Source organism: Monodelphis domestica, chromosome 6 (assembly GCF_027887165.1).
Source record: "Monodelphis domestica isolate mMonDom1 chromosome 6, mMonDom1.pri, whole genome shotgun sequence".
In the NCBI taxonomy this organism is placed as follows: Eukaryota; Metazoa; Chordata; class Mammalia; order Didelphimorphia; family Didelphidae; genus Monodelphis; species Monodelphis domestica.
In genome coordinates, this window is record NC_077232.1 from 110,170,150 (window position 1) to 110,314,328 (window position 144,179).

General features: G+C 36.9%; 2 protein-coding genes and 1 pseudogene across 6 annotated transcripts; 1 reads left to right on the forward strand and 2 right to left on the reverse strand.

Moving 5' to 3' along the window:
• Positions 1-2,116: 2,116 nt before the first annotated feature.
• On the reverse strand, positions 2,117-18,487 carry LOC107649354 (protein PFC0760c-like). Of its 5 annotated transcripts, XM_056802507.1 has the most exons (4): positions 18,253-18,487; positions 9,244-9,392; positions 9,037-9,116; positions 2,117-5,355 (listed from the first exon to the last, which is right to left on the reverse strand). In XM_056802507.1, the coding sequence occupies exon 4, from the start codon at positions 4,253-4,255 to the stop codon at positions 2,543-2,545; it is 1,713 nt and encodes a 570-aa protein (XP_056658485.1). In that variant the 5' UTR covers positions 4,256-5,355; positions 9,037-9,116; positions 9,244-9,392; positions 18,253-18,487; the 3' UTR covers positions 2,117-2,542. The 5 variants fall into 5 exon arrangements, with proteins under 5 accessions (XP_056658485.1, XP_056658484.1, XP_056658486.1 ...); XM_056802506.1 differs by lacking the exon at positions 9,037-9,116; XM_056802508.1 differs by lacking the exon at positions 9,037-9,116 and having other exon boundaries at positions 2,117-6,102.
• On the forward strand, positions 18,310-70,406 carry LOC100012427 (sodium-dependent phosphate transport protein 2B-like). Its single transcript, XM_007496608.3, has 11 exons — positions 18,310-18,629; positions 36,794-36,925; positions 38,868-39,011; positions 39,876-39,987; positions 57,519-57,714; positions 58,435-58,527; positions 59,303-59,423; positions 61,212-61,379; positions 64,982-65,098; positions 65,221-65,345; positions 68,773-70,406. Exons 1-11 carry the CDS (start codon positions 18,623-18,625, stop codon positions 69,376-69,378), a joined length of 1,821 nt encoding a protein of 606 aa, XP_007496670.1. The 5' UTR covers positions 18,310-18,622; the 3' UTR covers positions 69,379-70,406.
• LOC103102636 (heterogeneous nuclear ribonucleoprotein A1-like) lies at positions 44,584-50,134 on the reverse strand (annotated as a pseudogene).
• Positions 70,407-144,179: the final 73,773 nt, after the last annotated feature.

The window sequence follows — 144,179 nt, forward strand, 5'->3', positions numbered from 1 at the left end:
AGTACACTGCCACCACTCCGATCAACTCCTCAACCACCTCGAGTCTTCAGACCCCCCTGATCTTTAAGGAAACCATCCAAGTTGCCTCCCCTCAGTTCTCACATCTACCAATCACTGTCCATCAATTTCCCTGTGCCAATGGAGGCTCTAGCTTAACCCAGGACCGCCCAGAGGCTTTGCACATGTCTGTTGAAGGTCATATTTTCAAATGATTAAATCTTTGCTCTTTTGCTACAGCCCTTTCTAAATCCTGTTAACCTGAGTAGGGTAGAGATTGGAATAATTAAATTTTGATCTAGGCTGCAGCCCTTACTCAATCCTGTTAGGACTGAATAGGGTAGAGATTGATTCCAAGTATCTCCATTGTATCAATTCTAAAATCAATCATGACTCAAATAAATTCCTGTTCTATGCTTAAGCATAGGTCAAAGTCCTTTCCATTGTTCAGCAAAAGGTTTCTGTCCTAAAGTAATCTTAAGAAGGGAAGAGAAGGAACCTCCCATGCCAATGGGGTTCCCATTCCAATAGACTATCAGTAAGAAATTTTCCAAGTATGAAATATCCCAATGGTGAAATTTCCAACATTTATAAGTCTAAGGAATTTTGAGGTTTACAATCCCCCCTGATGATCATTGGGAGACTAGTCTCCCCATTGATCATTTAACATAATCATTTTGTAGTTCTAAATTCACTTCTAACTAAAGATATACACAATATTCAATTTTCTAAGAGAAATTAGAATAGTGAGAGAGGAAATAGAAAAGAAAAGAAAGCAAAACCAATGTTTGCTAGGCGCATTGACAGAAAGCCAAATTAGAAGCAGTCCCTTTTGGCATAAATGTGTACAGTTACAATAAATGTTCAATCAAAAGTTCAGTCCAATCAATCACATCCAAAGTTCATTCTTGATCTTCTTGATGAAGTGTAGGTTTTCAGTATCTTTCTGCAACAGTTCATTCTCTGGATATAAAAGTTTCAAGCTTCTTTCTTGAAGATCTTTTCTCGAACAAAATCAAAATCTTTGAATTTTTTATAAAAGTAAAATCTTAAACAAAATTCTTGGATTTTTTCAAAAATTCAATTCAAAAAATTCTTAGATTTTAAATTAAAATACAATCCCCCCTGAAGTAAGTATTTTTAAAAAAATATCAAGTTTAGCTCAGAATGCAATGTTCAGTTATGGGGGTGTATGTGTCAATTATCAAAAGAATAGAAAAATAATCAAAAACATAAGAAAAATTCAAAATAGACTTTGTATAGGTCCAGTTTAAAGTAATTTCTATCCCACAAGTATGTAGGACAGAATGCAGTAATATTTCACTTAGCCATTTGTAGCCAAGACTACAGGAAGTTGCCATAATATAAGAAGGAAAGAATTAGAATTCTATTTTGATGGGGAAATGTCATTCCCTTGTCTGATTTTTTCCTCAGGGATATAGGGAGCCAGCATGATAGTCAAGCTTTGTACTTGTTTGAGTACTTCGAAAAGAGTGTAGATACAAGGAAGTCCTACGACTTAAACATAAGTTAAGCGTCACAACCTCGAGTCTCACTTTAATATTTCTTGTGTGCTCTATTGGCACTATTCAGGTTTAGTCTGTGCTCCTTGTTTTTATCCCTTTTCCTGGAATCAGACACAAACATTAATCACAGTCCTATAATATTTTATCAATAAATGGCAGGTTCCCATAGTTTAAAGCTTTTAGGCATATATTGATATTATAGCAAGAGTATATATATTAACTTGTATTACTGCAGGGAAAAATAATATTAATATTAATCATGTGTACCTTCAGTACAAAAATGAGAAAAAAATCAAATATTCTGATAAAAAAATAAAAGAAAAGAAATAAGAAAAAAATAAGAAAAAAAATCAGTAATTCAATATATTCTTGAAAAAAACAGCATCCATTCGTCTATGGATTATTATCTCCAATTCATATGATAAGATAGAGTCACAATTCATATGATAGGATAGAGTCAATCAGTCTCAGCAGAAGATGCTTTCTTCACATGTGAGCAGTGAATCCAAGAGTCTCTTTCTCCAATCTTTATAGATGTTGGAGTAGTTAATAATATTTGGAATGGTCCTTCCCATGAAGGTTCAGTTGCTCCAGTTCGCTTGAAATTCTTGATATAAACTTTATCTCCTGGGTTCAGGTCATGCAGAGAAAAGTCTAATGGTCCAGCTTGTACTGCAGCTCCGGATTCATGAAGTTCACGTAGTTTGTGCTGTAACTCCTGTATATAGGAAGCAATAGTAATATCTCCCCCTAATAGCGATGTATAAGCCGGGGAGAAAGGCTTAGCCTGTATAGGCGGATGTCCAAAAAGCATCTCAAATGGTGAAATATGTAAGTCTCCTCTAGGCCTGCTTCTAAGATAAAATAGGGCCAGAGGGAGAATTTCAGGCCATTTTAAATGGGTCTCAGTGCATAATTTGCCAATCATAGTCTTAAGTTCTTTATTCATCTTTCCTACTATTTGGAGAGGAGAAAAAAAACTGAAAAAGGTTAATTAATATCAACAAAATCAACACAATCTAAGAAGAATCATCTTTATTATACTGGGAAGTTCCCTGGGCACCCTCCTGAAGGGCACCTCTCTGAGGGTCATTAGTACCTCGAGTATTTTTTGGACGAGCTCCATTTCTCATATATTGTTGTTGTTCATTATCATTATAATTTTCTTTAATTGGAACATTGTCATTAATTTCCCAATTCCTATTTCTATAATTCTGGTTTCTAAAGTTCTTATTTCTATATTCATTATAATTATTTCCATAGTCATTATTATAATTTCTAGAATTCTGGTTTCTATAACCATTATCATCATTTCTATAGTTATTATTTCTAAAACTATTATTAAACTGTGTATTCCTTCCAAACATCTTAAGAAAGGTTCTACAATCCATCATATTGTGACCCTTCTTCCCACAGAAGTGGCAAGTAATGAATTGATAATTGGATTTCTGGAGAGGGGCAATTGTCGTTGGTTCATTATCATGCCCACTTTCTAATTTAGTTATCCTATCTATTAAATATCTTATTTTTTTCTTCATTTCCTCCATGTCATTATTTTCTTCCTCCTTTTCTTCGTTTCCCTTTAAAACATATATAGCTGTTTTTCGCAATTCTTCAAGGTCCATATCTGACCATCTTGGGCATTGTGTTTTAAAATAATTCTTAATTGCCTTGCAAGAATTGTTTACAAAGATTCTTCTAACTTGTCTTAAACTACTCTCTTTAGTTAAGTCCCAATCTAAGTATCTGTCCCCAAATTCGATAATTCTGTCCATAAATCTGGAGGGTGTTTCGTCTTCCTTTTGCTTAATTTTTTCCAGTTCCATCCACTTATCTGTACTGTCTGCACATTCCTTCATAGCCGTGAGGATGGCCTCTCTACAACGGTATAGTTGTAGATAATCCTCAGGATTGTTATAGTCCCATTCGGGATCCTGAGATGGCCAATGTGCTGCATTACGCCCCCGGGTTTTGTTGACATGGGCAATTATTTTATTTTTTTCACGTTCACTTAAAAAAGCCTGTGGTAAGCTCTCAACGTCCTTGTAAGACAGATTATACTGAAAAAATATGTCTCCCATCTTTTTTGTTACTAGAAAAGGATCTTGTTCATATGTGGGGATATTTCGTGTAAATTCATTTATTTCTTGGGGAGTAAACGGTATCCTATGTCTTAAAGTCACCACATCCCCATTCCATCCTATTTCAGGTACTTCTCTTAGAGGAAACAGGCCTCTAGTTGAATTTTGCACCTGTGGGTCAGTTTGACAAGGACAGGTTTCTCTAGGAGGACAAGATCTCCCTTGCATTGGAATTTGGTTTTCTGTAGGAGAAGGAACATGAGAAGCTGGGATTGCAGGGGAAGGGTTTTGGGGATTAAATTCAGACAAGATTTGCACTACATGAGAGAAGCAGTCTGTTAACTGGGCTATAGGGAAGGTGTTTTCCATCTCTATTTCAGGGAAGGAAATTTCCTCATTCAAAGGTTCAGAAACAGGTCTGTTTCTGGTAGAGTGGTTGTTTGCCAATTGATCCTGTAAGAAACTTTTTAGATCTTCTAATTGGGCTTGCATTTTATCCTCAATTTTTCTTATTTTATCATCTCTAAATATAGTATTGAGGATTACAAAAATGACAGTACCTATTAATATAAAAATTTGGAGGTATCCTGCATTCCCCAATGCCCCTACTTCTTCAGCTGCCATATAATTGTCAAAGAATGTAATACTCATTTATATATATATATATATTTTGTAATTTTACAAAACACGTGGGGAGCAGGGCAAAGCAACAAACTTTCCACAGGGTTTTTTTTTCCTAATCCAGGAAGTTGTTCCTTAAGGGAAAGGATATTTAGAAACAGCTCTTCCAGCCAGGACTTTAGAGTCCTGTTGCTGAGATTTAAAACAGCTGTTTTCTGTCTATCAGAGTCACACAGCTGGGAAGTATCCGAGATCCGATTTGAACCCAGGACCTTCTGTCTCTAGGCCTGGCTCTCAATCCGCTGAGCTACCCAGCTGTCCCTTAAGATTAAAGGGAAGAAAAAGAAAAAAAACTGCTGATTCCAATTTAACTTAAGGAGAAAAGAGAAAAGAGAAAAAGTTTTTTATACTCACGTGTTCTAGCAGCTGTGTCTTTAAGCCAAGTTTTTTGTTAAAAAAAAAAAAGAGGGACTAAGTGGTGAGATGGTATAGTAAAAAAGCAAGGAATTTCAAAAGTTTATTGAGAGGATTCTTTAGACTCCCGTGTGGTCAGCCACAATGTTACAAGGGAATCACTTTAAAAGACTTATATATATTAATTTAAGGTCGCCAAGGAATTCAGCTATGTAATTCCTAAATGAAAACTCAAGTCAGCAGTAAATCTTTTATGGAGTTTAATTACAATAGGAGCAAGAAAGGAATTAGAGATAGAGAGAGAGAAAAAGGGAGAGAAGGGAATAGGGCTTAAATACCCCTTCTGTTTAGGCTGGGCCAAAAGGTAGATATCAGTCGAAAGTATCCATATCATGGTCTTAAGTCCCCCGTTTACCTTGTTATTCTCTCAAATTATAAACAGAAGAAGAATTTAAAGTATATGTGTGTGTGTGTATGTGTAACGAAACAGAAAGAAAAGGTAACAAAACTCATTATTAACATTAACTAATATTAGGAATCTGAATTTTTAGTGGTCCATACCCAATGCCAACAAATTTCATCTCAGATCATAGATGTCCCCATGTAGTTATTTCAGCTCCAAAACCATCTTCTCCCAAACATTCAAGGATAGGTCTCCTCTTCAATAAATTTGCTTCTTTGCTTCTAAGTTGCTTATAAAGATTTATTAGACATTCCTGTTAAAATATTTTACAAAGCAGATCTCAACACAAATCTTTACAGCTTTTCAAATATTTCTCCAATAACAAATTGATTTGTTAAAAATCATCCAAAAGTTTATGGTCTTAATATCATTAACAATAGATCAAGAATTCTCAATGCACTTGAATTTTAGAAAAGTTAAGTTTTTTTACATGCTCCATTAGAATCATTTACATTTGATATACAAGATAGTCAAATCTGTTGGTTTTTCAAAATTTTCTTCTCCAATTAATTCTATTTTCTTTAGGAAGATCAAATGCTATTAGGGATCTACTCCTATATAAAACATATGAAAAATACTTTAAAGGAGAGTTTCTCCACTCCTAAATTCAGAGATTGTAGTAATGAATTTAGTTACAAGAAGTTGAGTTAATTCCAACTGAAACCAGAACTTGAGTGGAACACAGATGCACTTAAAAAGGTAACTTCCAAACATAAATAGAGTACATACACTTTGAAATGTGTTGCCTGTAAAAACACATTCAGTTGTTAATCACATTCAAATGGAGAAGTTTTGACACAAATGTTAATTAAATTCTGAAAGAATGAGATATTTCAGAGACTCGATCATATATATGACTATGTAACAATTGACTTGGTGATTTGGATTATGCAATGACTGCATTTTAGCTTGAAAACAGTAACGTCTCATGTTTTTGCATTGTACTCATATCCTCTGCTTTGTTTTTGTTTTTGCATTGTACTCATATCCTTTGCTTGCTCTGTATATAGAAATTTGTCATAAAAGGAAAAAGGAAGGACAGTATTATAACAGTATCAAAATTGATTTTTTAAGACATAAGGCTCAAAGGCATAGAGTGATTTAATACATATATAACTCTGTTTCACTTTTGGTAAGAGTTAACAGTTGGCAATCAATCAGGCAGTAACAGTTTCACTTCCCAGCTACACCAAGGAATAATCAAATGGAGAAATATCCCTCTTCCAAATGAAATAAAATGGGGATATTGACTACCCAAAGGGTCCTACCCTTAGGTGTGCTGAAGATCATCCCCTTGACCTTTTCCAGATATAAATCTCCACCCATAAGAGTTTATTTTCTGAGTAACAAGTGGCTTTTTTCTTGAATGATGTATTACTGTCATAATGATCAATGTCAGAGAACTATAACTGAATTCAAAACTTAAAATAACATCAGATACCATCACAAGAGCTTTTAACTCAATTGGCTCAGGGGTAATGATTTTCCAAGAATCATATACTCTATGTAAGATTTTATTCCACATCTTTCTTTTGGTTTTCTTCTCTTCTTAAATCATAACTCATTCTGGCATAAATATCAGTTATTAGAAATCATTCTTGTAATATAGACAAATTTGTAAATTCTCCAATTTCATTATTCAGAAATTCTTTAACCCAAACAGGCTCTTCTCACAAGGCTGATCAATCCATCCTCCCAAGCAGCTTTAAGAAGACTTATAAGCTTACAGATAAAAGTTTCTTTTCCTTTTAATTTTTCAACCCAGATGAAACTTTATTTACTTTTTTTCTTTCCATAATTTTTAAGTCCTCATTGAGTTCCATCACTCTATAACGGACCTGACAGGAGTTCTTAGTGACCCATGGGCTTGTACTTCATTGTCCCTTAAAAAGTTTTTTTTTTCCTTTTGATAGTGAGGAAACAAGAAAATTCTTAAGATTCATTTGAATCAATTACAAAATAGATAAGAGATATCATACATTTCACAGCCAGTAAGGTTTCTTGATATCTAACTGTTCTCATAAAAACTATAGTACTTTTTGTTGCTGTTGCTTCCCAAGTCGTATACCTTTTCCTTTTCTGTGAACCAAGAAAAACTTAATACATTTGTAGATGATTTAATTTTCTTCTTTTTTCTTTAATTTTCTTTAATACTGTTGCTAAATCCCTTCCTAGAATTAATGATAACTTCATCTTCTAGTTGTTTAACCACAAAATTGCTATTCTGTATGTTGGGAGATGGGAAAATGCTCTTACTTGCTTTAAAACAGATTAACAAAAAAATTTCACTATAAAAAATGTGTCTAATGGAGACTAATTTTCTGAAGGTGTCATTTTTCTCACTTTCATTTGAAGCCAATAAAAGATTAAATATATACTTTTGGATTCCTTACATGAACTTATTATTATTATTACTTCAATTTTAGGTGCTTGCTAATTTCAAATCCAATCTTTCCCTCTCTGCACCAATAACAGGACTTGCTTGATTTCCTTTAGAAAGGATATGAACTTAGATTTATGGCATTAATCATATCTCTGGTCAATAAGCTCATTATTTTAGTAAGCAGAGATTCAATTTAGAAAGTTACTTTCAAAGTTTAAAAAATTGGTCAACATTTTATTTTACCTAAATGGAATCAATAAATAAAGGGCAGCTAAATAGCTCATTGGATAGAGAGCTGGGCCTAAAGATAGGAGGTCCTGGTTTCAAATTTGGTCTTATACATTCCCTAGTAAAAGGACCCTGGGCAAGTCAGTTTACCCCCATTGCCTAACCCTTATCACTCTTCTACCTTGGAACCAATACTATTTGATTTGATTCTAATCTGTATTGATTCTAAGATAGAAGGCATGGGTTAATTCTTTAAAGGATGTAGTTGACATCAGGTTGATATAGACTTTATTTCAATTAATTTTTTGCTATTCATCAACTTATTATAACTCATATAAACCTTTAAATATGACTTGAGTTTTTAACCTCCAGATTTTCCCATTTGAATTACATGAAACACCTATGTCACCATTATAACATTTAAATCAATATCATCATGTAATAGGATCAGCACACACTTCCCTTACAATTTAATTTGTTGATAGGGATAGAGTATAGTTAAATTAAAAAGAAGAGTACTTTCAACAGTCTGTAGGCTCATAGCAATACCTTTAACTCTGTGGAGTCTAATGGAAGGAGAATTCATCTCTTTAGGCAATTTGCCAACCCTGAATCATAATTTCCATATCCAGCATGTGAAAGTTTTCCAAGTTTCAAATTCTAAACATTCAGAGCCCAATTCAGGTAAGATCTGTCCCTTTCAAAAATAATCTAAATCTACAAAATTTAGGATTGTTAACCTTTAATATACACACTCATTATATTGAAACAAGCATAATTTTTAAATTTCCAGTGGATAAATCAAACTATTTCTCATTGTCATAGTCTTAGTTTCCAATTATTCTAATATATGTATTTTGTCTCTTTCCGCTTTCATTGTGGCTAATGTTAATAGGAGAAAGATAAAAAAAAACCCATAAATAAAAGAGAAATAGACATAAAGACAGAGAAATTTTTTAACAATTATAACTCTAAACCCATAGCTATAGACTGGCCAGGAAGGAAGCTATGAATTTATCTATGTGTACATCATTAGCCCTTTAAAGTATAGATACAGACACACAAAGACACTCTCACACACAAAATAAATAAATCTAGTAACATTTGTCACAAGGCAAACAAGACAAAAAAGAAATAATCTTGTTCTCACTGACTCCTGAACTTAAAATGGTCATAAGTTAACCCTTCAAATCCTAAATATTTAAGAAAAATGGAACTTGCAACAAGATTTCAGATTCAAGTGGCCTCTTAAAAACCATTAATAAAAAGCATACAATAGAAGGGTCAAAAGGGGGGGGGATTTTAACTAAAAACAGCTTTTACTTGTAGCTCAGAAGTGGTGAGATATTTGATGCGAGGGATGGTTGAAGCTTTCGGGCCTCCTAAGGTGGGCAGTAGAACTCCTGGCAGGGAGGGAGAGAATAACATTGCAGGGCATTGTGTTCAGCTGTCAACATCAATGGTGATTTCCTATACATATTCCCCCATCCCTGTCCACCTCCTCACCTCATATTCCAACTGAATACTCACAATAGTCTTTCATTTGATCCTTTATAGCTCAGGTCAGTGAGCTAGGTAAAAGAGAGGAAGATGAATAATTCTTTATTCTCTTCTTCCTTAGAATCCTTCCACCATGTTCTTCTTCAAGCTAGGTAGAGCTCAGTAGACAAATCTAATTCCTGGAGGTCATCAGAACATAGAATACTAGATAGCTGGAAGGGATCTTGGAAGTCATTCTAATTCTCTCATTTTACATATAAAGAAGAAACTGAGGCAGAGAAAAGTTAAGTGATTTGCCCAGGGTCCCACAACTATAAGTGTCTGAAGTGGGATTTGAATCTCTCTATCCACTATGCAATTCTGCCTCAAGATTTTATTCAGCTCTTTCTGAATGAGCCTCTTCCAGACATTCTCAACTCAAGATAAAAATGAAATGCTTCACATCAGTGTAGGAAGGATTACTTTATTGCTTCTTGGGTCCCCTTAATCTTATCTGTCTACCCACAATCATGAGGCTCAAGGAAACATGAGTGTTAACCCTTATCTTCTGCCTTAGAATTGATTCTAAGTATGGGTTCTAAGGCAGAAGAGTGGTAAGGGCTCAGCAACTGGGGTTAAGTGACTTACCTAAAGTTACACAGGTAGGAAGTATCTGAGGCCAGTTTTGTATCTAGGTCCTCATCACTCCAGCCCTGGTCCTCTATATTCTGTGCTATCTAGCTATCCAAACTCACTGTTCTTACTTGAAGTGTTTCTATTCTCTGTGTGTTTATTCTGTATGTGTTGATTCCTCATAAGAATAAAAATTCCTTGGGGGGGGGGGAAGAAATTCCTGGGCAATTCTTCCAAAGGGGGCCACTGGGAGCCCAGAGTACCAACATATCAGTCCAATCTGAGTGCCAAATTATAAAAAATAATTAAAAACTTTTGGAGAGCAATTTTCTAGGCTCAAACTGAAATTTAATTATAGGAGCTCTAAATTATAAAATGTCAGGCCTTCTCCAGCTCAGACAAAACCCAATATTTGAACTGCCAAAGACTTTTATAATGATCTTCTGATTATTCACATGGACTTCAAATTCTTTAGAAGCCAAAACTCAAAGATGATTATCCAAACTAATTTCATGATATTATTGACAATTTCCATGGAGAGTTTACCTTTGGTACTTTGCTCAGACCACAGTGATCATAAATATGTTAGCATGATCTCGAGTCCACAATCTCCTCCTTGATGCAAGAAATGGGCTGTCCTAACCTTATAGCTGAATGAAAAAGCATTTATTTTTTACTTCAGTACTGTTTTTTCTCAACTATGTGTGAATACCATTTTTAATATTCATTTTCTAACATTTTGAGTTCCTCTTCTTCACTTTCCTAGCATTTCTCTAACACAGTAGGCAATTTGATAGAGGTTATACATGGGATATCATAGAAAACATTTCCATGTTTGTCATATTGTGGGAGAAGACACATATCACCAAAAAAAACCACCAAACTATAAAGAAAACAAAGTAAAGGATGGTTATGTTTCAATCTTCATTCAAACTCCATCAGTTCTTTCTCTGGAAGTAGAAAGCACTTTTCATGATGAGTTCTTTGGAGTTCTCTTGGATCATTATATTGCTGAGAATAGCTAAGTTATTCATAGTTGATCATTATACAATATTGTAGTAATTGTGTACAGTGTTCTCTTAGTTCTGTTTACTTCTCTTTGCTTTAGTTTGTGTTCCAGGTTTTTCTGAAATCATTCTATTTGTCGTTTCTTATAGCATAATTGTATTCCATCATAATCATCAACACAGCTTGTTCTGACATTCTCCAGTTAATAGAATTCCCTTAATTTCAAATTATTTGTTACTACAAAAAGAACTGCTATATAAATATATTTGTTTAAATAGGTGATTTTTTTCCCTTTCCCCCCCTCTTTAGGATATAGAACTAAAAGAGGTATTGTTGAAACAAAGGGAGTACAGTTTTAAACTTTTTAAGCAAGGTTCTAACTTGTTCTCTAGAATGGTTGGATCAGTTCTCAACACCACCACAAGTATTCCAATTTTCCTACATTTAACATTTTTCCTTTCTTTCATATGAGTCAATTTGAAAGATAAGAGGTAGTATCTCAGAGTTATTTAAATTTTCAATTCTCTAATCAACAGTGATTGGTACTGTTTTTCATGTGACTATAGGTGGATTTGATTTTTTATTCTGAGAATTTATTGTTCATATCCTATATCCATTTGTCAATTGGGAGAAAAACATTCATTGAAGAAATCAACTTCCTAAAAATTAGAATAGGCCAAAAGAAAAAGGAGGCATAAAAATACATTGAAGAAAAACAACTTCCTAAGGAAGAGAATGGACCAAATGGAAATAGAGGCAAAAAAAAAACCTTGGAGAAAAATGCCTCTTTAAAGAATAGAACTGGCCAAATGAAAAAGGCAACACACAAACTCAAGGAAGAAAATAACTTCCTAAAAATTTGAATTGCATAAACAGAAACTAATGAATCCAAAAGACCTCATAAAACAGTAAAACAAAACTGGAAAAATGAAAAAGAAGAGAAAATCTAAAATACTTCATTGGAAAAATGACCGACCTGCAAAATAGATCCAGAAGAGATCATCTAAGAATCATTGGAATGCTTCAAAGCCACGAAAAAAAAAAGGAAAGAAAATGAGCCTGATAGCCTTAAACAAGAAAGAAAAATAAAAATTGAGAGATTCCAATAATCATCTACTGAAAAAAAAGATCCCAAAATAAAATACTCAAAGATTATTTTGGCTAAATTCCAGAATTTCCAGATGAAGGAAAAAGTACTACAAGCATTCAGAAGGAAATAATTTAACTATTATGGAACCACAGACAGGAATGCACAAGACCTAGCAGCTTCTACATTTAAGAACCAGAAGACATAGTATATGGTTTTTTCCAAAAGATGAAGAATCTAGGATATATACTTAACTCCAAGGGAAAAAATGAATATTTAGGAAATTTCAAACTTTCCTGACCAAAAAATCAAAACTCAAAATAAAATTAAATGAGAAAATTCAGCACTCAAGAGAAACATAAAGTGAAAACTTAAGAATTTTTATAAGGTTTAATTGAATATATTTATATCTAGGAAAGTGATAATTTATTAATTTAGACATCTGTTACATTTGAGAAAGGTAAGACACTTAAAATATGCAAGATACCTAAAGCAACTAAGAAGTTTAAGAACTTTATCGCTAATAAAGCAATTAAAAGGAGTATAAATAGAAGGAATGTGGTACATAGCTAGGTGCCTCAGTGGATTGAGGCCTACAGGCCTAGAGATATGAAGTCCTAGGTTCAAATCTGGCCTCACATAATTACTAGCTGTGTGATCTTGGACAAGTCACTTAACCTCCATTGCCAAGCCTTGACCACTCTTCTATCATGGAACCAATACCCCAAATTGATTCTAAGATGGAAGGCAAGAGTTTTGAAAAAGGAAAGAAAGAAGAAAGGTCACTAAATAAGATGACCTAACATGCAGAACATGCAGGGAAAAAAAAACAAAATGTGAAGGAATAGAAAAGAAGAACATCTGGGGAGAAAAGAAAAGGAGAGATAGATGGAGGTAACATGTCTCATTAGGAGGTTCATAAGAGGCAAATAAAATAGAGGAGAAGCTAGGGTGGCAAGGAGGTGGCTATACTTGAACTGTACTCTTATTGAAACTAGTCGCTCTATACTCTCTATACCACACTCAGTCATCTATAGAAAACCTACCAACCTACCTTTCCCTGCAGGAAGTAGAATTGGGGAAGGTGTTCAACAAAAATCTATGAACAGGGAAAGGCTAAAATGAGGAAGGGAGGTAGGAAGGAAGGGGAGGGTGAGATATCAACAATTTTATTTTTAAAATAACAATGAGGAAACAACATAACAAAATTAATGGGATGCAGCCAAAATGGTACTTAAAGGGAAATTCCTATCTCTAAATTCTTATATCAGTAAAATAGTGAAAGAGCAGTTCAGTAAATTGGGAATATAACTAAAAAAACTAGGGGGAAAAAAACAAATTAAAAATCATGGCTAAGCATCAAATTGGAAATCCTAAAAATCAAGGGAGAGATTTATAAAATTGAAAGTATGAAAACCATTGAACTAATAAATAAGACAAGGAGTTGGTTTTTTGAAAAGTAAAATAGAGAGACCATTGTTTAACTTGATTTAAAAACAGAATAAAGTCAAATTATCACTATAAAAATAAAAAAGAAGAAATCACAAGCAAAGGAGAAAAAATTAAAGCAATTATTAGAAGTTATTTTGCTGAACTATAATAAGCCAATAAGTCTGACAAACTAAGTGAAATAGGAATATTTACAAAAATATGAACTACCCATATTGGTAAAAGAGGAAATAAAATACTTAAATAATCACAGAAAAAGAGATTGAACAAACCATCAAAGAACTCTCTAAGAAAAAGGTCCCATAGTCAGATGGATTCACAAGCAAATTCTACCAAATGTTCAAAGAAGAACTAACTGCAATACTACAAAAACTATTTTGAAAAATAGAGGAAGAGGGAATCCTTCCAAACCTTTTTTATGACACAAATATGTTATTAATACCTAAACCAGGAGAGCTAAAGCAGAAAAAGAACCAAAACCAGGACAGCTAAAACATTAAGAAAACTATAGATCAATCTTCCTAACTGATGCAAAAAATTTAAATAAAATCCTAGTAAGGAGATTATATAATTACATCACAAGAATCATATAGCACAAGCATTTATCAAAATACAAATTTTCTTTTAAAAATATTAGAATACATCAGAATAAATGGAATCTTCTTTAAACTGATAAATGGCATCTATCTAAAACTAGCAGCAAGCATCATTTGTAATAAGAATAAACTTAAACCCTTCCAAATAAAAATATTTCCTAAGCAAACAAAGTATCCTATAAATATTTAGCAAAATAAACTAATATATTCAATGTATATGTTTATATATACATATATATGCATATATCTACATATATATGTATGTATGTATCTCTTCCTCAGTAAAATTGGTTATAATCCTTCCAGGGAAGAATAGATATTTAATGAAATAGGACTGTCAAGCATTCCTGATAACAAGACCAGATTTGGACCCAGGCCTATAGACTTGAGTTTTTTAATTCAAATCTGACTTCAGATACTAACTAGGTATGTGACCCTGGGCAAGTTACTTAGTCTGAATTGCCTTGCCATTACCCCCTTTCTGTTTTGGAACCAATACCTAATGTTGATTCTGTGTAAAGGAATTCTTTATTCTCTTTATTTTGAGTTAATCAACCAAAGTCTTAAAAAACACCCCTACTTAACACTAAGTAAGGGTGTTCACAGTCACTTACTTGGAGAGCTCCACCCTTTTAACTCAGTCAGAAACTTGTGAATCCTTTGATAAGAGTTTACATCCTCAGAGGATGAGAGGTGGATCCACCAGACACTGCCATATTGGGCAGTGCTAGGCAATTTGGAAGCTGTGATTGGCCCCTGTGAAGAGGGGAAGGAACAGGAAGTGACATGAAAAAAGGACTATAAAAAGTCCTGAACTTCCTGTCTAGGGAGCTTTGGACTTGGACTTAAGCTTCAAATTGGGCCCTTGGCTATTGGACTGCTTCTTGGGAGGAATGCTCTCAGATCTTCTCTTTGGACTTCTTCTTGGGTGAATGAGTAGTTGACCTTCCCTTCCTGGTTTCTGGAGAGCTTAGTTCTAGAGCGTCCTCTTTTTCCTGGAGAAGGCTCTGTTGGTGAAACCTTTGTATAAGCCCTCTCGCTGAGGGTTAAAGAACCCTTCCAGGGCTGAGCTGGAAACTGGAGCAACATTTAGTTAGGCAAGACATTTTCTCCACCCTCTTCTTACATTTCTCTACTTTCTCTCTTTCCACCTCTTCCAATCCCTATCTCAATTATAAGACACTATATTTTTAGGAAAGTTATTCCAGAGTTACTTACAAATGGTCCTTTTTTAAACCTGTCATTTGATATTTAATGAGCACATAATAATAAAATCTCAAGAAAACAAGCCAATAAATATAATTAAGGCAGGCATGGGACTCTGAATGCCTGAAAGGGGCATATCATGGAATACAGAAGCTGTCACAGAGTCATATAATTGATGGAGAGCTGTTAGTGATATTAGAGATTCTCTAGTTCAAATTTATCCTTTCATAGCTTAGGAAACTGCAGCTCAGAGGTGAAGTGACTTCTCCTGGCTCGGCAGCAAGGTAGTGCATAGAACATTATACCTGGAGTCAGGGAAGACCTGGGTTCAAATTCCCTCAGACACATATCAGCTGTGTGAACCTGGACAAGTCTCTTAGTCTCAGTTTCTTCAACTGTTAAATGGGGAGAATAATAGTACTCACCTCCCAGGGGTGTTGTTAGGTTCAAATGAGATGATGATTGTAAAGTGCTTAGTAAATGCCCCGTAATATTAGCTATTATTATGGCTGTTGTTCTGGAAAGTCACAAAGAAATTTACCCTTCATAATGAGATTTGAACCCAGATTTTCTGAGTTTAATTCCAGTGTTGTTCATGCCTCGTCATCTGCAGAGTTGGTCTGCTAATAATAGCATTTGTATATTGGTGGATACTAAATACTCAGGATTCCAAGCTGAAATAAAGGGCCAATCTTTGGAGAAGATGCAGAAGGGGAGGGAGAAAGAGAAGAAAACCTGGGTATATCCTCTCTTCTCCATTTCCCTTGACCTAGATTATTCCATTACTTTGATCACTTCAAAGGAAACAATGATAGGAATACTATACAAAGTGTGGAGGGCAGGGAGCTGGGGAGAGTTTTAAAAAAGCTTCTTATAGAAGCTATTTTTTCAGCAGAGCTTTGGAGGACATTTTTTGTTGTTGTTGTTCATGTGTGTTTGATTCTTTGTGACCTCATTTGGAGTTTCCTTGTCAAAGACACGAAAGTGGCCTGCCATTCTCTTCTCCCAATTATTTTACAGAGAAGGAAACTGAGGCAGGCAGGGCTAAGTAACTTGCCCAGGGTCACATGGCTAGTAAGTGTTTGAGGTTGGATTTGAACTCAGGCCTTTTGATTCCAGACCAGGTATACTATCCATTCAGACATTTAGTGTTTGGGTTTTTTTTTCTTCATTCCTAATCTGCAAAAGGCTCAGCAAAAATAGTCATAGCTACTCTAGAAATATAGGGAATTTTCTGGCTTTGAAAAATAAGCATAATTGTGATTGTAATACTGAATGTGAGGCTTCCTTGTAGGTGAGCACCTTAGCATTCATGAAGGTCTTCAAAATTCTTTGTTTTGGTTTGAAAACATTTGATGAATATTTCCTAATCCACATGCCATTTAAAAAAAAAGGTCTTTTCCTTTAAAATTTGCCTTTAAATGCTCAGAGATTAAATCCGGAGAAGAGCCTGTAGCCACAGTGTATTCCCCATCCCTTCTTTACAGTGAATTTTTCTGACCTGGAAATAATTACTTGAACTGATGCAAAGTGAAGTGAGCAGAACCAGAAGAACACTGTGCACAGTGACAGCAAAACTTTTTGAGAAACAAAAGTGAATGATCTAGAATGAAGTGATTCAAGACAACCCAGAGACTGAAGATGAAAAAATGCTATTTGCAGAGGTGAAAGTAGTATTGGAGTCTGAACACAGACTGAAAAATACTTTGTTTCACTTTCTTTTTCTCTTTTGTTTAAGTTCTCTTCCACAGAATGTCTAATATAGGAAAATGCTTTACATGATTACATATATAAAAGAGATATCAGATTGCTTACCCCCTTGGGGAGCTGGGAAGGTTGGAAGAGAGGAAAGTTGTATTGTGGGAAATAATTTGGAAACCAAAACTAAAAAAATTTTTTAAATATTATTTTACATGCATTTTTTAAAAGGAAGGAACTTTTTTCTGGGACCTAGGGAGAAACTCAAGGTCCCCCCAAAGACCTCAGAGGGGCTGAGCATGCTTATAGATGAAATGAGAAGGGCCATAGGAGAATTAAGGGCATGAGAGCCACCAGGAAGTTTTCACCCAGCTGCCTACCATTCTGCTTTGCCCTGCCCTGCCCTGCTCTGCCTAGGAAGTGTGACTGAGAATTGATGCTCAGGAAGCAGATAGGTTGTGTCCTGACAGGTTGGTTGAGTTTGGGTCTGGAGTGTGATCTATGTGCGATAGTCCAAGGAGTTGCTGGGACAGTCGTATCTTTGTCCAATTTCTTCCTCTATACCCAGGGCTCTAAAATACCTGATGAACTAATTCCTTTAGTGTTTTAACCAGGAAGTAAGGACTGAGGAGTACAGAGGACTCTGAATATAGAACAAATATTCTTCTTTCTTTTATTTAAAATTACTCAAAAGTTTGTTAGCTTCTCTTTTTCTCCAGACAGCTCTGACTCATGGAAAGATACTGATGGGCATAGGGATGGGGAAGGATGTACTGGGCATTCTTATAGCATTTCTGGGGAGCTTTGAAGTCTTAAAAACATTGTAATCACATGCTCAAGACTATGAATGTCACAGCCTCCCCTTTTTCAGGATTGTAATGAGGAATGGAGGGGAATCTTGCATCAGTATTTTCATAAAAGCCTGGGCTTATACATAGAGAGAAGACATTTTTGCCCCATGAAAATAGCTTGTGTGGGCAGAATTCTTTTTCCTTCCTTCCCTCTCCCTTCCCCTCCTTCCCAACTGTCTGATGTTCCCCCCCCCAAAAAAAACTGCTTTTTTCTCTGCCAGAGAAGTCTATCTATCTATCTCTCTATTTAAGTCTCCTGTCTGATCATTAGAGTGATTTATGGGGGTGCAATCTCCCCCAACATTCCACTCCCCACAGTAGGAATGATTACTGAGGAAAAAGCTGACTATTCATTCTCTACTAAAAAGATAAAGAGTTTACAAGCAAAGGCCTTAGTTTGCCTTAGTTAAACAAAAGGGCCAGCACAGCTCCATCTTTCCTAGAATATTCAGCCACCTAAGTGACTTGACTGTAGTAACTTGTACCACTAACATCAAAACACTTCCTCCTCTCCCCTCCCCATCACACTTACTGACTCCATCACTGAACTCTTAATTCTTCTTGAAAGGAAGACAATTCTGCTTTGAAGCACTGTTGTAGGGTTTGATAGCCCCTCATCGGTGTATCCCTTGCGTTCATTTTATTGCTGTTACACAGAAACCCAAAGCATCCTAGTTTACTCTGAGACTGGCTCAAGCAACTCCTAGATAATTGGAGCTCATTTTAGTTCAACTGTTGAGGCCAGGCAGAAGTAGGGTATATTTAGTAACTGAAGATTCTAAAACAGTTGGATTCTGCAGAAGTCTGTTGGATTTGGTGAATGAGTCTCTGTGGGTCTGCCTGGAAAAGAGTGTCGACTGGTTTGGTGCCAACATCCTTCACCAACATCTTTTGTTCTGAAGATGCCAGGTGCATGTATCAGATGTTTACTTGTTTATCAATTGCATATTATAAGCCATTGATAATTTTGAGTAGAGTTTAATCTGGAAAAGGGATGTAGGCTGTGTGGATTATTATTTAGTGTGTAATTCTCAGACTACTATTTGATTTATAGCCCCAATTTTCAAGATTCCTGCATTTACTGTTTCTTAGACTAAAACTCCTCCCCTATGCCACCCCATCAAATTTTTAGTTTTCCTGACCTATTTTCAAAAATTCTGCAAAGAGTTTATCTGTCCCCTGGGAAGAATACCAACTATGAAATAGATCGAAGAAAGAAGGAATAGTGAATTTAATTGTGTCTTTACTGTCATGGGCTGAAAAATCCCATGATAATCACAGGTTGTTTTTTGTTTTTTGTTTTTTATCATAGGAGTCATTAGGGGTAAGTAACATTGAAAATCACATGCTCAAGACTGAAAGTCACAGTCAGCACCCCCACCAACCCTGTACAAGATTGGACAGAGGGAAAGAGGAGAATCTTATGTCTGTGATTACATAGTAGGAGAGAGAACATTTTTGCCCAAAGCAAGTGACTTATGTGGGCAGAATACTTTTTCCTTCCCTTCCCCTGCAGCTTCCCTGCTGTCTGCTGTTTTTCTACAAACAAAACTGCTTTTTATATGTCTGTGTCTTATCAAATCTACTATTTGTTCATTAGAGTTATTTCTGGGGATTCTTGCTCCCCAAAATTTCAATTCACATAGGTGGGGACTTACCTGGGATTCTACAGTGATAGGAGTGCCTCAGTTCATCCATGTGGACAAATTTTAAGCCTTCTGTATGCTTCTAAAAATCCTGCAAGGAAAGGAGAAGATAGGGACTGGTAGATGCAAGAGAAAAATAGAAGAGATCTGAGCCAGCATTTCTAATGGGGAGATCATTCATTTTGCATTAGTATAAGGAAGAAACCTTGGAAGGGGGGGATATGTTTTTATGTTCTTTCAGCTTGTGTGAATGAAAGTCAGAGAAAAACTTCTGAGAAGAAATATTTGCATTGCTTGTATATTATGTGACTTTAAGAGAAAGAAATAAGTGAAAAAGAGACAGAGAGAGAGAGACAAGGCAGGAGAAGGGGATTTCTAATTAGGAAGTTTGAGATGACAGTAGTAATAATAAGGCTAAGTAGAGGAAGAGAGTAAAGTTGAGGTTCCAGACTGAAAAGGGCAAATCCCTCAGATTCCAGTGCCAGGTAGAAAGATTCAGCAAATATAATTGGGTGATTTGAGCTGAGATCTTGTCAGAGGTCTGTGTATGATCATTCTGAAGGGCAATTTTCAAAGTGGAAAGTGGAAATAGTTCCCCCAGTTTTTTAACTCTTTATCAAATATTTTATTTTACTTGGCTATCAAAGTTGAGAAATGTGTGAAAAGGAAAGTCTAAGTCTAAGCAGTAAGTAGCCACATTTAGGTAAAAGATAGCTTAAAGCTGCACCTGAGTTGGTTATTGAGGTTGTGATTCAGAAAGGAATATTAATCTGAGCAGAGACAGCAGTGGATAGAGATCAATAATTGCTGGATCTGAGCTAATTGGCAAGGTAGAGGTGCCACAAAATTAAGACCTTTGGATAAACACAGGACCTTTTCATTCTAAGGAGCTTAGGAAGATTAGCAGGAGTAGGAGACATCCTGGACTAGTCTTGAGACCCTTAAATGGCCTTCCAAGTTGGGATAGGAATAATAAAAAGCCTTGTTATTTTTGACAAATGGCAAGAGAAGAGCAAGAGATAAAGCTTCTGGGCAATAGGCCAAGTTGAGTTATGGCTAGACCAAAATTTTAAGAAGAAAACTAAGGAGAATGGAAAGGGTAACACCACTTAGGTGGAGAATTGAATTAGTAACTGAATTCATTAGTAAATCCCTGAGTGGCTCTCAGAGAGAAATGGAAAGTCTCTCAGAAGCAGAGAGAGAGGATGAATAAGAATGCTCCCCTCAAGACCATAACACTCCAATTTCTCAAAAGAATATGGTTCAGGGAATAAGAACAGATGTGTCCCAGAATCAGAACCTGAATAAGGTTTATGAAGTCAAAAAGAAGAATAATTAAAGCACTGATTTTTTAAAATTCTGGCCTAGATGTAACTGCTAATCCCCTGCCAGATAGTAGTAGAAGGCTCCAGAAAATGGAAGGTTGGATGAATCATCCATTAAAGGAGCTCTTTTGGAAACCTCAGACTAAGAAGGGACAGATTCCTATGAAGGAGAGTTGGAACAATAAGTTTGGAAAGGCTCCAGAGTCTATATGAGACAGCTATGGAAAAATAGACCACTTGAAAGAGAATTGTTCCAAACAACAGAGAGTAGGACATTCTCTAACTGAGTCTGAAGACTCAAAGATGTTGAAGGATGAGGCATCATGTTAGAGAAACATGACCTAGTTCTGTTATCAGATTATAATTTCAACCCTGCAAAGGTTCTATGAGGAACTGGGAAAGAAAATTATAAAGAGCAAAAGGAAACAGAGATGGAAGTAATACATCAGATTAAAGTGAGGAAGAATTTGCAAGAGTCTCCCCTGCTTGGGGAAGTGAACTTATGTATAGATGAGTCCTCACAAGTCTTACATGAAAAAAGAAGAAATTAATATTCTAAAATTCAGGAAAGTAAAGAGACTCTAATGGATAAAGGCTGCCCTCCAGAGGCCTGATCAGCTCCAAACGGTAAATTAGATGCATTCAAGCAAGCTTTAAAGATGCTAGAAGAGAGAGGTCTGATTTCTAGCCAATGGAAAGAATTAATTCATGTGGTAAAAGTGCTAAAGAACTTGTTGAGGTCAGAACGGCTGGCAGGAATAAGCCAAGCCATTACTCATACAGTGACCAGAATTTTTCTTGAGTTCCTTGTGCTGAGATAGGGACTCATCAAGAATATAGATTCTGAGAATGAGATTCATTTTACATCCAAGATGTTGCAAGGATTAACAATAGCTTTAGATATTGACTGGGATTTGCATATTCCATGGTACTCTCCTTCCTTGGGGAATGTGGAGAAAATGACGTGCTTAGAAAACTGTTTACAAAGTTGATGATGTAAATTCAGTTACCATGGACCAAATATCTTCCTTTGGCCTTACAGAAGATAAGAACAAAGCCTTGAGAGACAATAGGCTGTCCTCCTATGCTGCTGAAGCCTGAAGACACAACTGTGAGAGAACTGCTGAACAAGGCTGTAAAGCCTCCTATTCCCAGGATTCGTGATGGAGCATGCTTTCAAAGTCTATGTTAATTGTTTTATCTGTTTTGTTTTGTTTTTTGTTTGTGTTGTCATGTGTACACACAAAAGTAGGATTGGGAAAAGAAACCTCTAAGTAATTTTGAGTTAAAACTGTTTTTTCTCTGTCTCCCATCATTCCAGAATGTGGGGAAGCAGACAGACCAGAGAATGTTTTTGAAAGATTCAAAAAGAAATGCGAAGTTTTGGACCTCTTAAACTTAAAGACCATCTAAGCGAAAAAAGGAACTTTGTCCTTTAATTTTAATAAGGAGCAAAAGCAAAAAGAATTGTTCAATATTTTTCCTTTTCTCTTATTGGGCTGTCCACCTAGGTGGGGAAAGAGAAGGGAGATTAGAATAAGAGAAAGAAGATTTGATTCCATGATTCTACTGGATTTCTACTTAGGATTAATTTTTAAGGTTGACATATATGATTTTGGAAAATCACAAATTAGACTGAAATGTATGTGTGGAATTGTGTGAAGTGATTGTAAAGTGATTCAGTGTGAAAAATTATCAGTTGTTTAAGATTCTATATAGGTTGGATTCTGTACAAAACTTAATGATGAGAGAACTGAGTTCTCACTGACATTTGAAAAGAACAATGGCTAGAGATTTGAATGTTTGGATATACCTAAAATTTTTGTTATTTGAGTAAACTGAATTTGAGAATTGACTGAATGTAATTTAGTATCAGTTTAGAAGATGATGATGTGTTATAATATGGAGAAAATTCTGTATGGTCTAAATTTTTTGTTTATAAAAGAGAATGTAAAATGTTATTCTAATAAATGTACTACCGAATGAAGCAACAAGTGAAAATGTGATGTACATTGCAGAAGAAGAAATTTAGAAATTTTAAATGGAACTTGTATAAAGAGTTTGGAGTATTGCAAAAGGGATTTCTCAATTTGTAAACGTTTGTTGTAACCAATTGGGATATATGAATTGTCACCAAACTATGTTCCTTGGGCAAGAATGATTTCATTGTTTCAGTGTAAACATTGTTACAATGTAATTTTGTTTAAACACAAATAGTTTATGAATTTGTATATGTTTTGTATATTTGTATATATGAATATGTATATGTTGCATATGTTTTGTTAAAACTGAATTAATATTTAAGTTGAATTGGATTGTATCAATTATGTATGTCAATGATGCAACTGAAAAGAGGAATGATAATCAGGGCTCTTTCGAGCCACTAATAGCAGGTGACAGAATACCTGGTGGAAATTAATTTGAGTAATGGCAAAAGCAAGTTATAGAAGGTGAGAGAGGTATAGAAAAAGCATATGAAAGACATACAGTATAGGAGATTTTAATAGAATATAGAGCCTCTTTATGAGAGCCAGAATACAGACATGTTGTATGAACAATGTATATAGATATACAAAGGCCTCAGAAGAGGAATAAGGAATGTGATTCTGCATGAAACAGAGGCTTGAAAGGGAAAAGAGTGGATATTGAGAGATAGAGGAAGTTTATGGTAGAGTAAGAGACAGTCTTGAGAAGATCATGGTAAGGCAAAATATAAATAAAGTATAGAATAAAGAGAATTGGCATTTACTGTATGAAGAAGTTAAAGGAGAAGAACATTTATTTTATTTTTCTTTAAACACTTTCCATCTTAGAATCAATACTGTGTGTTGGTTCTAAGGCAGAAGAGTGGTAAGGGCTAGGCAATGAGGTTAAGTGACTTGCCCAGGGTAACACAGCTAGGAAGTGTCTGAGGTCATATTTGAACCCAGGACCTCCCATCTCTGGGCCTGGCTCTCTATCCACTGAGCAACCCTGCTGCCACCAAGAACATTTATTTTAGATAAACTTGAAGAAAGATTTTTAGAAACAATTAGGATAAAGAAGAAAGAAGAAAGAAGCTTGTCTGAAATTTTGGATTTTAAAGAATGAAATTGGAACACTAGGAGAACAGGTTTTCTTTCCATTGTAATGGGTAGGATTTGGACCATTTAAGACAAAAGATTTATTGTAATCATACCTAATATTACTGTGAGCTTGGAATTCAAGTATGGCTCTCTGATAATTGAACCACCATTGGAAGAAAGTAAGAAGATACTCAGAGGACAAGTGAAAGTCCTTATAGGAAGTTAAGAGGACAATGTCAGTCTGAAACCTAGGTAGGATCCTCTGACTTGATAAGGTGCATTGGATTCCTTAGTGAAACAGTTACGGCATGAGCCAGTGTTAGCTCTATCCTGTATGTGAAATCAGAAAGTGTTGACCTACTCGTTCTTTGTCCTTGAAAGAACCATAAGGACAATAAAACATCTTTTTCCCCACATTTCTTTTGTGACAAATTCCTACAGTCAGGACAGGCTACAAATTGTAAAATGTAAGTTTTCATTTTCCAAACAAGCAAGTTGACTAGTAGAGGAAAGTTAGAATTGATTAAGTGATAGCTTTAGACAAGTGAGATTTTTTTGATGACCTGTAATTGAGATTGCATGGAAATAGGTAGAAGTAGTTATGAGAAGCGAAACTTTAGACTGAGGATTAGGACCCATGAATTTTTATATTTCCTATATAACCTGAGATAGAAGGATTTATTTCATAAAATGTTTGCTTTGCAAAGGAATTTTTGTCAGTAGGAGAACTCCCACACACACACACATACACCTGAAGAGATTCTGCAACCAAACTAGAACAGAAGGAACAGAGTCCAGATGAAGAGGATTCCTGAAGATGAAGATGAACAGTGTCCAATTATGCTTAATAAATGTTATTTGTTGTTGTTGTTGTTGTTGTTGTTGCAGATAGGGGAAACTGAGGTAGGTGAGAATTCCACAACCCTGAAAGGATTTGATTCAGTGTATAATTCCTCAGAGTAGCATTTGTCTTGTAACCCGAATTTTCAAGACCCCTGAGTAGTAATATTTCTTACACTAAAATTGCCCCACCATCCCACCCTATCAAATTTATGGCTTTCCTAACCTATTTTCAAAACAATTGCAGACTTTATCTGTAGCCTAGGAAGAATGTCAAGTATTAGATTGGCTGAAGGAAGAAGGAATGGCGAGTTTCAATTGTATTTTTATTGTCTTAGGCTGAAAATCCTATACTAGTCACAGGTTTGGACAGAGGGAAGGAGAAAAATCTTATGACAGGATTATTATAAAAGTCTGTGATTGTACATAGATATTTTTGCCCCAAGCAAGCCACATGTATGGGCAGAATGCCTTTTCCTTCCCTTCCTCTCCACCTCCTCCTTCCCTGCTGTCTTCTGTTTTCTCCAAACATAGCTGTTTTTTCTCTGCCAGCATCTTATTAACTCCCTTGTCTGCCCATTAGAGGGATTTCTGGGGGTGTGAGCTCCCCCCAAATTCCAATCCACACAGAGTCCATTTAGAGGAGGAGCTATAACTAAAGAGAAAGTTGACAGTTGGTGAACTGGTCACTAAGATAGATGGTCTGGATAATTAAATTAGTTATCTATAATTTAGAAGCCATGAAGAAGCAATTAAAGAAATTCAGGATGGCAATGACTAAAACTAGGATTAATGATTTAATTATGAAGTTGAGTCTGAGAGAGTAGAGGGAAGATATGTGATTGGGAAAGTAAGTAGAAGATTAAAAAATTATTCCATAATGTCATATGCTATCGATAACAATACATATACATATATGCATATAAATATATGTATATATGTTTCAAATGAGCTTCAGAAATTATATTTTTTCTTTGCTTATGTTATTAATGTTGTATCTTCACTTCCTAGGTTACATATTGGTATAAAATCCAACCAATGTGGATTTTTAAAATAATTATTCATGCATTTAACTTGGATTTTCAGTTTTACTATATAATTGGGCTAAATAACTACCAATAATTGCCTCGATTTCATCTTCATTTGTAGTGCATTTACTCTGCTCATTTTTGATAGTAGTAAACTTTTCTTTAAAAAATTAACAAATGCTTTATTCATTTTATCATTATTATCTGCACAAAACCAACTCCTAGTTTTTATGCTAGTTCAATTTTTTAAATTTAAATTTTATTTATCTCTTATTTTATTTTCAGAATTTCCATTTTGGTATTTAATTTGGGAATTAAAAATTGTTCTTTTGTCTAGATTTTTTATTTGTATGCCCAATCCACTGACACTTTCTCTCTTTTAGTGATGTACACATTCAGAGATATAAATTTTCCCTTAAGTATTGCTTTGTCTGTATCTCAGAAATTTTGGAGGGTGGTCTCATATCCTTTTCTTTATTGTAATGATTGTTTCTCTGATTTACTCATTGTTTTACCTACTCTTTAGAATTATGTGTCTTAAACTTTAATCTATCCCTGATGGCCCTTTATTAAATGAAATTCTTATTGTATTATGATCTAAAAAAGGTGCATTTAATAGTCCTGTTTTTTGCATTTGGTTGTGAGGTTTCTGTGCCTGAAAATAATGTCATCTTTTTGTGAAAGTGCCATGTATACCTGTGGAAAAGAATACTCCTTTCTACTTCCTTTCAGTGTTCTTGAGAGTTCTCTCCTACATGACTTTTATAGGATTCAGTTCATCTCCTTGACTTGTCATTTATTTTACAATTTGATTTATCTAGCTCTGAGAAGTGAAGGTTAAGGTTCTCTTCTAGTATAATTTTATTATATACTTTCTCCTGTAATTCATTTAACTTTTCCTTTCAGAATCTGAATGCCATGTCCTTTGGCACATATTTGTTTTGTCTTGATATTGCTTAATTGTTTGTAGTTGTTGTTTTTTTTTAGCAAAATATCATTTTCCTCATTATCCCTTTTAATTAAGTCTATTTTTGCATTGTCTATCTGAGATCATGGTTGCTACCCCTTCCTTTTTTTTAACTTTAGCTGAATAATGATTCTGCTTTAAACCTTTATTTTAACTATGTGTGTCTCTCTGTTTCAAGTGTGTTTCTTGTAAACACATAATGTTGGGCTCTGATTTCTAATCCATTCTTTTATGTACTTTTGTTTTATGAGTGAGTTCATTTCTTTCACAATCACAGTTCTAATTGCTAACTATGCATTTCCTTCTATCCTATTTTCTTCTGATTATCCTTCTCTTTTTTATCCTGCCTCTTTTCTAAAGTCTGTTTTGCTTCTGAGCACTGCCTTCTTTAATCTTCCCTCCCTTTTATAGCCCCATCCTGCACCTTCTATTGTCTCCTCCAACTTCTCTATTGGGTAAGATATATTTGTGAGGTTCAACTGTTGCTTGACCACTTCCTCAACCATTTTTACCTCCTCTGTCAAAGTTCTTTTTTGTGGTCCTCTTTTATGTAAGATAATTTCCCTTCTCCCAGTAAATCCCTCTTTCTTTTCTATACATTTTTTTAATAACATTCCAACAAAATGGACTCACTCCCACAGTTTTTTCTAAGTATAATCCTTCTAGTGATAAAATTCTTAAAATTTATATGTATTATCTTCCCACATAGAAAATGATATAGTTTAAGCTTATTGAGCCCTTTATTATTTCTCTTTCATGTTTATGTTTTTATGTTTCTCTTAAGTCTTGTACTTTAAATTCAAATTTTTTTATTCAGCTTAGTCTTTTATTCAGAAAAAATTAAAAGTCTTCAATTTCATGAAATATTCATTTTCCCCTAAAGAATTATAGTGAGTATCTCTGAGTAGGTTATTCTTGGTTGTAGACCCAGCCCTTTTCTTTTCCAGAATATCAGATTCTGACATTTTTGCTTCTTTAATGAAGTAGGTTCTAAACCTTATATGATTCTAACTGTGGTTCAATGTCATTTGAATGGTTTCTTTCTGACAGTTTTCACTATTTTCTCCTTGATCTGGGAACTTTGGAATTTAGCTACAATATTCTTAGGAGCTTCCATTTTGGTAAAAATTTTAGGTGATGAACAGGGGATTGTTTTTGTTTTTAATTGTGTTTAATTTAATTTTTCTCAAATACCTTTAAAAACAATTTTTAATATTTTAATATGAATTAAATTTTTTTTAATTTCAGTTCCATATTCTCTTCCTCTATCTTGTCTCCTCCCTTCTTGAGAAGGCAAACTCTTACCTTCCATCTTAGAACCAATCCTTTGTATTGGTTCCAAGGCAGATGAGTTAAGTGATTTGTTTTACATCATATAACAAGAAAGAATTTAAGGCCATATTAAAAGCAAAAACCCCATGTCTCCAGGTCTGGCTCCCTATCCACTGACCCACCTAGCTGACTCTAAAAGGTAGTCTTTCTACATATGCCATATCTATCTTGACTTTTTTTTTTTAACTGAAGTTATCACTTTTTTTTTTGGTTCAAATCTAATTTCATATGTATCCCAAATATTTGGAATACAAATTTTCTCCAATGATACAAATTGGCAATTCATTTATAACTTATAGTTTCAGAGAGTTGCCTAGTTTCCCCACCAAATCAGTACACATAACCAACTTCTATCTCTAAAGATCTTTAACTAGAGGTACATACAATATTGAACTTTATAAGGGGAAATTACAATAATTTGGGAAAATTTGATGGAAATAAAAGAGAAAGAGAACAAAACTAACGATTGCTAGGCACACTGACAAAAAGCCAATTGGGGACAGTTCCCTTTGGCATAAGAGTTTACATTCGAAATTAATGAATTCAATGCCCCACAGTTCAATTTTACTACTTCCCAAAGTTCATTCTGGATCTTTTGGTGCAGTGTGTGGTTTTTGCAGCCATATTTATGGCACCTTCTCCAAACAATTCACTTTCTTGATTCATGGAGATAGCAATTTTCTTATCCTAAAATTACTCTCAAACAAGAAAAATTTAATAAATCTAGAATTTTATGACAATTATATAATCCCCCTTTATGAGGGTGTTGACCAATACATGGATTGCTCAGGAAAACATGGCTGAGTTATAAGTTATGTGAATTAGTTGTTAAAAGTAAGTCAAAAATATTTTAAAAAATAAATAGAAGAAAAAAGTAAGAAAAAAATCAAAATCAAAAAGTATATAAAAATTTCGAGTAACCAAATAATAAGCCCATAATAGGTCCTAAAATTAGGGCCTAATAAAGGGATTTATGTCCCACAGGCCTGTAGGACCATTAGAGCAATATGTACTTACCCAATCAGCAGACAAAACTACAGAAAATTGCTACACTATTAAAGACAGAAAAGGGATTAGATTTTGTAGTAGATGGGAAAGAGCATTCCCTGGCCTGATTTTCCCTTTGCTTTCAGGGATAGTGGAGTCAAAATGGCAGCTCAACTAATGTACTTTGTCTGAATCTGGCACGGGGAAATCCTCCATCTGACATTGTCAAACAGACTCTTCCTTAAACCCCAAAATAAGTCCTCTGCATTGCTGCAGATTTTCATCAATCCCACTGGGATTGGTTGGTCTTCTTGACCTTGTGCTTCTTGGCACTGTATAATGGCTCTTTTGTGATCCCTTCTCCTGGAATCAGACACAATCATTAATCAAAGTCCCATGATATTTAACAATCAATGGCAGTTTTCCATAGTCTAAAGCTTTTGGGTATGCATTAATATTAAGGCTAATGGATATTGTAAACTTATATTAGTATAAAATAAAAAACCATTAATACTGGTAGCATGGGCTTCAAGTAGAAAAAATGAGAGAAAAAAGGAACTCAAATACTCTATTGCACATACAAGAAAAAACAGTGATAAATTTTTTTAAATATCAGAAATATATAGTTCACAATCAGTGACACAGTATTAGCAAAGCAGAGGGAGAATACAAAGGTTTCTCATTCAAAAATGAGATTCATTTCCTTTTTAACTTGGTTATAATCCACAGTGTTAGTGTACATAATTTTCACTAATAAAATTGCTTTATAAAAAACAGTAGTACAACAGCCAATGCACATTCAAAGAAGTGCCAAAATCCCCTAACCCACAAAAACCCATTTAATGACAAGAGCAAACAAACCCACTATCATTAATATTCACATGAGTCTCTGTAGGCACTGAAGCTCATGGATACTTGTCAGAGGTTCTCCGCATCTAGCCAATCTTTCAACCTTGGCTGAGATACTTTTAACAATCTATTACTGCCATTATTCTAAAATTTAGCAGGAGAAACCAGAAAAATCTCTGTACTGCTGGTGAAAATCTTTTGTGTCTAAAATGTCACCGGGAATCTAGGTCATTCTGGTTGAAGGGTAGAGTAAGCTGAAGAGTTACAAATATAAAAATCATCCATAAGCCACTAGGCTCCATGGGAAATGCTCCCTCTTGGGAGTCATCCAGGAGTTCCACGCCCCCTAGGATAACCTTCCCACCTCTCATATGTGACTATAACAATCTCAAAAGGCATATATTTATATGTCTCATCCATTCCATTCTTATAAATGTAGAGGTGGGAAATAAAATAGTGCTAGAGCACTACTTCAACTACTAAATAGATCTTTACCTCTTGTTACAAACAACTCAAAGACAGGCAAATGATCAATCAGAAGTAGTAGGACTACTATATATCTGAAAAAGCACTTATGAAGACCCTTTAAAATCTATTTAAATTTTTAGATCATTAAATTCTCCAAAAGTTGTATACAGGTTGTAACCAGTTTGATGGAGTCCATCCATCATCATCTATGTGACAGTTAACAAAGGCAAAAAGGAACAAAAAGCCATTAAGACAACACATGACCACAAATTGATTTGGTGACAAACCTAGCATCCATAAGGACCTTAAGGGTTTGTCATGGAAAAGGATTTCCCCAACTAGACTATGAGCTTTTACAATGGTATTTTCTCCAGCCCAGTCAGATGAAGAGGGTGCAAATAAAGACAATGTAACAGAATATATAGCAAAATGGCCAAAACACAGTAGCTGAAAATGACACAGTGTAATGGAAGATAATAGATTAGATCAACATGTGAACTTAAAAAACAAAATTAAATCTTAAAACAATCAGCAAATACAATATATGTGACAGGATGTGAGCAATGAATTCAAGAGTCTTTTTCTCCAATTCTGATAGCTGTGTTATAGAGATTTCTTCACTATTTGGAAGGGAATAAACTAAAACAGTTCACATCAATAAAACAGTAGGGTCTGAAAGGGCTTAAAAATGTACCTCCAGACTCTTAAAGATTCCTTCCCCTCCCAAGTATCATTGCCCACTTAGATTCCTTTGGTCACACCTTTGGGGTTCCCCATACCTTCACTGAGTATAGTGTGGACAAATCTGATATTGGATGTGTTGCAGAGTCTGGGCAGGCCAAAATGGCAAGGGGGTGTAGGGAGATGAATCTCCCCTATGAATCTTGAGAATACTCAAACTAACAATGCATTCAGGAACTGTAGGAAGAACAGAACATCCTAAAATGTTGGTAAGGCACTGCTCTTTCATAGAGTGAGCCATGCTTGCAATTCTACTTATTAAATTGGTTGCAAATCTACTTCCTGTCTGTAGGTGGCACTACCCTAGTATGTACTGGCTAGGAGTAAAGGAAAGAGGTTTGGAAGTGTAACTTTTGTAAAGGATAATTTTAGCGTTGTGACTTAAAATCTAAATTTAATTGGTCACCAGGGGAAATCCCAAATAATAAAATACCCAAATCAGCTAGAAATTTTATGGTGATTTAATTGATAAAGTGGAAAGAGATTAAGAAGAAGGAAGAAGGAAAAGGAGTAGGATTTCTCCCACCTGGATAGTACCAGGTGGGAAGATTAGGAGATCTAGAAAGTAAGGTTTTGGAGTGTGAAGGAAGAAGGAATCAGCCTGAGCTCCAAAAGGGCTCAGCCAAGATGCCCGAACCTGAATCAGCTCAAGGGCAAACTCACCACCAAACCCAGACAAATAACTGCCACCACTTCAAGGTGTCAGAACACCTAGCATGCTGCCAGCCAGAGTCACCTCTCCAGGGAAAGAGTGAAGAGAGACAGTGGCATGCCTTATATAGACAGTTTTATATCACTTTCCTGCATTTCATCTGTACCAATGATAGCTTAGCTTGACTTAGGACAGCCCAGGGGTCTGTCTGCTTTTTCTGCACATGTGAAGGCCATTTCCTCAGATAATTAAATATTTGAGTATGGGTGCAGGCATCCTGACCTTGTTAAACTGAGTAGGGTGGAGAAATGTATAGTTCCCAAGACTTGATTCTGTTAAACCAAGTATCTCCATTGTTCCTGATCAGGAAATAGCTAAATCAGATCTTCTAAAGTACAGTCTGATCAGGGTGGAGTAGTTATAAAATTTACACCTCCCCTCCACTCTCACCACGGGTAAAAATACCAGGTAGCCACTTGCTTCCGCTGCCACACTGGCAAGGAGTTAAGAGGGTGCAAGTGTGATACCCAGTGGAATCATGAGCCGGCTATGGGAGAGGTGGGGGGGGGGGTAGAGGGGGGAAGGAAAAGAAAATGATTTTTGTTTCCAATGAATAATGTTTGGAAATGACCAAATAAAATAATGTTTAAAAAAAAAAGAGAGAGTGCAAGCATCAACTCAGGTAAGAGCCTTTAGGAGGCTAATTGTTGCCTAAAATAAACACCCAGGCTTTAAAAGCAGCAGAAAGCACTCAGCTGTTGGCAATGTAAGGGAAAGAGAGGGAGATATAATTTACCATCCCCAGGGAAAGTGGCTCGCAAGGATCCCCAGCCAGTGTCTAGTCAAGCATGGGAGGCATCAGCAATGGCAAGAGCAGCAGCAGGAGCAGCAGCAGCAGCAGCAGCAGAGTGGCAGAGGCTTTTAAAACTAATCTGTCTTTAAAAACTGCTCTACAACTTAGAGCAGAGCTAGAGTTCTAAACTCCAGTCTTCTGGTCACCACAACATAAGATTTAAATTAATATCCAATAACTCCAAGTATTAATTTTATAAAGTTTATTAATAATCACTTGAAGTAGAAGGAATAAAAGGGAAATAGAAGTATAAAAACCTAATTATCTAACAAAAATAAGACCACATGAGTAAGTTCTCCTGCCTGGCCCAAAGCCAGCATCCACAGATGTGATCACAGGAAGAGAGAGAGTAAGGTGGGGCTACACAAAACTTATATCCTCCCTATGTTAGCATACAATGTGAGAAGGAATATGGAATGCTCAGAGAGAGGTTCTGGGGAGTAGAACCTGATTATACACATATTGATCATTTTTTCCAAGAAAGCAATAAAAATAAAGTGATAAAATGATACTTTAATTTGCATGCAAAGTTCATCAGTTCTCTCTCTGAAGGTGAAATGTTCTTTCCTTATTAGTCCTTTGAAGTTATCTTGATAGTTGTAATCAGGGTAGCCAAGTCTTTCACAGATGATCATTATTAGCATATTGCTATTTATGTACAGAATGCCCTCCTAGTTCTTACTTCACTTTGCATCTGTTTGTATAGGTCTTACCACATTTTTTCTTGTTTGTTTGTCCTGAAACCATCACTCCTTGTCTTTTCTTTTAGCACAGTAATACTTCATTCCAATATGTGCCATAACTTCTTTTGCCAACTTGTTCCTTTCCTAATCAATGTGCATCCCCTTAATTTCCACTTCTTTGCCACCACAAGAACTGCCATATCTATATCTATATCTATACAGTGTGTGTGTGTGTGTGTGTGTGTGTGTGTGTGTGTGTACACATGTAAATATAGGTCCTTTTTCCCCCTTTAATCTTTTTGGGATACAAACTTAGTAGTGGTATTGTTGGTAATGCAGAACAAAAGTTGACAATCCCAGTTTGCTTCCTTTGGCTAGAAAAAGTTGAGCCATTCTTCCACAAAATTCTAGAACAAATATGTGTGTATGCACACATGTGAGCACACTATACCCACATGCATGCAATAAATGAAACAATATTTTTTAAGTGTCTAGCAAAAAGTATGGTACATAGTAGGTATTTAATAAATGCTTCTCTTCCCCATGGTTTCTTTTTGGAGTTACCATTAAATTTTTTTAATCATATAATGTGTAATATAACAATAATATATGTGATTTATTATAAATATGTAACGGATTATAATTAATAAGTTTATCTAAGAGAAACAAATTCTCACATTAGACTTGTTCAAAATCTATATCTCAGGGGCAGCTAGGTGGCTTACTGGATAGAAAGCCAGGCCTTGAGATAGGACATCCTGGGTTCAACTCTGGCCTCAGACACTTCCTAGCTGTATGACTGTGGGAAAGTCATTCAACTCCCATTACCAAGCCCTTTCTATTCTTCTGCCTTAGAACCATAAATAGAATTGATTCTAAGATGGAAGATAAGGGTTTAAAAAATCAAGCATTCTTTTTTATTTGTCCTCCCTCTCAACCTTTCCCAAGAAAGCAGGTAATGGGATATAGGTTTACCTATATTTTCATATAGTATGTATTTCCCTGTTCATCATGTTGTGAAACAGGACTCATATTGTTTACACTAAAGAAACATTCATTAAAGAAATAAAGTGAAGAATGGTATGGTTCAGTCTTTATCAGGACACTGTTCCTTCTAGGGCTGTGGATATCCTTTTACTCATGGGTCAATTAGAGTTTTCCTGGATCCTTGCCTAGTCGATGATAGTTAATTCTTTCACAGTTGATCATTACATATATCATTACTGTACAATTATCCTTTGATTCTGTTCACTTCACTTTAAATCACTTCATATAAGTCTTCCCATGTTTTTTGTGATCATCTTGTTTATCATTTCTTATGGCGAAATATTATTCCATTATAATTACATACCACAACTTATGTAGCCATTCCCCAGTTGATGAATATCTCTTCAGTTTCTAGTTCTTTGCCACCCCAAAAAGAGTTTCTATAAATATTTGAGAACTTATAGGCTCATTTTTTTTCCTTCATTGCCTTAGGAAATAAACTAATAGTGGTATTATTGAATCAAAAGATATACACATTTTTATAACTTTTTGAGTATAACTCCAGATTGTTTTCCAAAATGATTAGATCATTTCATAGATACACCCAAAATGTATGTGTCCTTCTTTTTTCAACATCCCCTCCAACATTTGTCATGTTGTCCTCTCATGATTTTGTCCAGTCTCATAGGTTTGAGATATTTTACAGCTGTTTTCATTTGCGTTTCTCTAATCAAGAATTATTTAGAGTATTTTTATAGTTATAAATATTATATGTATCTTTGATTTCTTTATCAAAAAACAGTCTGTTCATGTTTTCACCATTTACTAATGGTGGATTTACTCATATTCTGACATATTTCACTAAATTATATATTTCAGATATGAGAAAATCTATTTAAAATTTTTTCAACTTATTTCTTTCCTTTTAATCTTGACTATCTTCATTTTATTTTTACAAAACGTTCCAATTTAATGTATTCAAAATTAGTCATTTAAACCCTTTATAATGCTATCTCATAAATTCTTCTATCCATAAATGTGATAGGTAATATATTCTCGGTTCTCATTTGTTTATAATATCTCCCTTCTTCTCTTCTTTGGATCTCTGTGGCTCTTATACCACTAGGCCCATTCTGGTTTTTTTAAATATTCATTTCTTCAGTATTTTTTGTACCTCCTTTATCAGGCAATTAACTCTTTTTTTTCATGGTTTATACATATCATTCTCATTTATTTTGTAAAATTTTCTTCTACCTCTCTTATTTGATTTTTGAAATTCTTTTTGAGCTCCTCCATTAATTCCTTTTGGACTTGAGAGCAAGTCATATTTTTTTTTGGAGGCTTTGGAGGTAGCAAGATTGACTTCATTGTGTTCTTCTGAGTTTGAGTGTACCATCTCCAAAATAACTATCTATGTGGTTTCTTTTGCTGTTGTTTGCTCAATTTCCTGCCTTTTCCTTTTCTTTTAGTTTAAAAAGCTATTAAAATTGGGGTTTGTCACTGTGCTAAAGGGAGCACTGTTCTAACCTTTAGGTTCTTTGTGCTGCTGCCTTCAGAGCTGGCACTGGGAATCTGTCTGCTTTATGTTATTCCAAGGTGGAATGATATTAAGGATAGGTGTGTTTAATAGGTGTGCCCCTCCTGTTCTCTGGTCTATGAGTAATCACAAGCACTCCTTTCCCTCTTTGAACGATAATCAGGTCCCCTGCTCCTTTGTGGCTACAAGTACAGTTATATGCTGGTACTCCTCCTCACCCTGAGACTGTGCCCCACAACTGAGACCTGGTTTTCCATGTGGGCAATGCAATAAGAGCCTTGCACTCAGAGATAGCTAAGGGACTCCTGTAATCTCCTTCCAAGTAGGTGTCTGCCTCCCCTGTACCATCTGTGTTTGAGTGTTCTAGAAGCCTCCTTTGAAATTCTTAACCTTTTGTTTTTTGCAAATAAATGTTGATTTTTTTCCTAGTTCAACAAAATAAATTTTTTTTTATTTAATTGGGTTGTCATTGAATAAATAGATTAGTTTAAGTAGAACTGTCATTTTAATTATATTGGCTCTGCCCATCCATGACAAATAATATTTCTCCAATTATTTAAATCTGACTATTTATATAGAAAATGTTCTATAATTATATTCTTCTAGCCTCTGGATTTGCTTTGGAACATATTTTATTCAATCTATGGCTAATTTAATTGGGTTATCTCTTAGTATGCCATTGTAAGATATTGTTAGTCATATATTTTATATCCTGACAGTTTGCTAAAGTCAATTAATTTTTTCATTGAACCACTGATTCTCTCTCTCAATTATATAATCATCATTTTCATATCATCTCTGAAAAGAAAAAGTTTTGTTATCTCTTTGCACATTCTGATACTTCGATTTCTTTTTATTCTCATTACTCTACCTGGCATTTCTAGCATAAAACTAAATAAAAATGGTGATAATTGACATCCTTTTTTATTCTTTGTCTTATGGAAAAGTCTTCCAATTTATCCAATTACAAAATTTGTTTGCTACTGGTTTAAAATGTATACTTATTAATCTAAGGGAAAAATAAATTTATACCTCTGCTTTTAAGAGTTTTTAATATGAATAAGTGTTATATTTTATAACATTTCTTTTTGCATCTATGTTTTCTTTTTGCAGAGACTACTTCCACAGAGAAAAGGATTCTTTTTTTTTTTCGAATCATCCTAAAAGTGATTTTCCTCTTGATATCACTCTTCATTTTTGCCTGTTCCTTGGACATGCTCAGCAATGCCTTCCAGCTGATTTCAGGTATGAAAAACAATTTCAGGAAGGGCCAAAAGTTTGTTGGTAACTTTTTTTTTTTTGCTTCCAAATTGATTTTTGTTCAGCTCATAGTCAATCAACAAGCAATCTTAACCCAATTAATCTTCCTTCTTTTAAACTATATTCTCAGGAATCTCACTTTTTCATCCACTCAAGAAATATTTTGACATGGATGCTTCTTGATTACTATTTTTCACCATTTTCTACTCTCCACCCCACAACCTAGCACACAACACACCTTACTTCAACTCTAGTCTCTGGAAGTAAGACAGTTTAGGATTTATATTTCATATATTTTTCACTCTCTTTTCTTTCTCTTTTTGTTTCTCTCTGCCTCTCCATATCTACCTATCCACTTCTTTTTCTCTCCCTCTCCCTCTCCCTCCCTCCCTCCCTCCCTCCCTCCCTCTCTCTCTCTCTCTCTCTCTCTCTCTCTCTCTCTCTCTCTCTCTCTCTCTCTCTCTCTCTCATTGATCTATCTGAATATAGATATATTGCCATCAGATTAAAGTATGTGTTGGGTTGGCAATAGAAGTAATTTTCTATGAGAAAACTATAATGCTAGATTTATGCCAAAAAAAAGTGAAGATAAGCACTGGAGTCATTTTGTCCAAATAGGTCTACCTTTTGGACCTTCCCCATCCCATTCTTCTTTATATTCTTTCCACAAATTCTTCCAGTAGTATCTTAAAACAATCTGTTTTTGTAGGTAGAGAACTTGGGGTAGGTCAGTCTGTGTGTGTGTGTGTGTTGGGGGGGGGGGCATATTCTCTAACCTGGTCTAGTACATTTTCTTCCTTGTTGACTTTAATTAGTATAATGGCATTCATTTTTTATTCGAACTATTAGGACAATTGACTTCATCCTTCACTCCATTCCCTTTGTATGAAGCCTGCCTTTCATGTTTCCTATGATAAACTATATATAATGTATATATTCCTATAATAAATTAATAATGTATTTCCATTATTTTGACTAAATTTTGGAGCAGGGATGGAGTCATAGAAAGGAAATGGAAGACCCATCTTTATCTTCAGGAGGGAACTTTGCAATTTTGTTGAGATAAAACAACAAGCAGATGGAAAGCATTTAAGGTCTTTATTATACTCCACAAATGTATATACTTTAAATAAACAAGTAGGGGAAGGAAATAAGTATTTATATGTCATTTACTATGTACAAGGCACTATGCTTAGCATTCAAATATTCTCATTTCATACAAAAGCCCTATGATGTAGGTTCATTTTACAATAAAGGAAACTGAGACTGAAAATGGTTAAGTGACTTGTCAAGGGTCACATAGGGAATAAGTGTCTCTGAGGCTAGAGTTGAACTAATGACTTCTTGATTCAAGGTCCAACTTTCTATACACTTGCACCATCCACCTTCCTTAGGGCCACTCAGACAATAGAGTTGCTTTGTAAGAGACAGAGAGTGCCCCTGCCCTCCAACTGAAAGAATCTTTGGGGAGGAGGGTGAAAGAGCGAGAAGAGGCCCTTAGAGACCAGAGTAATTCTATCAAAGAACAGGAACAAGTAAGCCTTCTATGAGGGGAACAGCAAGTTAATTAGTTATAAAACAAGAGAGATGCTAAACTGGAATGAGAGAAAAAGTGACATTCAGGGCCAAAGATAATAATAGCTGGCCTTTTGTGGCCCTTTGAAATTCAAAAAATTTATGCAGAAAATCAAATTGCCTAACCTATGCTAATAGAGGGAAACAGAGGCAGGATCTGAACTCATGGCTTCCTAAAACTAAATTCGACACTCACTGCCTTCTGCCATGGTGATAGCTTTGGCAGGCAGCTGACTGTCCTCACTCAATCCTCATTCCACACAATGGCCCCCAGCCTTTGATGTATAGCATAAGAGTTTCAGCCAACCACCATATATATATATTTTTTTTTTAATGTTTTTACCTTTTTTAGGAAAATTGGCTGGAGAAATTTTCTTGGACCATTCAATACTTCACAACCCCATATCCGGCTCAACAATAGGTTTGCTAGTGACTGCTGTGTTGCAGAGTTCCACCATAGCCACATCCATCATCATCACCATGGTGTCATCTTCAAGTGAGTCAGTCCTGACAAATAAACAGGAGCATATATACACAGAGCTCAGTTAATTAATTAAGCAAGCCTGTATCCATTCAAAGAGTTTCATTCAAATTTTACAATCATGTCATTATTTCAATGTGCCCTGGCCTTTAAGCTTTATCTTCTTGCTTTTTCAAACTTCTCTCAGGTTGAATCTCTTCTTCTGATGTCATCTACCCTTCCTATTCCTGTGGTAGAGCCATAAAATTAAGCTCTAGCTGGTAGAATTGGGTTGCATATTCTTGGGTGAAATCTTCAAAGCTTATTGCTTTGGAAGAATGGAGCTCAATGTGAACTACTTCTTTCCACTTTTCCTGTCTGATATTTAACACAGCTGAGTCTTTGATATAGTTACAGTATGAGCAAATTTCTTTTTCTATTAGAGATAATTCAGGCCAGATCTTTTTGAAACAATTCTTTGTTTTTCAAATGACTGTGAATTGAACCAGATCTCTCCAGATCCCAGGACTGGCTTCCACACACCCTTATATGTCAGTTTGGCATTTAGTGCAAGGGATAGATGTGGGGTCAGGAGCTAAGCTTCCATAGAGGTTGGCAGTGAAGGAGAAAAGAGGAAGAAAAAAGGAGAAAAGACAGAAGTTTCTAAGTCACTGAAGGGTGTAAGAGGTAATCGTGGGACCAGAATGTTACCACAGTCAACATTGTCCACACTCTTCAATATTGCTTCCAGTGATCTCTGGTTTTCTTGTTTTAGCAAAAGCCCCAGTCCCCTTGCTCTAGTTATAGTTCTGGGCACTTGGTCTTAGGATGAGAGTTTAAGTCTTCTTCCTATGAATTTCTACCATTTTTCTTCTTCATTGACCTTTTTTCCTTTGACAGTGTTGAAAGTAAGTGCAGCAATTCCCATGCTCATGGGAGCCAATGTTGGGACTTCAATCACTAATACATTGGTGGCCCTCATGTATGCTGGAAACAGGGAAGAATTTGGAAGGTAGGAAGTTTTGCCTCACTCATTTACTAGTCATTGTTTTCTCTTTAACTGCAGTAACTACCATTGATAACAAAATTGAGGATTTTTACTCATCTCCCTGGATTTACCAATACACTTATTATATTACAGTGCAGATTGTGGGATAAGCCCATACATTGATCAGTTTAAGTTACTCAGCTTGGTCAGATATAATTATAAGTTGGCAGTGATTTCATTTCTGGTACAATATATTCCCTTTTACATGTTGTTCTTCTATACTCATAAAAAAAACAAAACATATTTTAGGGAAATGGTCTGGAAATGGCTATCAAGTCATATTGGAGAGGAATGGCTATGCTGAATAACAGACTAAGGTAAATGTCTTCCTTGTGAAGGAATATTGTTAACATTTTTTCTGAACTGATGGTCTTCAGGTTTTACTAACTCCAATAAAGTTCATAGCAAACCTGACTATTAAAATTTGTAGTTTTGCTTGCTCTACTTATTGTGCTACATAGCCGCCCAGGAGGCATATTTTTAAGGATACAAGAAATAGAGTCAATTTCAAAAGTTAAAATATAAAACTTTGATTATTTCAACCTGAAAAACTCCTTCACAGACAACATTAATGCATATAAGAAAATAATTGGCAAGTGGTTGAATGAAGGGAAAAAAATCTTTACACTAAACTCCTCTCATGTGGATTTGGTACTCAAGATATAGAACCAATTTTGAAAATTGGCAAATACAACCAACCTCTCACATGTCCTACAAAGATAAGGTTAGAATGGGTATATGACTTAGCATAGTTATAGCAAATTAGGGAAGCTTAGAAAAATGACCTGTCAGATCTATGGTTATGAGAAACATTTATGACTGAAAAAGTAAAAAGGATCATGGGACACACACATATATATATATATATATGTATATATATATATATACATATATATATATATGTCTAATGGGATAATTGTTGTTACATGAAGTTAAAACATTTTTGCATCAGCAAAACCAATGTAGACAAAATTAAAAGGAAAGCAGGAGATTGGGGAAAAGAATTAACAGCTAGTTTCTCTGATAAAGAGTACATTTCTTAAATACATAGTGAATTGGGCCAATTTTATTAAAATAAGATCAAATCCTCAGATTTCAGAAGAAAAAATCAAAGCTATCAATAGTAATATGAAAAAAATGCTCTTTAAGTACTATTGATTAAAGAAATTCAAATTAAAACAACTCTGAAGCACCTCACACCCATGAGAGTGGCTCACATGGCAGAAAAGGAAAATGCTAAATGCTAAAAGGAATATAGAAACTTAATGGTAAACAAAATAACAATAAAAAAGCTTGTCAAATGATTGACTAAAAATTAAATAAAAGAAAAGAAATGTGGAAAAACAGGGATAATAGTGCACTGTTGGTAGTTATTAGTAGGTTCATCCATTCTGAATAACAATTTGGAACTATGTTTAAAGGGTCATAAAAACTATTTATGCTCTTTAACCTAGCAATACTACTACAAAGTCTATATCCCAAACAGATTAAAATAAAGGAAAAGAATATATAAGTACAAAACTACTTAAAGTGGCTACTCTTGCTTTGGCAAAGAATTGGAAATTAAGGGAATACCCATCAGTGGTATATGATACTGATGGAATACTATTGTGCTATAAGAAATGCTAAATAGGATAGTTTCAGAAAAACCTGAGAGGATCTATATGAGTTGATACACAGTGAGCAGAACTTGGAGATTATTGTATTACTCTTGTAATTATAGTGAGCTGTGAAAGATTCAGGCACTGATCCATACAATAATCCAAGATCATTCTAAAAGATCCTTGATGGAAAATGCTATCCACCTCCAGAGAGAGAACTACTGGACTCTGAGCACAGATTTAAGCATATTTTCCCACTTTCCTTATGTTTCTTTTAGAAAATTTGTTCAACATGGGTAATGTGGAAATATGTTGTGTATGACTTCAAATGTATATTTGATATTATATTACTTGCTTACTCCATAAGTAGGGGAAGACTAGAGAGGGAAGGGAATTTAGAACTCTAAATTTAAAAAAAGGAATGTTAAAATTAAATTTTAGTTTCAAATTTTTTAAATGGACAAATTGAAAAAAATTACAACAGTCCATGTTGGAGGGATTGTGGGAAGATAGGCACACTAATACATTGTTGATAGAGCAATGAAATTGTTTAAATATTTTAGAGGACTATTTAGAATTATGCAAATAAACTGACTTAAATGTCTATACCTTTGAACCAGAGACTCTATTACTAGGAATCTATCTCAAGGAAGCCATGGTTAGGAAAAAAAATCTCCATATGCTCCAAAATTATATCCATATATATCCAAAATTATCAAGAAGGACTTAAATGAAGAGATATGAGAACACACCCCTTCCTATACTTTGGTAAAGGTGGAAGGGCCCACAGGTTTTACACATTGCACGTGTTTTGGGACTTTCTCAACAAATTAATTGGTTATGTTTATTTTTTTACTATCTAAAAAACACCCAATTAGGACTCTTGAGGAGCTGTGGAGAAGGGATACATGGAATACTGTGGTGATATAAGACAAAGAAGAAATCAATAAAAAATCAATTTTAAAAAATTAAAACAATTATTAGGAGCCATTTTGCTCAATTATATGTTAATAAAACTGACAATCTAAATGGAATAAAATATTATTTATAAAAATATAAATTGCTCATATTAATGGAAAAGGAAATAGAATAATTAAATAATCTTTTATCCTAGTAAAGGAAATTAGATAAGCTAAACATAAGGTTCTTCAGGAAAAACAAACAAATCTGATGACCAGATGGGGTTAGAGGTAAATGCTACCAAACATTTAAAGAAGAATTAATTCTAATACTATATAAATAATTTTTTAAAATAATTAAAGGAGTCCTAGCAAATTCCTTCTATGACACAAAAATGGGATTTTTTAAATTAAGAGAATTTATTTCCAAGTTCTCAGCTCCTCCCTTCCTCCCCACACCATGAAGGTGTCATCTGGAAATATATATAGATTATGTCTTTTGTATTTCCACTTCTCCATTCTCTAGAGGTGAACATTCACAATTATCTTTCAAATATTAAATCTGTCACTATATATAACATTTTCTTGATTCTATTCATTTCATTTTTCATTCTCTCATGTAGGTGTTTCCAAATTTAAAAAATATATATATATGCTCATTGTTTCTTAGGGAACAATAGTTTCTATCACAATAATATGCCATAATTTGTCTAACTCTTTTCCAGTTGTTGGACATCCCTTTGAATTCCAGTTCTTTGCCACCACAAAGAGAGTTGCTAAGCATATTTTGGAACATATAAGTTCTTTTTCCTTTTCCCCTGATGTCCTTGGGAAATAGACCCAACAAGAGTATTGATTGTAAGAATATACAGAATTATATAGCTTTGTGTAAATAATTCCAAATTCTTTCCAAAATGTTTGGATCAGTTTACAGTTCCACCAACTATGTATTAGTGCCCTCAATTTTCCATATACGCTCTAACATTTATTATTTTGTCCTTTTCTCATTTTAGCCAAACTGATGGGTGTGATATGACAGCTCAGAATTATTTTGGCTTGCATTTTGTAGTGTCTTAGAGCATTTTTCAATGTACCTATAAAAGCTTTGATTTCTTCATCTGAAAACTGTCCATTCATATCTTTTATACATTTATAAATTGGGTGGTAGCTAAAAATATTGTTTTGATACCTAAACCAGAGAAAGAAAAAAACAGAAAAAGAATAAAGAATAAATTCTCTAATGAATATTAATACAAAAATTTTAAATAAAATACTGCCAATACACTATGGCAATATATCAGAAAGAACATATAGTATATTAAAGTTGAACTTATACTAAGAATTCAGTATTGATTCCATATTAGAAAAACTAATGAAAATAATGAGGAAAAAAAGCAAAATGCACTTTTTCAATAATAAAACAACAAAAATCATAGGATTAGATATATAGATGTAGAAAAGCTCTTGACAGACTATATCTATTCCTCTTGAAAATGGAATAAATGGAGCTTTCTTTTTTTCTTTCCCCACCCCTTCCCTATTCAGCATCATTATCAGACTATTATGTTTAACAATCAATAGTGTATGTGCAAAAAAAAAAATCTACATGTAAACCCTTTGTTAGAATGCTATACACTTTCCACAGAACAGAAACTAAAATCATCTGTTATACAATTAGTCACAAATACAACCCTGGTGTTTTTGTTTGTCTTTGCTTGTCTCACCAAAACACAAAAAGCATTATCTAAAACAGTTTTGTCTTTTTGTAGTAGCTCTAGGTCCTACCACCACTGTACTTCTCTGAGTTCACAAATCTCTTGTAATCTGTAACTTCCCTGACACTTCACTGAACCTCTTCTCCTACTAAATTTTGTTTCCTAATAGTAATTAAAATCTTCCAACGCTGCTATAACTACTGGTACTAAACAAAATATGTATAGTAGCTCTCTTTGTCTGGCTAAAAAGCCAGAAACACTATAACCACCTCAATTATGTGGCATAAGTGACCCCCAGCATAAGGGCCTAAACTCCTGCCTCGAAAGATTTCACCCTTCATGAGATCAGTTTGGAAACTTATTTTTGTAGTTGCCAAAATCATTATAGCTTCTACCATCTCCAAAGTCAGTTCCACTACCACCCCAAAGCTGCCTCCACCTTCTGTATTTTTCTAGCTATCATAGCTGACACTTCAACCATAGCCATTGCCTTAGTTTCCAAAACTTTGTCCACCACTTCCAAAACTGTTTTCTCCAAAGTAACAAGGGCCTCTTCCTCCATAACCACCATCATTTCCAAAACCATTGTCAACATCTCCATGTCTACTATTTCCTCCATCACCATGATTGCCACTAAAACCAAACCACCATTGAAGTTCCCACCAGACCCAAAGTTTTTTATCTACCAAAGCCATTTCCATAGCTACCACCACCAAATCCAAAACCACTTCACCCTCTTGAGTAGACATAGGACTGACTGGCCATTTCTTTCTTTTAAAAGGCTTTCTTTAGTTCACATTTCTGACCATTCAGAGTATAATGTTTTTGAATGACAATCTTATTCACAGAATTATGGTCATCAAATTAACAAAAGCAAATTTTATCTTTTTGCCACTGTCTCAGTCAGTCATGATTGAAATCACTTTATTTTTTCTACATTATTTAAAGTAGTCTTTTAAGTGATGTTCTTTTGAGTCTTCCTTAATGTCACCAAGGAAGATCTTTTTTATAGTTAAATGGGTGCCTGGCCTTTCAGAGTTCTTCCTGGAAATAGCTCTCTTTGGTTCCATCAACTGCCTTTTTGGTTCCAACCATCTGCCATCAACTTCTTGAGGTCATACATTCATGACTGCATTGAACTCTTCCATTGCAGCAGAGGTAACAAAATTAAAGGCCTATAATATTTGGTATTTATATCCCTCATTACCATGTAGTCTATAAGTTGGTCCATTGCTCGAAAATGGGTTCTTAGACTTAGGTCTCTTGTCTTGAAAGTCAAGCCTCTGATGAAATGCTTTCACAGCTGCTCAGGCTCTTGGAGGATTGTGACTTCAATATACTAAGATCAGAAGCAGAAAATTTAGCTATCCTTCTCCAAAAGAATCAAGAGCAGAAAGCAAATGGAGCTTTTCTTAAAATGACAAGTATTGACTATGAAACCAAAAACAAGCATTATCTTATCATGGAGATATGCTAGAATCCTTTCCAGTAAAATCAGGAGTAAAGCTAGAATGCTCACTATTACCATCATTAGTTAATAATATACTAGAAATGCTAGTTATAGCAACAAGACAAGAAAAAGAAATGGTCAAAATAACCATAGATAAAGAGGAAATAAAATTATGGCTTTTTTCAGATTATTTGGTGGTATACTTAGAGAATCCTAGAGAATTAACTAAGAAATTAGTCAAAACAATAAATAACTTTAGCAAAGTTGTAAGATACAAAACAAACCCACATATTCAGCATTTCTATATTTTTCCACCAAAACCCAGCAGAAAGCGATAGATAAATTACACTTAAAATACCTGTAAACAGTTTTAAATATTGGGGGTCTACCTGACAAGACATATTGTGAATTTTAAAATTTCTAAGGCTTGTGAATCTTAAAAATTCTCAGACTCTACTTCAGAAGATTTGATTAAACTAAACCCATTTAAAACAATGAAGGTACTTGATCAGAAATGTGAGAACTCTAACATTACTCCACCCATACTTAAGCATACTTTAGGGGAAGATAAAGCTGTAAAACTCCTTACTGAACAATGGAAAGGTACCCAGCCCATACTTAAAGTAAAGCTAAAACCCTTAAGCTAGGCCTATTTTTAGATCTAATACAAAAAGGTGCTAAGTACCTATGAAGGTCAAATTAATCACTAAAAAGTCAAGCAAGCTTAGGAAGAGGTGTGAGGTTTTAGTCTACCAGAGAAGGTGATAACAAGGTGTGAATTAAGAATGGTCAGTCCTTTGGAAAACATCTACTGTGATTGGTAGATGTGAAAACTTAGGGGAGGTGACATAGGAGAAAATTCTCTTTAAAAGGAGGTCAGAAAGCCTCCGAAAGTTAATTCAGCTTTGGTAGCTGAGTTGGAGCTTGGACTAGTTGGAGTAGCTGGGTCTCTCTGAACACTAGAATCTTGCTTGGAACAAATCTTGTGGTGAGTGGATTAAAGACTGACTGGTCTCTCTCTTAAGGCACAGGCCTAGGCCATGTGGGCCTAGGCCCTTCATACTATATTTCTCTTATTCTCTCTCCTTTTTCTTTAATTCCTTCATTTGTATAAATTAAAATCTCCATAAAACCCAGCTGACTTGGGTATTTCATATTGGGGAATTTTCCCCATGGCGACCACTTTATTTTTAATATAAAATCAAGACACAAAAAATTATCTCTACAGTTTTGGCAATTCAAAGTCTTTAAACCATATTTTCACAGTCACAGTTTAAGGCAAACACTCTTTTGTCTGTAACAATATCCAGAAAGTATATGAATACAATGACAAAGTACACTTTACACAAACATAGACAGATATAAAAAACTGGAGAAATACTAATTGCTGGAGACAGCTGGGTAGCTCAGTGGATTGAGAGCCAGGCCTAGAGACAGGAGGTCCTAGGTTCAAATCTGACCTCAGATACTTCCTAGCTATGTCCTGGGTGTGTGACCTGGGCAAGTCACTTAACCCCCATTGCCTAGCCGTTACCACTCTTCTGCCTTGGGAACAATACACAGTATTGATTCCAAGACAGAAGGTAAAGGTTTAAAAAAAAAAGAAATACTAATTGCTCATGCTGTAAATTTTAGTTTTACTCCACCTTGATTAGTTTTTAGAATTCTAGCATCCAGGAATGTATGCACCTCCTCTTAAGGATTGAGTGTGGGGGAGGAAGGTTTGTGACCCACCTGTGCTAGCAAGTGACAAATCAGAAACAACTGACTGACCCCTGGGCTGTACAAAGGCAAGTCCAAGCCTCCATTGGTACATGTGAGACACAGGAAGTGATGTAAAGAACTGCTATTATATTTCATGTCACTTCCTTAGAGAAGGACTTGGTCATGGAACTTGACCCTTGAGGAGCTCAGCATGAGACCTCAGACTGCTTTCCTTTAGATGGTCATGTGGTGAGTGATGCGGTTGACTTCCCTTTTTCTTGGCTTTCTGAAGAGGCCCCTTGGCCAAGGCCTCGGAACTCCTGCCTGGCTAAGATCAGGCTGGAGCAGATCAATTCCCTTTTCCTTCTCTCTCTCATTCTTAATTTCTTCCTTCTATTGTAAATAAACCACCATAAAAATTCCATTCTAACTTTAGTGTTTCATTGGAATTTAGAATTTAAATCCCTGGCATCCAACTAAAAATCTTAACCCTAAATTTACCCCTTACAGTCTGGCTAATACATGAAGGTTGTGACAAGTACCCTCAAATTTCCCTGTATTTTCTTTCCTCTTTCTATATTACCTCCTCAAGTCAGTATTTTAAACAGCTACTTGGCTTCAAAATGCAGTTGCTAGATCAAGTGAGTATAAAATATTTTTTTTCTTTTCTCCTTAAATTGAATTGAACATAGCCATTTTTTTTAACCTTAAGTGGCAGAGCCCTGAGGTCTTAGCTGGGGAAGCTATTTCTAAATCTCCCTTGCCTTAGGGAACAAATGACCCAATTAGCTGACCCTTTCTTACAATACTAACTGGCTAGATTGCTCTTAAAGAGCAGTGAGGAAAACCTGGAGAAAGGAGCCTTGCTTTGATCTCTCACAACAAAAATGGCTAGACCACCAGAGTAAAGGTAGTGAGTCAGCTTAAAGTCTACTTTCCTGCTTTTCAGCCTTCGTTTTTAAAATTTAAATGGGATTTGCTCAAAGAGGAAAGCACATGGTCGTAGCAGTTTTAACATGAGGGGTAAGGAGAGCATGCTTATGAGCCCTCCCAAACTTTGTTTTAAAAGGAGCCTCAGCCTCAAGCCAAAGACTGTTTTCATCTGCCTTTTCACCCAGAAGAATTGATTGGACTAAGGCTGTACATAGAACCACACCCAAACACCTAACCAAAAGAAAGAAAATTTACAACAAAATAATATCCTAGGAAGTAGAGCCATCTACTGACAAAAGGCAAAAATACAGGCAACTTAATGATTGACTTTAGGAATATGTGGTTAGAGCCAGTACACAACTTAACAACTGGCTTTTCAGCACCATGAACAAATTTGGAAATGTATTATTCCTTGTCTCTTTGAAATGGCTCATCCCAGAGAACTTATGGAAATGGTTAAGTGCTGCACTGCCCCTGGTTGGGATTTTAATTGTTGTGGCTGTAATATTGTATCTAGTTTTCTCTGAGAGACCTGGAAAATGCCATACATAAGCTAGAGAATCAAATAGGAGTATATCAGTCTCCCCTTGAAAAACATTTCCCAGCCAAACCGACCAACAATATCTGGGACAAAATATTCAGCTTGAGCTTATAGAGGAAAGTTTGGGGGAGATCATAGCTTTTATGAAAAGCTTTAAAAGGGACCCAATAACATCCCAGAATAGGAGTGATTTGTCTCTCCACATTTCATCATTATAGGGATCTCTGTCCCACCCTACTCTACACAATTTGGATCCTAGTTCTCAAATTACCCCCTCCCATATCCTACTTCCTCCTCCCCTTACTACCCAACCCACACCTCCCCTTGCCCATGCCTCCTGCCCCACCCTCTCTGCCCTAACCCCCACCCACCCATGCTGCCTACCCTGCCCACACTACCTTAATCCCCCACACACACTCCTAACTATCCCCTTCCCACTACCATGCTGCCTCCCACCCTGGCAAATTCATTTCTCATACTGCTCCTACCTCTCACCCTTCTGGCACTCCAGGACCACAGCCCCTGCCCCTCAGCTTGCCCACACCTTCTCCTTCTCTTACCTACCCCATTGAAAATGGAGCAAGAAGCCTAGAGACAGGAACACCAGATAATTCATATAGAAGTTTATTTCCATTAAGGGAAGTACCCACTTTTAATAAAAATGAGGACTTGATATCTATAAGACACCATACACCTTTCAGCCCTGAAGATTTAAAAAAAATGAAGACCTTCCCTCATTTGAGGAATAACTAATATTAATTATTAAAAAACTGGAGAACATATTCAAAACTTTTGACCCCACTTGATGGATGTTGAAAATTTCTTAGAAAATTTTCTGACAAAAAATAGAAAAAATAAAGTCATCTCTCTGGCTAATCAGAAGCGAGGTAGGGGAGCAAATTATTGGCCAACTGAAGATCCACACTGGAACCCCACTGTTAAACTAGATTACACAAAAGTGAACTAGGCCAGAGAAGCATTATTGACAGCCATGAGAGCTTGCTCTGATAGACCTGATTCATGGTCAAAATTTGAAAGAACCCAACAAGAAATTGATGCGACTCCCTCCCAGTTTATGGACAGACTTATTGATGTAGGAAATACATATATGGACTTTGATTTGTCCAGAGAAAGGGATATTAGACAAATACATATTTGAGAACTGTTGTTCAGTGGAAAAAGAATACTTTAAAACTAACTGTATAAATTGGGACTCTATGGACCTCAAAGAATTGAGGAGAAGAGCTGTCTGTGTTTACGAGGGCCATGCGAACAGATGTGAGGAAAACAATAAGCCAGTGTAAGACTTAAAGAAATAAATTGAAAGGTTACAAGGACAACTGAAAAGTCCGGGAGAGACCATAGCCTGTTTACAGGAATCCACAGATAAATCATTAACATGCCTTTATTATGGAAAAGTGAGTCCATGTAATGATGGTCTGTAGGAGCTGGCTATGGGAAAAAAATAATAGCAACTTTAGAAATAATACCTATAGGAACATAATGCCAATCAAAATAATGACTGCTCAAAATGAGGCAAATGACAATACACAACAAAATTCCCAACAACAATATATAAAAAATAGACCTAGTCCGTGCTATACTCAGAGTTAAAATCCCCATCAGTGTGGGGGACCTCAGAAAACTGCCCAAGCATCTTTATGAAGGTGTGATGGGGAGAGGGATTAAAGGCCTTGGAATCAAATAGTAAAACCTTTGATTTTCCAGACCCTGATATTTTAATGCAAATTATGCCTATATATTCCCCCCACATAGTAAGGAACCTCATGTCACTTTAAAAGTGGGAAATTCATACTATGATTATCTTTTGGACTCTGGGGCATCTAGGTCAGTTTTGGTAAGCAAACCAGATGCAAAATGTGACTACTGAATCTCTAAATGTAGTAGCTATATCAGGAACACCTTTAAAGATCCTAAAACTTTCTCCTCTCGTGGTATGCGTGGGACCCCTAACTGTTGAACATTCTTTTATTTTAATGCCTGGATCCCCCATAAACTTGCTGGGAAGGGATTTACTATGCAAACTACAGGCCACAATAATTTGTGCCCCAGATGGCTCTATGTCCTTGGAAGTGCCTGAGGAATCTTTAAATTTACTTCCTATACTTCTCTCTGAGAGCCAGGAGGCAAAAGAGCCTCCCACCTTTGAAATATCTATAGATATACCGGAGTCTCTTTGGGCCACATCTTCTGATGTAGGCTTACTTAAATCAACTGTTCCTATGCAGATTAAAACTAAATCTAGTCCATCTCCTTCCATTCCTCAGTACCCTCTCTCAAAGGAGGCAGTAGAGGGTATAACCACAGTAATTAATTCATTAATTGATCAGGGAATAATAATCCCTTGTAAATCTGAATACAACACCCCAATCCTGCCCATTAAAAAACCAAAAAGAGGGCCCGATGGCAAGCACCTCTATAGATTCGTACAGGATTTGAGGGCTCTGAACAATCACATTATAAAGAGACACTCTGTAATTTCCAACATCAATACTATTATTTCCTCTATTCCTAGCACAGCTACAAATTTACAGTAGTGGACATGTACTCAACCTTCTTTTCCATACCCATACAGAGAGCTCCAGGCATATCTTTGCTTTCACCTGGAAGAGCTGACACTCCTCCTAGAGTCGGCTGCTACAGGGTTTTGTAGAAACTCCAAGTATATTTGCACAAATTTTGAGCCAAGATACAGATAATATAAAATTTAAAAACAGTAAATTAAGCAAATATGTAGATGATCTACTCTTGGCTTCAACAGATGCAGAAGCATGTCAGGAAGATAGTAAGCATCTTCTTTTGGAACTGCACAAAAGAGGGCATAAGATCTCAAAGAATAAGGTTCAGTGGTGTCTCCCAAAAGTAGAATATTTGGGGTTTATTCTGACTGCTGGTGCCTGTTCTATTTCTCCCAAGCAAATTGAAAATATTCAAAAGTTGAGTGCTCCTACCACTAAGAAACAGATAAGAGCAATTTTAGGAGCAATGGGGTTTTGTAGACAATGGATTCCTTGCTATGGAGAAATTACTAAGCCCCTTATAGCACTAGCAAGGGATTCAGTCCATGAACCACTTGAATTAGAGCCAGAACTCCTGTCAGCTGTATCAGATCTAAAACAGGCTATCCTGTCTGCTCCTGCAATAGGCATCCCAGATTACAAGTCATTTACTTTGTATATACATGAGCAGAAAAGGGTAGCTTCAGGTGTTTTAACTCAAACTTTGGGCCCTTCTCAGTGCCCAGTTGCTTATTATTTAGCTCAGCTGGATCCAATAGCTTCTGGAGCACCACCATGTCTTAGACGCATAGCTGCCACAGCCTTACTAGTGACAAAAACTGTTGATCTAGTATTGGGATGCCCATTAACAATTATGTGCCCACATGAATTAGAAGCATTGTTGCTAAGGCATAGAACATAGGCATTTTCTGATCAGCGAATTACAAGGTATGAAATAACCCTGTTAAACAATGAAAACATCACTTTAAAACACTGTACAACTCTTAACCCTGCCACCTTGCTTCCAGATTTACCAATTTCAGGAGAACCATTACAGTTATAAAACACTAGTGTCCATGCAAGAAAAGAGCAGAAAAGCTCTTGGACACTCCCTTAGACAACCCAGTTCTGGTCTTATTTACTGATGGTTCTTCTTTTATGAGTGATGGCATACGCTACACTGGAGGTGCTTTAGTCGCAGAATTTGCCACTGAGTGGTCAGCTTCACTGCCTTCTAATATCAGTGCTCAAGGTGCAGAACTCATAACCCTGAAACATGCCTGTATAATTGCCAAGGATAAAAAGGCAACAATTTATACAGATTCTAGGTATGCTTTTGACATTTGTCTCAGTCGAGATAATTTTTAACCTCAGCTGGCAAATACATAGCTAATGAAAAATTAATTAAGTTCTTTCTGCTCTCCAGTTGCCCAAAGCCCTAGCTGTAGTTCATTGCTCTGCCCATACAGGTGGCACTGACCCTGTCTCTTGTAACAGTTAAAATTTAGGGATATGGGGAGACTGAGGCAGGTAGAAATTAGTTTCTCTCTGCAAGGAGTGTTATATTTTTTAGAGGTTTATTAAAGGTTAAAGATTAAAGAAAATACAGAATAAGAAAAAACACGTGCCTAGGCCAGAGGCCTAGACAAAATAACCTCACATCATGGAAGAGACGTATCTGCTCCAAAACGGAAGTCCAAATGAGCCAAAAACCTTTGCCACCAGCTTAAATCCTTCCTCGATCTCGGCCCACCTCAGAATTCTCATGAGATTACAAAGCATTTTGGGGAAGTGGAGCAAAGGCTTGTGGGGATTGTAGTCCTGTATTTGAGTCCATTTTTTACACTCTAGGGGAAACGACTGGGCAGATACTGCTGCAAAGCTAGTGACCATAGAAGTGTCTGAGTTAATTTTAACATTAACAACCACTGATCACTTAAATTCATCACTTTCCTATAATGAAAAGGAAGTGGAAAATGGAAGCAAAAATTCAAAGCAAAACAGATTAATGGAGTATGGGTGTCATCTGAAGGAAAACCCCTGCTCCCTTGAAGTTTCTATCACCAAATTTACCACTCTGTTCATAAGAATGGTCATTTTGGTGCCCAGGGAATTATGGACTCTGTTAAGAGAGTATGGATAGCCCCTTGTATAACTACTATAGCCTCTAAAGGTTATACAGCCTACTTTGCCTGCCAAGCATATAACCAACACGCCTTTTGTGGCAAAGCTTTTGGTGAGCATCCTCTGGCTTACACACCTTTTGAGCACTTGCAGATAGATTTCATAACAATGCCAAAGGCTGGATGATATAAATTTTGTCTAGTCATAGTAGATCAACCGAGCAGATGGCCAGAAGCATTTCCTACAACCCGAGCTACAGCAGCTTTCGTTGCTAAGATGCTTTTAAAAGAGATTATTCCTTGCTTTGGCCTGCCAGCATGTGTTGATTCATATAGGGGAAATCATTTTACTGATTTTGTTCTAAATCAGATATATTCTTGCTTGAGGATAACCCCAAAATTTCATGTACCATATCATCCACAGAGCTCAGGCCAAGTTGAAAGAATGAACAGAGAACTTAAAACTATGATTGGCAAATTATTCACTGAAACACATTTAAAATGGCCTGAAATTCTCCCTCTGGAGAGGGAGAAGCAGGCCCAGGAGAGACCTACACACATCACCATTTGAGATTCTTTTTGTAAATACCCCTATACATCACTATTAGGGGGAGATACTTCTATTGCTTCCTATATACAGGAATTACAGCACAAACTGCATGAACTCCATGAATCTGGAGCTGCTATATAAGCAGGACCACTAGACTTTTCACTTCATGATCTGAACCCAGTAGACAAGGTGTATATAAAGAACTTTCATTATACTGGAGCAACTCAGCCTTCCTGGAAAGGGCAATTCCAAATATTGTTAACTACTCCAACATCTATAAAAATTGTAGAGGACTCTTGGATTCATTGCTCACATGCAAATAGAGCATCTTCTATTGAAACTGCTTGACTAAATCCTATCACATGCATTGGAGATAATAATCTATAGACAAGTACATACTGTTTTGGGGAACACATTGAATTCCTGAATAATTTTTACTTTTATTATTGCTTTTCTTTTATTTTTATTAGAATATTTGATTTTTTTCTTTTCTCATTTCTTGTATTTAAGGGACATATAATCAATGTTAACTTTTTATTCTGCAGTAATATAAGATAAAACATATACACATGCTATAATATTAATGCATACCCAAAACAGCTTTAGACTATGGAAACCTGCCAGTAATTGGTAAATGTTATGGGACTGTGATTAATGATTGTGTCTGATTCCAGGAGAAGGAGCACAAGGTCAACAAGGACCAAACTAGTCCAGATAGGATTGATGAACCTCTAAGCCAATACAAAAGGATTTGAACCTAGTGTGAGATTTGAGGTTGTGACATTTGACGTATGTTAAGATGTAGGACTCCCTTGTATCTACACTCTTTGTGAAATACTGTAAAGATTAAAATTTAGGGGAGATGGGGAGACTGAGGCAGGTAGAAATTAGTTTCTCTCTGCAAGGAGTATTATATTTTTAGAGGTTTATTAAAGGTTAAAGATTAAAGAATATACAAGTAAGAAACATGTGCCTAGGCCAGAGGCCTAGACAAAATAACCTCACATCACGCAAGAGACCGCCTGCTCCAAAAAGGAAGTCCAAAAAGAGCCAAGAGAGAGAGCCTCAAAAGCCTTTGAATCAGCTTAAATACCTTCTCAATCTCGGCCCAGGTGAGATTACAAGGCATTCTGGGGAAGTGGAGCAAAGGCTCGTGGGGATTGTAGTCCTGTATTCGAGTCTATTTTTCACAATACTCACAGACAAGTACCAAAGTTTGGCTATCATTGTGGCTCCCCCATCCCTGAGAATGAAGGTAAAATCAGACCATGGAATGACACTTCCCTATCACACGCAAAAAGTCTGGTCCTTTTTTCTCTCTTATACTATGGCAACTTCCTATAGTCTTGGCTGTAAATGGGTAAGTGAAATATTACTGAATTCTGTCTTACAGACTTGTGGGATAGAAATTACTTTAATTAGACCCTAATACAAGGGCCTGTTAGAAATTTATTAAACCATGATACAAGGGCCTATTATGAATTCTTGCTTACTCAAAATTTTGTATACATAGATTTTTTTTAATATTTTGATTCTTATTTTGAATTTTTCTTTCTCCAAAAGTTTAATTTTTCTTCCATGCTTTTTTCTTTTATGTTTTTTGTTTTTCTTTTGAAAATTGACTCACACACCCCATAACTCAACCTTGCATCCTGAGCTGTTCAGGGGGGATTGTATTTTAATAAAATCCAAGATTTAAAAATTTTGTTGAAGGAAAGAAGTTTGCTAACTCCTAAAATCCAGAGAATGAACTGTTTGCAGAAAGATGCCTGAAACCCTTCACTACATCAGAAAGATCCAGAATGAACTTTGGGGTGTAGTTGATTGAACATTTATTTTGAATGTACACTCTTATGCCAAAAGGGGACTGCCCCCTAATTGGTTTTGTCAATGTGTCCAGCAAAACATTGGTTTTGCTCTCTCTCTCTCTCTCTCTCTCTCTCTCTCTCTCTCTCTCTCTCTCTCTCTCTCTCTCTCTCTCTCTCTCTCTTTCTCTCTCACACACACACACACACACACACTCTCTCTCTCTCTCTCTTTCTCTCTCTCTCTCTCTCTCTCTCTCTCTCTCTCTCTCTCTCTCTCTCTCTCTTCTATTTCCCTCTTATCTCTAACTATAGTAGTTTCATCTTAGAAGGTGACATTTTGTATGTACCTGTAGTTAGAAGATTTTTAGAGGTACAAGATGATTATGCTTAGTGATCAATTGGGGAGACTAGCCCCCCAATCATCATCGGGGGGATTGTGAATTTTAGTTTTACTCCACCCAGTTTAGTCTTTAGAATTCTAGCAACCAGAAATGTATACACCACCACTTAAGGATTGAGTGTGGGGGAGGAACATCTGTGACTCACCTGTGCTGGCAAGTGACAAATCAAAAACAACTGACCTCTGGGCTATCCAAAGACAAGTCCAAGCCACCATTGGTACATGTAAGACAAAGGAAGTGATATAATTATATTTACTGTCACTTCTTATGAGAAGGATTTGGCCATGGAACTCAACCCTGGAGGAACTCAGTGTGAGACCTCAGACTGCTTTCCTTTAGATGGTCATGTGGTGAGTGATGTGGCTGACTTCCCTTTTCCTTGGCTTTCTTAAGAGGTCCCTTGGCTGAGACCTCTGAACTTCTGCCTGGCTCAGATCAGGCTGGAGCAGATCAATTCCCTCTTCCTTCTCTCTCTCATTCTTAATTTCTTCCTTCTATTATAAGCAAACCACCATAAAATCCCATTCTGGTTTGAGTATTTCATTGGGATTTAAAATTCACATCCCTGCTGACCAACTAAAATTTTATTCAGTCTCAACCCTAAATTTACCCCCTTACAATGGGCAGGTTGAGACAACATAATAAAAATGACAATACTACCTAAATTAATTTGCTTATTTAAAGCCATACAAACAAACCACCAAAGAATTATTTTATATAGTTAGAAAAAATAACAAGGTTTATCTGGAAGAACAAAAAGTTAAGAATATCATGGGAATCATAAAAGAAATTCCAAAAAGTATTCCTTGTCTGTCAAATGAAAACATCAACTATATAGTCTACCTGCTTCACAGAGGTGTTCCCCCAGATACAAAAGATCTTTGAAACAGGAAGCACTACAACAATGCAAGAAGGGGGTGGTATTATGGTGATATGTATAAACTATGGGGTATTTATTCTCCATATGCTTTGTCCATTTTGGGGAGGGAAAGAAGGGGACCTAGATCTTTGGTGTCACTAGTGTATAGAAACTTCCAATGTGGAAATCCTACAGTGCTGATGCTGATTGGCAACTGCAGGGCTGGTTTGGGTCACTGGAAGTGTTAAGTGACTTTCTCTTGGTCTAAACTAGAGGTGGGCCCTGAATCCTGGTCTTTTCTGACCTTAAGTCATGCTTTCTCATTCTGCACACATGTTATGCATTGAATTAACAAACCTGTCACTCCCTTTATTTGGATGTTCTTCCTCTAGGGCTTTTGCAGGAGCTACTGTACATGATTTTTTCAATTGGTTTTCGGTGTTGGTGCTGCTGCCTCTGGAATTGATCACGGAATTCCTCTCCTACCTATCTGATAAAATTGGGCATTTCATTAAGATTAGTGGTGAAGATGAAAGCCCAGGAATCTTGAAAGTTCTCACAGGGCCAATAACAGAACGCATCATCCAGGTAGGCATCAGGACTTTCATTGATTTTTGAGTCTGAGTCATTAAGAAGGTGAAATTACACCTATGGTGAACTCCATTCACTTGGAAAAGGAGTTAAAAATGTCCTGTCCCAATCTGGTGGGGCTAGTTGGATATTCTTACACTAGGACTCCCTCATTTCATTCTCAAATAGAATGGAGCTAAGGAGCAAGCACTGAATTGCTTCTGGTACCACATTAGTAGTTTTACTCCCCTCTACCAATCTAGCCAAAGAGACATTCAACTGTGCTACCATTTTGTGCTCGAGGACTTCTTTATCATGATGTGAACAAAATAGTATTACCTTCAAATCAGGTCAAAGGGGAAGATCTTCCCCAAAAGGTGCTTCATTGTTCATTCCATAGAAATCAACCAATAAGCATCATTAAACCCAAACACAGCCCAGGCATTGGGGGATACAAAGACAAAAATGAGACATTTGTTGGTTTCAAGGAGCTGGCAGTGTACTGGTCACCTTAAACAGTATAAAAAGGTTGAACTGGCCTTATCCTAATCAATAAGGCAATGTTATATGTATTCAGCATTGTCCTAAGGAAATAAGGCCATTCTGTCTCCCCTTTACACACATTCTGGCTTTCTCTTCTGTACACGGGAGCCCTTAGTAGAGTAACTAACTTTTCATTCACAAATCATAGCTGAGGAACAGGGCAACTCTTTTCCTCATATCTGTTGTTTCCCACAGCTGGATGGAAAAATCTTCATTGACATTGTCATAGGACGTGAAACACAAAACAAGAGCCTGATAAAGATTTGGTGTAAAACTTTTGAAAATGTGGTAAGTTTCAGAAAATTATCCCAAGAATATAGACAGTGGTTCCTTCTGTTATATTAAAGGACAGCAAGTGCTGTGGGTGTCCTATAAACTCAGTGCCCTAGATCAAAGCTCTAGTATATAATTGAAAATCTGTTGCCCTAAAAAAAAGAACTAAGTTTCCCAAGAGCCCACTGACATCCTGTCTTTATGTACTTCCTGTAGACAGAGGATATTAGGCAGGGATGTGGAGGGTCCTGCCCTCTTCAGCTTGAAGACAAGAATGGTGGGGGGGGGGGGGGTTGAAATGGCTGATTAGTCATGGGCCTATGGACTTTTTATTTTCTATCTCTTTTATTCCTTTATTTCTAATGATCATTAATAAATCTCCTAAAATATAATATTTTTATTATTAATATATAATTTTCATTTTTATACTAGTCACTCTGCTCTAATTAAAGCTTAAAGGGGCAGAATAAGATGTCTCCAAGATAGGGATAAAGCAATTATCTGCATGAGTCTCCCTTCTGAAGTAACAGGGCTCAGCCTGGGTGCAGCTCAGCTGGCTTTCAGAAATGATCCAGATGTTGTATAGGTTATTTTCTCTTCTTTAAGCAAGTGCCCCATAGCAAGAAGGCCAAAAGTCTTCTCTGGAGACTATGGAGAGGATGAGGTAGAGAAGAAGGGGAAGGTGGGAATTCAGTGACCAATGGTGGTCATGTCTTCAGGGCTGTAAATTGTATCTTCACATAATACTATCCTTACTAACAGTTTTTTTTTTCTTTATGGTGTCTTTTAGACTTTTAGCAATGTTAGTGTTCCCTCACCAGAAAATTGCACCTCTCCCACTTTCTGCTGGACTGAAGGGAAGGTGACATGGACCCTCATGAATATAACGTATAGACAGAACATTACAAAATGTGAGTAGGAAATCTGCTGGAAATTGGACTGCTGAATTTCTAACCCCATTCTCAATTGTTGCTAGAGCCAAGGACAGGACCAAAGAAGTCATGGGTAAACAAGACCTATGAGGTACAGGTGTATGAAACCTGGGAAGATGTAGAGTCCAGATTGATCAGTCACCTTCTGTACTTATTCCTTCTCTGGCAGCAATTGATAGCAAGATAGTCCTTGATTTGGGAACAGATTGCCAGACCAATAAGACAGCCTTGGAAAAGGAACATTGAAGGTCATATCCTTGGGGAAAGAGAAAGTGGGCTAGGTCTCCCTAAGGAACAACCCAGCTCCTTTTTGTAAAAATTAAATTTATATCTCTAATAATAAAATTATTACTTTTTTGAAGTTTATTAAAGATCATTAAAAATCAAGGAATAAAGAGGATACAAAATAAAAAACACAAGCCCATGACTGATTAGCCCAATTTAAAATCCCCATACCTTACCACCATACTTGCTGCATCATGCAAGAAGAGAGAACGTGGGAGGTGTTATTGCCAGATAAATACCAAAAATGTGATCTCACCAATGTGGAGATGCAAGAGAGATTATAGGGAATTCTGGGAAATACCAAGGACTCCTGGGGAATGAAGTCCAAGGTACAACATCCCCATTTACACATTTTTGCCTGGTACAAATGGATGCCTTCTTTACCTGTGATAGAGAAGACAGGGCAAAGTACTATGTAAATCCTCAGCAAACTTGTCTGGTCTTCTCCATGACACCAGTCCAGTCCTGCCCCTGAGGCATTTGGAGGAATTGGCCCAAAGTCTAAAACAAGACACACAGCTCCTAGAAATATAGGATGCTAGAGAGGAAAACATCTGCTCTCTCATGCAATTCTTACAAACAGTGGGGTCATTAAGCAGCTGCCTCTGAGGACTAGACCATCTTGGTTCCTCTGACTCTCCAACATTTGCAGGGCATTGTCAATAGTCCTGACATTCCAAGTGCCGCACCTGCCTGACACAGTAGCTTGTTAAAAGGGAGGAATAACTTGCCTTCCTGGAGTGAAATATTACTATCTGCATTTTCTAAAAGATAAGTGACATCCATAAGGTCCCATAACCAGTTACGGAAGAGCTGAGGCTAGGACATTCCTTGCATGACGCCCCACTAGGACTCGGGTACCATTCCTAGCTCCAATGATGTGAACAGAGCTGAGAGCTGTTGCTGCTATTATTAGTATTTGCTTTTCTTCTCCCCAGGCCTGATCCCTCCCCTGCTGGATTTATTTTAGACGTGGGATAGGGGCTACTCTAGGGAGCTTCATTAACTTTTTGATGTTTCCAGAGTAAAATGTGTAAAACTTCCTACAATTCTATTCTAATAATTTGGTTAATCACAATGTACTGAGAGGAGGGAGATTTAATCCTCAGGATACAAAAGTTTCCTTCCTGGGAGGCAGGATAGGGAAGTATATAAATCTGTGTGTATGTGTATGTGTGTGTGTGTATGTGTATGTGACAGTACCTGTGACAGAGAAATATACAAAGATACCTAGATTTGAACTACAGATTAACACTACAATGGAATCATCTTACATAAGGCAACGTGCTTTGTACAGCACTGTGTACCTAGATCTGGAGATGAGGAGGAAGAGAAAGATGTTTGGGTCACAATGAAATTCTTAGAAAGGGAAACAAAGCTGAGCTCTAGGAAAGACATTGTTAGCTCCAAGAAAACCTTCTGGATGACTCACCCTTACTAGCCATGAGTCCTCTTGATAAATGGTTCCTCTTGTCCCTGCAGGCAAACACTTATTTGTGAACACCAATTACAATGATGCAACCGTGGGATTTATTCTTCTAACCTTCTCTTTGTTCATCTTGGCCATTAGTTTGGCCTTGATTATCAAGATCTTGAACTCTGAGCTCCGTGGACCAGTCGCTGAAATGATTAAGAAGTACATCAACAAAGGTAGTCATTTCACCATCCCTGGGCCTTTCTGTGGGCTGAGCCCTTAGAAAAAAAGGCACCCACTAGGTCTCCTCACATTGTGCTCACTGAGGTACATGTCTGACCCTACTGTCTGAAAACAAGAACTCTAGATGCCCTTGGCTCCCATTTGGGTTTTCTCCTACTGGTTAACAGTCCAGGGAATTCATATTGTCTGTTTATTTTGAATTTCCCTTATTGCATTGGGAATGTCCCTGAGGCCAAAAGATCCTGTGCTCTAATGTGTGTTCACTGAAAAAGAAAGAAATGGCCTTGGAGGCCCTGCTTTACCTGTATGGAGAGATCTAGGAAAATATGAGTAGCCACAGAAAACTGGTAGAAAAAAATTTTTACATCATATTTACTATATAGAGAGAGCCTTGTGAAATTTATATGAGTAAGAACCATGCCCTGATAAATGGACAAAAAGCATGAACAATTTTCAGGTGGAGAAATCAAAGGTATCTGAAAAAATGCTCTAAATCACTACTCAGAAGAAATGCAAACCAAAACAACTCTGAGACATGACCTCATATCCAGCAGACTGGCTAAAATGACAAAGTTGGATGGGGATGTGGAAAAACTAATACATTGATGTCTGAGATGTGAACTGATTTATTCATATTGGAGAAATATTTGGAATTGCATTTATAAAACTTAGACCCGTTATATTGCACGTATGTCTCCCAAGGAGATTAGGAAAAAAGGAAAAGAACCTATAAGCTCCAAAATATTTATAGTGCCAACATTGTGTCAACATGGAAATCTAGAAGTCCCCAGTTTATTTAGTTTGAGTGTAGAAACCCCAGGTTTTGGCCTTGTCACAGGAGAGGTTTCCCCCTGAGGGAAGGTCCCACATCACCAGACAATAGACATCCATTTCAGCTTTGATGCAGTAGGTAATGCATCAGTCTTGCAAGTTGAAGGTCCCGAGTTTGACCCTCAGAAGGAGGGTGTAATATACTGGGAAAGGCATCTGGAGACAAAAGAGCTACTTGACTTTGGATGGGATCTGTCTCCCACCTGAAGTGATTGTTTATTGTCTGGTGAAGAGGGACCTTCCCTCAAGGGGAAACCTCTCCTGTGACAAGGTCAAAACCTGGGGTTTCTACCCTCAAACTAAATAAACTGGGGACTTCTAGATTTCCACGTTGACAATAGCAGCTCTCTCTTTCTGGTGGCAAAGAATTGAAAACTCTCCATCAATTGGGAAATGGCTAAAAAAATTGTGGCATATGATTGTAATGGAATAGTATAGTACCATAGGAAGCAATGAGCAGGCTGATTTAAAACAACAACAAAAACAACTTGGAGAGAACTACACCAGAATAGTGAAATTGGTAGAACCAGGAGAACAATATGCAAAGCCATAGAATTGATTCAGGAAGAATGAACTGTGAATGTTATTTACAGAAAGTGAACTAAAAGGTGAAACGTGAAAGACTTAATTTATGGGTCCATGTTGGTCTCCAGTACAATGATTGGGGAAAGGGTGGGGAAAGGCTGGAACACTTATGGATGGGATTTATTATAGAGATATTAAGAAAAGTAAGCTAAACATATAAAAGAGAAATGTGTATTTCATTTGGTTTTATAAAATTTGGAATAAAAAAGGCTTAAAAAAGAAAAAGCAATGAGAATAAAATAAACCCTAAGGTGAGATAGTAAGAGAGTGCGAAAAAAGAAAGAAAAAAGTTACATTCTACCATGTTTCCCCACAAGGAAAACATCCCCAAGCCTTTAGTGGGATTATTTGGGGACTAAGGAAAACATTGATAATGATGAGAGAGAGAGAGAGAGAGAGAGAGAGAGAGAGAGAGTAGTAGTAGTAGTAGTAGTAGTAGTAGTAGTAGTAGTAGTAGTAGTAGTAGTAGTAGTAGTAGTAGTAGTAGTAGTAGTAGTAGTAGTAGTATGAAGGACAGAAAGCTGACCTAGAAGCCAGGAAAATCTAAGTTCTAATCCCAATTCTGACAAATACTAGTTGTGTGAATGATACTTTAAAAGCTCTTTAAGATACTTAAGGCAAGTAAGTCTTCAAAACTCTGTAATACAAAGAATCTTCCAGCTGGCAGAGATCCCTCGCCAGAGAGATCCCTATACCATAGAAATACCTGTCTCCTAATAAACTCTCTAGAGCTATGCACTTAGCACAGAACCCTTACAGACATCTATGCATTGAACCTTCACATCAGTCCTGTGAGGCAGCCACACCTGGAAGATGTTAAACAACTTGTCCAGGGCTCTAACATCTCAGGTGGGATTTGACTTGGTCTTTTGTATGCCCAAATCTATCTTTTTGGTCAGGCAGGTATTAGCTGTGTAATCCTGGATGAGCCACTAAACCCAGATGAGCCTTGTGGCACAGTACAAAAGAGTGTTCAATTTGCAGTTCAAATGCTGGCTCTGCCTATGTGACTTTGGGCAAGTAAGTTGAGGTCTATGATTCCTCAGTTCTCCCTCTGTAAAATGAAGAGGGATAGAGTAGATGACCTAAAGTCTATCCCACCTCATACGTTGAAGGCCCTATGATCTTCTGTAGAAAAAGAGAATCTGAAAAAAAAGTGTTCTACATGTATTATTCCTACTAGGACATTGTAAGTGATTAAGAGCTCTGGACATTTCACTGTCACCATTAGTTGACTAATGAAGAAAGTCCCAAACTGGGACATCTCCCTGCTGCTTTATACACAACTATGGAAGCAGAAATGTTGGAGAAGAACAAGGACGGCGAGGCAAAGCATTGGCTTTGATGGCCATCTCTGGCTGACAGAAACTTAGCTAACTAAGAAAGAAAGTCCCAAACTGGGACATTTCCCTGCTGCTTCATACCTTTTGGAGGAAGAGATATAGGCTGAGCATAGAAGATGCCAAAGTAGATAAAGTGCTAGACTTTCAGTTTGCTCAAATTTCCTACCTCTAAGGGTTGTTGTGAGGATCAAATGAGATAATGTCTGCAAAGTGGGTAGCACAGTGACCTGGCACATAGTAGGCACTTAATAAATGCTTAAATCCCTCCCCACTTCTCTACTATGCAGAGAATTAATGATTTCCAGTAATTCCTATTGCTTTATTATTTTTTGCTCCCTGCTATGTGCCATTTCCCACAATTAACATCTAGGAAAACATTGAGAAATTTGCCAAGGGAACCCTTTTTCTCCTTAGCTTCCCTTCATGGTCCTCAATCTCACCACTTTCCTAGCAGGTTTGTTATGAATTAGGATTCCAATGGGACTTGGGAGGAGGGGGTTCTTCCAATCCACCCTTACTCACACCTGGACTGTTACAGGCAAGGAAAATGAGGTACAGAAGGGGGGGCCAGTTTGCATTGATCTTTGAGCTACCTAGCTGTGGGAACAATGGGGCATGAGGAATGGGATAAGTATCTATATTAAGCCAATCATGTGCTGTGAGCTCCTGAGACACCCAAGGAACCTCCTTAATGAGCCTTTTAGGAAATGTTTTGGCTAAAAGATTTAGAATGAGCTTTTAGTCAAGCGACTCTTTCTGTATGAGAATGCAACATTGATCAGAACACTTGTAGAAATGGTGCCTTTTTCTTCTCTTTCTTTACTTCTGTTTCCCAGATTTCCCCTACCCATTTGCCTGGCTTACAGGCTACTTTACCATTCTGGTTGGAGCTGTGTTGACCTTTACTTTTCAGAGTAGCTCTGTGTTCACCAGTATAATCACTCCTATGATTGGTAAGTCTTCCCTTTAAAACCATTTTCCTTTTTAAATGCCCATGTCTCCATTTTTACATTTGTTCCTTCCGTGCCCTATCAGTGTCACCCAAGAAGGAATTCAATGTCTTTTTCCCCCCTAGGCATTGACATGATCAGCCTTGAGAGAGCTTACCCTTTAATCTTGGGCTCCAACATCGGCACCTCCACCATTACCATCTTGGCTGCATTATCTGGTCCTCGAAATGCTTTAAGAAAGTCATTCCAGGTCAGGATGCACAGTTGTTACTCATTATCTCTTTCAATTAATCTCTGTTCTTAACCCCCTACTAAATCCTCCCTTAAATCACATCCTGGTTTCTTTCTATCAGATGCTTCATATCACAAGGGGACATTTATGACTACTGAGGTCACACCTGCATCAGAATAGTGACCAGTAGACTAGAGCAGTGTTCCTACCTATTGTTCTCAGAAGCTGAACTTCCTTAAGAGTGACCAGATATCTCCAGCTTGTGTCTATAATAAATTCAGATGGTGAAAATCTAAACTCCCCATCCCCTGCCTTGTGCCCTCCTATCAGTCAGAAAAAGGTGATTTAGGGTAAGAAGAGCTTCTGACTTTGATGTCAGAAGACCTGATGTTCGGTCCCAGCTCTCTTCCTGGAATAGATAGATGTTCCATGTTGAGAGGAGAGATGAAGGTTGGTTTCATGGAGAGAAGAGAAGTCTCTTCCTGGAAGGATGCTTAGGATCTGTTTGGACAGAGAGCAGGAGGAAAACCATTCTGAGAGGGAGAAGACTGTGAACAAAAGACCCAGGGATATGTAACATCAATGACCACCTTTGTAGAGCAGTTTCACTTGAGGAGTTGGCACTGGTAGAATGTCTATTAAGTTTCAAATGTGGAATAACAGATTGGGACATCTATGTGGACTGGATGTCTAAATCCATCTCCTAGGGTGCCGTTAAGTGTCTCAATGGACTGAGAGCCAGGCCTAGAGACAGGAGTTCCCGAGTTCATATTTGAACTCAGACACTTCCTAGTTGGCTGACCTTGACAAGCCACTTAACTCCCATTGCTTAGTCCTTACCACTCAACAGCCTTTGAATCATAGTATTGGTTCTAAGATGGAAGGTAGGGCTTTTATTTAAAAATAAATAAATAAATCTACCCCCATATCCATAAATGAAATTAGATTAGACAAACAGAATAGAAAGTGCAGAATAATAAAATAATAATATTGATAAAGATATTAGTATTTTAATAGACACCATCTACTTTAAACCATGGGAGATAACCTTTGAAAAGGCAAATGAGGATCAAGTTCTAGAGGGCCCTGAACACGCAAACAAGGATTTTAATTCTCACCCTTCAAGCACTGAGAAGACAACAAGTATTTGAATTAAGGGTAGGATGTTATCAGAGTTTTCATTAAGGAAATGTGTGTGTATGTATGTGTGTGTGTGTGTGTAGGATGCATTACAGCCAAGGGACCAGCAAGAAGGAGACTTTTGAAATAGTTATAGGATCATAGATCTAAAGCTAAAAGAGACTTTACATATCATCCAGTCCAATTCGTCCTCATTTTTATAGATGAGGACACTGAGATTAAGTGATTTACCCAAACTCACACAAATAATATCAATCAGAGGGAAAGTAGAATCATTTTCTACAATACTAAGTGCAGGTGACAAAAAATGAAGATTGAATGGTGTCACTAGGAAAGGAAAAGATGGAAAGAATAGAAAAGATCCTGCAGAAGGACTCAAGAGGATAACCACATGGAAGGCAAGGAAGAAGCAGGGGTCAAGGTTGAGATTTGCAGCCTTGATGAGTGCATGGTGTTGGTGCCCTTAACCTTCTCCTGAGTGACTTTTACCTTAGTAGTCTCTTGTCTTCTCTTCCCCACTTTCTCTTCCTGGCAAAGGAGGCCAATTGTAGTTGCTGGTCTATGGACATGCCAGGTAATGCCTGGGTAGGAGACAGGTGACAAAGGAGTGTGGAAGGCAGGGTGAGAAGTAGAATTTCATTCAAAGCATGATGGGACAATGAAGTTAATTTTGTAAAATAATGAATTCCAAAACTGATTTTGAAAGCAGTTATAATAACAGTCTCATTGGTTCTGAAATGCAATAATTACTTTTGTTAATTTCAATGTTTTTTACTCACTGGCACAATTCAATTTGGGATAATGTTTTTTTATTAACTAAATTGTTTCTGGAATCACTGTTTTGGAACTGGGCAAAAATGGCTTTAAATATCAACTTCATTCTGTTTGTAAACTAGGAATCAAGCTATTTGTTGCATTTGGTTCATTCCTGCATTCCCATTTGCAAATAGGTCAATTTTCATAGGACTTAGAGTTGGATGAGATCTTTGAGATCCTATAGTCATAATTTTGTAGAGAAGAAAAGGGTTTTGCCAAAGAACATGAACATGCAGGTAATAAGTGGCATAACCAGAATTCAAAGGAGCAGAGTATGATTTTATTTGGGACAGGTACTTTTCCTTTCTGTATCTCTAACACAATGCCTTGCATATTTGTTGTTTTTCAGTCATTTCTGTTTCTGATCTCATCTGGGCATTTTCTTGGCGAAGGTCCTGGAGTGATCTGCCATTTAATTCTCCAGGTCATTTTACAAATGAGGGAATGGAAGCCAAGAGGGTCAAGTGACTTGCCCAGGGTCTCACAACCAGTGTCTGAGGACAGTTTGGAACTCAAATCCTCCTGCCTCCAGACCTAAAATTCTATGAATTGTACCACCTAGCTGCCCAATATTCTCTTCATACAGGAGGCACTTAATAAATGCTTGTGGAATTACAGTGAGGCTGTGGTCTTCAGACTCACATATGTATTGTTCTATTCATTACATCTAATATATAAGCACTCTGATTTATAGAGTGCTTTAAGGTTCCCAAAACACTTTCCATAATGATCTTATTTGATATCCAGAATAACCCAGTGAATTAAGGGATCTGTTGTTGTCTTCACAAACAAGCTAACTGAGACAAAGGCAGGTTCTAACCTAAGTCTTCCTGACACTGGGTCCAGTGAGTGCCCTTGAGGTCACTAATAACATCTCTCCATCTGCTTTTGCTTGGTATTCTAGCAAAACTGAAGGGAATGGACAAGATGACTGTTTGAGTCCCTCTTGGTTCTTAATTCACTTATTTAAAAATAAATTCATTTTTATTATTCTGAATTTGGTAAATGCACAGAAATATAAACATTTCCATATACTTAGAACAGAAAAAGAAGAAATACAAAATTACAAATCTCTAACAAATCCATCTTAGTTTCTTTTAAAACATAAAATAAATATAACATGCCAGTTTTAAAGTTGTTGTTTTGTCTACTCGTCCTTCATAACTTTCTTCTGTTCCTTCCTATACATTGAGAAAATGCTTCAAAAGAACCTCTTTTCCTATTTTTTTTTCTTCTTTGGACATAACTTTCAATAGCTTCCCTCCCTCTTGTTAAAAAAAAAAATCCCTTATGGCAGATATCAAGTTTACTGGCTCTTAATTTTATGAACTCAACATGAAAATATTTGTGCTGCTAGTTTCAGTGACACCATTCAACTTTACTTTCCCTTCTCATTCCATATTACTTCCTGATTTCCATTTTCCTTCCCTAATTGATTCCCAGCATGTACTAGATGTGCCTTCATCTTGTCTAATCCTTTTGCTTTCAGGTTACCCTGTGCCATTTCCTCTTCAACCTGTTTGGCATCATTCTGTGGTACCCAATCCCAGGCATGAGACTGCCTGTCCATTCTGCCAGGCGCTTAGGAAATTTGACAGCCACCTACCGTTGGTTTGCTATTGTCTACGTGATCTTCTGCTTTTTCGTGCTCCCGACCCTGGCGTTTTGCTTTTCCATTGCTGATACGACTGTGTTGATATCTGTAGGGATACCCATGTTTTTTCTGCCCTTCATAGTAGTATACCTGCATGCCTTCAATCTCCTTCACTTGTTACCGTTGTGGATGACATCCCTGAAGCCGTGGGATGATCTGATAATAAGCATCATGAATCTATGTACGCAGTGTGGTGAAAATATCTCACACAAATGCAAAAACTCCAAGCTCAACAGGTTTATTGCAAGGAGATCACTCCCCACAATAAAGACAGACCTTGGTCCAGATCAGAACCAGAGACACAGTTCCATAAGAGATAGACTTTTTTATGTCAAGAAATCTGATGACACAGTGAAAGAAATACAATCAACAAATGACACAGTGACAGAAATACAATCAGCAAATCAGCAGTTCTCAATTAATGACGCAAGTACTGATTAAGCAAGAAAATGTAAAAAAGTCACTATGGGTGGTAACATATCTATTGTTATTGACAGACCTTTCCAAGGCCTCCACAATAAGGGGTTGGGGGCTAGTGTTTGATAATTATTATGAAATACTAGAAGTCATCAGCTGAATGCCTATCTGACTGTCTTGTTATACAAAAAGAAGTAGTCCTGCACTCCTTGTCCAACTATCTTGTTATGCAAAAAACAACAACAATAACAAAAAAAATGGTGTGGGCTACATGGAAACTCTTGGGTTATAGGCTTAAAGTCAAGCGGGACTTTACAAGATGAAACCTGACAAGATCTTGTTTTAGAGCTCTAAATATTTTTTCAGAAGGAAGAAGTCCAAGGAAAGCTCCATTGCTCAAATAGACTTAGCTCTACTTTTATTTTTAAATGAATGTTTAGTTGCTGAGATACATGGCTTTTTCCAAGAAAAGTCCTGACTGTAAATAGAACTTCCCTGGCCCCATTAAGCTGGAAGAGAGGGCTGCTTCCAAAGATTAATGACCACGATGACCAATACCAAAGATAAACTCTCATAGATGACCATGCCCTCTATGTCCCAATCTTCCTTCTTGCAGTTCTGGGCAGTCTATAACTAATTTCTAGAACACTAAGAAGGTATTTCTGAAAGGTAATATGCCTTAAGATCTGTGCCTTGTATGATCCAGAGAGATTAGCTACTGTATTAACCAACTAGCCCTTTATTGGAGTGGGGTAGTACTTGAAGGATTCTGAGATAAATAGCCTTGCTGTAAACCCTTCTTTCTAGGTCCTTGCCTCTCTGCCTCTTTCAAAGAGGGGGAAACCTGTCAGGCCTTTGGAGAGGAGGTAGACTGGCAGGTGGTCATGCTGTAGAGAAAATGTGAAATGTGGATTAAAAAAGCATGACTCTCTTCAGACAAACTGTAGTCATTTTTTCTGTATCCCCAAAGGATAACAGTCTGGTTGGACAAGAAGCAACTTTGTCAACCTTGAGCTTTAAGGTGACCCATTAAAGACTAATCTAGAACCACCTTCCAAATTTTCATTTACTTGTCAGGAATAAGTGTTGTTCATTTCCATTTCCTGTCCTCTTTGGCCCTTAAAATCCTGTTTTTTAAGTGACTGATTGATGAGCATGTGACTGGAAAGGTTTCAGTCAACACTCCCAGAGGGTAAGCCTGAAGGTTAAATTGCCTGTCAACCCTAACCCTTTTCATAATGATGTACAGGGATATGTATGTGTATGCACATGGGTAGAGTGAGGGAGCCCCTGCATTCTAGCAGCTCAGATACACTCTGTTTACCTTTCATGGGGCTTCCTTCAAAGAAAGAATGATCTTCTCTTGCCTTTCAACCAGCCAAATCCATCACTTCCCTCTAAAACAGCCTGTCCAATATTTTCACTTGATCCTACCTATCTAGGCTCTAACAACAATTCCTCAGCTACAAGGAATATATAGGAAAGGGAACTATAGATTGAGGAAGGCCAGACCATTCCCCCAAATCCTGTGTTCCTCCCTTTTGGGTCATATGGAATCTTACCCTAAGCTTCCAATATACATAATTCTTCATAGGCTGATACCAATAAATTTTGTGTGTGTGTGTATATATATATATGCATATATATACATATATATATAATCACTGGATTGTACAGCTTTCTTATGTTTTATTGAAAGTAATTTACATGATTCTGATTTTATATTGCTTATCTTAGGAAACAAGAAAGTTAATAATATTTATATTGGTATACATAACCAATGCTATTTGTATATTTTGTAGTATCTTTTAAACTTGTCCACATCATACTATAAATACAGAAGTTAAATACCTCATTGGTCCCCATTGCATGTTATGACCTTTTCCAGTTGAATCATGCTTGTGATTTATTTGCAAGTTGTAATTTTCAGTATTTTTAGAAAGAAAACATAGATATTCAAACCAAAAATGATGCATTCTTTAAGGCTAGGGCGTGGGTTCCTTTGATTCATTCTAACATCTTCTTTCCAAGATGTTGTTTGTTCATATGAGTCCTTCCTCCCTGGTTCCCTCCCCAGTTAGCAGAAATAAGAGTCAGATCAGATTTCCTGCCTATGGTCTGACCAGGAATCTGAGAGCTAGAGTTGGGGTCCATTACCCTGCAAGATCCTTTCTTAAGCTAGGAGAGAATAAACAGATCATTGTTTTTCCTTATTCCAGTTCCTGGATCTGGAAGCCTGAATTAATCTACAAAATCATTGCAGAAGGTACTATTTCCTGTACCTTTCTTTCTAATTGACCATTTCCTGATTGAAGAGTCAGGCCAGAGATTCGCTATAAGCCCAAGCCAGACAGCATGGAGATGCCACCTAAGTAGTACCCTGAGAAGAATTATGGACCTCATTTCATAAAGGAGGTGGGGAGTCTGTCAGATGATGGGCCAGGGGTAGGCAAGGACTGAGATGCAAATGAAACTCTCCTAATTGACTTGTATGAGCCCAGCAGCTCTTTTGTAGTCCACATTAATATAGTGGAGTATGTTATTGAAGTATCAACTTTGCTATGAGAAGATAATAGTTTGTGAATAAGTCACACTTGGCACTAGTCTGGGTGGCTGGCTCTTGTACAGCATGAGGAGCATATCTTAAGCTATCGGGACAGAAATTATGCCCTCTCATTTAGCTGAGGTTAATCAAAGAGACTCAAAAGGTTCTCTGGTGCCAGCTCTGTTTGTGCTGAGATTAGAGGTTTCCTCTTCCTCCCTTGGCAGAGGGCATTTCCCCTTTTGGGAGCATCATTCCTCCATGGTTACTCAGCTGTGGAGTGGCAGGAAGAGTGCTGAATTTGGAGCCAGGAAATAAAATGCCTGGTTCTTATCCCCTAACCCCAGGCTTAAATTAAGACCAGAATGAGAAAGAGCTTCACAAGGTTTGCAAATGCAATATAAATATCAACTCCAGCCCATTCTGTGTATCTAAAATTCTCTCCTCCCAAAAGTTAGTGATATGGTGCACATTGAGTAATCCATTGGAGTTAGCAATGCTCCTCCATATGAGAGATGCAGGGAGGCTTGAGCTTTCCTGGGCTTGAGCTTTCCTGGGAGAAACTTTGAGAGTGGAGCCCAAAGAGCCTAGGTAGAGGGCTGTAAGTTGTGAAAGCCAAGGTGATCTGGGTTGGCAAATATGGCTGCTCCTACCAGAGTCCACCATTTTCTCAATTTTCCTCATCTATAAGTCCTTATATTCCAGTCTATCTAAGCCATGCCACCTTGGCCAGTCTTGTAAACATATTTTCCTTTACACATCTTGTTTCTTTGTGTTGCTTTGGGACCTCAGAACCAAATTTCCAGTGAACCAGTGCTTTAAAAAACCCTTACCTTGTCTTAGAATCAAAACTGAGTACAGTTCTGTAAATGTTAAATTTAAGATTTGGACTTAAATTATATGAAATAACATAGTTGCTTTAATTATTATATCTCAAGTCAGGAGTTTATTTACCAAAATAGAGGGGAAATAATAAAGTGGAGAAATGTGAAATAGGTTAGAGAAAAATACCTATACTAGTCCTCAGTCAAGAGGACTGGTAGTGTGTAACCATGCAGCCTCCTCCAAGATGGAAGCTAGTCTCTTAGGAAACTAAGAAGGGAGTCATCCTTTTCACTCACCCAATGCAGTAGTCCAGGAGTCAAAGTCTAAGGTGCTGTTACAATCCAAGCCACAGTCTCCAATGAAGTTCCCTCAAAGACTATCTCCAGGGGACACTCTCCACAAGACTCAACCTCACAAACCTGCTCCAGTGGAAGGATTTCATGGCTTTTATGGTGGTTTCCTATCCCTGCCCCTTTTCACAGGGACCAATCACAGTTTCCAAATTGTCCAGCACTGCCCAGGGACACTGTAGGATTGACTTCTCACATCTAAAGATGTTAACTCTCCTCTGTGGGTTTTAAAATTAATATTCAATAACATATTATATTTTAAAAGTTTTATTAATAATAACTAAAGTAAAGGGAAGTACCTCAACTCAACTTGTTCACAAGTGAAAGAGAAAGAGGTGGAGCCTCAGAACTTACACAAACGTGACCATGCTATGTGGTGGAGAGATTAAAAGGAATTTTGGGAAATACTAAGGGACTTCTGGGGGATGAAGTCCAAAGGTTCAAAATCTCTATTTATACATAACCCCTTATGATACTATTGGGAGACCAGTCTCCCCAAAAAGATAATGAAAATATAATCAACTTAAAAATTGCAATAATTTGTGGATAAAAGGAAAAGAGAACAAAACCAATGATTACCAGGTTGACAAGAAGCCAATTTGGGGGCAGTCCCCTTTGGCATAAGAGTATACATTCAAAGCAAAGGCATTTTAACCCCCCCCCCCCATAGTTCAATTCACATCCCAAAGTTCACTCTGGATCTTCTGGTGCAGCATGTGGTCTCTGCAGGCATCTTCATGGCACCTTCTGGATTCTGGGAGAGAGAAAGTTTCTTATCCTAAAATTTCTGAAATTTAAATCAAAGTTCAAACAATAATATAGCCCCCCCTGAGGTAAATAATAATACATCCCCCCTTGAGGAGGATATAGGGGTATACATAGGAATCACATAGGGGTACATGTCTGAGTTATATGGTATTGTTATGCAGTAAAAATCAACTGACCCTCACTCTGTATGGGACAACAGAATATCCCACAATAGAATGTTCTGTGCAAAGCCCCAGGAGCTACAGGGACCCTGAGCATGCCAACAATAACCCACCTTTCATATCTGTACAATCACCCACCTGATATGCCCATCTTACATCACCCACCTATTATGCTAAACTAGCCAACATTAACAGAATGTTCCAGGTGTCCCCCATCAAGTAACTCAACAATGACTGCTTTAACCAATATAAACTCCACTCTGACTCTGCCTCTTCAGAACCCCCTGATTGGGCTCCCCTAGCATTGCTAGTAATAAACTTCCCCATGCCTGAATTGCATTGTCTCCATGTGCTCCTTAGGGTGGTCTTCCACTTGGACCCTAATATATGGGGGTTGTCCAATTGATATGACACCCTGAGGACCTCCGGGACAAGGGAAATTCTCTCCCAGATTTCATGGTAACTCTCTAGAGGGAAGCAGAGTGTCTGTGCAGTGTAATTGGTTGTGTGACTGTGACTGATGGGGAACAGATAATGGAATTAGGGCATATGGCTAAGTGGTCCGGCTAGCCTCTCCACCTCGGGGTTTATACAAGGGGACCTACACTAAGCCCAATTCCGCTAAGTGGTCTGGTTCCACCTGTGTGTGAGTGAGTACTGGCGGCTTCCGCAGTTTCTATTTCCCGCGAAGGACCAGATTGGGAAAGTCAGGAAGTGAGTCCATTTAGACGGGTGGAAAGGGAGTCCTACGAAAGCTTGGAGACAGGTATATGGGAACTTTAGAAGGTTGGAGGCCTTCTACAGAACTTCAGGAGGTTAGAGGCCTTCTGCCCCCCGGGGAAATACGGGGGAGTCGGAACTTCAGAAGATTGGAGGCCTTCTGTCCCCTGGGAGATAAGGGGGAGCCCAGGGTTAGAGTCCCTGGCAGAATTAAATTCCAGGAAGCCCCGTAGAGGACACACTACGGGCACAGGTTAAGCAAAAGGGCACTGTGCACTACAGGCAAAAGGGCACTGTGCACTACGGGAACAGTACAAGTAAAAGGGACACTGGGTCTTTTTAGAAGGAAACCAGGGAAGGTGGGCTGGAGCCCCAAGCAAGCTCCAACCCCTGAAAGAGAATTCTTTGTCTTTTTGTCTGTCTGTCTTTTTGTCTTGTTCTCTTTGTTATCTGTGTCCCTGATCAAATGCCTTATATCCTGACCTGGCAGGACCTGGTCTTGGATCCTCATCCCTGGGTCTGTCCCCTGGTGTTGGCCACCAACCCCTCTACCATCCTGGTGGCCAAGCCACCAACCCCAACCCCTCTCGTGTTGCCCTCTTCGGGGTCACCAACCCTGGACCCCCATACATCCCTAGGTTTCCTCTCTTCCCAGTCTCCAGCTACTGGTATAGAACTCTTGATCAGCAGAAAAGGAGTTAAGCCAAAAACCTAGTGGAACAATGGGCTGGCCCCCTGCCATGTCCTTTCTACTCCACTGGTACTCAGAGGAGCCCTTCTCGAACCAGGTGTAACCCACTCAGAGCTGGATGGACTAGGTGGTGGGAGCTGGGGTTGGGTGGGCTGGAATGGGAGGATAAGTCCATGGCCTGTGTGGATTTTTAAGACAATCGATGGGAGCTTGAGGTTTCTGCCTAGGAAAATCTTTGCTCTCCCTAAGGTTTCGTGAGCCAGGAGAAGAAGGGTAACAAGTTTGTCCTGTGTGTGGCTATAGATCCTTGGGTTTTCCCTTCCCCTTCCTCCCGATGCCCCTTTGCCGCATACCCCCCCTCCAAGAACAACCCCCCTTCTTCCACAATGGTCCTCCCCGTCCAAAAGATTAATTCTAAGGGTTGATACATGCAACTTGGGAGGATTGCTAATGATTTTGATATGTTACAAATGTAATTTCATGTATTACTGTTTGTCAGTTAAATGTGAAATGTTAGCCAGATTTTTATTGAGCACAAAAACTCATGGTTAGAAGTTTGTTTTGTTAGATCTTGCAATGCATAATGGTTTCAGTGAATTTGAGAATTTGAGAATTGTCCAAATGTGATTGAAAGCCAGCCTGACACAGAGAGGAAATGTTTCATTCTACAAGGACAGAAATTGTACTGGCTACTTATAGATGTAAAAGTCATCTAGAAAAAGTTATTATGTTGTTGAGGAGAACCTATTCTAGAATTTAAACTGAGGACATGCCCCTAAAGACCCTGTGTTTGCAGTCTTTCCCTCCCTGTTAACCTTGGCAATTACTCCAGTCTGAAGCCCTAGACATTGTCTATAGTCAATATTTCTCTCTCCTAACAATAGGCAGGAACAACTCTACAACCATTCTCACCTCTGAAGAAGCTATAGAATACTGAGACCATCACCCCCCTTTTCCCTAGATATTTGGAGAGGGGGGAGATGACATGGGCATTGTACTCCCAGAAACTCGGGCAGACTATTATCAGGGAAATTCTTCTGCTCCCTTACATCCTTGTGACTCCTAGCAACAGTAAATACCTTCTCCCACCCGAAGGCACCCAATGGTTGTGTGCATCCTCAGGTTTGACCCCCTGTGTAGCTAAAGGCTCCTTAGACTCAAAGGTTCAGTATGTGAAGGATTGCATCAATACTTTCCAGCTCATGGTACCAAGGCAACAGTGCCAACCCCCTAAGTTATGTAATAATATAGCCATGAGTAAGATTCCTCATTATGAACAACCAGAAGTGGGGGATTTTATGAAGTAAAAATCAACTGACCCTCACTCTGTATGGGACAACAAAATGTCCCACAACAGAATATTCTGTGCAAAGCCCCAGGAACTACAGGGACCCTGGGCATGCCAACAATAACCCACCTTTCATGTCTGTACAATCACCCACCTGATATGTCCATCTTACATCACCCACCTATTATGCTAAACTAGCCAACATTAACAGAATGTTCCAGGTGTCCCCCATCAAGTAACTCAACAATGACTGCTTTAACCAATATAAACTCCACTCTGACTCTGCCTCTTCAGAACCCCCTGATTGGGCTCCCCTAGCATTGCTAGTAATAAACTTCCCCATGCCTGAATTGCATTGTCTCCGTGTGCTCCTTAGGGTGGTCTTCCACTTGGACCCTAACAGTATATGAATCCATTTGCAAAAGAAAACCAAAATCTCAAAAAAAATCCAAACAATAAAGAAAAAATAATTTGTGAATAAAATATAAAATATCAAAGTCATGTCTAGAAAATCTGAGTAAAGGAAAATCAAATTTATAACCAGGCCCTTGAATCAAGGCCTAATTAAAATGATTTGAGAAAGTATGCACTTACACAATCAGTAGCCAAATCTACAGAAAGTTTTCCATACTATAAAAGACAGAAAAGGGACTAGATTTCAGCAGCAAATGGGAGCCAGGATGGCTCCCAGCAAAAGCAAGATTTTTTATAAGGCTCAGATGAAGTCCTACCTCTAACAGATGTCAAAATAGCTACAACCTCAAACCCCAAACAAGTTCAAGTCCTCCTGCCTTGGCTCAAAATTACATCAATCCCACTGGGATTTGGTCTCTTTGACCTTGAGCTCAATAGGCACTATGCAGGTAGTTTTGTGCTTCTTATCATTACACAGTGGTTCTTTTTGTATTCCCTTCTTCTGGAATCAGACAGAATCATTAAGCAAAGTCGCATAATTTTTTTTTACAATCAGTGGCATCATTTTTATAGTCTAAAACTTTGTGGGTATGCATTGACATTAGGATAAATGTATTTTAAAATTATATTACTGAAAAATCAAAAAAATTAGAGACAAAATCTCAGTACTATGACATGTGCTTCAAATACAAAAAGGAGAAAAAAAACTGAAATACTATATTGCACATAAAAGGAAAAACAATAATAAAAAAATCAAAAATATATAGTTTACAATCAATGACACACTGTGTCAGCCAAGGAGAGGTAGACTACTAAGGTTTCTGTTAATTTTATGGTTGGACCGAATATATTTAATTGATCATCAGGGATTTAATTACTAAATACCAAAATGAATTACTAAAGTCAAACAATTTATGGTAGTTTATTTTTCAATAGAGGAAAGATATTAAGGAAGAGAGAAAGAGAAGAAAAGGGAAGAGAAAGAGAGAGAACTCCAGCTTCCTCTGAGCCAGGTAGTGATTCTAAGGCCCCTGCCAAGGGAAAGGAGTCTCAAGACAATGGGACTTTCCCGGAGGCTCACACCTCCAGAAAGGCCAAGGAAAGGAACAGTGTCAGTTCAATCAGCAGATTCTGTATCAGCCTCAACTCAGTATAACTGCTTCTTACAGGAGGTTCCATTCCAAGTGTGTCTCTTTCACATCCCCAGAAGACAAACCAATAACCAACAACAAACTCGTTGAGGTCTTGTCTCTTTCTTTTAAAGACATTTTTTCTTGTGTCATTTCCCCTAATTCCACATCTACCAATCACAGTTGATGCTCTGCTGTAGGACTGCCCAGAAGGCAGTTGATTCTAATTCATCACCCAATATTGCACATGGGTCACAGACCTCCCACTTCATGATTAAATGGGATAGTTACACCGTTGGTAATTAGATCTAAAATGAGCAGATCTTCCCACTCAACTTTAAGTACTGTGCTTACATTTGGGGGGATTAAATCAACAGATAGGGGATTACAATTTAATCTTCACAATAAAGGAAGAGCTAAATGCCTTCATTGTTACAATCAAGGGAGAGCCAAATCCAATCTTCACATTTCTTACCAAAATGAGATCCATTTCCTTTTTAATGTGGCCATGTGCTTTGAGTGCAAATGATTTTCAGAATAAAACAGTAATATAGTAGATAATTCACATTCAAAGAAAGTAACAAAAAAAAATACCCAAAATTCACAGCCCAGTTAATTGCAATAGCAAACAAACCCAATATCATATTTCACATGAGTTGCTGTTTGACATTTAAAAAACCTATGAGTTGATGGCTATTTGTCACAATTTTTACAGATGTAGCAAATCTTTCAACCATGGCCAATATTTTTAAACAAAGTAAAACATATTTGTGTCTAGAACATCACCAAGAAATCTAGATTGTTCTGGTGGAAATAAACTAAACTGAAGAGTTAAATTATTATGCATGCACAGAAGCTCTTTTTGACTTCCTGCTTTATATAAACTTTTGGTAGGAATATCTATTTGGTTCTCTACCTTTAATACAACATTCTTTACAATAGATGTAAATATTTTAAAAATCATTCAGAAACCACTCATTATCTAAAATTATTTCTGAAGATCCCTTAGAATTACTATTTAAATTCTTAGCTCATTAGGTTGCATATAATTGTAACCAGTTTTATTGAAGTCCATCCATCATCATCTATGTGACAAGTAACAATGGCAAAAAGGTAACATGTGATCTTCAATGGATCTAGTAACAAGGGTTTGGTCAAGATATTCAAGGGCTTATACAATTATATTTTGTTCTTTAGCAAAGGTAAAGGTACAAATTAAAGATCAGTATAGGCAAAACATAGTAGCTCAAAATGATTCAGCATAACAAATAATTAGATTAACACAAATAAACTTAAAACTTAAACCTTAAACCAATCAGTAAATAAAATAATATAAGCAAATGACAAGGTGCAGACAGTGCAGTCAGAATCCTTTTTACCAATCCCAACTATACTCGTTTGCTATTTGAGGGGAACAGACTGAAGATGGTAACCAAATAATAATGGAAAAGGTTTAAAATTCACCTCCAAATCTCAGTAAGGTTCTTTCCCTCCCCCATATTAATTATCCATTTATATTTCTTTTGTCAGAGCTCTGGTTTCTCATAGAAGCACTGGGCAGAATGTGCAGAAACTGGGCAGGCCAAAATAATAATGGGATCTAGGGAGATACATCTGTCAGATAATTTTAGTGTTGTGACTTTAAATTTAGATTTAAATGGTCACCAAATAAAATTCCCAAGTCAGTCTGGAAATTTATGGTAATTTAATTAATATAGAGAGAAGGAATTTAAGGAGAAGGAGGAAAAAGGATATAGGATTTCTCCTACCTGGCCTATGCCAGGGGGAGTTTTAAACTATCCACCTCTATGTCTCTGAAGAAGATTAGAGGCTTCTGAGAAGAAAAAGTTGGAAATTAAAGGAGGAAAATTCAGCCAGAAACTCACCACCAAACCAGACAATAGCTTGTAGCCACACTAAGATGCCGAAAGGTTCAGCACCCAGCTCTCAGCTAACTCTTCACCCAGCTAATCAGGGAAATAAAGAGAGAGAGAGTTCTTGAGGTATGAAAAATCTCAAATATATAGACCTTTCATACTTGCATCTCCTCCTCTAAATTTTCACATCTACCAATCACATTAAAGGCTTTTTCTCCAGGACTGCCTATACTTTTAGTTCTCACCTTCTTTGATTTGATTATATCTTTAGAGTTACTTAACACTTCTTTGTTAAGTTCACCTTTTCTGAGTTACTTGACCTTTTTGTGATTGATTTAACCTTTATAGTTACTTAACACCTTTTTGTATTAGATCTAAAAATATACTTAGCTTAAAGTTCTAGCTTCATTATAAGGTGAGAACTAAGTACCTTCATTGTTCAATCAGGAGATTACAACTTTATCTTCCCCTAAAGTATGGTCTAAGTAGGGTGGAGTAGTTTTTAAAGTTCACAATTCTCCCTGATGATCATTGGGAGACTAGTCTCTCCATTGATCATTTAACATAATCATCTTGTAGTCCTAAATTACTTCTAATTACAGATGTATACAATATTCAATTTATAACAGGAAATTACAATATTTAGGGAGGAATAGAAAAGAAAGCAAAACCAATGTTTTGCTAGGCGCATTGACAAAAAGCCAAATGAGGGACAGTCCCCTATGGCATAAAAGTGTACATTTACAATAAATGTTCAATCAAACTTCAGTTCAATCAATCACACCCAAAGTTCATTTTTGATCTTCTTGATGTAATGTAGGTTTTATGACATCTTTCTGCAACAGTTCATTCTCTGGGTTTAGGAGTTAGCAAACTTCTTCCTCTTAAAGATCTTTCTCGAACAAAATTTCAAAATCTTGGATTTTTATTAAAATACAATCCCCCCCCCCGAAATGGGTGTTAAAAAACATCCAGTTAAGCTCAGGATGCAATGTTGAGTTACGAGGGTTTATGATTCAATAATCAAAAGAAGAGAAAAACAACCAAAAACATAAGGAAAGGGGAAAAGATGGAAAGAAAAAAGAAAAAAAAATCAAAATAGGCCCTTATTTGGGTTTAATAAATTTCTAACAGGCCCTTGTATAGGTCTAATTTAAAGTAATTTCTATCCCACAAGTCTGTAGGACAGAATGAAGTAATATTTCACTTACCCATTTGCAGCCCCAGAGAAGCATTATTGACAGCCATGAGAGCTTGCTCTGATAGACCTGAAAAATGGTCAAAATTTGAAAAAACCTGACAACATATTGATGAAACACCCTCCCAGTTTATGGACAGACTTATTGACATAGGGAATACATACATGGACCTTGATTTATCCAGAGAAAGAGACATTAGACAAATACATAGGCAATTTGTTAAGAATTGTTGTTCAGTGGTAAAAGACTACTTTAGAATTAGCTGTCCTAATTGGGACTCTATGGACCTCGATGAACTAAGGAGAGTAGCAACCTATGTTTATAAAGGTCATGTAAAAAGACCTGAGGAAGACGATACATCAGTGGAAGATTTAAAGAAAGAAATTGAAATGTTAAAGAGACAATTGAAAAATAAGGGAAAGACTATAGCCCCTTTGCGGGAATTCACAAATAAATCAATAACTTGCCACTTCTGTGAGAAGAAGGGCCACAAAATGATGGAATGTAGAACCTTTCTTAAGATGATTGGAAGGAATACACAGTTTAATAATAGCTTTAGAAATAACTATAGAAATGATGATAATGGTCATAGAAACCAGAATTTTAGAAATCCTAGAAATTATAATGATGATTATGGAAATAACTATAATGAACATAGAAATAAGAACTTTAGAAACCAGAATTATAGAAATAGGAACTGGGAAAATAATGACAATGCTCCAAATGAAGAAAATGATAATACCCAACAACAAAATATAAGAAATGGAGCTTGTCCAAAAAATAGTCGAGGTGTCCTTCAGGGGGGTGCCCAAGGAATATCCCAAACACAATGATGGCGTGGGGGGGGGATGGGGCACAGGAATCAGAGGATACAACCTTTGATTTTCCAGACCCTGATGTCCTACTACCCATTGTCCCTATCCACTGCCCTCCCCATACTAATGAACCCCATGTTACCTTAAAGGTTGGTAACACTTATTATGATTGTCATTGTCTATTAGACACTGGAGCTACCAGGTCTGTGTTGAAGAATGTACCAGATTTAAATTGTTATTCCCTTGATTCGCAAAGTGTAGTGGGGTTATCAGGAATACCCCAAAGAGTTGAAAAACTTGCCCCTAGAATGGTGTCTGTAGGACCCCTAGAGGTACAACATTCCTTTCTTTTAATGCCTGACTCTCCTTTAAATTTGCTGGGGAGAGACCTTCTATGCAAACTCAGAGCCACAATAACTTGTTCACCAGATGGTTCTTTATCATTGGAAGTACCAGAGGAATCTTTAAATTTACTCCCTGTACTTCTCTTGGAAAACCAGGAGGCAAAAGAGCCTTTCACTTTTGAAATAACTAAGGATATACCAGAGTCTCTTTGGGCCACATCTTCTTCCAATGTAGGCTTACTTAAATCTGCTATTCCTGTGCAGATAAAAACTAAATCTAGCCCACCTCCTTCCATTGCTCAGTATCCCCTCTCAAAGGAGGCAATTGAGGGTATTACACCAGTTATTAACTCCTTAATAGAACAGGGAATAATAATCCCTTGCAAATCTGAATACAACACGCCCATTCTGCCAGATAAAAAACCAAAAAGAGGGCCCGATGGCAAGCACCTCTATAGATTCGTACAGGATCTGAGGGCAGTGAATAATCATGTTATAAAGAGACACTCCATAGTTTCTAACATAAATACTATTATTTCCTCTATTCCTAGCACAGCTACATACTTTACAGTAGTAGACTTGTGTTCAGCTTTCTTTTCCATACCTATACATGAGAACTCCAGGCATATTTTTGCTTTTACCTGGAAGGGCTCACAATATTCATGGAGTTGGCTGCCACAGGGTTATGTGGAAAGTCCGAGTTTATTTGAGCAAATTTTGAGCCAAGACACAGACAATATAACATTTAAAAATAGTACATTAATCAAATATGTAGATGATTTACTCTTGGCTTCAACAGACACAAAAACATGTCAAGAAGATAGCAAACACCTTCTTTTGGAATTGTACAAAAGAGGACATAAAATCTCGAAGGATAAAGTTCAGTGGTGTCTCCCTAAAGTAGAATATTTGGGATTCATCCTGTCTGCAGGTGCTCGTTATATTTCTCCAAAATGAATTGAGAATATTCAAAATTTAAGAGCTCCTACTACTAAGAAACAGTTGAGAGCAATTTTAGGAGCAACAGGGTTTTGCAGACAATGGATTCCTTGCTATGGGGAAATTACTAAACCCCTTATAGCATTAACAAAAGATTCGGTTCCTGAACCCCTCAAATTAGAGCCTGAACACTTGTCAGCTCTATCAGATCTAAAAAAGGCTATCATGTCTGCCCCTGCTCTAGGAATCCCAGATTACAACAAGCCATTTACTTTGTATGTGCATGAGCGAAGAGGAGTAGCTTCTGGCGTGTTAACTCAGACTTTGGGACCTTCTCAGCACCCAATTGCTTGTTATTCTGCTAAATTGGACCCAGTAGCAGCAGGAGCACCACCATGTCTTAGAGGAGTAGCTGCTACAGCCTTACTAGTAACAAAAACTGTTTAGTTAACAAAAACATTTAGTATTGGGATGTCCATTAACAATAATGTGCCCACATGAGGTAGAAGCATTATTGATAAAACATAGAACACAAGCATTCTCAAATCAGAGAATTACAAGGTATGAAATAACCTTATTAAATAGTGAAAATATTACCTTGAAACGCTGTTCAACTCTTAACCCTGCCACCTTGCTTCCAGATTTACCCACTTCAGGAGAACCATTACATAACTGTGAAACATTAGTGTCCATGGCAGAAAAGCCTCGAGATAATCTCTTGGACACTCCCTTAGACAATGCAGATCTGATTTTATTTACCGATGGTTCCTCTTTTATGAGGGATGGCATACGTTACACTGGAGCTGCCATAGTCTCAGAATTTGCCACTGAATGGTCAGCTTCACTACCTTCTAACATTAGCGCTCAAGGAGCAGAACTCATAGCTCTAAAACAAGCTTGTATAATTGCCAAGGATAAAAAGGCAACAATTTATACGGATTCTAGATATGCTTTTGGCATTTGTCACTCAGTCGGAATGTTATGGCTCCAGAGAGGATTCTTAACCTCAGCTGGAAAATCTATAGTTAATGCAGAAATTATTAATGAAGTTATTTCTGCTCTCCAGCTTCCTGAAGCCCTAGCTGTAGTTCATTGCTCTGCCCATACAGGTGGCTCTGACCCTGTCTCTAGAGGAAATGATCGAGCAGATGCCGCTGCAAAGCTAGCAGCCATAGAAGGGCCTGAATTAATTTTAACATTAACAACTACTAATGATTTAAATTTACCACTTTCCTATAATGAAAAGGAAGTGGAAAAATAGAAACAAAAATTCAAAGCAAAACAGATTAATGGAGTGTGGGTGTCATCTGAAGGAAAACCCCTGCTCCCTAGAAGTTTCTATAACCAAATTTGCCAATCTATTCATAAAAATGGTCATTTTGGCACCCAGGGCATCGTGGACTCTGTTAAGAGAGTATGGATAGCCCCTGGTATAACTACCATAGCCTCTAAAGTGTGTTCAGCCTGCTCTACCTGCCAAGCATATAACCAATATGCATTTCATAGAAAAGCCTTTGGTGGACGTCCTCTGGCTTACACACCTTTTGAACATCTACAGATAGATTTCATAATGATGCCAAAGGCTGGACGTTATAAATTTTGTCTAGTAATTGTAGATCAACTAACCAGATGACCGGAAGCATTTCCTGAGACCCGAGCCACGGCGGATTTTGTTGCAAAGATACTTTTAAAGGAAATTATTCCTCATTTTGGCCTGCCAGCACATATTGATTCCAAAAGGGGGAGTCATTTTACTGATTCTGTTCTAAATCAGATATATTCTTACTTGGGAATAACTCCCAAATTTCATGTTCCATATCATCCCCAGAGCTCAGGCCAAGTAGAGAGGATGAACAAAGAACTTAAAACTATGATTGGCAAGTTATGCACGGAGACCCATTTAAAATGGCCTGAAATTCTCCCTCTGGCCCTATTTTATCTTAGAAGCAGGCCTAGAGGAGACTTATACATTTCACCATTTGAGATGCTTTTTGGACATCCGCCTATACAGGCTAAGCCTTTCTCTCCGGCATATACCTCACTATTAGGGGGAGATATTACTATTGCTTCCTATATACAGGAGTTACAGCACAAACTATGTGAACTTCATGAATCCCGAGATGCAGTACAAGCTGGACCACTAGACTTTTCTCTGCATGACCTGAATCCAGGAGATAAAGTTTATATTAAGAATTTCAAGCATACTGGAGCAATTCAGCCTTCGTGGGAAGGACCATTCCAAATATTGTTAACTACTCCAACATCCATAAAGTTTGGAGAAAGGGACTCTTGAATTCACTGCTCACATGTGAAGAAAGCATCTTCTGCTGAGACTGATTGACTGAAACCTATTGCATGCATTGGAAATAATAATCCTTAGACAAGTGGATGCTGTGTTTTTTTTTTTTTGAGAACACATTGATTTACTGATTTTTTCCTTATTTTTATTATTTCTTTTCTTTATTTTGATTAGAATATTTGATTTTTTCTCATTTTTGTTCTAAAGGTGCACATAATTAATATTAATATTTTTCCTGCAGTAATAGAAGTTAATATATATTCTTGCTATAATATCAATATATACCTAAAAGCTTTAAACTATGGGAACCTGCCATTTATTGATAAAATATTATAGGACTGTGATTAATGTTTGTGTCTGATTCCAGAAAATGGGATAAAAAACAAGGAGCTCAGACTTAACCTGAATAGTGCCAAAAAGAGCACACATGAAATACTAATGTGAGACACAAGGTTGCAACGCTTGACATATGTTAAGTCATAGGACTTCCTTGTATCTACACTCTTTACGAAGTACTCATACAAGTACAAAGTTTGACTATCATGCTGGCTCCCTATATCCCTGAGAATGACAAAAAAATCAGACGAGGGAATGATGCTTCCCTATCAAAATAGAATTCTAATTCTTTTCTTCTTATATTATGGCAACTTCCTGTAGTCTTGGCTACAAATGGTTAAGTGAAATATTACTGCATTCTGTCCTACAGACTTGTGGGATAGAAATTATTTTAAATTGGACCTATACAAAGGCCTATTTTGAATTCTTTTCTTATGTTTTTTATTGTTTTTTCTTCTTTTGATAATTCACTCATACACCCCCATAACTCAACGTTGCATTCTGAGTTGAACTGAATGTTTTTTAATACTTACTTCAGGGGGATTGTATTTTAATTTAAAATCTAAGAATTTTTGAATTTTTTGTTTGAGATTGTATTTTTATAAAAATCCAAGAATTTTGATTTTTTGTTTAAGATTATACTTTTATAAAAATTCAAGATTTTGATTTTGTTCAAGAAAAGATCTTCAAGAAAGAAGCTTGAAACTTTTATATCCAGAGAATGAACTGTTGCAGAAAGATGCCGGAAAACCTACACTTCATCAAGAAGATCAAGAATGAACTTTGAATATGATTGATTGAACTGAACTTTGATTTAACATTTTTTGTAAATGTACACATTTATGCCAAAAGGGACTGCCCCTAATTTGGCTTTCTGTCAATGCGCCTAGCAAAAAAATGGTTTTGCTTTCTTTTCTTTACTATTCCTCTCTCACTATTATAATTTCTCTTAGAAAATTGAATATCGTGTATATCTATAGTTAGAAGTGCATTTAGGATTACAAATTGATTATGTTAAATGATCAATGGGGAGACTAGTCTCCCAATGATCATCAGGGGGGATTGTAAATCTTGAAATCTCTCAGACTTGTGAATGTTAAAAATTTCCCCATCAGGGAATTCTTAACTGGAACAAATTCCCTGCTGAGAAACATTTCCCATTTTGATGTGAGAACTCGCCAGGATCAGAAATGGGAGGACCTCTACTCCACCCGTACTTAAGACTGCTTTAGGGGAGAAAATTCATTGCTAAACAAAGAAAGTACTTGGATCCATGCTTATGGTGGGGCAAGGAGTTCTTTGAGCCAGGCCTGTTTTTAGAATTGATACAATGGGATGCTAGGTACCTAAAAGGGTCGGGCAAGTTTTCTCTTGATGAGATTAGTTGACTCAGCTGTGTTTTCTCTCATTCAGACTTACTGAGGATCTTGGTCAACTTAGCAGGAATTTAGATGGGCAGTCCTTTGGAAAGCAGCTACAGTGATTGCTAGATGTAGGGACTTAGGGGAGATGACATGGGAGAAAAAACCCCTATATAAGAAAAAGCAGAATCTCTTGATGGATAGATCCTTTTGGAGAAAGCCTTTTGGAGGATCTCTGATGAGGACCGCTTGGGAAGAATCTCTTGAGAGAGGCCTTTTGGAATAGTCTCTGGCTGGAAGGCGCTCTGGTGAAGTCAGCTGAGATGGAGCTGGCCTGGTGTCACTAAAATCCTTGTTTAGTCAGACCTTGTGGTGAGTGTTAAAAAACTGACTGATTTCTCTTAAGATTCAGGTCTAGGCCATATTGGCTTGAGGCCCTTCATAGTTATTCCTTTCTTACTCTCTCTCTCTTTCTTTGATTACTCATTGTATTGTTAATTAAAATCTCTATAAAACCCAATTGACTTGGGTATTTGAATAATTGGGAATATTTCCCTGGTGACCACCTTATATTTGATTTAAAAACCAAGACACTGTAGTGAAACATATTTTCTGTGGTCAAATTTACTCACCCTCTCTTATATCTATCACAATTTATATCTTCCACCATTTTAACTCACTACAGTTTAAGACCTCAACCATTTTAAATCTCACATAGCCAAGACTACAGGAGGTTTCCATAATATAAGAAAGAAAAAAAAACTAGAATTTTATTTTTGATAGGGAAGTGTCTTTCCCTGGTCTGATTTTTTGTCATTCTCAGGGATATGGGGAGCCAGGATAATAGGCAAACTTTGGTACTTGTCTGAGTACTTCACAAAGAGTGTAGATACATGGAAGTCCTACGACTTAACATATGTCAAGCATCGCAACCTCGAGTCTCACACTAGTTTTTTCTGTGTGCTCTTTTTGGCACTATTCAGGTTAAGTCTGTGCTCCTTGTTTTATTCCATTTCCTGGAATCAGACACAAACATTAATCACAGTCCCATAACATTTTATTAATAAATGGCAGGTTCCCACAGTTTAAAGCTTTATGGGTATGCATTGATATTATAGCAAGTATATATACATATGTGTGTGTGTGTTATAGCAAATATATATTAAACTTATATTACTGCATAAAAATAATATTAATTGTATGTACCTTTAGTACAAGAAATTTAAAAAAATCAAATATTCTAATCAAAATAAAAGGAAAGCAATAATAAAAATAAGGGGGGGAAATCAGGAATTCAATGTGTTCCTGAAAATAGTATCCACTTGTCTATGGAGTATTATTGCCAATGCATGTGATAGGATGCAGTCAATCAGTCTCAACAGAAGATGCTTTCTTCACATATGAGCAATGAATCCAAGAGTCCTTTTCTCCAGTCATTATAGATGTTGGAATAGTTAACAATGTTTGGAATGGCCCTTCCCAGGAAGGCTGAGTTGCTCCAGTATGCTGGAAATTCTAGTGGTCTGGCTTTTTGCAGCTCCGGATTCATGGAGTTCATGCAGTTTGTGCTGTAATTCCCTTGAATTGTAGTATTAATCAAGCTAAACTCAAGGACCAGTGTACTGAGGAACAGTAGTAAGAAAAGATATTCCAAAACTTTGAGCTGCTTGAGATAGGTAATGCACTGCTCTTTCACAGAGTGAACCATGCTTTGTAACAAGTTTATCCCTTAAATAAAAGTTAAACAAAAGGAGACCCTGACTGAAGGTAAAGAGGTTTTTTAAGAGTTTTTTTTTTTTGCTAAAGGGTTTTAAAGAGCTATTCTTCTGGGTTCTGTTCACTAAGGGCAAAACTTCAAGAGACAACAATAGCTAGCATATTTGCATATGAAGGAATGGCATTTTGGTTTGGTGTTTTGAGTCAAGAGAGAGAAGGAAAAAAAAAACAGGCTCATTTCTCAAAATTGACTTTAAATCCACTGATTTGGACTCCCTGTGAAAAACTTTTAGTAATAGTCTTCTAAACTAGGAGTCCAGGGTCAGCTTAAAAAAAATCTGCTTGAAAATTAGAAGGGATGAGGCTTCTTTTCTCCATGCTGAAAAATGGCTATGGCAGGCTAGAAAAAACCCATGTGGAGTGTGGGAGGCATGAAAAGATTGGGGGGGGGGGGCGTCTCACCTTTCCAGGGGGAAAAAAATGGCAGAAGGATCTGGTTGTGGGCTATCAGAAGGCTGGAGTCTGGGCGAATACAGCTCAGGCTGAATCAATAGCAGTGGCCGTGAAGGAGCAAAGGCAAGAGGGCTGCCAGGAGCACAGGGAGACCCAGCCACCAGGCCATCACAATGAGTGATGACCCGGCAAATTTACTAACTTTTTACTGCAAGGCTAAATACACTAAAATTTTTAGAATTCATATCCCAAAGTGGTAAGCCATAAATGTGGATTTTAAAATTAATATTCAATAATTAAGTATTATATTTTAAAAGTTTTATTAATAATAACTAAAGTAAAAGGAAGTACCTGAATTCAAACCCTGTGGTAAGTGAAAGAGAGAGAGGCAGAGCCTCAGAACTTATACAAATGTGACCATGTAGAGAGATTAAAAGGAATTTTGTGAAATACTAAGGGACTGCTGGGGGATGAAATCCAAAGGTTCAAAATCTCCATTTATACACCTCCTAGGATTCAGTTTTCTGAGTTGTCACCCAGTTTAGCATGTGGGTTGCAGACCTCACTCTGCTTAAGGTTAAGCTGTAACTTAAGGTTATACCTCTTTTTGGAGGTATAAACTCCTATAGTAAGAGTTTGTGAACTTCCCTTATTTTAGATTTAAGTATGGGTGTATTCGATTTTGTTGATTAACTCAAAAGTAGACAACAGGAGAGTTTATCCTATCCTAACAGTCTAGTGAGGTACGAAGTAGGGGCACATTAGTTATTGTTAACCAACTAGGCAAAGAGAATAAAGGATTCCCTTTTCAAAAATGTAAACTCAGAATAGACAAAGAAAATAAAGAATTTCCTTTCACAGTTCTGAAACAGAAGAGCAATAAGGGCCAGGCAATTAGATTTAAGTGGCTTCCTCATCATCCTTAAAACAGTGCTGAAGGGGGTGTGGGAGAGCAAGTGGAGGAGTGCAACTGAGTTGCTTAGTAGATTGAGAGTCAGGCCTAGAGACAGGAGGTCCTGGGTTCAAATATGACTTCAGATACTTCCTAGCTGTGTGACCCTGGGTAAGTCACTTAACCTCCATTGCCTAGCCCTTACTGCTCTTCTGCTTTGGAACCAATACATAGTATTAATTCTAAGACTGAAAGTAAAGCTTAAAAAAACAGGGCCTGGCACAGAGTAAATACTATATAAATGCTAACTCTTATTATTATCATCTTCACACAAAGAGGAAAGCAAAGGAGCATTTATCAAGTACCTAATATGTGCTAGACCAGTGATGACAAATCTTTTAGAGACCAGGCACCCTGCCCCCACCCCTTACACCACAGAGGGGAGGGAGTCAGTGCTCCCACTGGGCTACTGGACAGAGAGGGGTAGCTGGTGTGAAAAACTTGTCATCAGGCACAGTGGAGAGGGAGAAGGGAGCAGCTCTGCCTTTCTAGTAAGAAACTCGGAGGAAGGGGGGGTAGGGGAGGGGAAATGTGGAGGGGAGAGGGTGGTACATGTGCCCACAGAGAGAGAGGCACCCATGACTTACATTTGCCATCTCTGTACTAGGCACTTAAACATTATCTCATTTGGTCATCAAAACTACTCTGGCAAGTAGATGCTATCATTATCCTCATTTTACAGTTTGGGAAACTGCCTCCTCTCTAGTGCTCCAAACATTATACCACCTTGCTGTCTAATGAGATGTGGAACCTGACTCTAATATTATGTAGTTAGTCACAAGAACATCTTTTTTTTATTTTTATTTGGTCTTGTATTTGACTCCACAACCCCATTGGAGATTTTCTTGGCAAACATACTGGAATGGTTTTCCATTTAGATTAAGCAGTTGGGTTCTTCTAGCAACCATACAGAATGAAATCCATCTACTCCTTCTAAGTCTGTGTGATAATTCTTTATGAACTTCTAGAAATCCTCCATAGAGAATTTACTTAGACTTTGATGTCCTCCCTCTGCATTTTTTCATACAGTTCAAGAAAATATTTTTGTGAATTTAATTTCTTTTCAATGAGTAAACATTTATGTTCTCCTCTTTGCCTTGTTACTCCTGTCCTCACTGGGGATGGGGGAGAGAAAAAAACAAAAGCCTTGGAATGAATATGAATAATCAAACCAAACAAACATCCAAAACATTCATTTCTCATTCTGCATCTTGAGGTCATCCCTCATCTGTCAGGTGAGTACCATGCTTCACTGTAATTCTGTAAAGATCTAATAACTCAATAAGTATATTCTCATTATATAATAATGACATTTATTACAAGGCTCTGAGCTAGTTCTAGATTTTTCTTAAACCAGACTAATGATTTCATCAGTGTTGGGTATATTTTTGCAGCAACTTAGTTACCAGAAAGATAGAAAGATCAACAAACTTGGCCCCTTTACTTAGTGAATCATTGGGTTATATATGTACAGACAAAAAGCAAAACAGTCCTTGACTTTTAGGACCTTTCATTTATTAGCAAGATACATTATGGGTACAATTAAATACAAGGGATACTTAGAAATTTAAGGAGGGAAGGAAGGAAATAAATATATGACACCTACTACTGTTACAGAGGCTGGCACTAAAGGAAAAATGCCAGGCTGAAGAGTGTGTGGATCTGATCATCTCAATGGGGGAGGGGCCCTAGGAGATTGGAATCTTGAGGAGCAGAAGATTCTGGCTGGTAGAGGAGTTGGTCTCTCAGTAAGAGAAGCTGGAGAAGGAAGGATGAATAAGATTTTCTTCTGAGGGTTACCCAACTTTTTCTTGCTTGTGACTGGAAATCCTTCCCCCCAACATTTCACAATTGAAGAGACTCACTGAAGAGAAACCTGAGAAAAGCCATTTTGAATCTCTGTCAGACTTTACCTCAGCTCCTGTTGCCCTAGGTCTGAACTGTGGCCAAGGGGCCAAACCCAAGGTCAGCCAACCTGACTTTCTCTCAGGGGGCTTAGGCTGCAAAGCCTGAGTCCCCCCCCCAAACTCGAGGACAGAGGGAAAAGGGTTTTATATAGAGACAGGGACTCCCTTTTCCCCCATTTCCTTTCCCATTCTTTCCCTGCCAGTTATTCCTTTGTATTACTCTGATTGTATTGACATTAAAGTAATTATCTTTCCCCCACGCTATGAATCAAGTGTGAGTGAACTGAGATCAAGGGGAGAGACATCTTACAAAGAAGAAATTCTTTGGTCTCTTGTAGTGGGGGTAGGAGAAAGGGGAGAGGACAAGAAGACAAGAACAAATATGGGAGAGCAGCCATAGCTAAGAGGGAAGGCAGAAGGGGGAAATTCTTCAACCCCCCTCTCCTAGATCCTGTTCCCTTTACCATTCCCAAACCTTTTCTCCATTACATCTGCAGTCTCCCCTGAACCCTGCTTTGAGAAAGAAGGTTCTCCACTCTTTTTCTCCCTCTCTATACTGAAAGACAACCCTCTATTACACTACCTGCCAAGCACTATTCTGAGCACATTACAAATGTCTCATTTGGTTCTCACAGTAACCCTGGGAGGTAGGTAGTTAAGGTAACTGAGGCAAATGGAGATTAAGTGACTTGCCCAGGCAACAGAGCTGCTAAGTATGGGAAGCTAGATTTGGATTCAGATCTCCCTGAATGCAGGTCCAGGGCTCTGTCCATTGTAGCTATTACCTGTCTGTAAGGGACAGTGTTAATAACCAGGGTGGGGGGGAAAGAGAGAGAGAGGGTCAAGAAAGGATTTATGTAGGTGTTGGCTCCTAACCTTTGCTTTGAAGAATGCCAGAGATTCTGCATGGGGGAGGTTGTACTTATGTATATTACAGACCTAGAGAAGGCAGAGTAATATGGAATGCCATACATAGGCAACAATTAACAGGCCAGTTTAACTAGATCAGGCAGTGAATGGAGAGCGTGTATTATCAAATGATTAAATAGGGAAAGTAAATTCTTGGAAGACTTTAATAATTAGTAGTTTGTAATCAATAAGCAATAGAGAGCCATTGCAAGAATTGTGAGTGGAATGGGGGTGTGAAATCAAAATTTTAAAAAAATTGTGACCTTTTGTTTCCTATCACCTATATTTTCCTTTATATCCCTCATCCTCTCCCAACCAAAGAGTTAATTCTTTATTACCTTATGATAAGATAGAAAAACAGCTGAGCAAAACTGTTTCCAATAAAGGCTGATACTTAGTATATTCAGTATTCTATACCCATAGTTCATTATCTTTACAAAGACTTGGGAGAAGTGCCTTCCCCTATATGTTGTTAGAAGACAAGATTGGTCACTAGATTTTTGCAGCTTTTCATTTTGTTTTTTTTTCTTTCTTTTTTTCATTTCCATTGTTGTTCGTAATCATATATATTGTTTCTTCCTAGTACTTCACTTTAGAACAGTTCATTCACAGGTTCCCAAGGTTCTTTGTATTCATCATCATTGTTTTTTTTCAGCACCATATTATTCCATAAATGCTTTTTTATAGTCAACAAATAATAAGCACAATGTAATGTTGTACTCCATGTTCTTTTGGGTTCTCTCTCTCTCTGCATGGGTTTTGTCTTTGGCCAGTAGAGCGCAATGAATCTTTATTCATCTGGGGTTCTGTCTCTACACCACCTTGACTCTTTTCTGTACTATTTAAAATTAAAATGGCTATATATATATATATATATATATATATATATATATATATATACACGTAAGCTATTATTGTTTCCTTTGTTACCATGTTATCTCTCTATATAGAAGATGTCCCCAAAATCTCAGTACAGTTTATTTATAATATGGTTATATTTGAAGATTTCATTCCAAAGTCCTTTCCAGGCTTGACAGTTCCTCTGAAATAGAAAGTTTTAGAGTGGATTCTAAGAAGAGAATAAGCTCTTAATGACTCCATAATTCTACTATTCCAATCCTAGAGTGAGCTAACAACCACATTCCCCATGACATAACAATGTACTACTTACCAAGTGGCTGAAAATGTTTGGCATTCAGGTTGAGTAGGGAGAAGAGATTAGACAAATGTCTTAAGTTACCAGTGCATCCCTTCCAAATAGGAATTTATAACTCCTTTCAAAACACTGGGTTAATTTAGTGAGAATGGACCAAATGAGATTGCTTCCAGTCTGGTGCTTGGGAATTGATGTGACATGAATAAATGAAAGTACAAGTATGTGTAATTGAAGTCAATTAAAAAGACCACAACATCAAGGACACCCTTGCTTTGGTTTGGGTTTCCTACCTGTGAAGATGGGATTAACTCTCCCCTGCCCATTTTTAGATTTAATCACCAGAAGAATATATACCCCACTTACACTTGAGTGGAGGAGGTCTGTGACCCATGTGGGCAATAGTGGATGATGAATCAGTATCAACTGACTGCCCCCTGGGCAGTCCTAAGCAAATCTTAACTGTAATTGGTACATGCAAAATGGAAGGAAGTCACAGGAAGTGACAAAAAGGAATAGTCTTTTAAAATGTCAAGAACTTCCTATGAAGTGGTCTTTTGCCTTCAAGTTGATCTTGAAGGAGCTCCAGCTTGAGACCTCAGACTTTTCTTGGACTTTTCCCTTTGAACTACCACATGGGGTGAGTGAAAAATGCTGATTCCTTTCCTGGATTTTCTGATGGGATTAGCCTCAGGAGAGGCCAACCGTCTTGAGAGAGGCTTCATGCATCCCCAAGTTCTCCCCTCAAGGCTGAGACCCCTCCAGCTAAGGACTAATTATCCCTGCCTGGGTAGAGCCAGGGGTCTGAGAAAAATAGTTTGTAGGTTAAATATCTTACCCTATCTTCTCTCTGATTTTCTTACTTTCAATCTGTATTTTATAAATTCCTAAAAAAAAAAATCATTTTGGAAATTATATAGACATTCCTGGCAACCCTACTTTTAAATAATCCAGTCCAACCTTTTATATTAACCCCTTATATTCTGGCCCTTACATACCAGATAACCTTGGTCTCTTCTATGCTAAGCCAGGCATCCCTCTATCTTTCACTCCTTCTTTCTCTCTCTGAATGTATTAGGTAATACTATAGATCTTAAGTCCTAAATTGAGAGAACCACTTGGAGTTCAAATAAAGCCTGTTTTTCCTTGATTGTTTCCATCATTCTTTTCTTCTCTTTACTTCATTTTCTTTCCTTCTTTCCCTCCTTCCATCGTTTATCCTCATCTTGTTCCTGGTTCTCTACCATTAGCTCCTTGTGGGATCTTAGGATATATGTGAATATATGTATTCATATATATCATATGTAGCTCATTTATGGGCTATGATTATGGGTATATGATATTCACTATAGGATGTGGAAGCTGCAAAAGAATTTAAAGGGATTCTTACACCAGGATGGGGTACAGAGGTGGGATGTGGGAAAAGAAAATATGATGCTATGGTATGGAGATAGAAATAACAGGACTACTAGAGGCAGAGTGTACTTCAGTCCACCATCTTGGAACTTTCTGTTTTGATTATTGATCCTTGCTAAAAAGATGCTTCGCTTTATTGTTTCTATATTGCTAAAGGATCGCAATTGCTATTAAAGCCCTCTAAATTTGGTACCTTCTACATTCAGTACTACAGGGTCCAACATCACACAGCTAGTTAGTGGCAGATACAATGCTAGAATTCAAGTGCCTTGACTTCTGGGTTGATGATCTTTCCTCATCGCCACCTTTATGTGGGGAAATACCCTAGGAATCTCCCACTTTTATTCCTTTGCCAAGAACTTCCCTTCCTCAGAGATAAGTTGAGTGTTTTAGTGCTGACTTCTACTTCTTCTTCCCTCACTGAGTACTAGGAACTAATTTTCCTGACATCTAACTCAATGCTATTTTCACATCCCAGCCTTTCAACCTTATTCTTTGAACTTATTTCAGAGGGCAACCGTTTATTATTCTTAGGATTAGCTAATGTTCAACTAAAATAAGAATTTTTATTTGAAATGTTTTATTTGAAACATTTTTTTAATAATATGTTTCACAATGATACATGAAAAGCCCAGTGGAACTGCTTGTCAGCTCCAGGAGTAAGGATGGAGGAGAGGAGGGAAAGAACATGGAACCATGGGAAAATATTCTTAATTAATTAAATAAAAAATGGGGGAAAATCAAACAAACAAATAATAAGATATATTTCAGATTCCCAGCCCTCTAGTCAGCCTCTTCACTGCAAAGCCCTGCAGATCCCACCAAAGTGTTTCTTCTCTGGACTCCAAGGCCAGTGGCTAAAATGTCAACAAGTGGGGCTCCTCCTTCAGGTGCTGCTTCTGGCAGCAATTGCTGACCAGCAGGCATAAAATCAAGTAGATGAGGTAATGGATATTATGCAAGTCAGTATGGACAAAGTTCTAGAGAGAGATCAGAAACTTTCTGAATTCGATGACCACGCAGACACACTGCAGGCAGGGGCTTCCCAATCTGTGAGTGCAGCCAAAATGAAGAGGCAGAACTGGTGGAAGAATTGCAAGATGTGGGCAGTGCTAATTACTGTTGTGATTGTCTTCATCATCATTGTGTTTCTTCATGAACAGCCAGTGAAACCCAGACATGTTGTTTGAGAAACATCATCAAGTCTTTTGACTTAAACCTGCCATGGCAAATTACAAATTTACAATACTTTTATATATAACACAAAATTATTTTTGTTGATTAATGTAAAATTTGATTTATAGGAAATTGCCTTTTAATACATATAATATGTATAATATAATACACACACACACACAGGCATGTTATACTCCTAATTAGAAATGCCATAGCCCCATTCACATTTTGTACAGAGCCTTGATAAACTTATATATGGGCTGATAAAGAGGACTTCTTAAGTTCCAGAGTTTTGTGACTTAGAAGTAATATTACCATTGACTTTCTGGAAACAGAGTTTTAAAACTTATTCAAGCCTGCTTTTCTCTTCACATGAATTTCATGTTTTCCATTCCATACTTTAACCCAATGAATAATAAGATATACAATATGTGCCTTCATAAAAGAAAACTTAACTACTACTCAGCACAAATCTGCCAAATAGAATAGGCTATGCCTTATTTTGACATTTTTCTGATGCCTTATTAAATATACCCACTATCCTATGTAAACACTTCTGAATGTTTTTTATTATTTTCATGTCAGATAGTGATAAAATATGATATTTAATTTACCTTTAAAAATTGGCAAGGAACTTCCGGGCTGCAGAGTAGAACAGTCTTCTTCTCCTTACCACCTAACAACATAAAGCACCTGAAAAGGACAAAAACCAAAATCAGATGAGTGAAGGGGCTCTTTTGTAGGGTGAAGCCTCAAAGGTAGGCAAGGCTTGGGCATTTCCACACTATAAGGGGATAAGATAATCCCTAACAAAGTGTGACCTGATCAGCCCTCCTACACTCCACCTACTATGCCAGAGTCAGAGAGTGCCAGGCAATTACTAGGTTCTTGGGTGGCTAGCTAAGGAAACCACAGACTTAACCCCAGAGAACAGAGAGTCTTAGAATCCCAAGATGCTGAGGAATGTGGAGACTAGATACAGAGATAGGGCAAAGAGGGGATGCACACAGCAGACACAGTGAAGATGGAAATGTGGTCGTAGGGCAAAAACCACTCTGTAGCTCAATATAAAGACATTCCTACCATCTCACTGAGACTTCTGACTGGGAAGGGAAGAAAGAACTAGCACAGAAATGGCCACAAACACCTAGGAACTAAAATCTGCAACTACCAAAAAAAAAAAGAACTTTGACCCTGGATAACTTTTATGTAGAAAAACCCCAGACTACAGAGGAGACAGCAGAGGATGACAAGCAAACAGATCCAAATCCTCCGCCAAAATGGAAAATGGTTACAAGCTCGTGAGGAGCTAAGATTTAAGATTATGAACCAAGTGAGAAAGATGCAAGGAATTTGGCAAGAAAAGTGGGAAATAGTTCAAAAAGAAAATAACAGTTTGAAAGACAGAATGACCCACTTGGAAAAAGAAGCCCAGAAATCAAATGAAATGATAAGAAATAGAAGACCAGAATTGATGTGCTGAAAGCCATGAAAAGCAGGATAGACCAAACCAAAAAAAAAAAAAAATCAAAAAATCTTAGATGAAAACCAGTCTTTAAAAAGTAGAATTGGGCAAGTACAAGCTAATGATCTCACAAGACAGCAAGAATTAATAAAGCAAAATCAAAAGAATGACAAATTAGTAGGAAACATGAAATGTGTCATTGAGAAGATGACAGACTTGGAAAACAGGTTGAGGAAAGACAATTTGAGAATCATAGGCCTACCTGAAAATCTGGAAATAAACAGAAATATTGACATCATACTACAAGAAATATTCAAGGAAAGTGCATGGATATTCTTGAACAAGAGGGCAAAATAGACATTGAAAGAGTCCATAGATTACCCTCTACATTAAATTCTCAAAAGACAACTCCCAGGAATGTAATTGTCAAATTCAAGAGCTTCTAAGCTAAGGAGAAAATATTATAAGAAGCCCAAAAGAGACAATTCAGATATCAAGGAATACCAATAAGGATTATACAGGATCTGACAGCCTCCACACTAAAGGACCATAAGGCTTGGAATATGATATTCAGAAAGGAAAGAGAAATGGGTCTACAATCAAGGATAACCTGCCCATCGAAAATGATTATATACTCCCAGGGGAAAATATGGGCATTTAACAAAATAGAAGATTTCCAAGTATTTATAAAGAAAAGACCAGAACTAAATGGAAAATTTGCTGTCCAAATACAAAATTCAAGAAAAACATGAAAAGGTAAACAAGAAAGAAGGGGGGAAATTTTTTAAAGACTTCAGTAAGGTCGAATTGTTTATATTCCTATATGAAAAAAGGATATTTATAACTCTCAAAAGGTATCAACTATTATAGTAGTTAGAAGAATTTTTCATAGGTAGTGGTTAGGGTACTAAGTGGTTTAAGATGATAGGTTAAAAAAAGGAAGGGGGAAATAGAAGATGGCACCAAGAAAAACTTAAAGGAAGAAGAAAAATAGGATAAATTACACCATATAAAGAAGTGCATGGGAGGGGAAGGGGAAGAATACTATTATAAGAAGGAGAGGAAGAGGGTGCTAATAGGTAATACTTAAACCTTACTCTCAGTGGAACTCTGAGAGGGAAGAGCAACTAGATCCACTAGGGTATCTAATTCTATCTTACCCTACAGGGAAATTGAGAGAGAAAAACCAAGGGGGGGAGTGGGACAGGTAGTACCAAAAGGGAGTGAAAGAGAGGGGGAAGGGAATTTAATAAACCCTAAAGAAAAATAAGAGGGGAATAAGAAAGGCGGGCATGAGAAGGGAAGTAAAATAAGGGTGGGAATTAGGGGGACTGATTAAAAGCAAAACACTACTGTAGAAGGCAATACTGAACATAAGAAGGGCAGGACTATGAGAGGAAATCAAAATGATGAGGAATACACGGTAGTAATCAAAACTCTGAATGTGAATGGGATCAACTCACCCATAAAACAGAAGCAATTAGCAGAGTGGATTAGAAACCAAAATTCTATCATATGTTGTCTACAAGAAACATATTTGAGGTAGGTAGACAAACATAGGGTAAAGGTAAGAGACTGGAGCAAAATTTATTTGGCATCAACTGAAAAAAGGAAGGTAGGAGTTGCAATCATGATATCTAATGAAGCCAAAGTAAAAAATATCTGATTAAAAGAGATAGGGAAGGTAATTACATCCTGCTAAAAGTCAGTACAGACAATGAGGAAATTTCAGTACTCAACATGCAGCACCAAATGTTATAGCATCCAAATTGTTAAAGGAGACACTACTGGAGATTAAGAAAGAAGTAGATAGTAAAACTACACTATTGGGAGACCTAATACTTCCTCTATCAGATCTAGATAAATCAAACAAAAAATAAATAAGAAAGAGGTAAGAGATGTGAATGAAATCTTAGACAAATTAGAGTTTATAGATATATGGAGAAAAATAAATAGGGACAAAAAGGAATACACCTTCTTTTCAGCAGCTCATGGTACATTCACAAAGATTGACCATGTACTAGTGCATAAAAACATGATAAACAAATGTAAAAGAGAAGAAATAATAAATACAAACTATTCAGATGAAACTAAAATAAAAATAATAATTAGTAAGGGTGCATGGGAAGGCAAATAAAAAAATGAATTGGAAATTAAATATGATTCTCCAAAATTTCTTGATTAAAAAACAAATCATAAAAACAATTGATAATTTCATTGAAGAGAATGACAATAAGAAGACATATCAAAATCTATGGGATGCAGCCAAAGCAGTGCTCAGGAGGAAATTTATATCTTTGAGTGCATATATTAAAAAATTGGGGAGGTAAGAGGTCAATGAATTGGGAATGCAAATTCAAAAAACTAGAAAGAGAACAAATTAAAAATCCCCAGATGAAAAGTAAGTTATAAAACCTAAAATTTAAGGGAGAAATTAATAAAATTAAAAGTGAAAGAACTATTGAATTAATAAGTAAGACTAGAAACTGGTACTTTGAAAAAACACATAAAATAGATAAAGTACTGGTTAATATAATTTAAAAAAAGAAAAGAAGTGTGTTAAGGAAGTTTATCCCCTCCCCCTCCTGAGGAAATTTACATGCCTATCAAACATTCCTGACATACCACAGCTGCGCCAGGGTTGAGTCTGTGTATGTTTAATATGTTGATAAAAGTGAAGGTTGGGGGATGCTTGGGGGAGAACCACTGGAGAATTGAAAGGGAGAAGAGGACAGAGGAGGCAGGTGAGGGAAGGAATGAGGCATGCTAGGCACCACATGGTTAGGTTACTTAGGAATTGTAATAAGGGACTATTTTGAATGGTCAGTCAGTTTGTAGTCTCTCAGTAACCAAGGATGATGATTGTCTTTGTGCGCTTTCATCTGTGATGTAGATGAGTGTGCACAAAGACATTTGTGCATGAAGGAGATTTAAGTGGAAAAGTCAATGCACAGAGACAATCCCACTCTCTCAACGTTGGAAGCCTGGGTCCAGTGGCATGAAAAGTTGTTACACCTGGAGACTTCCTCAGCTGCATTGGATGGCCGTGTTGTCTTTCGTGCTCCAACATGCCCTAAGCACTCCACAGTGCCTTGCTGCATCACCATCTCAGCCGTTGAACCTTCTTGTTGGTTTCTTCCACCTGTTCCTCTGAAGCAGTCTTCACATGCTGGGTGAGCAAAGCCCTGGTTCACCAGGGGTCTAGACCCAATGGCTACCCTCACAAGGTTTAGCCGGCCTGTCGAAGCCGTTGCCCGGGGTGTGGCCGCTGCTGCATGCTAGCAGCTACTAGGAGCCACAAGTGAGAGCTGGGTGTCAGGTGGAGGTCAGAGGCTGGAGAGCTGCCCTAGAAGGGCACGACAAGCCCTCCATACCAAAGATATTACTCCTCCCTGAGCCAATTGACATCTAAAGATCAGGCTGATAATCTTCCTTTCTCCCTTCCTCCCTCTTCCTCCCTTCACCTCCCTTCTTGCCTCTCCCCTTCTTGTTGATTCTCCTTCTGGTTTCTCTAAATCAATTGAAGGGTAAATTTATGATGTCTCAAATGAAATACTCTTACTCTTCTCTATCTTAAGCAAGGGATTTATTGTGGGAGATGGGGAAGGATAAGAAATGGAGGGAAAGAGTGTTGGGAATTTCCCTAATACTACGAGTATTATTTTAGAGGATGATAAGAAATAGTTCAATTGGGAGAAATGGCTGATAGGTCTGGAAGTTCAGTCACTATCACAACAGAACAAATCATAGATAGAGCTGGACTTTTGTTCTACTTTCTTCTGTCTTCACAACCAAAGACCACCTTCAGGCTTCAGTCTCAAAGTCAAGAGAAAACAGCCTTCTTCCCTCTTCAAGCCAAAAAGGTTCAGACTTTAGTTGGTATGACTCCAACTGCTTTTCCCAGTCACATTTCAAATCAGAATGTTCTTGTTTGAATGACAAGTCATCAGTCCAATATCCTCTCTTTTCATCTTTGGAAAAATATGCAACCAGTATCTTATATTAGTGGTACTTACCTTTTAGAAATATATTTTATTATATTTCTAACTATCTAATTTTAAGCCTCTACTATGTTAAATATTCCTTTAGCCTCCCAAAACAACAAATCCTAATCTATTTTAGCTATTCTGTCTACCTAATTCTATGCTAAGTTTGGGTATAGGAAAATGATTTAGGTAATAAGGATTTTACATTAATATAGATTTGGACTTGACAAATTATGTAACAATTTAAAACAATTCCAACAGTATTTTGAATATGTAAGCCTTAACTCATAATGTCTATAAATTCAACTAAGTAAAATTTTCTATTACTAACAATTGTCAACCTAAAATCATATTGTAATCTAACTTCTATATTTAAATATTTATCTGTCCCTACTTCCCTAAGACTTTGACCAAATTTTTCTAAGCTGTCCCTGTTGTTAGTCATTAGAAAATTAATAAATTATTCTAATATAATTAGTGGATTAATACATTAGCATTCGCATATGTACATAAGTTGTATCTATACAAATTTAGATATGTACAAATATAATACATAGCTTTTTTATTTCTGTGCAAACTCATGCAGATAAGAAATTTCTTTGTCTGAATTTTCCACAGAAATTTACATCAGTGTGAATTTTGTTTTTGCAATTATGCATATGTTATATACTTACCCAATCCATGAGATTTTTCCACATTGTATTTATGTGTAGCAAATGTATGTATTTATGTGATGCTAACATGTATGTCACATTCTTACATAACTTCATGATCACAAGTTCAAAATTTCAAAGTCCTTCCATGTCTTTGATGTTGATTATAGAAAACTATGTGTCTTGGTCTCCATCTGTGCTACATACCACATTTTGTCTGTTGTCACTCTTGATTGAAACCTTGTGTCCTTTAATATTCAGGAACATACCAAAACAACCAGGAACATGCATGAGTGTAAGGTTTTTACATGCACATGTATGTAAGATTGAAATTTTTCATTGTGCATGGAAATAAGATATGAATTTTTATGAGTGCTTGTCAGTATTCATTAATTGTTCTTCACGTGTGGAAGTAAGTTTTTCATATGATCATCTTCATGAGTGGGTATATGCATTATGCATAAGTTCTTAGATTTATGTTAAGAATATAAATTTGATGTTTTCTCATCTTTTGATGTTTGAGTTTTCACAAGGGGATTTATTGTTTGCTGTCTATTAGGTATATCTTGGAGATAGAATTTGGATATAATGTATTTCATTTGGTTGTGGAGTTATGTTTTTATGTTAAATAACTTTGTTACTTTCTTTGCTGTTACTATTGTTGGCAAAGACTTTGTATAGACTATGTAGAGACTTTTATTTGGAACTAAATTTTTTTAAACGCATGTTTTCTTTCTGTCTGTTTTACTGGCTATATTCCTTTCCAGAGCTATTTTATTTGCTTTTGAAATGAGTTTTTTTGTTGTTGTTGACTCATACTCTCATGTGCTTTCCATTCATAGGGACTGTTGTTGATTTTTTTCCCTAAGGCTATTCATGTTGCAGCTTATGACTAGGGCTCTTTTTTTATCAGATTTCATTTGCATGTATCTTCATTGATAACATGTCCACATTGTTGTTTCTTCTGATATATCTGAAACTATGAGGTAATATCTTCATGGTATACCCTCTCTCTCTTCCTTCACCAGTAGAGATCTGTTTTTTAAGATGAAGTTTAAGAGATATGGGTAACCTTTTTCAATTCTCATCTATAAGTTGGTATTAAAGTCTTTGATAAAAAAAAATTTATCCAATGTAAATAGATGCTTCAATAGCATTGATGTTTCTCATCTTCCATTACTGTGGTGTTTGTATTTGTCATAGTTATGAAGTTGGAGTTTGCTACTAAAAGCTTAGGAGTTTTTCTTGTTGTGATTAAATTACTTAGTTGTTCTTTTGCCAGAATGTTTTTCTTTTTCTACCTAAGACTAGTCTTCATTCTCATAAGGTTGTGTGTTATATGTTACCCCATGGAACTCAAACTAATATTGATTTCACTCTTACTGCATGAATGGTATTTGTCATGTTTTTGAAGTTAGAGAATACATGTGAAATTGTATATCTATCTCCCCTCTGGTTGTTTTTTAATATGTTCTTTAATATCCTCCTTACTGTTCATAATCAGTATCTGTTTAAGCCATGTAATTCAATTTCTCTATAAAGTCTTCTTCCTTAGCAACTCCTAATCTAACAAAAAGTTCCTCCAATGGTATACAACTTGTTCTGTGCCCAAAGATCACATCATCATCATCATATTGACAAGATTTTGATTGTTCTGGTTTCAGGTATTAAATTTTCTCATTTGTGGTATACACATCCCATTCTTCATCCACTTCCTCATAAAGCTTATAAAATTGATAAAGTTCTTATTTTAAAAAACTAATTTGGTCCACTATTATTACATCATCTGGTATTCCTTTTGACTCTGTTTCAGATTCTGAGTCACTGTATTCTGTAATCCTTATGTTATTTATTGGATTTTGTTCAGTGTCATGTAAAGTTGTGTCATATGTTGTTAACTCTGGATTTCTGTGCCGATCTAACCCTATGTCATTGTCTTTTATGTTTCCCAAATCTGTTTCTGGTTGATTATAATTGATAAGCTTTAGATTTGTGTTTTGAGATGTTAAACTTGATGTTATGGGGTTAGCTGCTTCTTGCAGGTATGCAATGTTGTTGCTAAAATTCATTGGTTCTACTCTATCATCAGCATCAAGTTTTTGTTCACCTTCACTTTCTTTTGACTGTGTAGAGATAGAAACCTTTACCTCTATGATGTTATCGTCTGAGAATAAGTTTAGTATATCTGCATTTTCCCCTGCATAACTGGGATGTGTGCCTTCATTCTTCCCCACATTACTCCATACATATGTTTCTGGTTGTGTAGTTAATGTGTTTATTGTTACTAAATCACTCTGGACTTCTTTGCTACCCTCTGCCAGCTGTATGGTTGAATCAGCTAAATCTTCTTGATTTAAATCATTTCTTATGAGATCTTCATATGAGGTTAATTGTACTATATCCTCTACTTCACTGGAAAATGAATTTAAATCATAGCTATGTTTAATCTCACATAATGTTACTTGGCCAGATTCCCCTCCTCCACTTAGAATGTTGGTTTCAAGTCTGCCATTTGAATCCTTGGTTGTTCTAGCAATTACTGAGTCTTTCATTCCATTCCTCTTTTCAAATTTAACTGTTATTCCACCTCCATTACTTTAAATATGATTATTATTTTCAAATGTAATGTCAGCTTCATTTTCATTAAATTTTGTATTTTCTAACTTAGTCATTGTAGGATGGAAACTTTCAGCTTCAGGATTAAAAATAGATGTTTTTTCTAAAGAGATCTGTGCCATATAGCTATTTGAAGAATTAACTATGTTTTGAGGGATTTTGTTATGCAAATCTGTGGATATTTCCAAATCATTTACAGCTCCATTAACAGTAACCTCATTGGTAATAGTAAACTTGTGCTTTGACTTTCTGCTACATTTTGCTGCTTATTTATTTTCTACAGCACTCAAGGTCCTAGTGTTCCTTCTTTCAGTCTAGTGCAGTGTAGGGTAGGGGGAACTCCTTGAACAAATCCTGGGGGTCCTTCTAGGCTGTGGAGTAGAGTTAGGGGCTCCCTGTGGCAGTAGAGAAGGGAAAGGACGCTTTTGCCCAAAGCAGAGGAGGAAAGTGGCTGCTTTATATTAAAGGGCAGGATCCCGTGGGCATGAAAAACACAGACTCCTATTTCTTCCCAGCCTCTGCACTCTCCCCATGTGCCCCACCCACCCAACCTGACCCATTTTTGGACAAGAGTGGGGTGGTAAAGGGCGGGACCCCCTCACAGGACAGCCCTTGCAGACTGCGGGAACAGTACACAGAGGTGGCCCCCTAGGAATTGGTGTAAGACCCCCCCATTCCAAATGAGACCAAGATTTTTTTTAAACCTAGGGGCACTAGAACCCAATAGTTCTTTCCCAGCCCAGTGTCTGCCTGACTTTCCCCAAGTGCCACACCCACTGTGTGGCTGTTGTGGCAGGGAACTGCTTGGGGCCCCCCTTAAATTAATCCTGGGGGTCCTTACAGGCTGTGCTAGGGTTAGGAACTCCATGCCCCTCCCCAACTTTGCAAAACCTTGGCCACTGCCTAAGTTTGGTGGGTGGGGAAAGTGCATTTTTCTATCTCCCTCCCCCCACCCTCAAAATTTGCTTGTAGGACTGCCTGTCTTCTTTAGCATATCTAAAGTCAAACTTCCCTTGCAGAGTGCCTGCCTCTTTAGCATATCAAAAGCTTTCCTGGAAAACTGCCTGCTCTCTTTAGCATATTAAAAGACAATTTTTTTTTTGCCTTCTCTTTATCTGGCTGCTTGTTTAGACAGGTCTACCCACAGATGCCTTCCACTCTACCTGCATTTATAGTTCCACCCACTGTCAAGAATTAAAACTGCAGGAAAATAAAAAGAATTCCTTTGCTACTTCTACTAGAGATCTAAAATAATGCTATTAAATTGAATACAGTTAAATAAAAGGATTATTAATAGGAAATATTAATAATATTGAATTTAAATTAAAACCAAGTTTCTAAAATTGAACAAAGCCAACATTAAATTAAATTAATTACATACAATATTCAGTAATAATTTAGAGTACAATAGTATTAATAATAATATCAATAACTATAGTTATTGATTTTCAATAACTATTATTAGTCATATTATTAATTACTAATGGTTATTATTGATTGATACTTGCTTATGGTTTATGGTTGTTAATTATTAACAACAATAACTATAACAAATGCATATTGTTCATTATTGATAATTATAATAAATGTGTGTTGTTATTAATTATTAATATCATTACTAATTATAATAAATTCATGTTGTTATAAAGTATTAATAACAACAATGATTACACTGAATACACATTCATTATTGATACTATTGCTGTGCAACAATTACTGTTTCCCTACATTAGCCTTTTGTATTAAACCTCCTCTTATTGACTTCCACAATAACATTGAAGAACTTTGTGTCTCCATTTTTTTTATGTTTTAGGAACTTTTCATTGTTTATGCTGACCACTTAGCAATACTCAAACTAGCTTAAATAGGACATACAGACTAGAAAACATGGGAAATACTGCAACACATCAAAGGAAATCAGGATATATTCCTCCTGATTCAGCCCTGTATAAATTATTAAATTGCTGTAGTGATCCTAATTTGCCTAAGGAGAATTGGATGACAAAGAAAGAATCTAGAAAGCTTTGTAAGGCAAAGATGGATATATCTTTTACCTGGCCAAAATATAGCTCTTTTGATTTCAAGATCTTAAAAGATTTGAAGTTAGCCATTAAAAACAAAGAGTCCAAAGATTATAAATACTGGTACTTATGGGCATATCATGTTGATAAATTGACATCCCCTCCAGTAAGGAAACCTTTCTTTCTTTGGAACCAAACCATTCTAGCTTAACTCCTTCAGTCAAATCTAGCACGGAACATGCTTGATCATCCCACCTGACCTGTAAGGAGGTTTCTCCTCATACTGACCCAAACCAGGACTTGAACCCTTCATCTCCTCTCCCTATCTGACCTCACTCATCACCTACTCCTCCCATCCCTTTTTCTTCCAATCTACCTCTCTATTCTACTTTGCCCACCCATCTTCCTTATCCCTACCCATACCATCCCTACTTCAATCCTTTTCCATACCCACATTCCTATCCACCTTACTGTGACCCCTCTAGGCCTCACCCATCCTACTTCTCTCCACTCAGTACCTGATCCTATCCCTCCTCCTCTCCACTCTGCTCCAGCCCCTCCCCCATTCCTATCCATCCCATCCCCAGTCCTGTCCCCAATTCTTTCACTCTACCTTCGCACCCTGCTGACCAGCTCCATTCCACCACCCCACCCCCTTCTCCTACCAGCCTCACTACAACCCACTCCATTGAACTCCAGAACACAGGCCAAGATGCAGTTGCCACAGATGATTCAAATAAAGGTCTTTTCCCTCTAAGAGTTATCCCCACATATAACAGATGTGGAGATTTACTAAACATTAGACATCATACACCCTTTTCTCCACAGGACATTGAGAGATTCAAAGAAAAAACACCTTCATATGAAGCTGAGTCCATGGTGGTGCTAAATAAGTTTGAAAGCATTTTTCACACTTATAATCCCACATGGCTTGATGTAAAAGATTTGTTCCAGGCCTTGCTAATAGAATGGGAAAGGAATAATAGAATGGGAAAGGAATAAGATTTTCTTGTTAATCAGGCCCAAGGAAAGGGAACAGCTCATTGGCCAACTGAAAATCCCAAATGGGACCCAAATTCAGAGCAAGATTATTACTTACAAATATGCCAGGCTAGAAATGCTTTGCTAAAAGCTATGAGAACCTGTTCTGATAGGCCTGGTACATGAACTAAATTTGAAAATCTTAAGCAAGAAGATAGCGAAAATCCCTCCCAGTTTATGGATAGACTTATCAAGTTGGGAGGGAGATATATTGATCTTGATCTTAATAGGGAATGGAACCTTAGACAAATCAGAATACAATTTGCCAAAAACAGTTGTAAGGTAGTTAGGAATTATTTTATGACTAGCTGTCCAAATTGGCCTACTATGGATCTTGAAGAATTGAAGAGAGTGACAGTTTATGCTTTTGAGGGTCATAAGAAAAAGGAGGAGGAGAACACTGATTTAGTGGAAGCATTAAGGAAGAAGATAAAGGAATTGACTTCTAAACAGGGTGAGAAGGATAAGGAGAATGCTACTTTAGTAGTGACATTGAGGGATGAAATAAAAGAATTAACTGAAACAGTTGTGAAGGTAAAGCAAGGAGAGATCATAGCTTCCTTACAAGAATCCACAAAACAATCACTAACATGGAAATATTGGTCATATAATTATGAATTATAAGAAGAGAAATCAGGAATATAGGAATAGAAGTTTCAGGAATAGTAATAATGATAGGAGGAATAGTTATTCAAATGAAGCAAATCAAAACTCACACCCAAACATCTGTACTCAATGTGGGGACTCCCCTCAGTATGGGGGACCCAAGAGGTGTGGACAAAAAAATTGTGATGAATGATGGTATTTGGGAAGGGAAGGAACATCAAAGAGTCTGGAAGTGAATGTTTAAGCCTTTTCAGACCTCATTGCCTTATTAATGTTAATTGTTTCAGTTTGTTCCCCTCCCTAGAATGAAGAAGTCTCTATAACTCAATTCTAAATACAAGATGTATGTAAGTTAATGGTAACCACTTCATGAGTTATCAAAATTGAAAATTTCTGTTAAATTGTCTTTATTTGTACCTCCCCTATGACTATGATTGTACTGAAGAATATCATTGTAAAAGCCAATAATCAACATTTTGTTCCTTTTTTGCCTTTGTTAATTGTCACACAGAGCTGATTGATGAACTCCATCGAATTGGTTTCAACCTGTATACATATTTTGGAGAATTTAATTGCCTAATAATTTAAATTGATTTTAATGAGTCTTCAGAAGTGATTTTCAGATATCTGGGAGCATCCCTACCTCTGATAATTTATTTGCCTGCCTCTTAGTTGTTTGTCATAAGAGGTAAGGGTTTATTTGTAGTTTAAGTAGAGTGCAATGGCATTGTTATATTTTCCCATCTCTGCATTTATTGTAAATGTAATGGATGATGTATTTGCAGTGATTTTCACTTTTTAGTCCTCGGCTCCATGTGAAAATGGTTGGTACATATTGGAGACAGTTCTGATATACTGTTATACAGATGTATACAGATGTATACATCTGGTATACAGTACATCTGGTGTACTGTTACAGTATACTGGTATACTGTATACCATGAGGGAAAGAGGTGACCAGATGGCTTAGTTATACTGTGATGTGTTATAATCTCATCTGGGAGGTGGGAATGGTTTTTCCTGTGAAGACTAGTACCTTTGAAATGGATTTCTTATAATTTGTAATTCCTCATCAACTGTATAGAGATTTTTTTTGGGGGGGGGGGATTTCTCTCCCACCAAATTTTGGACTTATGGTAATAATAGACATTGTTAATAATATCTTTGCCAACATTGAAAGACTGGCTAAATCTGTAGAACTTATGGCAAGTATTCATGTGTTCATAGGTTTTTTTGGATGTCACACAGCAACTCATGTGAATCCTAATGATAGTTGGTTTGTTTGCTATTGTCATTAATGGGCTCTTATAATTTGGGGGATTTTGGTACTTTTTGGAATCTGTATTAGTTTTTGTACTACTGTTTTTAAAAGGATTTTACCTGGTGAAAAAATTATGTACACTCTGTGGATCCTGGCTAAGTTAGGAGTGATATACATTTCATTTTTGAGTGAGCTTATTTTGTGTTGTGCCTCTGCTTGACTAACACAGTCACATGAAATGTAAACTGTGAAATTATGTTTTTTAAATTATTTTTTTCTCTCTTTATGTTTGTAATAGGGTATTTGATTTTTTTCTTTCTCTTTTTCCAAACCTTGGTGATATTTGAAGTACATGAAATTGATATTAATGGTTTTTTTTTTAACTTGAAGGATAAAGTTTACAGTATAAGTTTACAATATCTATTAGCTCTAGTAATATGCATACCCAAAGGCTTTTGACTATGGAAACCTGCCATTTATTGATAAATGTTATGGGATTTTGTTAAATGATTATGTCTGATTCCAGGAGAAGGGAACAAAAGAGCCAATATACAGTGCCAAGTAGCATGAGGTCAAAATCAGACCAAAACCAATCCAGGGAGGATTGTTGAACTTTTATGCCATTACAAAAGGACTTGAACCTAGTGTGAGAATCAAGGTTGCAGTGCTTGACATATGTTAAGATGTAGGACTCCCTTGAACCATACTTCCTATTTCCCCTTATCTCTGACAGGGACAGTACAATCAAACCAGGGAATAATTTCCCATTTGCTGCTGAAACTTAGTCCTTTCTCTCTTATAGTTTGGCAATTTTCTGTAGTCCTAGCTGTGAATGAGTAAAGTGCTGTATTGCTGCTATTATCCTGCAGGCTTCTGGGACATAAGTTACTTTAATTAGACCTTGTTACTGATTCAAGAACCTATTACAAGTTTTTTTATTATTTTTTACTCAGAATTTTATGCAGATAAGATTTTTTTTATTTTTATCATTTCTGTATTTCTTATTTTTATAGAGAATTTAATTTTTACTCTTTTATTTGGGATTTTGGGGGGAGTTGTTTGGGTTTTTTGTTTTTTTATTTTCTTTTGACAATTGTTTCATATACCTCATAACTCAGTAATGTATCCCAGTGTGATGTGATTCTGGTGTTGGTCAACACCCTCCTCTGGGGGAGGGGGGGAGATTGTGTAATTATCTTAAAATTCAAGGTTTAAAATTTTTTGGAGAAATTTCAGGAAAAGAAACTTGCCAACATCCAAAATCAAGAAAGCAGATCGTTTTGGAGAAGGTGCTGTAAAGATGCCTGAAGAAGCTAAACACTGTATCAGAAGATCCAGAATGAACTTTGAGATATAATGAACTGAATTGAAGGGGTTGAATATACTTATTCTGAATGTAAACTCTTATGCCAAAGGGGAAGGCCCCCTAATTGGCATTTTGTCAATGTGTCCATCAATCAGTTTTTGTATTTTACTCCCATCTCTAACTATTGTAACTCCCTCTTAGACAAATGCAATATTGTATGTACTTTTAGCTAGAAGGTATTTAGAGTTATAAGATAGTTATATTTAAATGATCCATTAGGGAGACAGGTCTCCCAAAGGATCACAGGGGGATGGTGTCAAGGAAATTTACCCCCTCCCCCTCCTGAGGAGCTTTACCTGTCTATCAAACATTCCTGACATACCACAGCTGCTATGAACTTTAAAACTATTCCACCCTAATCAGACTGTACTTTAAAAGATCTGATTTAGGTTTTCCTAATCAATAACAATAGAGATACTTGAACTAACAGAATCAGGTCTTGGGAACCCTGAATTTCTCCACCCTCCTTAGTTTAACAAGATTAGGAAGGTCTGCACCAAATTTAAGATTTAATTATCTGAGGAAATGGCCTTCAACAGACATGTGCAGAAAAAGCGGACAGACCCCTGGGCTGTCCTAAGTCAAGCTAAACTATCATTGGTACAGATGAGACACAGGAAAGTGATGTAAAACCATCTATAAAAGGCACGTCACTGGCTCTCTTCCCTCTTTCCCTGGAGAGGTGACTCTGGCTGGCAGCTTGCTAGGCATTCCAACAATCTTGGAGTGGTGGCAGATATTTTGTCTGGGTTTGGTGGTGAGTTTGCCCTGGAGCTGATTTCAGGTTCGGGCATCTTGGCTTAGCCCTTTCCTTTTTGGAGTTCAAGCTGACTCCTTCCTCTTTCATACTCCAAAACCTTATCTCCTAATCTCCCTTCTTGGGGGAGGAGGGGAGAGAAAAACCTACTCTTTTCCTTCTTCCTTCTCCTTAATCTCCTCCACTATCAATTAAATCACCATAAAATTTCCAGCTGACTTGGGTGTTTCATTAGGATTTTATAAATAAAATCCCTGGTGACAAAATTAATTCTTATATTCAGTCTCAACCATAATTATAACCTTTACACTGTGCCAAGGTTGCATCCGTGTACATTCGGTATGTAAATAAAAGTGAGGTTGGGGACTGCTTAGGGGAGAACCAAGGGAGAATTGAAAGGGAGAAGAGGACAGAGGAGGCAAGTGAGGGAAGGAATGAGGAAAAGACTGACAGGCTAGGCACCATGTGTTACTTTGTTCAGGTTACTTAGGAACATTTGTCTACCCTTCCAATAAACTTTATAAAATATATATCTGGGTAGAAATATTATTTTTAATTCTTACAGAAGAAAACCAAATTAATGATTATTTACAAAAATATAAATTGTCTAGATTATCAGAAGAAGAAATAGAATACTTAAATAATCTGATATAAGAAAGATAAATTAAACAAGTCACCAAAGAACTCCCTAAGAAAAAATCCCCAGGGCCAGATGGATTCACAAGTGAATTCTATCAAACATTTAAAGAATAACTAACTCCAATACTACAAAAACTACTTGACAAAATAAGCAAAGCAAGAGTTCTAACAAATTCCTTTTACTACATAAATATGATTCCAAAAGCCAAAAGTACTAATTCCAAAGCCAGACAGATCAAAACCAGAGAAAGAAAATTACAGACCAATCTCCTTAATGAACATAGATGCAAAAATCTTAAATGGAATCCTAGCAAAAAGACTCCAGCAAGTGATAATGAGGATTATTCACTATGATCAGGTGAGATTTATACCAGGAATGCAAGGATGGTTTAATATTAGGAAAACCATTCACATAATTGACCATATTAACAACCAAACCAACAGAAATCACATGATTATCTCAAGCAGAAAAAAAGTCTTTGAGAAAATAAAACACTCATTCCTATTGAAAACCTTAGAAAGTATAGAAATAGAAGGATCTTTCCTAAAAATAATGAGTACATATTTAAACCCATCAACAAGGATCATCTGCAATGGAGATAAATTATTAGCCTTCCTAAAAAGTAAAAGAAAGGATGCCCATTATCACCTCCATTATTTAACATTGTACTAAAAACACTAGCAGTAGCAATCAGAGAAGAAAAAGAAAAAAAAGGTATTAAAATGGGCCATGAGGACATTAAACTCTCACTCTTTGCAAATGATATAATGGTCTACTTAAAAAATCCTAAAGAATCAACTAAAAAGCTAATAGAAATAATGAACAACTTTAGCAAAATTGCAGGATACAAAATAAAACCACATAAATCATCAGCATTTCTATATATTTCCAACACATCTCAACAGTAAGAGTTAGAAAGAAAAATTCCATTTAAATTCACCCTAGATGATATAAAACACAGGAAATATATGAACACAACTACAAAACACTTTTCACACAATTAAAACTAGATCTAAACAATTGGAAAAACATTATTTGCACATGGATAGAATGAGCTAACATAATAAAAATGGCAATGAAACCTAAATTAATTTACTTATTCAGTGCCATACCTAACAAATTACTAAGAAAAATCTTTACTCAATTAGAAAAAAAGTATAACAAATTTCATTTGGAAGAATAAAAGATCAAGAATATCAAGGGAAATAATGAAAAAATAATGAGAAGGAAGGTGGCCTACCAGTACCAGATCTTAAATTGTACTATAAAACAGTGGTCATCCAAACAATATAGTATTGGCTAAGACATAGAAGAGAGCATCAATGGAATAGACTTGGGGTAAATGACCTCAGCAAGATAGTGTATGTTAAGCCCAAAGATCCCAGCTTTGGAACAAAAACCCACTATCTGACAAAAATTGCTGGGAAAATTGGAAAACAGTATGGGAGAGAGTAGGTTTGGATCAAAATCTCACACCCTATAACAAGATAAATTCAGAATGGGTGGATGACTTAAATATAAAGAAGGAAACTATAAGTAAATTAGGTGAACATAGAATAGTTTAACTGTCAGATCTATGGAAAAAGTAACAGTTTAAGATCAAGCAAGAGAGAGAGAATATTACAAAATGCAAAATGTATAATTTTGGTTACATTAAATTAAAAACTGTTTTGTACAAGCAAAATGAATACAATCAAAATTAGAAGGGAAGCAACAAATTGGGCAAAAAATCCTTAAAACAAAATCCTCTGACAAAGGTCTAATTACTCAAATATATAAGGAGTTTAATCAATTGTACAAAAAGTGAAGTAATTCCCCAATTGATAAATGGGCAAGGGACATAAATAGGCAATTTTCAAATAAAGAATTCAAAACTATCACATGAAAAAGTGCTCTAAATCTCTTATAATTGGAGAAATGCAAATAAAAATAGCACTGAGGTACCACCTAATACCTAACAGACTGGCTTATATGACAGCAAAGGAAAATAATAAATGTTAGAGAGAATGTGGCAAAATTGGGACCCTAATGCACTACGGGTGGCATTCTGGAAGGCAATTTGGAACTATGCCCAAAAGGTGTTAAAAGGCTTCCTGTCCTTTGATCCAGCCATAGCACTACTGGGTCTATACCCCCAACAAGATAATTAGGGAAAAGACTTGTTAAAAAAATTATAGCAGCACTCTTTGTGATGGCAAAAAAAGTTGGAAAATGAGGGAATTCCCTCTGATTGAGGAAAGGCTGAACACAATGTGGTATCTGTTGGTGATGAAATACTATTTTGCTAAAAGGAATAATGAACTAGAGGAATTCCATGTGAACTGGAAAGACCTACAGGAATTGATTCAGACAGATACACTGTGGCACAATAGAATGTAATGGACTTCTCTACTAGCAGCAATGAAATAATCCAGGACAATTCTGAGGGACTTATGAGAAAGAACACTATTCACATCCAAAGAAAGAATTATAGAGGTAGAAACACAGAAGAACAAGAATTGTTTGATCACATATGTTGATGAGGATATGATTGGAGATATAGACTCTAAATGATCACCTGTAAAGATGATTTTAGAGTTGTGTCTTAAATTTTGTCGCCAGGGGAAATCCCAAATAAAATATCCAAGTCAGTCTGGAATTTTATGGTAATTTAATTAATATAGAGGGAAGAAATTTAAGAAGGAGGGAAGAGGATATAGGATTTCTCCTGCCTGGCCTATGTCAGGGGGAGTTTAAAATCCCCGCCTCTAGGTCTCTGAAGAAGATTACAGGCTTCTAAGAGGATAAAGTTGGAAAGTAAAGGAGGAAACTCAGCCAGAAATTCACCACCCAAACACTCAATAGCTTGTAGCCACGCTAAGATGCCGAAAGCTCAGCATGCTGCTCTCAGCTAACTCTCCACCACCAATGAGGGAAAGAGCATCTAGCTGAGAGACAAAAAATCCCAAATATATAGACCTTTCACCCTTGTGCCTCCTCCTCTAAATTTTCACATCTACCAATCACATCAAAAGCTTTCTCCAGGACTGCCCATACTTTTAGTTCTCATCTTCTTTGATTAGATTATATCTTTTGAGTTACTTAACACTTGTTTGTTAAGTTCTCCTTTTCTGAGTTATCTGAGTTAATCACCTTTTTGTGATTAATTTAACTTTTATAATTACTTAACATATTTTTGTATTAAGATCTAAAAATAGACTTAGCTTAAAGTTCTAGCTTTGCTATAAGGTGAGAACTAAGTACCTTCATTGTTCAATCAGGAGATTACAACTTTATCTTCCCCTAAAGTATGGTCTGAGTAGGGTGTAGTAATTTTAAAGTTCACACACCCTAGTGCAAATATTAATAATATGAAAATAGTTCTTGATCAATGACATATGTAAAATACAGTTGAATTCCTCTTTGGCTACAGGAGGATGGTGGGAGTAGGGGAGGGAAAAATCATGATTCATGGGAAAATATTCTAAGTTAATTAAAGAAACTTTTTTAAAAGTTGGCAAAAGCATTTCCTCTAAGTCATTAGTGAAGATGTGTGAGATGCTTACCTTCTCTACCATTGTGGCCTGTCACTTGATGAGTATATATCACTTTAGCCAGGAATAGTTCCTTTAAAAACATGACTTTCATAGTACTAAGGATAGCAGTAAATTTTCCATTTTTGCCTATACATGAAATCCAGTAAAGATTCTCAGTTTGTTCCAGTTAGGACATGTTTATTATAGCATAAGAACGTGGCAAGTGGAAGTCAAAGTTCCAGGATGATTAGACTATTAATATGGTATTCAAATTTTGTATGGCCTTACAAGATTTTCCTCCTTCAAAGCATTTTAGTAACTGTGTTTCTGCTTGTGTTTTTCTCCAAGCAGCCAAACCAGAATAGAAGTGGTGGCTGAGAACTTCTCTATTCCTCCACCATATTCTCCATCTACAGTGCTTTATCTGGTAGTCTACAATATGAACCTTTTGAGCATGCCCCTAAGAATTATATGTGAAACAAATTTGTGGCACCACATCAAATTATTCATGACTTTGACTGATGGTTCTTGGCCCCAGTTACAGTATATTTATATTGTTATTCCCAGTTTTCCCTCCATTTCCCAAATCATAATTCTAAATTGTTTTCTTTTTGTCCTTTGAGGTGACCAGTGGCACTTTTTATATACGAGAGCTGCACAGAGAATTTGGATTTTTTTCATATAACCACTTGTGTATCCAAATGGTTACTTTGGAAATAGCTACTATTTATTAATTTATTTGTTTGTTTATTCATCCATTTCTTTGTTTGTTTATTAGTTATTTCAGACTTTACCCATCATGCATACATTAGTTAATCTTCTATAATACCCTAAGGCTTATTCTGTGTTAGAACACATGATCTGAACTAGGAATTATATGGATAGATAAAGTAGCTACAAGAAATCTTAGGACAAAACTGAAATTTTAGCATAATGTTACTTGTTCTGAAATTGCATATAACATTACAACACTTGTGACATGAAGGGCAAATGAGTTTGGTTTTCTTAATGTCTTTTCCTCTGCTCTCACTCAATTATTTTATCTTCATGTAGAATTAATTTGTGTCTTGTTCACTGCATGAGAGCAATTGTCAGTTTATCAAGTATCATCAATATCTTTGCAGAGACTCCCCTGTATGATTGTAACTCAAGCAATTTGGTTCTCTTTCTTTCACCTTGACATCTAACTCCATTTAACCTACTAGTTCCTACCTTAAACCAGGATTGCTTCACTTGTCTCTGACCATGTGTATAAACTGAAGCTCTCCCCTATGTACTGTGCCAAATAAAATGTTTATGGACGTAACACTTTAAAAAAAAAAGGTGTTTCAAAGGAAAACTACACTTTGACAAGATCATCGAAGCATAAGCTAAGCCATAATTTATTATTCCAGTCTCTCAGTTCACAGAAAGAGATTATCTCAAATAATGAAATGTCATCAAATTCCTTCAATTCTTAGAGACCTTTGACACATACTCAAGTCCATTTATCTTTTCTCACAGTCAAGGCTATATTGGCATATATAGCATATGACCTTGTCCTTCCTTTTACTCAAGTTGATGAGACAAGACATCAGTCCTGAAGCATCACAAGAGTATATCAAGTGATCACAGCCTACTATCACCACCTCACCAATGAAATAGTGAAATCCTTTACTATCAAGAGTGGAAATGATGCCCCTGAACTCCTGAAAGACATCACGGATGCCTTCACAAAACTCATCATCCAGGTAGGCATCAAAACTCACTCTGAGATTGAGTCATTAAGAAGGTGAAATTGCTCCTGTGTTGAAATTTGGTTCACTTGGAAAGGCAGCTAAAAATCTCCTCTCCCAATCTGGTAGAGTTAGTATAGTTGTTGTGATGCCCTCTTTTCATTGCCAAGCACAGTAAAGCTAAGAAGCAAGCACTGGGTTGGTTCAAGTACCACATTGGTAGAGGTTTTTGTTGTTTTTTTTTCTCACCACCACTATGGTCAAGGAGAGACTCAACCATTCTATCATTCTATGCCTGATGACTTTTTTATTTGGATGATGTGGACATGATGGTATTGTCCTTCAGATCAAGGTAAAGGGAAAGTCCTTTCCCACAGGATACTCACAACTCAAACAGTAGCAGTCAAACCCCCACCATGGCCCAAGAATTGAGCAAAAATGAGACACACATTGGCCTCAAGGAGCTGGAAATATTCTGGGCCTCCCAAAAATGGGGGCAAAGGGTTTATCTGGCTTCATCCTAGTCAATGAGAGGAGGCAAAGCTGCATATATTCAGTGTAGTCCTTTGGAAACAAGGCAAGTCTGTGTTTCCACTTTCTTCACAGCCCAGTTTGCTCTTCTGTACACTGAGAATCCTTTGGACATTAACTAATTAACCTTTTACTCACAAATCATACCTGAAGTATAGGCTATTTCCCTCATGTCTATTGCTTTCTGCAGCTGGATAAAAAGTCATAAACGAAATTGCTACAGGAAATGAGGCTGCAAAAAATAAGAGCCTGATTAAGACTTGGTGTAAAACTTTTAAAAATATGTTAAGTATCAGAAAATGATTCCAAGGGCATTGATTGGAGAGAAAGAAATCTCTTTCTCCCGTGATGGTGAAGGACTTCAAGTATTGTGGGTTTCCTATATTATAAATTCAGTGCCTGAGGCCAAGGTTCTAGTCGCCAAACCTTAGTTATGTAGCTCAGACAATGGAGCAGAATTTAGATTCCCCATGATACGGAGATAGGGATAAAGCAATTAACTGCATAGGTCTGCTTTTGATTATAGCTCAGCTGGCCTTAAGAAATTATCCAGATAATTCTGTAGATTTTTTTCTATTCTTTCAGCAAGTGCTCCATAGTCTAAGCAAGAAGTCTGGAGGTCTTCTCTCGAGATTATGGGGAGGGCGAGGTAGAGAAGGGAAGGTGGGAATTCAGTGATCAGTGCTGATCATGTCTTCAGGGCTGTGAATTACATCTTCACATACTATCATTCTTGGTAACAGACTTTTTCTGTGTGCTGTCATCTAGACTTTAAGCAATGTTACTATTCCCTCACCAGAAAATTGTACCTCTCCTCTCCCACTCTCTACTGGACTGAAGGGAATATAAATTGGACCCTAATGAACACAACCTATGAAGAGAACACTGCAAAATGTGAGTAGGAAATCTGCTGGAAAGTCTGCTGAGTGATGACAGTCAAAGAGGAATTATTTACCCAATTCTCAAACTTGGTTCCATCAATTCTAACAATTTTCTCCTCATCATGATATAGTGGCTACAGCACTGGATTCAGAGTCAGAAAGATTTAGTCCACATTCTGTCTCAGAAAATACTATATAAGAGTTGAATAGAAAAATATTCTATAGTGGCTACCACCTACCTCTACCTTCCTAAATGCCTATAGTATTCTATCAGCAAATAATTTAGGAATTGAGACCCAAATATAAATTCAAATAATGTCTTAGATCATCCTCTAGACTCAAAATCAGGAGAAGAATGGATGATAAAACCCCGTGACGTATTACTTCAGCAAATTCAGATGGTATATGTCAGGAGAGAGGAAGATGAAGAAAAGGAAAGAGACAGAATCTTCATTTGAGCTATCAGAGAGGTGATACAGAATGAATATGCCAGATTCAGAAATACAGAGAAAGAGGAAGGCAGGAAGGAAGAGCAAGTCAGAAGACATATGCTTTTCTGAAAAACAAAAAGAAAAAGAAAGAAAGATGAAGAGATAAGAAAATCCCCAGAGAAACAAGAGCTTCCTTAATATGCTACAACTGTGAGGAGGAAGGACTTATTAAAAAGAGATACCCTAAATTAGAGAGAGAGCATTAAATATATACTTCAGTACCTCAAGAGAATATTGTTCAGGATACAAGAACAAATATGCCCAAGAATCAGAACTTGAATGAGGCTTATGAAAATGGGATTAACTCTCCCCTGCCCACTTTTAGATTTAATCACCAAAAACATATACACTTCCAAATTTCCTTAAGTGAGGAGAGGTCCACAACCCACATGCTAAAGTGGGTGTGAGCTCCACTTCAGCTCCAAAGCTGAATTAACTTTTAGAGGCCTTCTGACCTCCTTTTAAAGAGAATTTTCTCCTATGTCACCTCCCCTAAGTTTTTACGTCTACCAATCACAGTAGACATTTTCCAAAGGACTGACCATTCTTAATTCACACCTGAGTAGACTAAAACTTTTAAGTAATTCACACCTGAGTAGACTAATCTTGTCCTTTGCAACTTGCCTGATTAATTTGATCTTCATAGGTACTTAGCACCCCTTTGTATTAGATCTAAAAATAGACCTAGCTTAAGGGTTCTTACTTCACTTTAAGTATGGGTTAGGGACTTTTCATTCTTCAATCAAGAGTTTACAACTTTATCTTCCCCTAACGTATGCCTAAGTATGGGTAGAGTAATGTTAGAGTTCCCACCTTCCTGACCAAAGTCCCTTCATAGTTTTAAAATGGGGAATGGTCCTAACCAAATGTTCTAAGGTAGAGTCTGAGAATTTTTAAGATTCACAAGTCTGAGAAATTTTAAGATTCACAGGTGACAACTCAGAAACAACTGACTGCCCTCTGGGCAGTCCTAAGAAAATTCTAAAACTGTGAATGGTCCATGTAAATTGGAAGGAAGGCACAGAAAGTGACACAAATTAAGGTCTTTAAAAGTAGTTGCAACTTCCTTTGACTAGCTCTTTCTCCTTTGAACTTGGCCTTAGAGGAGCTCCAGCTTGGGACCTCAGAGTTATTCTGATAAGACTGCTCTTGGATCTTCTCTTTGGACTACCACTTGGGTGAGTAAAAAGGGCTGACTCCTTTCCTGGCTCCTTAAGGAGCTAGCTTCTGGAGAGATCCCCTGTCTTGGAGGAGGCCTTGTGGCTGGAACCCTTGCTTTTTCACCACCGGCCCCACTGGCCTATGGGCCTCTGGTGGAGAGTTAACAAGTCCTGTATGGTTTGAACTGGACTGGAGTAATTATCTAGTGTAATAGGATAGAGAACTTCTCTACCCTCTCTCTCATTTCACCATATTACAAGAAATCATCAGGGAAAACTGCCCTGATATCCTCCTATGCTGCTGAAGCCTGAAGACACAACTGTGAAAGAACTCTGAATGGGGCTATAGAGCCTCCTATTCCCTGGGATCATTGATTTTGAAGTACTTTTTAAAAGTTCATATTAACTACTATCTGTTTTTGTTGTTTATGACTCTGTGTTGTCATGTGTATATACAAACAAAAGGAGGGTTGAAAAAGAAAGTTCAAAGTGATTTTGAGACAAATCTGATTCTCTCTGATCCCCATCATTCTGAAAAATGGGAGAGTAGACAGACCATAGAATGTATTTGAGGGATTCAAAAAGAAACAAGTGCTTTAAATCTCTTATAATCAGAGAGATGCAAATCAAAACAACTCTGAGGTATCACCTCAAACCTAGCAGATTGGCTAATATGACAGCAAAGGAAAATAATGAATGCTGGAGGGGATGTGGCAAAGTCCAGACATTAATTTATTGCTGGTGGAGGTGTGAATTGATCCAACCATTCTGGAGGGCAATTTGGAACTATGCCCAAAGGGTGATAAAAGAATGTCTGCCCTATGATCCAGCCATAGTACTGTTGGGTTTGTACCCCAAAGAGATAATAAGGAAAAAGACATGTACAAGAATATTCATAGCTGCACTCTTTGTGGTGGCCAAAAATTGGAAAATGAGGGGATGCCCTTCAATTGGAGAATGGCTGAACAAATTGTGGTATATGTTGGTGATGGCATACTATTGTGCTCAAAGGAATAATAAAGTGGAGGAATTCCATGGCGACTGGAACAACCTCCAGGAAGTGATACAGAGCAAAAGGAGCAGAACCAGGAAAACATTATACACAGAGACTGAAACACTGTGGTACAAGGGAATGTGATGGACTTCTCCATTAGTGTCTTTACAATGTCCCTGAACATTTTGCAGGGATCTAGGAGAAAAAAACACTATCCACAAGCAAAGGACAAACGATGGGAGTAAAAACACCAAAGATAAGCAACTGCTTGACTACAGGGGTGGAAGGGACATGAATGAGGAGAGACTCTAAATGAACATCCTAATACAAATACCAACAACATGGAAATGGGTTTGAATCAAGGACACATGTGATACCCAGTGGAATCGTGCATTGGCTAGGGAAGTGGGGGGGGGGGGGGAGGAAAAGAAAAGGATCTTTGTTTCCAAGGAATATTGTTTAAAAATGACCAAATTAAATAATGTTTAAATTGGAAAAAAAAAAAGGAAGTGGAGGCATAAAACTAAAACTACATTAAAGAAATACAACTCCTGAAGAAAAAGAATGAACCAAATGGAAATGGAGGCAAAAAAAAAAGAAACCTAAAAAAATGCCTCTTTAAGGAGTAGAACTGGCCAAATGAAAAGGCGACACAAAAACTCAAGGAAGAAAATAACTTCCTAAAAATTAGAATTGTACAAAAAGAAGGTAATGAATCCACAAGACATCAGGAAACAATAAGACAAAATCAGAAAAATGAAAAATAAGAGAAAATCTAAAATACTTCATTGGAAAATTGACTGACCTGAAAAATAGATCCAAAAGGGATAATCCAAGAATCATCAGAATACCTGAGAACTTCAAAAAAGAAAAAAACACCATGGACACCATATTACATCAGGGAAAACTGCCCAGATGCCCAGATGGAAGGCAAGGACTTTTTTAAAAAGAAAGAAAGAAGAAAGCAAGCTAAATAATATGGCCTGACACACAGGATAAAAACCCTCAAACATGAAGGGATAGGAAAGAGGAATATCTGGGGAGAAGAGTAAAGGAGAGATAGGTAGAAGTAACATCTCTCAATAAGAGGTTCATAAGAGGCAAATAAAATAGAAAAGAAGCTGGGGTGGCAAGTTGGTGGCTATACTTGAACCTTACTCTTATTGAAACTAGTCCAGTATCAGTAGTAGTAGTCTCTCGGAAGCCAAGAATATCTATTGTCTTTGTGCAGGATCGGAATAACACCCACCCTCAATCAGCTATAGAAAATCTACCTTTCCCTGTAGGGAAATAGAATTGGGAAAGGTGGTCAATAAAAATCTCTGAACAAGAAAAGGCTAAACGGAAAGAGGGAAAGAAAAAGAAGAGAGAGTAGAGAGGTGGAAGGGAGAGGGGGGCATGAGACAGAGAGAAGGAAAAATAGGGGAAAAGATGGAGGGAAACACACAATATAGTTATCATAGTAAATGGGATGAATTTAATGGAATTTAAAATTTTTTTTAAAAATTTAAAAAGTTTAACAGTGGATTAAAAATCACAATTCTATAATATTCTATCTACAAGAAACACATTTAAAACAGGATGACAGTAAAACTAAGAGGCTGAAGCAAAATTGACTGTACCTCAGTTAAAGTAAAAAATAAAGCAGGGTTACCAATCATGATTTCAGACAAAGCAAAAGTAAAATTAGATCTAATTAAGATTTAAGCAAGAAAATTACATCAAGATAAAAGGGATCTTAGGCAAGGAAACAATATCAATATTAAACAAATATGCATAAAATGGCATAGCATCCAGGTTCCTAAAGGGAAAATTACATAAGTTACAGGAGGAAACAGATTTTAAAAAATGTTATAAGTGAGGGACCTCACCCTTCTGTTCTTGGAAGTAGATAAATATAACCAAAAATAAGTAAGAAAGAAGCTAAGGAGGTAAATAGAACTTTAGAAATGTTTGCTATAATAGACCTCTGGAGAAAACTGAATGGGAATAGAAAGAATTGTATCTCTACTTTTCAACAGCAGATGTTACCTTAACAAAATTAGATCTCATAATAGGGCACAAAAATGTCACAACCAAATGTAGAAAAGCAGAAATATTAAATACATACTTTCAGACCATAATGCAATAAAAATTACACTTAACAAAGGGCAGCAAAAAAGAAAGCCTAAAAATTAATTGGAAACTTGGTAATCAATCACATTGTAAAAAATAGACTCAAATACAGGACTACAATCCCCATGAGCCTTTGCTCCACTTCCCCAGAATGCCTTGTAATCTCACCTGGGCGGAGATCGAGAAGGTATTTAAGCTGATTGAAAGGCTTTTGGGCTCTCTTGGCTCTTGGACTTCCGTTTTGGGGCAGGCATGGCTTTTTTTCATAATGTAGGTGAGGTTGTGTCTAGGCCACTCTATGGCCTGGAAATGTGTTTCTTATCCTGTATTTTCTTTAATCCTTAATCTTCAATAAACCTCTAAAAAATATAATACTCCTTGCAGAGAGAAACTAATTTCTACCTGCCTCAGTCTCCCCAGTCTCCCCTAAATTTTAATCTTTACAACATTAACCTGGATGCTATGCCATTTTAGGCATCTAATTTTATTTTTGCTTTGTCTGGGACAAAGAAGAAATCATAGAAACAAAGAACAATTTGATTTTTTTTAATGACAATGAGGAGATAATGTGAAAATTAATGGGATACAGACAACGTAGTACTTAAAGGGGAATTCATATCTCTAAATCCTTTTATCAATAAAGTAGTGAAAGAGCAGATCAATAAATTAAGCATACAAACTAAAAATAAATAGAGCAAGCAATTTTAAAACCTTGGCTAAACACCAAATTGGAGATCCTAGAAATCAAGGGAGAGATTAATAAAAATGAAAGTATTAAAAACTTTGAACTAATAAATAAAACAAGGAGTTGGTTTTATGAAAAATAAAAAATAGAGAAACCATTGTTCAACGTGATTTTAAAAAAAGAAGAAAATCAAATTATCAGTATAAAAATGAAAAAAGATGAAATCACAAGCAGTAAAAAAGAAATTAAAGCAATTATTGGAAGTTATTTTGTCCAACTATATGCCAATAAATCTGACAAGCTAAGTGCAATAGATGAATACTTACAAAAATATTAACTACCTAGATTAGTAAAAATGGAAATAAAGTACTTAAATAACCCATCACAAGAAAAAGAGATTGAACAAACCATCAAAGAACTCTAAGAAAAAGGCCCCATAACCAGATGGATTCACAAGTGAATTCTACCAAACATTCAAAGAAGAACTCCAATACTCATATGCTATTTGGAAATTAGTAAGAAGAGGAAATCCTTCCAAACTATTTTTTATGACACAAACGTGGTATTGATACCTAAGCCAGGAGAGCTGAAACATTAAAAAAAAAAACACACAGATCAATCTTCCTAATTGATGCAAAAATTTTAAATAAAACTTCAGCAAAGAGATTACAGCATTACAACATAAGAATCCTACAGCACTATCAGGTCTGTGTTATACCAGGTTTGAAGGGATGGTTCAATATTAGGAAAACAATCAGCATAATTGACAATATAAATAACAAAACCAACAGAAACCATATGATTATTTCAACAGAAGCAGAAAAAGCATTTGTCAAAATACAACACCCATTTCTTTATAAAAACATTAGAAAACATCAGAATAAATGAAACCTTCCTTAGCTAATAAGTGGTATCTATCTAAAATTATCAACAAGTATCATCTGTCATAAGGATAAACTATAATCCTTCCAATAAAAACATTTCCTAAAGAAACACACCAAAAAATTCAACTAGTAAGTATTTAACAAAATAAAAAAGTAATATACTCAATGAAAAAAAAATCAAGTCAAATATTATGGAACCAGGTGGGATCACACAAGATTTAGTAGCTGTCACCTTAAAGGACCAGAGAAGTTGGAAGAAGATATTCTGGAGGGCAAAATAGGCTAGTATCAGATAGATAGATAGATAGATAGATAGATAGATAGATAGATAGATAGATAGATAGATAGATAGATAGATAGATAGACAGACAGATAGATAGATAGATAGATAGATAGATAGATAGATAGATAGATAGATAGATAGATAGATAGATAGATATTGATAGGTAAATACATATCTCTTACTCAGTAAAACTGCTTATAATCCTTCCATGGAAAAATGGATATTTAATGAAATGGAAAACTTTCAAACATTCCTGATAAAAAGATCAGATCTAGAGGCAGCTAGGTTAGGGATAGGGACCTAGGCCTAGAGATTGGAGGTTTTGAGTTCAATTCTGATTCAGATCCTAACTAGTTATGTGACCCTGGGCAAGTTACTTAGTCTGAATTGCCTTGCCATTATCTCTTTTCTGACTTGGAACCAATACCTAATGTCAATTCAAAGCAGAGCATAAGGGTGTTTTGTTTTGTTTTTAAAGAAAAGAACAGAGCTGAATAGAAAACCTAACTCTCAAATACAAAACTTGAGAGAATCATAAAAAGGGAAAGAGGAAGGAGAAAGCCTAAAGGATTCAATAAGGTTAAACTACTTGCATTGTTACATGTGAATACTTGTAACTCTTAAGAAATTTAACATTGTTAGGGCAGTTAGAACGAGTATATGTAGATGGAAGGCAAGATTCTGAGATGACTGTGAAGGAAGTACTTAATTTTTCTGTGTCTAGACACCTTCAGCAGTCTTAAGTCTATGAATCTTTTCTCAGAATATTATTTTGAAACATATAACATAGAATACATAGGATTATGGAGGAAACCAAATATGTTGAATTATAATAATGCAATATTTCTTTTGTCCTTTTTTTAAAGTTCACAGATGCAGAATAAGAAACTTTAGAGAAAAATTAGTGGAGATGCAGCATACTACTGTATATAAAAGAAGAGTATTTATTTGTTTGTTTGTTTGTTTTTAAACCCTTACCTTCTGTCTTGGAGCTCCAATACTGTGTATTGATTCCAAGGTAGAAGAGCGGTGGGGGCTAAGTGACTTGCCCAGGGTCACACAGTATTTGTTTTGTTTTTAAGTTAAAATAATTATAATAGATGACAAACACCCACTACTGGCTACCCTATTGTGAGCTTTTTAAGTAATTGAGGCATCAGGCAGAGCCTATGGTTACTTCACTACATTTCAGAGTTGGAATGAAACCTTAAAAGTCATGTAGTTACACCTTTTAGTCCATGCAAGAATCTCTTCTATAACATCTTTGAAAGGTGGTGGTCATCTAATCTTTACTTGAATATTTGTGTAACAAAGAACTCAACCATCATATAAAGTAGGTCATGTCATTTTTACATAGTGAATTATTAGAAATTTTAATTAGAAATTAGAAAATTATTGGAAATTAATATTCATTCATCCTTGTATTGAAGCAGTCTGCCTCTCTATAGCTTAGATTTCCCTACTCTAGGACTGCACTCTGGAAGAGAACATTAAAAGTCTCCATTTTCTGCTAGTTGTTAATCCTTCAAACAGGTAGACAATAGCTAAATTGAGAAAAGGATAGAGTGCTGGACTTGGATACTGGGATTTTTGCATTCAAATCCTGGATAGAATACTGGGCTTGAAGTTAGGAAGACCTGAGTACAAATGTGGCCTCAGACACTCTGTATGACCCTGGACAAGTCACTTAACCTTTGATTGCCTGATAAAAGGATTCACTGGAGAAAGAAATAGCAAACCACTGCAGGGTCATTACCAAGAATGCATCATAGATTTCTGTGATCCAAGGGCCACAAAAAACCATAAAGGACTGAATGACAGAATACCTATTTTATCTACTTCACTGTGTTATTTGGAAGGTCAAATCAGATAATACAAGAAGAAGGCTTTGAGGGAAATTCAGTTCCACACTTATGAAGTCTACCTACTGGTAGGTACAGAAAAGCTTTGCTAAGACAGATAATTCAGCCCCATTCTTATCTGGCCACATGGGCTTGTTTTCGATAACTTACTATGAGGCATGAGAAGCAGGGTGGCATAAAGGTCAATCAGTCAACCTTGGAGTCAGGAAGCCCTGGGTTCAAGTTCTGCTATAGACACATACCAGCTGTGATCCAGCTAAGACTCTAAGACCCGAAGTTTCAGAGATGGTGCTCCCTGGATTGGTAGAGGCAGCCCCACACTGGGAGTTCTCCAGACCAAACAAATCCCAATCCCTATCTCAATTATAAGGCACTATTTTCAAGGAAAGTCATTCCAGAGGTACTTACAAATGGTCCTTTTTAAAACCTGTCATTTAATATTTAATGAGCACATAATAATAAAGACTCAAGAAAACAAGCCAATAAATATAATTAAGGCAGGAATGGAACTCTGAATGCCTGAAAGGGGGTATTTCATGGAAAGCAGAAGCTGTCACAGAGTCATGTAATTGATGGAGAGCTATTAGTGATATTAGAGATTCTCTGGTCCAAATTCATCCTTTTATAGCTTAGGAAACTGCAGCTCAGAGGTGAAATGACTTCTCCTGGCTCGGCAGCAAGGTGATATACAATGCATAGAGCATCAGACCTGGAGTCAGGGAAGGCCCAAGTTCAAATTCCCTCAGAAACATATCAGTTGTGTGAACCTGGGCAAGCCTCTTAATCTCAGTTTCTTCAACTGTTAAATGGGGAGAATAATAGTACTCACTTCCCAGGGGTGTTGTTAGGTCCAAATGATACGATGATTGTAAAGTGCTTAGTAAATGCCCCATAATATTAGCTATTATTATGGCTGTTGTTCTAGAAGGTCACAGAGAAAGTTACACTTAATTAAGTTTTCTTGACCTATTTTCAAAAGCCATGCTAGTCATGGGTTTTTTGATCATGGAGGTCTCAAGGGGTATTCAATGATTAAAATTACATGCTTAAGACTGTGAATGTCACAGCCTCCCCTTGTATAGGAATGGACAGAGGGAAGGAAGAGAATCTTTCATCAGTATTATTATAAATATCTGTGCTTTCACATAGAGAGAGGACATTTTTGCCCCATGCCAGTAGCTTATGGAGGCAGAATTTCTTTTCCTTCCCTTCCCTTCATCCCTCCCCTATTTTCCCCATTGTCTGCTGTTTTCTCCAAATAAAACCACTTTTTCTCTGCTAAGCAGATTATCTATGCTCATTAGAGTGATTTATAGGGGTGCAATCTCCCCACAAATTCCACTCCACACAGGAAGAACCATTACTGAGGGAAAAGCTGACAATTCATTCTCTACTTAAAAAGCTAAAGGGTTTACAGGCAAAATCCTTAGTTTGCCTTAATTAAAAAAAAAAAAGATAGTGAATGGGGCAGCATCTTTCCTAGAATATTCAGTCATCTTAATGACTTGACTATAGTAACTTATACCACTAACATCAAAGCACTTCCTCCTCTCCCCTCCCAGTCACACTTACTGGCTCCATCACTGAACTCTTAGTTCTTCTTGAAAGGAAGACAGTCCTGCTTTGAAGCACTCTTATAGGATTTGAGAATCCCTCACCCGTAAATTGCTTGCATTCATTTTGTTGCTCTTAGACAGAAACCCAAAGCATCCTAGTCTACTCTGAGACTAGCTCAAGAAACTCCTACATAATTGGAGTTTATTTTATTATTATTATATTTATATTTTATATTATATTTATATTATTATATCAACTGTTGGGACCAGGCAGAAGTAGAATATATTTAGTAACTGAAGATTCCAAAACAATTGGATTCTGCAGAAGTCTGTTGAACTGGGTCAATGAGTCTCTCTATGTCTGCCTGGAAAGGAGTGTCGCCTGGTTTGATGCCAACATCCTTCGCCAACAATATCTTTTGTTCTGAAGATGCCAGGTGCACGTATCAGATGTTTACTTGTTTATCAATGGCATGTCGCAAGCAATTGATAAGTTTGAGTAGAGTTTAATCTGGAAAAGGATGGAGATGTTGTGGAATGAGATTTAGTGTGTAATTTTCAGAGGAATATTTAGCTTGTACCCCTAATTTTCAAGACTTCTGAGTGTTACTGTTTCTTAGACTAAAACTGCCCCACCTCCCCACCCCATCAAATTGTTAGTTTTCCTGACTTTTTTTCAAAAAGTTTGTGAAGAGTTTGTCCATACACTGGGAAGAATGCCAACTATGAGATAGGCTGAAGGAAGAAGGAACTGCGAGTTTCAATTGTATCTTTACTGTCATAGGCTAACAATCCCATAATAGTCACAGGTTTTTTGATCATGGGGGACATTAGGGATAAGTAGTATTGAAAATCATATGATGAAGACTGTTAAAGTCATAGTCACCCTGCCCCCTAACCCCTTAAAGGATTAGACAGAGGGAAGGAGGAGAATTGTGTATCAGGATTAATATAAAAGTCTGTGATTGTGCATAGAAGGAGGGAAGACTTTTTTTGCCCAGAGGCAGACACTTCTGTGGGAATAATCCCTTTTCCTTCCCTTCCTCTCCCCCTCCCTCCTCTCTGCTATCTGCTATTTTCTTCAAATAAAGCCCCTTTTTCTCTGCCAGGATCTTATCAAGTCTCCTATGTGCTCATTAGAGTAATTTCTGTAGTTGCAAGCTTCCCCCAAATTCTAATCCACACAGGGTGGGAGCCATCCAGAATTCTAGAGGGATAGAAATGCCTCAGTTTACCCATCTGGGCAAATGTGAATACTTCTGTATGCTTCTAAAAAACCCTGTAAGCAAAGGAGGAGATAGGACTGGTAGCTACAAGAGAAAAAGAAAAGAAATCTGAGTCAACATGTCTAATGTGGAGACCATTCATTTTGTATGAGTATAAGCAGGAAATCTTGGCAGGGGCAAGGTATGATTTTTTTTTTCTTTCAGCTTGTGAAAATGAAGGTCAGAGAAAAATCAGCTGAGAAGAAAGCAGTGCAGTGCTTGTGTATGGTGTGACCTGAAGAGAAAGAGATAAGTCAGAGAGAGAGAGATGAGGGGGATTTCTAATTGGGAAGTTTGAGATGACAGTAGTAATGATAAGGCTAAGTGGAGGAAGAGAGTAAAATTGAACTTCCAAACTGAAAAGGGCAAATCCCTCAGTGTCCAGTGCCAGGTAGAAAGATTCAAGAAGTATGATTAGGTGATCTGAGATGGGATCTTGTCAGAGGCTTGTGTATGGTCACACTGAAGGGCAGTTTTCAGGGGAGAAAATGGAAGTAGTTCCCTCAGTTTCCTGTATAGGTACAAGACAGCTTAAAGCTACACACCTGAGTTGGTTTTGAGGTTGTGATCCAGAAAGAAGTATTAATCTGAGCTGAGATAGCAACAGGTGGAAATCAATAATTTCTGGATCTGAGCTAATTGGCAAGGTAGAGGTGCCATAAAATTAAATCCTTTGTATAAACACAGGACCTCTTTGTTCTGATGATTTTAGGAAGATTAGCAGGGGTAGGAGACATCCTGGACCAGTCTTGAGACCCTCAACTAAACTTCCAAGTTGGGATAGAATTAGGGAAGCAAGGCACTAAAACTCTGAAAGAGAACAATAAAAAGGCCTTTTTGTTTTTGACAAATGGAAAGAGAAGAGCAAGAGATACAGATTCTGGGCAGTAAGATAAGTTGTGCTATGGCTAGGCCAAATTTTTAGGGAGAAAACTAAGGAAGGATGGAAAGGGTAACACCACTAAGATGGAGACTTGTATTAGTGATTGAATTCACTAGTAAATCCCTGAGTGATTCTGAGAGATAAATGGAAAGTCCTTTAGAAACAGAGAGAGAGGATGAGCAAGAATGTTCCCCTCAAAACCAGAACAATCCAGTTCCTCAAGAGAATATGGTTCCAGGCATGAGAACAGATGTACCTTAGAATCAGAACCTGAATCAGGTTTATGAAGTCAAACAGGAGAAAGATGAAACCTCCACCAATTTTTTTTTAATTCTGCCCTAGATGTACTGCTAATCCCCTGCAAAACAGTAGTAGAAAGCTCCAGAAAATGGAAGATTGGGTGAATCATTCATTAAAGAACTCTTTCAAAAAACTCAGACTAAGAAGGGACAGATTCCTATAAAGTAGGGATGCAGCAATAAGTTTGGAAAGACCCCAGAGAATATATGTGACAGTTATGGAAAAATAGACCACTTGAAAGAGAATTGTTCCAAACAGAGAGAGCAGGACATTCTCTCACAGAGACTGAAGACTCAAAGATGTTAAAGGACGAGGCATCTTGTTAGAGAAAGAGAAATTCTGATATCACCTTACAATTTAGACCCTGCAAAGGTTCTGTGGGGAACTGGGAAAGAAAATTATAAAGAACAAAAGGAAACAGAGAGGGGAGTAATAGACCAGACTAAAGTGAGGAATAATTTGTAAGAGTCTCCCCTGCCTGGGGAAGAGAATTTATCTATAGATGAGTCCTCACAAGTCTTAATGAAAACAGAAATGAATATGCTATAATTAAGGAAAGCAAAGAGACTCTAATGGATAGAAGCTGCCCTCCAGAGACCTGTGTATAAGAAGGAAAGATCAGAAGCAATGGAAAAATGGAATTTGAAGGATTGTCTCAGGAGATAGAACCCCAGCTGTCATTGGAGAATGGTTTGGAACTTTCCAGCCAAGCTCAAAAAGGCAGAAGTTGGGAAACCAAAGGTCGTCTGCTTGGGAAGAATCTCTTGAGAGAGGCCTTTTGGAATAGTCTCTGGCTGGAAGGTGCTCTGGTGAAGTCAGCTGAGATGGAGCTGGCCTGGTGTCACTAAAATCCTTGTTTAGTCAGACCTTGTGGTGAGTGTTAAAAAACTGACTGATTTCTCTTTTAAGACTCAGGTCTAGGCCATATTGGCTTGAGGTCCTTCATATTTATTCCTTTCTTACTCTCTTTCTCTCTTTCTTTGATTACTCATTGTATTGTTAATTAAAAATCTCTATAAAACCCAATTGACTTGGGTATTTGAATAATTGGGAATATTTCCCTGGTGACCACCTTATATTTGATTTTAAAACCCAAGACACTGTAGTGAAACATATTTCTGCAGTCAAATTTACTCACCCTCTCTTATATCTATCACAATTTATATCTTCCACTATTTTAATCACTACAGTTTAAGACCTCAACCATTTTAAATCTCACAATAGCTAACTTTAAATCTTTTAAGATCTTGAAATCAAAGTAACCATACCTCGTCCAGGTATAAGACTTATCTATTTAAGTTTTTCAGTTTTTTAGCTTCCTTTTTTGTCATCTAATCCTCCTTAGGATGATTAGGATCACCCCAAGAATTTAAAAGTTTATGTAGAGGTGAATCTGGAGGAATTTTTCCTGATTTCCCTTTATTTGTTGCAGTATTCCCCATAGTGTCTAGTCTGTGTGTCTGAGTCTGCCTGTGTAAGCTAGTCCAAGTATTGTTCAATGCTCAATTTATCCAATGAAAGGTTCCAAAAACATAAAAACTTGAGACACAAATTTCTTCAATGTTATTGTGAAAGGCAATGAGAGTGGGGTTAAATAAGAATCTACTGTAAGGCACTAAGTAATTGTTGCATGGCAAGAGTACCAGCAATAACTATATATTTATAATAACTATTGTTGTTATTAATAATTGTGTTTATATGTTTATAATAATTAATAAATAACAATAATCAATAATAAACAAATATTGATTATTAATAGTCATTGGTCATTAGAAATTTATTTTAGTGACTGATTATAGTTATTAAAAATGATTTAGTGATAATATTATTGTGTTCTAAAATTATTATCTTTGGTATTGCATTGAATTAATTTGGTTTAATGTTGATTTGTTCAATTTTACAAATTTGGTTTTAATTTAATATTAATATTTGATTATTAATAATTCTGTTATGTAAAAGTATTTTATTTAATGTTATTATTTTAGATTAGTAGTGGTAATAGTAGTATTTTCCATTGCCTGCAGTTTTTACTTCTTGCCTGTGGGTGGCACTATACCTGAACGTAGAGGATAGAACACTCTCTAAGGGCAGGGTTTCCTAAAGATTAGGGAGAGAGAAAAAAAGAAATTTTAAAAATGGTGTGGTTGTAGATACACCTTAGGGGGCATGGTCAGTCTTTAAAGAATGTTTAAGGGGTGGAAAAAAAATTTCCCTGTAAAAGTTTCTTCCTTTCCCTTCCCCCAAAGGTAAAGCCAGTGGCCACATGTTTTCAAGGTTGAGGGATAGTGCTGGGAGCCATCAGGCCATGATTCACTCATGATAACCAAGTGGTCACAAAGTGGTTCATTGGCAGGATGGACTTGCCCACTCAGTTCCCTCTGCATGACTTCTCTCATTAACATTGTCAACATGGAAATATAGAGATCCCCAGTTTTTTTTAGTTTGAGTGTAGAAACCCCAGGTTTTGACCTTGTCACAGGAGAGGTTTCCCAAGTCCCTCTTCACCAGACAGTGAACTTCCTGGTAGTTTGGGTGGGAACAGCTAATCCCATCCAATATTAAGCATCCCTTTTGTCCCAATGGTTTCTCCCCCTAGGCCAAGGTCCATGACCAAGGTGACCCAGCCCTGGGCTGAGTCTTTTCCTTTTGTGTCCATTGTGGGGCATCAGCCCCTCACTATTATTCCTGTCTGGAACTCCTCATTTTCCTTTCTCACCATTGTAAAGTCAATCAACTGTCCCTCTAATCCTAAAGCCCCCAGGTCATCTAGAGTAGTATATAGGTTCCCCAAGTTCTTTTGTTCCTTGGAGTCTATCCTGAATCTGTGGCACTCCCAGGGGCTAGTGACCAGGGCGTCTTGACTCTGTGCAGTCATGGGAAGCAGCTCTGTTGTCACATTAGTAGCGCTAACCCCTTTTCCCCTGATTAAAGAGTGATTTTTGACTATTTAATAGTTCTGTGTTTTTTCTAGTTGACAATATCCCTTACTAATGGAATTGACATGATTGTTATCCAGCAGGAATAATATAAGAGAAAAACACTTGCATTCTATTTCTCCAAAATATCACTAAAAGATCAAACTCTCAAATCCAAATCCAGTAGACCATCATGGGTTAACTTTCACTTAGGTACATAATTCCCAGCAAGTCCAGAATTTCCCCTATTCTCATGCATAGAAACTTATTCTCCTAAAGTCAACATATAAATCAATCATAAAGACCCATACAAAATGTACAAGTACACCAAGCTTCATCATGCCTCAGTGACTCTATTTCACTAACCAGAAACTCCCCTTGGTAAAAACTCTCTGCTAACCCTGAAAAATGATCAGACTAATAATTAATCTGAACTGTGTTCTCAATGCTTCTCTGATCTCTCAACCTCAATGTTATGATTGTTGAAATGTCTTTAAGAATTTCTGATTATTTCTTTTTATTAAAAGTAATAAGTACATTTCCTTGATTGTTTGTAAGCTCAAGCTCCTCACAGGTTAATAAAAAAATTAAACCACTTGTGACAAAATCACATCTCTTAAGTAGAACCTTTATTCATCCTGTTAGAATCTGTAATCACAATACAAGAATATAGAATGATCTCAGAATGTTAATCAAATGATTTGTTAAAAGTTAATGTATTAGCCACTTCCTAGCTGTGTGACCCTGGGCAAGTCACTTGACCACCATTGCCTAGCCCTTACCACTCTTCTGCCTTGGAGTCAATATTGACTCCAAGGCAGAAGGTAAGGGTTTAAAAAAAAGTTAATGTATCACTTTTTCAATTATCTTTACTCAAATATGTGTTAAAAGATGTATCTGTGTGCCGAAAAAATGAGTATAAAAATAAAGACCAAGCCTGGGCATGGTGGAGCAGTCCACCTGATCCAACCAGATGCACCTGGTTGATTTATATGCACAGCTGTCTTCTGGTTGTTTTTTTCCTAACCTGCCAAGAATCCCTGGAGCCATGAGTGGGGCTGGACCTGACTCGTGGCTGGCTGAGCCTTAGGGGTGCTTGGTAGGGAGTTCCTAGCTTCCAGTGGCTCACTCAACCAGTGTCTAAGGCCAGATTTTGAACCCAGGATCTCCTGTCTCTACATCTGACTCTCAGTCCACTGAGCTAGCCAGCTATTCCTAGGTGGGATCAGGGTTTAGAGTGCTGCATGGGAATCCCTCATGTAAGCTAACACCTCAGTCTCCCCCCTCACCTCCACATAGCCAGGAAACACCTCCTGGATTAGTTTACTGTCCATTTGGACAAAAGCAAAGACAATGATTGGTAGATACATAGACAAAAAGCCAACTAAGGAGCATTCTCCTTTGGTATAAAAGAGTTTACATTCAGAATAAATGAAATTTTCAACTCCCTTCAGTTCAGTTCAGTTCATTATATCCCAAAGTTCACTATGCATCTTTTGATGCAGTATGTGGTACAAATCTTATGTATATAAAATTATGAGTAAAAAAGAATAAACCCATAGCAGGTCCCTGAATCACCAGCAAGGCCCAATTAAAGTGATTTATATCCTACAAGCTTTCAGGACAAATGCAGCAATATAGCACTTACCCAATGGCAGCCAGGACTACATAAAACTGCCATACTATAAAAGAGAAGGAACTAGAGTTTGAGGTAAAAGGGAAATATGATTCCCTGGTGTGATTTTATCTTCAATCTCAGGGATAGGGGAACCAAAATGAAAGCCAAACTAAGGTACTTGTAGTAATTTTGGCACAGGGAAGTCCTGCATCTGAAGATGTTTAACTGACAGAACTTCAAAACAAATCCTCTGTCTTGGCACAGATTCTCATCAATCCCACAGGGAATGTTGGTCTCTTTGACCTTGTGGTTATTGGCACTGTAAAGTGTCTCTTTTATTATTACTTCTTCTGAAATCAGACAAAATTATCGGTCAAAGTCCCATAATGCTTAACAACCAATGATAGATTGCCAATAATCTAAAGCTTTTGGTTATGCATTGATATTAGGGCTAATAAATATTGTAAACTTATCCTTCAAAGTAAAGAAACATAAATACTGATTCCATGTATTTCAAGTACAAAACAAAGGAGAAGAATAAAAAGAGAAAAAATCAAATATCCTATTGCAAATATGAAGAAAAAAAAATTCAGGAATTCAATGTGTCAGTGTCCAATTTGTCTAAAAACTTTTATAATAGTATTATCTTCAATCTAGTCATAGGACTAGAGGATACAATTAAAGACAATTGCATGTAACAGGATATAGTCAATCAGTGTAGATGACAACTGCAAACATGAGAGGTTCTACCAGCTATCATTATGATTCACAAGAGTCTATATAGCCACTTTCTGTATATTATTTAAAAGCCTTTGAAGCTCATGGATATTTGTCACAAGTTCTACAGATCTATTTAGAATGCCAACAAGAACCTAGATTACCATCCTGGTGGGAAGGTAGAGTAAGTTGAAGGGTTACAAATAAACCATCCAGGGATAACCAAGCCCCATGGGAAATCCTCCCTCCTTGGGATGAGATTATAAGAGCCTTAAAAGGCATGTATTTATATGTCCCATCCATTCCAAATGTGGGGGGTGGGGAATACAATAGTGCTATTGTGCTTCACTTTGTCACCCATGTGCTTACTACTGCTCAATGGACCCTTACCTCTTGTTACCCACAAGTCAAAGGTAGGTAAATGATCAATCAGAGGTAGTGACATTCCTATATATCTGAAAATCACTTCTGAAAACTGGTAAAAATTAATTTAAAATTTTAGCTCATTAAATTCTTCAAAGGTCACTGAAGTAGGGAGTCATCCAACATCATCCATGTGACAACTGACAAAGGCAAAAGGAGAAAAAGGCTGTTTAGGCAACATGTGACCTCTTTGTATTATAAGCTATGGTAATATCTCATTACCGTGGTCTGGAATTGATCTGGTGACAAACTCAGCATCCATGTTGGAATGGTTAAAAGGAAATTACATACACTTTCTATCTAAAATTGCATTACAGAGACTTCTTCACTATGGGGAGGGGAACAAACTGAAATAGTTAACATCAATAAGGTAATGGAGTCTGAAAAGGCTTAAAATTCAACTCCAGACTCTTTGAGATTCTTTCCCCTCCCAAGTATCATCAATAATCTAGAATCATTTGATCATGCCTCTGGAATCCTCCATACTGGGGGGAGGGGAGGGGTGGTCCCGCACTGAGTACAGTGGAGACAAACCCCATTTTGGGTGTTTGGTTATGGGTAATGATTTGTCTCATTTGAATAACTATTCCTATATGAAATCTTATTATTGTCATTATTCCTATTATTGTTATTATTCCTAAAGCTTTTATTTCTATTTTTCCTGATTCCTCTTCTACAGATCCATTGTTCCACAAAAATAACATGTTAGTGGTTGCTTTGTGGATTCCTATAAAGGAGCTATGGTCACTCCCTGATTTGCAGTTGCTTTTTTTTTTCAACTTTTTCAGTTAATGCTTTTACTTCCTTTCTTAATGTCTCCACTAAGTGTTCTCTTCATCGTTCTTTTCACGTCCATCAAAAACATAAACTGCCACTCTTCTTAATTCCTCAGGATCCATATTAGCCCAGTTTGGGCAGTTAGTTTTAAAATAGTTCTTAACTGCAGGGAGCCAAGAAACCCACACTGGCTGACAAAGTCACAGTTTGGGAGCCGGGAACTACAAGGCAGCCCCCTGAGAACAAGGCCCCCCACTGACCCCCCCTCTGTGATTTCTCTCTCTCCACCTTTCCTTACTAGTGAACTTGTCATGATTATTGTTTCCTCCCCAATAAAGGAGAAATAATATGAGAGGAAAGACTTGTAGGGTTAATGCACATATATCCCTCTTTAATCCCCCTAGATTATTACCTGAAAAAGATTGCATTCATAGAATTAAAATATAAAGATCACTATCCATTACCCCTCCTTTCTCTCACTCAAGCACAGATACACTTCCCCACAATAAACACTGGCCAAATGCCTGAGCACTATAATACATCTTTCCTTACAGTTATCATACTCCAATGAATTTGTTGATGAACAGAAACCAAGCAGCATTGCTAGGCACTTCAAAGTAACACAAGAAAAGCAGAACTTGTAAATTGAGGAAAACCTCAAATTTGGTCTGCTTTAAGTCACTTTTTAACTTTGCACTTAGATACGAAAATGGTTTGTTATTCATCTCCTAAGCAATTGTGATTGATAGTGAAAGTTGACCAAAAGCACAATGATCCTCTCAGCAGGTCAAGGGGTACTAACCTACAAACAACTTTATTCATGTTATTAATATACATCAGAGTGTTGTAGAAACATAGTAAATTATCACAGAATTCTTTGTAGTAACATCACAATATTGATTAAGTGATTTGACAATATCCAATCAGAATGCAGAGTATCACATATGTAGAAAATTGTGTGTCAAAGAAGTATGTACTTGCAAACCTATATAATAAATGAACCGCTGTACTATGGCAGAGCATTGTATGTGATGTCTGAGTACGTGGGTTTGAACACATAATGTGTCTCATCTCATAACTTGACCAGATTGTCACACTTAGATAGAGAAAGACTTTGGACCCTCAGAGAGACTGCTGGATGGCTCTTGTTACTTAACCACCACCCTACTACTGGTTTTTGTTTTTGTTTTTTTACAAATTGTCTCCTGACTTGTCTAACATCTCTTGTCATTATTTTGTCATTGTAAATATTTGCAACTGTAATATCTGTATGAGATATGTGACTTGCATTTTCCAAGATGGTTTTCTTTCTTTCTTCCTTTCTCTGTTTACCTCTCCCTGTTTTAAATATAGAGTACAGAATAGTCTGGTTAAATGATTCATGGGGGAGATGAGTCTTCTCAAGAATCACAGGAGGGCATGTTGGGATAAGAATTTATTTAGGTTATTCTGTCTAGTTGGAAGCAAGGGTTTCAGTTCAGAAGTAAGGATGTTTGCACTTTAAGCTGTCCCCTTTAAGCCAGAGACAGAATGTAATTTGCTGTGGATCCCTTAAGGGAAAAGTATAAATTCTAGTGAAGGTAGGATTCTGGGCTTCTGTTGCTCTGGCAGTCTGAGGGAACAGAAGTGATTTTGATCTCTCTCTTTCTGGGAATGACAATTGGTGGTGATTTTAGATTAAGAAGAAGAAATTTAAGATAATTAAGAAGACTAAAAAAGAAGAAATTTAAGATATGTATTTCAGAATACCCATAGTATTATCTCAACAAAAATTTATAAGTGCCTTCCCATTAGGAGCCAAGTGTGGCCACTAGAATTTTGTAGCTTTTAGTTTGAATTGTTTTGTGTTTCTTTTTTTCCATTTCCATTGATGTTTGTAATCATTGCATAGTAGAGTGGTAGTCTCTCGGTGATGGAGAATGACTATTGTCTTTGTGAAGTTTCATCTACGGTGTACCCTCATGTGGCTTTGGAGTCCAAAGGCTGAGGCGCAGAGTTTGTGGCACATGGGGCCTGGGACGCCAGTTGTTACGGGAGGTGCGGGTGTGGCCTGGTGTCGGCGTTCACGCGCAGCGGCAAGACGCCGGTGTCTTTCATCTTCAAAGGTGGTGGCAGCATGGTGAATGTGGGTTCACCAGCTGCTTCTGACAGAGGCAGCGAGTTCTAGTTGCTTTGGTGTAATGCCAGCCCACTTCAAGTTTGACTTTAGCTGATCCTTGAATCTTTTCTTTGGTCACTCTTGTTTCCTGAGTCCAGCTGACAGTTCACATCATTGCATATATTCTTTCTTTCTACCACTTCATTTTACAACAATATATTCAGTTTCTAAAGCTTCTTTGTATTCATTGTCATTGTTTTTATACCATCATATAATTCCATAAATGCTTTTTTATGGTCAAAAAAATAATACAATGTGATGTTGTGCTCCATGTTCCTTTGAGTTCTCCCTCTCTGCATAGATGTTGTCTTTGATAGAGCTCAAATAGAGCTCAAAGAATCTTTATTCACCTGGGGTTCTGCCTCTACTCCACCACCCTGACTCCTTTCTGTGAGTTACTATTTGAAATTAAAATGGCAAAAAATTATATATATGAATATAAGATATTATTGTTTCCTCTGTTATCATGTTATCTCTCTATATATAGGATGTCCCAAAAGTCTCAGTACAGTTTATTTATAAGATGGTTATATTTGAAGATTTCATTCCAAAGTCCTTTCTGTGCTTGATAGTTTCTCTGAAATGGAAAGTATTGGAGTGGGTGAGAGGAAGAGAATAAAATTTTAATGACCATAATTCTACTATTCCAAGCCTAGAATAAGCTAGCAACCACATTCCCCATGACATAACAATGCACTGCTTACCAAGTGGCTGAAAACGTTTGGCATTCAGGTTGAGTAGGGAGAAGAGATTAGACAAATGTCTTAAGTTACCAATGCATCTCTTCCAACCAAGAATTTATAGCTCCTTTCAAATCACTGGGTTAATGTGGTGAGAAAGAATGAAATCAGATTACTCCCCCTCTGGTACTTGGGAATTAATGTGATATGAATAGATGAAAGATACAAGTATGTGTAATTGAAGTCAATTAAAAATATCATAGCATCAAGGACAACCTTGGTTTGGGTTTAGGTCCTACCAGATAACCTTAGTCCCCTCTATGCTAAGCCTGGCATTTCTCTATCTTTCACTCCTTTCTTCCTCTCACTATACCTATAATTATGTAATTAGGTTTTACTATAGGTAATACTGTGTGTCTTAGGTCCTTAGTTGAGAGCACCACTTGGAGTTCAAATAAAGTCTTTGTTTTTGCTTGATTCTTTCCTTTCTTTATTCCTTCTTTTCTTCCTTCTTTCCTTCCTTGCTTCCTTTCTTTTTACCTTCCTTCTTTCCTTCCTCCCTTCTTTTGTAGGTAACCTATATAAAGAGTCTCTTTTGGAAAATCAATGGACCAGCATTCCAATTCTAACTTTATTGTAAGTATACAAATAACTTCATCTCTCTATTCTTCATTCTCTTCATTTATAAAGTCAGAGGCTTGTATTAAATATCTCTTGTGCCTTTTGATGGCTAATATTTGCTATCAATCCTTCCTTTATTGGGGATCTCATCCATGCTTTTTTATCTTGTCCCACTCTTTTCTACATCCTTCCATGACTACCCCCACCCCACTCCATCGGGTGCCCATTCAATTTCTTATGAGACCTTTTCTAGATCTCTTGATATCATGTGGATTCTATTGAAGCTTGTGGGCACTTCTTTGTTAGTAATTTGTTTTCACCTGTTCATATTCATCATGTACCTTTCTATTATCCTCAAGATGACCTACATATTTGTTTTCTTGAAGACTATATCAAATTCTATTCCCTGAAGCCATACAACTTCTCTAAAAGATTGTCAATTTTTAAAATGAATTGTTATCTCAAGGATTTCTGGTGAGTGTTTGGGTGAGATTAAGAATCCCCCAAAGGAATTCTTTAGGACATACTCTTTCTTTTTCCTCTACTTTGCATTCTAGTTCTTTGGGAATGTTCTACATCCCCATACTGCATAGTAAATTCTATGAAAGCAGGGTCCTCTAGGTGGAAGAGACTATAGAATGCCAGGTCTGGAGTCAAGAAGACTTGAGTTCAAATCCAACCTCAGATATTTATTGGATATGTGACTCTGAATGTCACTATATTTGCCTCAGATTCCTAATCTGTAAAATAGGGATAATACTAAAACCTATTTCTCAGGATTATGGTGAGAATTAAATAAGATAATTGTTGTAAAGTGCATAGAATAATACTTAGCACATGTTAGGAGCTATATAAATGTTAGTTACTATGAATAGTTTATTTCAACCTTATTATCCCTTCTACCAACTAAAATCAAGTCCTACATGTAGTAGGCATTTCATGAGTGCCTATTAAATTTATTTGGAGTATTAATTTGACTTCCCCTCCCCCAATTGCTTTGTTTGGTGTTAAAGCCATAAACCCTACATTTTTATCTCAGTGAAATCAGGTTAGAGTGGTGAGCATGACCTGTCTTGTAAGAGTCAAGAAACTACAGAGGGCCTAGTGTGTGACCTTGGGCAAGTCACTTAACCCCATTTGTTTAGCTGTTACTATTCCTCTACCTTGGAAACCATACATAGTATTGTTATGGTAGGATTTGGGGTGAGGAAAGAACAAGAGGGAAACATATAAATAAATTCTGATTCATTGTTTGGGAAGGGTAGGAAGGAATAAGGGTTTAAGAATAAACTTATACTTAATTTAAAAGCTAATATCTATAACTAACTAAAATATATTGCTAAGCCAAACATTAACAACATTCCCAATATCCAAGTCTCACACCAGGAGTCCAATCGAATAAGGTCAGGATCTCAAGTTGATAGATGTCCAAGTAGGTCCAGAGATCTTCTCACTGATGCTGCCAGCAGAACAGATCCAGAAAAACCTCTTTCCTCTGTTGGTCACAGGAGAAAATCCTCTTCCAGCCTTAATCTCAAATCCTTCAGGAGAGAAGACAGTTGGACAGATAGAATCTTCTTCCAGATCCCTCAGGCTCCCATGTGACCCTTGATCATATGCTCCTGTCAGTCATTCTCTAAGGT

Bases quoted from the DNA above. Each gene is read 5' to 3' on its own strand.
- LOC107649354 (XM_056802509.1), bottom strand. From the start codon at position 4,255: ATGAGTATTACATTCTTTGACAATTATATGGCAGCTGAAGAAGTAGGG.
- LOC100012427 (XM_007496608.3), top strand. The intron at 59,424-61,211 runs GTGAGTAGGAAA...TTGTCCCTGCAG, and splicing joins TAGACAGAACATTACAAAAT to GCAAACACTTATTTGTGAAC. The intron at 61,380-64,981 runs GTAGTCATTTCA...TCTGTTTCCCAG, and splicing joins TAAGAAGTACATCAACAAAG to ATTTCCCCTACCCATTTGCC.